This window comes from Lygodium microphyllum, chromosome 27, assembly GCF_053477565.2.
Source record: "Lygodium microphyllum isolate KBCC chromosome 27, Lygodium_microphyllum_v1.1.10, whole genome shotgun sequence".
In the NCBI taxonomy this organism is placed as follows: Eukaryota; Viridiplantae; Streptophyta; class Polypodiopsida; order Schizaeales; family Lygodiaceae; genus Lygodium; species Lygodium microphyllum.
In genome coordinates, this window is record NC_141161.1 from 1289892 (window position 1) to 1434070 (window position 144179).

Below are 144179 nucleotides of genomic sequence, written 5' to 3' on the forward strand. Positions count from 1 at the left end.
AAAGACACGCAACAGTAAAAAGAGGAGGGCTCGCTCACGCCAACACATTGAGCCAGATGATTTTCCCTTGGGTAAAGGTACTAGAGCTTATGATTTACTTGCTGATGTGAAGAATCAAGGGCCAAAAATTTCATCGCCACAATTACTACATCTATCTCCAACAGTGCGACGACAATGGTCCAAGATGGTAAGCATTAGATCCATGAAGAATAGACATGTGAATGCAATCCAGGCTAGAAAGATGAAAGATATTGTACCTCTAGTGGAAGCCGAAATCAATGGGCAGAGAATGTCAAAGACATATGTGGATGGAGGTGCAGAGATTTGTGTCATGACGGAAAAGTTGATGCATCGTTTGGGATTAGAGGTAAATGAAACTACTAAATTTGGGGCCAAAATGGCTAACAATGTAGTAGTAAATTGTTTGGGAGTTATAAAGAAAGTCAAGGTAAAGGTGTGTGGAGTGCAATTGGAGCTTGACATGTATGTGATGCCAGTGAAGGGGGACAGCTATCCGCTCATTCTTGGGCGACCATGGCTAATGGGAATGAAAGCCAGACAAGATTGGGAGACAGGGGCTTTAGAGCTAAGGCCACAAAAGGGGCTGCATAAAAAATGGAAGAGCACTATCTACAACATGAAGGAGGGCCGGCAAGAGGATCTTGTGTTAGAGACCACTGCTGATCAATGGAGTTCCAGCGAGGGTTGGTCATCTATGACAGAGGGAGAGTCTTCTAATGAGGAGGAAGAAAGCTCTTTAGAAGTGATGGGGATTACATTAAAAGGGCCTTCTAGTAGTGTAGTTCCAGAGCAGCTTCCAAAGGTCGAGAAGGAGGGGTTAGAAAAAATGTTGGCTAAGGATCTATCAGTTGAGGAGAAGGCAGCCTACATGGAAGTGCTGATAAAACACTCTGCACTTTTTATTTCTAATTATGAACACATCACAGGTGTGACAGCAGTACAACATCACATTAATCTAAAAGAGGGAGCACGGCCAGTGGTGCAGCGACTACGAGGATTGGGAGTAGTTCAACAAAACGCTCTACTCACTGAGGTGCAACGACTTTTAAAGGCAGGCTTCATCTATCCAATAGGGGACTCAGAGTGGGTTTCACCTATGGTGGTGATACCCAAGAAGAATGGAAAATGGAGGATTTGTGTGGACTACAAGCCGCTAAATGCTGCAACAAAGAGAGATCACTTTTCTCTTCCCTTTCAGGATGAAATACTTAACGAGGTGGCCGGGCATGAGAGATACACTGTTTGTGATGGGTATTCAGGTTATTTCCAGATCCGGATAGCTGAGGAGGATCAACAGAAGACCACCTTCATTACACCTTGGGGTTGTTTTGCTTACAAAGTAATGCCATTTGGATTAACAAATGCCCCAGCTACCTTCCAGCGATTCATGAATTATGTCTTCCAGCCATATTTTGGGAAATCCATCAGGGTCTTTATTGATGATTTTTGTATTTATAGTTCTAAGGCTTTACATCTAGGGAAGGTGTATGAAGCTTTCAATCGCCTTGCACAAATGGGGAGGCAATTAAACCATGAGAAGTGTCGCATTGGCGAAAACAGTGTAACTTTGTTAGGGCATGTCGTAAGTGAGAGGAGCATTGAAGCAAATCCAAACAAAGTTAAGGCCCTATTGGCGGTGCCATCACCATCTTCTGTGAAGCAACTAACCTCTTTCATTCAGAAGTTGCGATATATGGGGCGGTTCATTCATCTCCTCTCCCAATTAATATTTCCACTGCAACAGTTAACCCACTCTGAGGAGCTCCTGTGGAGTGACGAAAGCGAAAGGTGCTTTCACGAGGTGAAAAAGGCTCTTAGCACCCTTCCTATAATTTTACAACCTTGTTGGGATCAAGAGTTTTTTGTCAACCCGAGTTTTGGGGAAGATGCTCTAGGGGCAGCATTAATACAAAAGGATGCTAAAACTGGCCTAATGAGACCGGTTTACTTTTCTAGCAGAGTAATGACAGCATCAGCACGAGGGTACAAGATGGTCGAGGTGATGGTTTTGTCTCTAATGTTTGTTGTAAGGAAGTTTCGTCCTTATCTTCTCCCTAGGCCGTTCACAGTGATCACGACAGAAGAGCATTTTCCCTATGCCTTACAGCACATGGATGTTTCAGCTAGAATTGCTAAGTGGGTGATACAACTCCAAGAGTTTGACTACACCTTCAAGGTGGAGGATTCTACTCGAGCTTGCCTAGCTGATTTGTTGACCCATAGATGCCATCAAAAGAAGGAAAAGGAGAAGGGAAAGGTAAAAGAGGAGACACCTCCTCTTGAGGAGCCGCCGCGGGTGGAGAATGCATATGCCCTCTACTTTGATGGGGCCTACAAGCGTATTAAAGACAGAGCGGCAGCAGGAATAGTGGTGTTCAGTCCTGAAGGTGACAAACTTTATGGAGAAGGTATCAGCTTGGAGGATGTCCATTCTAACAATGAGGCAGAATATGAAGTCTTGCTTTTAGGTTTGAGGTGGTGTCTCTCACATGGTGTCACTCGATTTAATGTTTTTGGGGATTCTATGCTAATTGTTAAGCAAATGAAAGGAATCTGGGCTTGTAAAAATGATAACTTAGCAGTGAAAATGAGAGAAGCTAAAAATCTCATGAGAAAGCTACAGAAAGCCCAAATCTATTTTGTGCCAAGGCGCACAAATGGCGACGTAGATGGTCTAGCAACTGAAAAATTGAAAGAGGTAATGGTGGGAATCATTACAGTAAAGCTTCCCTTGTTTCAGGGTAAGTTTCAACTACAAGATGTGCTTTATTTTCTCGAGCAAGGTGAGGTACCTACACATATGAGTAAAAGTGAGAAAAGGTGGCTAGCTACTAAGGCCACTAAATACCGCTTGATAAATGATGTGTTGTATTGCAAAGGAAAGGATGCAGTGCTTAGAAGGGTGCCAACAGCAAAGGAGATTATAGATGTGATTAAGAGCTGCCATGAAGGGGTTTGTGGCAGACATTTTGCTCAAGAAATAACCAGTAGGAATATTCTCCAAGCCGGTTTTGTGTGGCCTAGTCTACATCGAGATGTGCAACATTGGTGCCGCATTTGTGACGATTGCCAAAAGGCCGGACCAAGGAAGCTAGTGCATGAGGAAAAAAATCCCATAACTACATATGGTCCATTTGAGAAATGGGGGATTGATGCAATAGGGCCACTCCCACGAACTCAATCTGGCAAGGAATACATCATAATGGGTGTGGACTACATGACGAGGTGGGCAGAGGCTTCAGCAACTAGTAGGATCACAGCCCAAGAAGTGGGAAAATTTGTGTTTGAAAATATTTGTTGCAGGTTTGGCACACCTTTGGAAATTATCTCTGATCGGGGTCCTGGTTTTAGGGCAAACCTAGTAGGGGAGCTAATGGAAAGGCTAAAAATCAAGCACAGGCATTCTACTCCCTACTATCCACAGTGTAATGGTTTGGTCGAAAAAGTGAATGGGTTGATTTGTAAGATAATTACCAAGCAGGTACACATGCACCCCAAGCACTGGGATAAAAAATTGAATGCAGCTCTTTGGGCCTACAGGACTTCATTTAGAACCTCGCTTGGCTATACTCCATTTCACCTCATCTATGGCCAAGAAGCTTTGCTTCCTATAGAGGTGGAACTGGCCAGTTTGCGTGTTTTAGTAGCGAGTCAAGAGAAGAATCAAGATAAGAAGTTAGAGGAAAGGATCTTGGATCTAGAGAGGCTGGAGTTAGATAGAGAAGCAGCAGTCCAACACTATTCCATGCATATGCTAAAGAGAGAAGGAAGACCTTTAATAAGAAGTTGGCTAGCAAACACATAAGGGAAGGATCACTTGTGCTACGTTATGATAATCGCTTTGATAACAGAAAGGATGCTAAACTTTTGTTCAAGTGGGAAGGGCCATTCATGGTCATAAGGAGATATTCAAATGGCAGCTATAAGCTAGGTGACATGGATGGGAAGGTTCACAAGACAAGGGTAAATGGATGGCGATTGAAGCCTTATTTTCAAAGAAATATGAACACTTTGGAGCAGTCATTCAATGAAGAGCCACCAATGAGGGGGTGCAGTCCTCCTTGCTCTATTGGACCATCATTATCAAGCTAGAGGCATGAATACCTCTAGCCTAAGCGGAGGGCTAATGATCAGGGTTTTTTACAACCCGGACTATTACCACAAAATTTGGCCAAAGCCCCTATCAAGAGCTTACCATATCACTTTGGGTCTACTCTTCAAGCACTAGGTATGCTACATTGCTTCTCGATTATGATAACTCTAGCAAATGGGGGAAACAAGTTCTTAGAAGGCATGTCAATGTAAAGGGTAAAAGGGATGGTTATCTTAGTGAAGATGAAAATGGATTACACCTAGGAGTTGAGTGAATGCATAGATTTTTCAAAGGACTAGCCTCCAACTACACATGGGCTACGTCTGCATCACTAAGATTTGGAATCTATCACCATCATTAGAGGACACCTCACCATAGTACACAAGTCAATATCCACATCATGGTGTCATTTGGATCTTGCACAAAAGCTTACAAGCATGGACCCCTTTTTGTCACATGCTTATATGTATTTATATACATATGGGGGACTAAAGTCAAAGCAACTTTTAGAAGCCGTTTTTTATAATCTCAATAACTCCCAAGAAAAAGTGAATTTCAAGAAAATTCTCGCGAAACCCGATCGGTTTCGACCTGGTCTACAAAGTTGCAGAAGAAACTTTTTTCAAAATCCTCACGGATTTGAAGTTACGAAGGCGCAGACTGCTGGCTACATGCAATTTTCTTCTCTCTTTCACCACACCAACTTTCCACTCTATCCTTCTTGTAAATATATTATAATAATGTGCTTTGGGTACCCACCTCTTGTAATCTAGCTCCATTTCTCTATGTTGTCTACCACCACCCTTGGCTTCTTGCATGATGACCAAGGTGGGGACTTGTCACATTCACTATGCTCCATATTTTCAAAGATGCCATACATCATCTAAGATTATGTTAATCAAGAAGATTAGCTTAATCTAATCCCTCATGGAGGCTATATAAAGAGCCCATGGAGAATGAAGAGGGGAGAGGAGGAGGACAATGACAAGTCCATGAGAGCACTCTAGAATATCCTCATCTCTTTGAGGTAAGCTATGAGTAAGTTCTTTTATTATGTAGTATAATGGCAAGCTTCCTCTACCTCTTCTCCTATTATCTCCCTCTCGTCTCATCTTCTCATTCCATGTAGTATAATGGCAAGCTTCTTCTACCTCTTCTCCACTTGTCTCCCTCTCCTCTCATCTCTCTCTCTTATATTCCAATATGGTGTCTAGTACATATATATTCTCTCTTGTAAATTTGTGTCTTGGTTCTCTTGATTCTCTTTGAGAAAAGGGATGTCCTAGCCCATCCTCCCTTTGGCTAGGTGGTGCCCCTCTTTAGTTCTCTTAGTGAGGATTGGAGGTTGGATGGGTAAGAGGCAATCCGTTCATCATTTCAGCCCTCACAAGGCACTAGGCATCATTGCTTGGAGACTAAGTGATGATGTACTACATCATATATCTTGCATTAGAAATGCTAGAACTGCTTGGGAGAAACTTGACAGAATGTTTGGCACCCAAGCAAAGAACTCAAAGGTAAAACTCCTCATGCAGTTTTATAAACTAGATATCAAAGACAGTACTTCTATGACCACACACATTAACAAGTTCAAGAGCCTAAAAACCCAGCTTGCAACTCTTAAGAAGAATATTGATGAAGATGAAGCAATAGTCGTATTGCTTGCAAGTGTAAACAAGGATCCATATAAGAACCTTGTGTCCACTCTAAGTAATGTTCCAAGTCTCTCACTCAAAGATATTGAGCACTCATTGCTTGATGGAGAAAGAAAATTTAAAAGCAAAGATGTAAAAGAGGCCAGCTCAAGGGAAAACCTCTTATACATTAGAGGAGCTACTGGACCCAAAGGAAGAGGTTGAGGATTCAACACCGACAACAGGAGTCGGATGACATGTCAGTATTGTGGTAAAACTGGCCATATTGTTAGTGAATGCTTCCACAAGAAAAGAGCACATCAAATGCAGAATGACCATCACCAAAGTCAATTTATGAATGAAGAAGAAGAAAAAGATACTTCCGCTACCATCAACAAATCTGACAGGTTGTTCTAAGGAATTTGTTCCCATAGTGGATCTCTATGTTTCCCTTACTGGATTTGATTGTAAAACCCTTGCCAAAGCTGTAAAGTCTCAAGCTTTAACTTGACTAGACTGCCTATGAGCTAGTCTTCCAGGCCATGTTATCATGTAGGGGGGGAAAAAGCCAGCAAGTGTAGGGACTCATCATTTGAGGGGGGGGTGTTGAGAAATAGAAAAATGATGTATGCTCCAAGAAGACCTGTCCTGAATCCCATATACACAGTGAGGAGAGTGGAACAACTCAAAGTCTATAAAGCATTGTACTTGACTATGAAATGAATACAATGTCATGATGCTTTGTACTTTCAGTTAAGTGTCTTGTCATTGTCAATTCTACACAAGATTGTGTTTATGAGTCCAAGCTAATCTATCTTGGAACCTACTTCACTTGTGTAACAGTGTTTCTCTACTTGTCCATGTCATTATGAGTTTGGTCTTCATCTTTCATCTGCCATAGCTTATGTCATACTCTAGATCCGCATCTTCTAACATGTGCTAGCCCTAGTGAATAAAAACTGAACAAGACCGAACATAGAGAGAGAAGGAGCACTAGAGGTAGACTTAACACTGAGCAAGCTTCTCACAAAGTGACTAATAGACAACATGTCGGCAAAGCAAAGCACGGTAGCACTAACAATATCATTGCTTGCAGGATTAGGAGTTACCTAGGGCTCCAAGAGCCAATCAAGGATCCCCATAGTTGTGAAATAACTAGAGAAGTGCCAGCTGATACAGTTCTGTAGAGAAATTTGAGCAGGTCTGCGAGGCTAATAGCCTTACGGATCTTGCCTAGCGCTCACAAGCTTTTGGCCTATGCTTAGGCACCTAGATGCTGTAGAGCGCAAAAATTTCAATGACCTCAAGAGTCTCTTCATTAAGAGATTCTCAAAGGCCGGGTACTTGGATAATCTTATCGTGCGGCTAATGAATGTCAAGCAGGGGGACAAAGAGGACATCAAAGACTATGTTACTCACGTATGGAGTCTCTACAAGAGAATCCCTACTAACGAGAAACCTACCGAGAGAACAGTGTCGGCAATGTTCATCAACGGAACACGTAGTGGGGAACTCTACAAGGCCTTGGCAGGCAACTCAGGCTTGCAGGGAGACACACTAGCTAGGGTCTTTGAAGGGGCCATACAAGTGGACGAATAGCTAGGGTCTTTGAAGAGGCCATACAAGTGGATGAATAGCTTAAGGAGAGAAGCTCCAAGACCTCGAATTAAGAGGATGTTGACTCTAGAATCCCAAAAAGGGCAACACCCTCCAGCAAATGGTCATGCCTAAGCAACCAAGGTAAAGAGAAGGGTGTTGACCCAAACATGGAGCTAGGAGAGATGAACATGGAGCTAACCAAGCTGTTGTAGGAGATGATGAGAAGACCTACATGTTCACACGTCCAGTGCATGTATTGTGGTAGAAACCACCTTCCAACTGTTGAGTGTTAGGATCCTAGGTCCTGACCTTGTGCCAATTGCGGAATGTTGGGGCCACAATGTGTACTGCAAACTGCCACGAAGACTCCCATACTCACAACCTTACAACTAGCCTTACCTAGGGAATAGGCCTTCAAATTTTTTTGGGAGATGAGCCCCATTGGCCCTCCTGAAAGGTGAGAAGGATCGAAGCTGCATGCGAGCTATGGCGGGAGAGCAAGAGCAAGAGAGAGAGAGACAAGAAATGGGAACTCCAACAGTCACAATGTGTGACCGGGCCTTCCTTTATTCAAACTGTCACTAAAAGAATAAAGAATAAAGTGACGTGACGGGCGCCCGCCACCTGTAGTGTGCAGTGGCGGGTACTGTCAGTGTAGTAATACACGGGGCGGCATGGCGGAGGCGCCTTTACCCCCAACAACCTCCCACTTAAAGGCGAATCTGCCCTAGTGAGAGAGAAAAGAAAAAAGAAAAGACAGTACAAATGTACATAGGTACAAGGGATGAGGAAAGGTGACATCTCATCCAACGCCCATCAACCTCCTGAGAAAGGCAAAGCGCTCAGTAGTGAGGCTCTTCGTGAGTAGATCTACAGGATTCTCATCAGTGGAGATCTTGACAAGGTCAACAGACTTGTCCTCCATGTTGAGATGGCAAGCTCAACACATGTGGACATGGATGATGGACCGCCTGGTTAGATGGGTCCACATGTCTACACTTAGCACGTCGGTGGTCATTATGATTCTCACATGGCCACTGACTCATTACTTATTATATTCAGGTTGTTACACCTATTTACAGCTGGCATAGTTATAGCGCCATTCGACTAGTGTAGTCGGTTATGCATTGTTTGACTTAGTAGGCCACTTTCCTTTTATGTTGTATCTTATCTATACTTTGTGTACATTGTAAAAAAGTGTGGAAGAAGAAGAAGAAATCAGCAAGAAAACGTTTTGGCCTCCATCTCTCTTCTTGTCTCTTGAGTGAGCTTCTCCTTGTGCATTCTGTGTGTGTTCGGCGCAGCATCTTGAGCAATCCCCTCCACCACGCGATTCTTGACATGGTATCAGAGCCGCGCCATTAAGAGAGGCTGATTTCGAAGGTTGAAGCAAAGGAGAAGAAGCAAGGTTCGAGCAAGCAAGCTACGGGTAAGAATCTCTCCCATTCTTCCACTCCTTCTCTTGGATAGTGCCTGTGGAGGCACCGGAAGCAGGGCAGAGCAAAAATCTCAGATTGCAGTGAGATTTGGTGTGCGCGAAGAGCGCTGTATATTCTGCAGATAAGCCCTTTAGGGCTTGCCCGCAGTGATTTTGGCCATTTGAGGCCGTTTCAGGGCCCGTTTTAGAGCCGCAAGGTTGCGGACAGCAGTTTCAGGGTACACTGTGACTTCAGCTGTATCGACCGACAGTGAGTGCGCAGGTTACAGATTTCAGATCTGTAAGATTAAAGGTGTTTACCAGTGAGTAAACACGAGGTTTATCTGCAAACAGGTTGCAGATTGCATGTATTGTTGAGCAGACAGTGAAAAAGGCTGTCTAGTGTATTGCTGTGCACTACAGGTCGAGGATTGCAGAAGATTTGCTTGCTGTTTGGTATTATTCTTGTGATAATGGCAGAGAACAGTGGAAGCCCCATCATTGAGAAGCTTGACAAGAACAACTACCCTTCATGGAAGTTCCGTGTCACGAACTTTCTTATTGGAAAAGGCCTCTACGAGTTCGTTTCAGGTGAAGAAAAGGAGCCGGAGGTGAGTGATCCTCCAACTGCAGAAGAGATAAAGGCACGAAAGGAATGGAATGCAAAAGACAAGAAGGTCATGTATTGGTTGTCTGCAGTAATTGACAATAATATGTTGGGACACATTAGAAATGCAGAGAATGCATATGCAGCTTGGACCATACTTGAAAGTATGTTTTCTGTAAATACAAAGGCACGAAAGATTCAACTCAAGCAAGAGTTGAATACATTGAAGAAAGGGAAGATGTCTATAAATGAGTATGCACTGAAGGTAAGAAGCATTGCAGATGCATTGGCAGCGATTGATGCAATGCCTGATGATGATGATTTGGTGTCGTCTACCTTGGGTGGACTTAACAATGAAAAGGCTTGGAAGTCTTTTGTAACTTCCGTATATGTCAGAAAGCCATTTCCAGATTTCGATGAGTTGGTCTCCCTTATGATCACTGAAGAGATCAACATGCAGAGTGAGACACCTGAAAGAAGTGGTGAACAGGTCCAAGCTTTCTACTCCAGTTCAGGAAGGGGACGTGGCAGGTTCTCTTCAAGAGGCCGTGGTACAGGACGTGGTAGTGACAACCAGCAAAACAGATTGAATCAGCAATTTGGCGATATGCAGGTTTCAGGAGGTCGTGGTAACTTTAGAGGCAGGGGGAGCTTTAGAGGAAGAGGTGGATGGCAGAACAGAGGTTCTAACAACTCTGGTATTGTGTGCCACTACTGTGGCAAAACAGGTCATATTGCAGCCCAATGTTATGCTAAGAGAGATGATATCCGCAGTGGTAAGTTGCAGCAAGGAAACTATGCATCGTCTTCACGACAGAATGAAGACAAAAATGAACGATTGTTCGTTATGCAGCATATGCTGAATGCTGTTACAGGAAAGGGAACGCATGAAGATGTTTGGTATGTTGATTCAGGTGCATCCAATCATATGACCAGCCATGCAGAATGGTTTGGAGAGATGCAGGATTTGCAGAATGCAGGTTATGTGCAGACGGGTGATGACTCATGCCACCCAATTTCACACATTGGAAAAGTTCCCTTGTCCTTGCATGATGGTAAGACAAAGAGTCTTTCAGATGTATTACATGTGCCATCTATTACAAAGAATTTGGTGTCAGTCGGTCAAATGGTAGAGCAAGGGCTGCAAGTCAGATTTAATGCAAAGGGCTGCTTTGTAGAAGACTTCAATGACAAGTGCAGGTTGGTAGCAAAGGGAAGTAGAGTTGGACGTATGTTCACTCTAGATGCTGGAATTCCTACTATGAATGCTGCTATGTATGCCAAAGGAAAAGGTGTTGTTGCAGACATTGAAATTTGGCACAAACGCATTGGACATGCAAATGTACAAAGGCTGAAATTAATGCAGTCCAAAGGGTTGGTTACAGGTTTGCCTACATTTAAAGTTGCAGAATTTCAGAAGGTATGTGAAGCATGTCAGTTTGGTAAGCAGGCAAGACAACCCTTTTCACATGACAGAGATGTAAGCAGAAATATCCTTGATGTTGTGCATACAGACATTTGGGGACCTACACAAAATGTATCTCTTGGAGGTAGTTCATACTTCGTCACATTCATTGATGATTGTTCTAGAAAGCTGTGGGTATATTTTATGAAGGAAAAGAGTGAAGCTTTTGAGCACTTTAGAACTTTCAAGGCTGCAGTTGAAAGAGAAACAGGCTTGAAAGTAAAGTGCCTGAGGTCAGATGGAGGGGGAGAGTACCTCTCAAATGAGTTCAGTGATTTTCTGAGGTCTCATGGGATAAAGAGACAGTTCACATGCAGGTATACCCCACAGCAAAATGGGGTTGCAGAAAGGAAAAACAGGCATATTGCAGAAGTTGCACGCGCCTTGATGGCTGAAAAGAATATGCCTAAGCATTTTTGGTCTGAGGCTGTTCATACTGCTGTTTATATTATGAACAGAACTCCCACAGCTGCAATTCATGGTATGACCCCCGAAGAATGTTTTACAGGTAAGAAGCCTGATGTTTCACACTTGAAAGTATTTGGCTGCATTGCGTATGTTCATGTGCCAGATGAGTTGCGGAAGAAACTGGATCCAAAGGCTGAAAAGTGTATCTTTATTGGATACTCTTTAGAGCAAAAAGGGTATCGCTGTTACAACCCTGTCACATGTAAGTTCAGAGTGAGCAGGGATGTCATCTTTGATGAAATGAGCAGTTGGTATGCATCTAGTGGTGATGCATTGGATGTTGATGATGATCATGACACTCATGTGCAGGCTGAAAGGCAAGAATCACGGACTCTTAGTGGACCAGAGACATCATCTGGTAGTCCTTGGTCTGGGAGACTAAGGAGTACCTCTACATCTTCGAGTGCATCTAGTAGCACTACAGGTAAAGACAAAGGAAAGAATAAAGTGTCAGAAGGCATTGATGCAGTTCTTGATGGAGACTCCAGTGGCTCAGAGAGCTTGGATGATGAGCTTGGCATTCCTTCAGTGAGGACTCCAGGTGTGCAGAGAGCACGTGTTAATGCAAAGACTCCATTGAGTGATCCAGTGGTACGCAGGTCTAGCAGGGTGAGATACCCTGTTAAAAGATTTGGTTTTGAGGGTTATGCAGCTCACCATTATGCTTATATGGTGAAACTAGTTGAGGATGTTGAGCCCACATGTTTTGAGGAGGCTGTTGGTCATGCTCATTGGGATGCAGCAATGGATGAGGAGATGGCTGCATTAGAGGCCAATAAGACTTGGGATCTAGTATCATTGCCAAAGGGAAAGAAAGCTATTGGATGTAAGTGGGTTTATAAGATTAAGCACAATGCAGATGGTTCTATTAGCAGGTACAAAGCTAGGCTGGTTGCAAAAGGCTATGCCCAAACATATGGCATAGATTATGATGAAACCTTCAGTCCAGTTGCTAGGATGGCAACTGTCAGATGTGTGATTGCTTTGGCAGCAGCCAAAGGTTGGAGGTTGCAGCAAATGGATGTAAAGAATGCCTTCTTGCATGGTGATTTGCAGGAAGAAGTGTATATGGATCAGCCAGCAGGTTATGAAGATTTAGAGCATCCCACGTATGTGTGCAGGTTGAAGAAGGCACTCTATGGGCTCAAGCAAGCACCTAGAGCATGGTCTGATAAGATTAGAGAGTATCTTATCAATATTGGCTTTTATGTTTCTGATGCTGATCACTCACTTTATGTGAGAAAGGGAGATGCAGGTTTGGTCATCATAGTCATCTATGTGGATGACTTGATTATTACAGGTGATAGTGATAGTGGGATTGCTGAAGTCAAGGGCTATTTGAAAATGAAGTTTGAGATGAAGGATTTAGGTGAGCTAAGGTACTTCCTTGGCATTGAGGTGATCAGATGTGATGATGGTATATGGCTGTCCCAAAGACAGTATGGCTTGGATATGTTGTCCAAGTATGGTATGACTGCATGCAAACCACTTTCAGTCCCGTTGGAGCAGAATGTAAAGCTGAGTGCTGATGTTGGGGATGAGATAGAAGACCCTACTATGTTCAGGAGGATAGTGGGGAGTTTGATCTACATGACCATTACAAGGCCAGACTTGAGCTATGCTGTTGGTCTTGTGAGTCAGTTTATGCAAGTACCTAGAAAGCCACATTTGGATGCAGTGAGACGCATATTGAGATATGTGAAGTCCACATTACATTATGGGCTTTTCTATGAGGCAGGTACAGACGTACAGGTGTTTGGATACACAGACGCAGATTGGGCTGGTAGTATGTCTGATAGACGATCTACCAGCGGATACATGTTCTCTCTTGGTAGTGCAGCAGTTGCTTGGAGCAGCAAAAAGCAATCTACAGTTGCTTTGTCGAGTACAGAGGCTGAGTATAGAGGTGCTGCTGTTGCAGCATGTGAGGTAGTATGGCTGCAAAAGTTACTGGCTGATTTGGATGTGCAGGTGGAAGGTCCAGTTGTCATTTATTGTGACAACATGAGCAGTATACAGCTGGCTAGGAACCCTGTGTTCCATGCCAGGACAAAACATATTGAGGTACACTACCACTTTGTGAGAGAGAAGGTACTAGCAGGTGAGATTGACTTGGTGTATGTCAACACACAGGATCAGATAGCTGATATCTTCACGAAGGCATTGGGTACAGAGAAGCTTCAAAAGTTTCGAAGCTTACTTGGAGTTGCAGAGATGCAGTTGAGCTTGAGGGGGAGTGTTGAGATGGCAAGCTCAACACATGTGGACATGGATGATGGACCGCCTGGTTAGATGGGTCCACATGTCTACACTTAGCACGTCGGTGGTCATTATGATTCTCACATGGCCACTGACTCATTACTTATTATATTCAGGTTGTTACACCTATTTACAGCTGGCATAGTTATAGCGCCATTCGACTAGTGTAGTCGGTTATGCATTGTTTGACTTAGTAGGCCACTTTCCTTTTATGTTGTATCTTATCTATACTTTGTGTACATTGTAAAAAAGTGTGGAAGAAGAAGAAGAAATCAGCAAGAAAACGTTTTGGCCTCCATCTCTCTTCTTGTCTCTTGAGTGAGCTTCTCCTTGTGCATTCTGTGTGTGTTCGGCGCAGCATCTTGAGCAATCCCCTCCACCACGCGATTCTTGACACTCCACGACACCACGTATGAAGTGATACCTCACCTCAATGTGTTTCGTCTTCGCATGGAAGATCGGATTCTTAGCCAACTGAATGGCACTCATAGAATCTGAATGCAGTGTAGGTGTAGCATCAATCCCAAGGTCAGCAACTAGACGGCCTAACCATATGGCCTCCTTGCAAGCCTCAGTGGCTGCAACATACTCGGCCTCAGTGGTAGACAAAGCAGTACACTTCTGAACCCTGGACATCCAAGAGACAGCCCCTCCAGCATAGGTGAATACATAGCCAGAAGTGGACTTCCTACTATCTGCATGTCCTGCATAATCGAAGTCAGTGTACCCCACGACCCCTGTATCCTGGCTGCCATAGCAAATACACATATCTGTTGTGCCCTTCAGGTACCTCATGATACCCTTCACGGCATCCCAATGTCTGCTGCCAGGTGTAGCCATATAGCGTGCCACAACACCAACTGCATGCGCAATATCTGGACGAGTGGCTATCATGGCATACATCAAACTGCCCACGGCTGAAGCATAAGGGATCTTGGCCATCTCGGCCCTCTGCTCATCTGTCTGCGGACAATCGGCCTGTGATAGCTTCACATAAGAAGGTAATGGACAGCCAATAGGCTTTACGTCCTGCATGCGGAAGCGCTCAAGGACTTTATGAAGGTACTCCCGCTGTGAGAGATACAAAAGCCCCTGATGCCTATCGCGCTTAATGCGCATCCCAAGTATATGTGAGGCCTGTCCCAAATCCTTCATCTCAAAGCTCTTCTTCAGCTGAGATTTAAGAGCATCTAGCTCATCATGAGCTTTCCTTGCTATCAGCATATCATCAACATAGAGTACCAAGATAAGCAAACTGCCATCACGGGCTTTCTTCGTGTAAAGACACGGATCCATAGCACTCCTGCTATAGCCCTGTGAGACTGCATAAAGGCATCAAACTTATGATACCATTCCCTAGGTGCCTGCTTCAAGCCATACAAGCTCTTCTTCAACTTGCACACTAGGTGCTCCCTGCCAGGTTCTGCAAAGCCCTTAGGCTGATCCATATAGATCTCATCATGCAAGTCCCCATGTAGAAAAGCCATCTTGACATCCATCTGATATAGATCTAAGTCAAGCTATGCAACCAAAGCCAAGACTAAGCGCAGGGTGGTCATCTTAACCACAGGAGAGAAGACCTCATCAAAGTCCACACCATATTCCTGCTTAAAACCCTTTGCTACCAATCTAGCCTTGTATGCCGGCTTGGGGTGTCCAGGGGTACTTTTCAGCTTGTACACCCACTTGCATGGCAAAGCCTTCTTGCCCTTAGGCAAGGCAACCAAATCCCAAGTCTCATTCTTATGTAGGGAGTCTATCTCAGACTGCATAGCCCTCTCCCAAGAGTGACTGTCACCCCTGCGCATAGCCTCATCATAAGTGAAAGGCTCTCCTGCATCTGTAACCAAAACATAATGCATAGAGGGCTGAAATCTGTCAGGTGGACGTCTATCTCTAGCAGACCGTCTCACCGCAGGCTCTGCTGCCTGTCTAACTGTCTGTCCAATACCCTGGCCCTGTGGAGGAACTGCTGCAGGCTGTAGTACTGGCTGTGCTGGAGCTCTAGGCTCCTCCTGAAAGATCACTCTGCGGATCTCAACCACCTTCTCAGGCTGCCTGTGCATCTTGTCTTCATGGAAGACGACATCATGGCTGCATACTATTTTCCGCGCCTGCGGATCCCATAGGCGATAGCCCATCTCTCCTGACTCACCATAGCCAAGGAATATGCATTTAATGCTCTTTGGATCCAATTTACTCCTCTTGTCCTTGGGCACATGGCAGAATGCCTCACATCCAAAGACACGGAGATGCGCATAAGAGGGTGGCTTACCAGCCCAAACTTCCTCTGCAACCTGGAAATCCAATCCACTGGAAGGCGATCGGTTTATGACATGCACTGCCGTACTAACTGCCTCAGCCCAAAAACTCTGGGGTAGGCCTGCATGGCTAAGCATAGAGCGCACACGTTCCTGAATAGTCCTGTTCATGCGCTCAGCCAAACCATTCTGGGGTGGGGTGTAAGGGGCGGTCAACTGACACTTAATACCCCTGTCATCACAAAACTGCTCAAAAGCATGCGAGACATATTCTCCCCCATTGTCAGTCCTAAGGCATTTCAGCCTATACCCAGTCTGGTTCTCAACAAGAGCAAGCCAACACTGAAAGACTGCCAAGACATCGGACTTTTGCTTTATGGGATAAGCCCACACTTTCCTAGAAAAATCATCAATGAAGGTAACAAAGTACTTCGCGCCACCCATAGACATGCAAGGCATAGGCCCACAAACATCGGAATGCACCAATGCCAAGGGCTCACTCATGCGTGGCCTACCCAATTTCTTATGCGTAGACCTATTCTGCTTACCATAAAGACAATGATCACATGAGTCAAAACGTGCATAGTCCAAAGGCGGAAGATATTGCAAACCAGATAACATTTTCATTCCTTTCAAAGACATATGCCCCAAACGGGCATGCCAAAGTGATACATGTGGGATAGAGCCCACTACCAAAACATGGTCTACAGAAGACCCAAACATAAGACTACGCGTAAGCGCAGGTACATGACGTACATCCCTAAGCAAAAATGAACTGCCAGTGGAAAACTGCAACTGAATATCACCCATGCCCACAATGTCAAGAGACCTGTCGTCTCCAAGTCTGACTAAACCAGATATAGTGTGGTAAGAGTGGAACCACTCACGGTAAGGCGTCACATGGAAGGACGCACCTGAATCCAATAACCAGCACTGTGCATACATACTAGATGTCTCAGTCAAGTGTGAAGCATCAGAAGAACTAGCTGCAAGTATAAACTCGTCACCACCATCGGACTCCTCAGTCTGCGTGGCATTAATTTCCTCAATCTTGACGCTAGACTTCGCAGGTACTATGCTGCGATCAGAGGACTTCTCCTGCACTTTATCTTTCCCCTTATCCTTGCGCTTCTCATTGCGCAACTCATGACACTGTGGTCTAATATGGCCCTTTTTCCCACAATGATGACAAGTGACATTTGCATTGCGCCCACGCGACTTACTACGCGACTTGCCACCACGAGATTTAGACCGACCCTTCTGCGAGTCACGGCCTCGGCCATTGCCACGGTCATACCTGTCATTCCTGCCTCTAACTGTCAAAGCATGCTACCACGAGAGGCATCCAAGTTTTTGCGATTCACCTCTTCCTGAAGAAGAGCACTCTCAACATCTGTCAATTTTAGAGTAGCACTAGAGGCACATAGGGCAGTGCGGAATGCATCCCATGACTCATTCAGAGTCCCAAGCAAGAAAAGAGGAGTTACTTCCTCTCCAAAGGTGATATCCTGCGAAGTCAGGTTCTTCAATATAGCATGAAACTGGCTCAAGTGAGCAGACATAGTCGCATTATCCTTCATGCGCAGATCCATAAGCTGCTTCAACCAGTACATCTGACTCGCCGAACTTTTCTTATCATAAAGATTCTTGATCTTATTCCATAGATCCCATGCACTCTGTGCTTCCTCAAATACATTATAATGTACCTATTCAGTGAGAGACAATACAATCGTGGACTTGCATAGCTCATCAAGTTCAAGCCAGTCGTCATTGTCCATAGTTTCAGGTTGCTCCCCACTCAACCGAAGTGGCTTAATCTGAGATTTCTGCACCAAGACCTGCCAAATTTGACTCTTCCAGTAAGAGTAGTTGGTACCATCCAGCTTTGTAATGTTAAAAATGGCACTATCATGCGAAGATGACGCCATTATGCAGGCTAGAAATGCCCAAACAGTCCAAAACTGCTTGCTGTTTTACTGCAGAAACTGCCCAAAAATGACCAAAACGGGGTCCAAAGGGCGAGCAAAGTGTGCCAAAAGTCACTGCCCACTTAGTACTAGGTGTGGTACACCAAATCAGGATATTTCAGCATGAAAAGTACACCTCAGTCCACCAATAACTGCTTGCTGTAATAAATTGCATGTATGCAGTCTAGAGAGCAAACTGTCCCAAAATAGGATCCAATGTCAAGCAAACAATGCTAGGTCCAAAGCCGGCATGAAACAGACATAAGCAAGGCCAATGACAGTGAAAAGAACATGAGCTCAACACCGAAGCATGTCAAAATAACATCTGCCAGTGAAAGGCACACCCCCAGACACTCTAGACAAAGTGTTCCTGTAACTGCCAAAACCTGACACAAATAGGTGTCTGCTCAAAGAGAAAGATCCAAATATGAGACTCAGCTCATAAGCATCCTGTGAACCAAGAGTACATCAATGCATATCCATAAAGATCGGAGTATGATCCCAAAGTCTCAATGCGTATGTAGCTGCTCAAGACATAAACTGCTCCAAATACATGTAAGTGCTCCAATAGCATGCAACTGTCAAAGGTCAAGCAAGCATGTAAAATGCTCCCACTGGCACAAAAGGCGTACAAAGCGAGCTCAGAAGCTCAAACAACCCAAGAGAAAGCACCAGTGTGATAAGTGGCCCTGCCAATGCATCAAGCGCATCCAAGAGAGCATGACATACATGAAGCACTGGTCGTATTAACCATGAAGCAATACATAAGCCCAAATAAGCTCTCGGTCAACTCAATGACATCCAAATAGCAACCAAGATCAGTGATCAAGTAAGCCGGGAATGCTCAAATACATCCAAATCCAAGCTCCAAATGTCGGTATGGCATACACGAACCAAATAGCATATGTCACGAACCAAAGCATGTAATGCAAAAGCCTAACTGTCAAGCAGAGACATGAGGCATAGGCGGTCCACGAGCATGCCAAGTCGGTCCAAATGCCAGTGAAGACGGAGCTAATGCGAAGCTCAAAAGCATCCCATAATCTCATACATATGCTCCAAGTCGTCCCCAAATGTCAGAGACATCATGCCAAAGCTCAAAGCATACATCCGGTATCGGTAGGTAAGTGCCAAAGCATGTAAAGTACCTTCAGCCCACTGTTATTCCAGCATGTATTTACTGTTCTAAACAGAAGATTTCAGCCCCGAATTCAAGCCAAAATCATGGTCAAACCAAATGCATACATCCCCAATACATCCGGGTAGGAAGTAGACCGCATACGGGCATCAAATAAGGTAACCGGAGTAGAGTATAAGCATCAAATGCCAATGCCAAGTGTGGCTGCCCTGTTTCCAGCACTGTATAACAGTAAATAATAGTCCCAAATCAGCCAATATTTCAGGCCAAAATCATGGCATAATCATGTGCATACATTCCCAAGGCACTAGGCATCATGTAGACCGCATACGGGCATCAAATAGCACAACCGGAATGGAGTATAAGCAACAAATGCTAATGCCAATGGTGCTGCCCTGTTTTCAGCCTGTTATGACAGTTTATAACAGTCCCAAATCTGAAGAAATCAGCCCCGAATGATCAAGACCAATGCCCAAAGCTTGAATGACATCAAACATGAAGTCTATAGCCCTCTTGATCAAGGTAGAGAGCAAGAAGCAATGGCCAAGTGTGGAGCTGAAGTAGATGAGTGCTCACAGCCTGGAAAAAAATGATGCAGTCTGCCCTGTTGGTGCTGAACTTGCTGCTGCTCCACGTGGGCTGAAAAAGGGGTAATGGGGGGCTCAAGAAGGGCCTATCAAAGGTCTATGACAAGCCTCTTTGAGCCTTGATAGGTGTAAGGCACAATATGAGGGGAATAAGCTTCAAGGGTTTGAAGCCATGGCTGCCCTTGCTGTTTGCAACCTGTAGACTAAAATAAAACCCTGAAAGAATGATCAAATACCTCAATATCAATGCCTTGAAGGTGCCTCAATAGGCTGGGAAGGTGCTCGGGAAGCCGAGGAGTGACAGGAGATCGGATATGGCTGCCGGGATGGAGATCCAATGCGTGAAGGGAGTTGATGCGAAGGTAGAGAAGCACCGAGTCGAGCTCGAGCAAGAGAATGCCAAGCTCTGATACCAGTTGAAAGGTGAGAAGGATCGAAGCTTGCACGCGAGCTATGGCGGGAGAGCAAGAGCAAGAGAGAGAGAGAGACAAGAAATGGGAACTCCAACAGTCACAATGTGTGACTGGGCCTTCCTTTATTCAAACTGTCACTAAAAGAATAAAGAATAAAGTGACGTGACGGGCGCCCGCCACCTGCAGTGTGCAGTGGCAGGTACTGTCAGTGTAGTAATACACGGGGTGGCACGGCGGAGGCGCCTTTACCCCCAACACCTCCCAGCACGTAAAAATGCAAAGCTAGCCTTCCCTAGGATAGAGATTAATCCCACAAGCATACCTAGGCTGCTTGGAACCCATCCACCGAGTAATGCTCCAATCCACTAGGTGGAGGAACCAAACAATGAGGAGCCTTATGTGAACCCCTAGGTCTTGTACAATGAAGAGGGAAATCCAGTTCTCATGACTATTGACCAGTGCCAGTGATGGCGTTAGGAAGAGGGTGAGGCAGAGGCTTAGGAGGGCAAACCCAAAAGCTGAATTTCTTGTTGGACTTGTGGTCACCCAGGATACATCTCATCTCAATGTCCTGAAAGGGAGCAAGGTAATCGAGACAAGGCTGACTTGAGATGCCTTGAGTGTGGAATCACACACTTGTATGCCAAGTTCCCTAGGCAAAAACCATCCAGTGGTTCAATTATCATGCTATCTGTACCATTCAAACTGTTTGGAGTTGAAACACTTGACGGCAAAGCCACACCAATTCCACTGAGTGTCATGACCCGAGCACAAGCAAAGCATGCCAGTATTTCATTACCAAGAGACCTAGCAACGTTGATGTAGCTTCAATAGGGAAGAGAAGCTATAGAAGAAGGAAAAAGTGGGATGAGCCAAGGATTACTGTTAAGACGAATAGTGCCACCACGTTACCAAAGGGGAAGCAAGTCATGGACACATAAGCAGATACATCTGCTCCTAAGACAATAGAAAAGGGAAGTGCCAAGGTTGGAGAATAACCCAATCTAAGACACCAATTAGAATTTTTTGATAAGGTCAAGGAGTGGGTGAGAGAATCCCAAGTGCACCTAAAAGATGCGAGACCCATCATGGAAGATGAGATCGATGAGCTCTTAATAAGTGTGAGCACACCTATCTCACCTACTCTATTCAAATCAAGAGACGCATTTGCATCCCACATAACACCACATAGACATAAGCCTAGACACCACTGGTGGATAGACTGCCCAAGATCATTGGCAAAAGAGTGTAGAGCCTAACAAAAAGCAAGTAGTTGACAACTTTCTCATGACATTGATATCAACCCCTGTGACCCTACCTCTAGGAGATCTGCTCAAGCAAAACTCGATGTTATGGCAAGGGTTGATGAAGTAGTGGGTAGAATGACATGACAAGCTTGGCATAACTAACTTGCCTGAGCATGATGCAGTAACATACATAGCAAGCTTAACCTTGAACTCAATGCCTAGCTCTTTGCATGTGAATGATTTTTGGGAAGGCACGAAGATGAACGCAGTCTTGCCTATCAATGCATTAGGAGATGCTACAAGAAAGGGAATTGTAGACACATGAGTAGGAGTCAGTCTACTCAGCCATGCGACCTTGGGTGTCAAATGTACGGATGATAGAAGGTTGGGGCAATGGTCTCATATTCTTAGGCAATAGATCAAAAGCTATAAGAGTCGTGATGGACACTTGGAAGACCACTCCGATCAACCTAGATGCCACCTTTGCTATGTTGAAAGGAGACTCAAAAGTCAGCAAATCCTATGGGCCACCAACAAAGTATATCCCTTTCCCCAAGGATGAGCGGGATTGGATGCATATGCTAGCCACCATTGATCTACCATCCTCAGATAAAGAGGAGGATTATAAATAGACTACCAGGACAGTTGGTGAGTCCCAAAAAGTCACATCATCTCAGCTACCACCAAAGAATAGGGTCCCACCATCAATACCACTCTATATAATGGCTAGGAACTCTAATAATCGACCAATACCAACACATCTACTTGATGAGCCTCCCATGCTAGAGCCCCTTGTGAAAGTCTGAGTCACCACAATAATGGAAATTGATGAGGAAGATGAGGAGCCAGTGGCACCCACTTACCTACACATAATGGTCACTGCCCAACAGACACATACCCTCGACATATTGATCGATGAGGGAGCTGATTTCAGTATCTTAACTCACGATCATTGGACTCAAATTGGTTGCCCACAACTACAACCTACCAATGCCAAACTCAGCCCATTTGGGGGTCAATCATATGCCCTTCTAGGAAGGTGCAAAGTAGCAGCCTCTATCGATTTTGAAAGCATACCCATAATCTTTTACATATTGCCAAACACAAAAAATATTGGTTAGGAATCGTTGTTAGGATGCTCATTTAAAAAGCAAGTACATTGTAATGTCGACTACGAGTCACAACATATTCAACTTGCTATTGGCCACACAACAGATCAGGTACTAAGGCCACAAAAAGCTCAAGTTGCGAAGCCCATAGAGCCCAACACAGTTGACCCAAAACCTCAGCGTGTCTATTAACCAAAACCGCAGCTTGATGAATCCAAACCAACTCAACCCATCACTTTTAGTGCTACTCAAGCCTCACATGCATCTGGCAGCACAAAGTTAGAATCCCAAACTAAGCCTAGTACATGAGAGGCCAAACCACACACTCTAGAGTAGTTGCAAACCACAAATGTCAACTCACTCTGAGCTGTTGAGTCCTGTCAAACCCAGCCCCCAACAGGCCTTAAACTTTCTTACGAACGACTTCGATTCTTACCTTGGCTGCAGATTTAACTGATAAAAGCTATGACCGATTAGACCTAGGTCTCTTAGATGAGCCTTCAGCAATGGAGGTATGCATGCTACCTTGCTCATGGGAAGAATCAGATTTTGTGTTCATCAAGGCTTCCTAGGTAGCTGATAAAATCATAGAAACTGAGATTTCCCATGAACAAGCACACAATCAACGCCTCATTACATCTTATGCCAAGGGCACGGTCCCTACCACTGACCAAGAAATTATTGCGAAGCTGAAATAGCTAGCTACCTAGCGACTCCTCTTTCTTGTGCCAATGGTATACTCTCAAACTCCAATGGGAGCAAGAAGGCTACCAAATCATGACCAACATTGAGCAAATATGCATAATCAAGACCTCAGAATAGAGTGTTGACCACCATCTGCAACCGGACCCTATCACCCCTACTTAGATTGCATGTTGATCGGGAGGAGCTACACACTGCCAACAACCAAATGGACTCCAGTGATTTCCTCACACTTACCTCACCCACGTAAGCATCCAACCTATCGACATGGACCATTATTCTCAAATGGAGTACAAGCCAAAATTCTATGCTTAGCTCATGTGAAGGTGAAATACAGTGAGCATGCATTGAATGGTCTCCACCCTTCAACCTCTAATCCTAGGAAGAATTCTTCCCATCTCCAAGGGGGGAGGGTGTGAATGATAAAAGGTGTGGAACATAAAAACAAACCCTAAAACCTCAACCAACGTTTAAAAACAGAAAAGAATGCATAAAAATCAACTCATGATTGAGTAAAAGGGTTAGAAATTTGGGCGAAATGCATGGACTATTTAAAGAAAAATTATCTTTCTATATTTAAGCATTTCAATTTTCATAAGCATTTCTTCCATCTCTTAGTGTCTTTCCGCAAAAATTTTCTGAAGAATACTTATGGTGAGCTATGGGTTCATGACAGGCATGTACAATGGCAGGACATGAGAAAACTAGCGAATTGCCATTTTCAAAGGAATAGCAAGTAAAGTACGGCCTCTCAATGGAGACAAGGGCCTATAGCCAATTCAAATTGAGGCGCATCCTGAATTTGGAAGACATAGTCATGGAGGAGCCAACCATCAAGCAAATCATGAAACTGTGTAAGCTAAAAAAGTATGTGGAGAAGGTGGACCAAGTCATGGACTACGAGAAGTGCATGGAATTCCTCTGAACTTTCAACAAGAACCATGGCACCATCATGGTGCATCAAGAGAATGAAGCCCACCAGGTGGAAATCAAGCTGAGTCTTGAGTTTGTGTAGAGAGCACTGGGCCTCTACCCAACAAAGTTGAAAGATGGCTAAAAAGGGACGTGTACAGCATGTTGGGAATGGACAAAGTGATGGTCCACACCAACAATGGCATCATCCTGGCTGAGATCCCGACTCCAAAGTCCAACTACATGTAAAAATGGTGCACGACTTGTTCTTCAACCAAAGGCACAATTCATTGATGAGCGCAATCAATGTGCCAATGCTGGAAAGCATTGTTGCCTGCCTTTGTGTGGAAGGCGATAAAAACATTGGCAAAAGCATTGGCCATAGGTGGAAGACTCACGGAGGGAGAATCCTGGGCCTCCAAGGCTAGGAAGTCGTCATCATCAAAGGCCTCTACCATTGGCTTAAGAGGGTCTTGACGACCATCATCAGAGAGGCTTGGGGAAAACACAAGAAGATGAGGAAGTCGTGAGACACCAGATAGGTCCCCTCTAAACCAAGAACAGGAGCAATCCAATAAGAGGACGGTGAGTGATGAAGAAGGAGAGCTGTAAGCACAATCTAGCTAAGGAGAAGCCAGGAAGTTCAAGAAAAAGACTCCACAGAAGAAGATCGAAGAAGAGGGCAAGAAGAAAGAAAAAGAAGATCTACTAAGAGCCCAAAGTGAGTCCAAAAGTGCCAAAAGAAAGAAGAAAGAGAAGAGAGAAGGAGGAGGCAAAAAGAATAAAAGAGGAACCTAGGAAATTTGAAGAGGAGAGGAGGAGGAAAGCAAAGCAAAACAAGGAAGAAGAAGACATAGCCCTGGCCATCTGCCTCTTAGTGGAGAAACCTTCAAGGGAAGAGGAGCTGGCAAGCATGAGCTCTCATGAAGAAGAACACCCAAGCACCCAAAAACATGCCACCCCCAATAGCCGAGGGCAAGGGCAAGGGTCTAATTAACCCCATCTCACATGTCCTGACTTGTATATTGGATGAGGTCAATGTGACCGGATGGCAAAAAGGTGACCGTTGTGGGTCTAATCTTTGGGTTAGACGGAGTGGTTAAGCTGGTAGCAACTCGAGGCGCATTGCATCGATCCCCCCGGCCTGATGATAAAGGGAATATTCCCTGGCCGACTAGTGGAGGCTTATATGGTAGGTCGGTCAGGCCAACCTCACGGCCTTCGCAGGCTATAAAAGCTAAACCCCTTCACAACCATCGATCACTCATCTTCCACACAGTCAGAGTTGTTGTTCCCGCTAGCCTTAAGCTCTTCACCTATCTTTTTTCTAGATCGCCATCTAAGCTTCACACAGTAGAAGCGCACGGGTGGACAGAGCCATCTTTGTATTAGTTGTTTGGAGTTAAAGAAATTACTGATTCTCCTCTTATCTGTTGTGTACTCTCTATCTCTTTCTCAGATTCGGTTCGCTGCGCCGTGTAATTTTTACATCCAGTCTCTGCACCCACCCAAGGCTCTTCTACCACAATGGGGATGCCAACAACCTTGTGGCCTGGTCAATAAAGAGACAACTCAAGGTGCAAGTGGAGGGACCCTAGTGAGAAGAGCAAAAATACTGGCAGCTCTGCAAATGTGGAGTCTAGATAGGACCCCAAAAGGAACAAGATAGAAGTATCTACAACCACTACCCCCACCACACTGCTATTGTCTACAAACTACGATGACTATGTTCAAGAACTCTTGTCATAGCTGGAAAGAGCAAAAGAGGAAAAGAAGGTGGCAGTGGCGAAGCTAGAAGCAAAGAAAGATGCATTAGCGGCTTCCAGCTTGAGAAACCTGCCAAGTACTTGGGTATCAACGCAAAATAAGTGAGCTAAAGGCAGTGCTCAGAGCCAAGGAGGAGTAGGAGGACACTTGGCAAAGAAAGCTTGAAGATGAAAATCAAGAACTAGAGAGGCTCTAAAGGGAATACAAGCTACTGATCCTACAACAAGAAGAGTTGCAAGGATAGATGAAGAGGGTCCAAGACACCATGGAGGAGCTTGCAGCCCAGAAAAGAAGAGAGACCCCAAATGTACTAGGAAAACATGGACAAGTTGGAGAAGACAATGGATGTGGATCTAGAAGAGCAGAAAACGTTAGAAAGAGAAATCGAAGAGAAAGAGTGGAGAATAAGGGCCTTAGCCCAAAGACATAATGAAAGCTTAGAAGAGATGAAAAGAAGAGCAAATAAATGGGTAAGTAGGAGTGAAGGACAGATAAGAGCCTTAATGAGCCTACTAGCCCTTGCAGAAGGTGACAAGGTGTTAGCAAAAAGCAGGACAAAGACCATGCAAATAAGCTTGGAAGCCCAACAATGCTCCTTCCTCAATACTCTCTTAGATGCCACAGAAGCAGAAGAGGAGGACGCCGTTGAATCATTAAGAATAAAGCTGGAGATTGCATGCAAGGGGCTACATGTCCAACTACCAGTAGCTTCAAGCCCCAAGAAAGCAGAGCCACAAAAGCCCAAGAGTGAAGTTGAAAGGCAAGGGACACTCCTGGAGGCCAAGCCGATGGGACAGCCAGAAGAGGAACTAGTACCACACACTCCCTCTCCATAACCAAAAATGCAACAAGAAGTGGACATCATAGCCTAGAGAAAAGAAAAACTCAAGAAGAAAAGGGTGAGGATGTTGGAGCAGGCAAAGAGAAGATCAAGCGTATTGCTTCCCAATGGATTGGAATGCAAATCTCATAGTATGGGAGAAAAAAGAAAATGGTCGCCAGCCATTCGACTTCACCTTCAAATTCCCTTCTACCTTATGCAAAGTGCTATCGACCAAAGTGGTGGAGGAGGTAATAAGCATGGGAGGAAGGCTGGGTAGTATGTGGAACCAGGCAAGGGAGAAGAACCCGACACAATGGGGAATGGAAGCACCCGAATACTAGGAAGACAAAGTCATGGAGGTGCTTCAGATAGTTCACGGCTATGAGTCCCAACCAAAGTGATGAAGGAGAATTTGGGATGGCACATGGACGCCTAGATGTCAATTTGTAATACACTACCCTTCAAGAGAAATGACCCCACACATTTGCCATATCCAAGAAGGGTAGGGGTGGATTTCAACCCTCACATCCATGGCAAATATGATTTTCCAAAGATATATAGCATACACGCCACCAAGTGGGAGGATGTCCTGACCTTCTCTAAAATCGATCTATGGGACTCAATTGTCCATTTTCTCAATGAGTTCATTTTTTTCCCAAATCCTGCCTTTATTACTACTTGTAATTATCTGAGATTACTTTGGGTACTACATAGACACAGGAGCCTATGCCGCAGGAGCACCACCTCCCACCACTCTTTTTTTTATCTCAATGCCGGCATAGATAGCTCTGCAATGGCTAGGATAATGATGCACATTGCCCTCTTGCCATCTTTTTGCATAGTCCTCTTAGAGGATATGAGTGATGCCTTCAACCTCCCCCTCTCATAACTCTGATGATGAGGACTAGATCTTTGTCTACTTACGTATTTACTTATAAATAAAAGAAACAAGGAAGAAAAAAAAAAGAAACAAGAAAAGAAAAAAAAAGCAGAGAAAGACAAAGAAAAGAAAAAAGGAAAGTGAGATCACCAGAAGGATATCACAGGGAAAGCAATCAAATGATCTCGTTACATGTAGGCCATAGTCACTGCACCGAGGGGTCCTCAACTTAGGAACGTCTAGTGGCTTTGGTCAACTGGCTCCATCCCTAATCCCTAGTCTATTTTGATTCCCCACATCACGCTTAGGGCACATCAAGGGTAGGACATACCTAGGGAGGTCACCCTTTCCTATGGTTAGACTTGTCTCCCTTAAGCCACACTCACTGCACCCCCTTAGGTAAGAACTGGGTCCTCAAGTGTGGGACAACACCTAGGCCTTTGACCCAACTCCCAATCCCACTAGCATGAGCATAATGCACACACGGTAAGGTAGACACACCCCCGGGCAATGCACCTTCTTTTCTTTATAGGTAAGTCCAAACAATGCAAGGCAACAACCTCGGAGGCCCCATCATCATCGACTCACATGATCGCATGTCAAATCACCAAATCTTCATCAGCTCAAACCCACAAGTGCCATGGGACTAACACTCATCTAGGAGGGGGGTAATGTTACAAGACATGTCACGGACACAGACCCAATGTTACAAGACATGTCACAGACACGGACCATGTAGCTAAAAAGAAGCAAAGGAAGACCAAGAAAGCCCAAGTCAAAAAGTAAATAAAGAATCTCATTTTTCCCAAGCAAGAAAAGTGGAGGAGAAAGCAAGCTCAAAAAAACATGGGAGAGCATCGAATATTCTAGCAAGGCTTTCTCAAAGATGAAGGAGGTCCTCTCAAGGATCAAGGAGGCTCTCTCAAGGATCAAGGGAGAACCTCCAAGGGCTCTCGTAAGGAAAGTGTGGGGCACAATGTAATTCATTTTATAAGAGCTCCAGGCTCCCTCCTGTGCAAGTTGTAAAGTCTGAACGGACATAGGTGAAGGGATAAGGGAACTAGAAGGGAATAGGGAAAGAGGACCTTGGCATAATGCCCAGTCATGTAAAAAAGGGGATGGGTACCCAAGGGATTTAGGGATTGTATATAAACCTGAAAAGTGAATGAGGAGCTTATTCTTTGGTATGTGGCAAAAGTAGTCTCTTCTTCTTCTCTTCTTCTCTCCTTCTTTCTTGCATGTGTGTGCTTGAAAGAGGGAATGTGAGGGAGTGAGGGAGCGAGTGTGTGAGGGTGAGGGATCTTAGAGAAGAAGCTCTCCATCATCTCCTCTCTTCTTCTTCTTCTTCTCTTCTCTTCTCTTGTCTCGCAAGCGACTTCACATTATGTGTGTAGTGAAGATTCATAGGATAAGGCCTCTACTTCACTAGTTTGGCATTGGATTTGAGTGGAATGGTATGAGTAAGGACTTTGGTGGAACTCCTTTTAGGTCAACATAGTTCCATGCAAATACATCCCAATATTCTTTAAGTAGCTCTATAAGTTGTGTCTCATCCTCCCTTTCACTAAGGTCTTCATCAGCAATATACACAAGCTTAGGTGTTTTGCATGCCTCTACAATATTTACCTATTTTACTCTTGTAGGTCCCTTAATAGGCTCATCGAATGCACCCTTGCACTTGGCTCCAAGCAAGAACACTACTCTATCCCTTCTCTTAAACTTAGTGAAGCGAGGTGGAAGATCCTATGGTTTCTTTTGACTTCATGTGTCTAATGTATCCTTCTATGTATCTATCTTCAAGTGTCTCCTTCGTAGATAGATTGGAAGTTTAGTTTTGGCACTTTTGGATTGGGCTGGTGGAGCTATTTCAGGGTCAAGATCCTAATCATGTTCAGCTAGCAAGATCTCTAAGTCAAGATTTCCATCAAGGGATCGAGGCTTGGTTTGGTCATAGTCAAGAACTTTGAGGTAGTTCAGTCATTCCAATTTAGTTGCAACCCTTACAATATGTGCATCAATGAGTAGTGTCTTAGGTTGTGATGGCTTAGAGTCTAAGCAAATTTTCTCCATGATGGTACACCCATTAGTGTCATAATCAACTAAATCAAAGTTTTAATCTTTCTTGTATGCATCTTCCAAGTCACTAATCTCTTCAATGTCTATGCCTTGCTTGTGCATGAGCATGACAAAGAGTTTCTTGTAGAAATCAAACAAGACTTGGTGCAATTTATTTCTCTTCCAATTAGTGCTATCCAAAAGCTCCTCAAAGATCGTAAGATTTTTGTATGGGCATCCACGGAAACAAGGTCTCTAACTCAAGATCTTCCTCAACTCAAGCCTAACTTTTGGAATTGGGTAACCCAGGAAGGTGTTAGGCATAGAGTCAAGGGTCATCACATAGATGGGAACTAAGAGGGAATTCTTATGAAGATTCGAGTGTAAGGATGGTGGCCTCAAGTGCATCTTTCTGGCTTAGACATTCATATGTAGATCAATATTCCAATTCCTTTGAGAATGGTAGCTCTAAGGTGGCAAGAATGTGCATCTAGTCCTGCTCATCCTCAGGGGAAGGAATATATCTAGTCAAGGATTGTGTGGTGGAAGGACTTATGGAGTCTCTTGTCAACAGTCCTAAAATGGCATCGAGGTCAATCGGGGTCATTTCATAGGATTCCATTTCAATGCGGACTGCTTCCTTGTGATTTCCTAGGAAGACTAGACCGTTGCCCCAATCTTTGATTAGACGTGCATTGTGCATCCATGGTCAGCTAAGCAACATGTCATAATCCATGCCTTTCATGATAACAAAGTTAACCTTGAGCAAGAATCCAGCATTTTTGATTGGCCAGTGTCACATAGAACGCCTAGGGGGAGTGGACTTTAATTCCATTTGCAAGCATTAGATTAAAGTGTGCTGGCTCTATGGGTGGATTGCCCCAATCTTGAAGTACACTATGGTTAAGGATGCTCACACCAGCGCACCTATATCCACAATTCCATGACATGTGGCATCTGTGAGGGTCTCCAGGGGAGGACGGCATGCCTCTGCACACCTTCCCAGGGCACTAAAGGTCGGGTGTATATCCTTGGCAAAGTTCAAAGCACAGGTCTTCTACCCAAGCTTTCAATGCTTGCCAAATTGTTGGGCTAGCTTTGAGTAAAGTCCCAAGCTAGATTTTAACTTGGATTGATGCTATTGAGTTAGGGGGAAGAGATACTACTTGTTCCCTTGGTTGATCGTTGATGGGTTTTGTGGTAAACTCATTAGGTTGTTGTGTCGGTGACAACCATGAAAAACTAGGTAAGCTCATGATTTCATCATTGGGTACATCCTTTAGTTCATTTTGAGTGGTTTGGACCCACTCTTTTATCTTGTCTATTGTGGCGACTTGTTGGACAAGGTCTAGATAAGTGCGGTCTTTTGCAAGTGTCTCTTTTTCTGTAGATGGTGTAGTGGTGGTGCTTTTAGCACTTGAGACAGGAACTACTGATTGTGTTGAGGAGAGGTCTTCACTATTCAACTTAAGCTCAACCCTTTTTTGTCATTTCTTAGCACTTTTTTTGCCAACAAATGAACCATTCGAGGTTGTGGATCCTTTGTGATAGATTCCTTTGGACTTTCTTTGGGTGTGAGTTTTATGGCATGCACAGGAATGGGAATTACTTCTTCATCCTTGATTATTTCCACAATCAATAGTCTCTAGGGAACCGATGACACAATTGTCTTGCCACTATTTGCCTTATGTTGTGGGCAATCAGAATACATATGTGTGATTCCACATTCCGAACAGCGTTGGTCGAGCTTTGTTGGGACTTGCCTTTGTGGGCACCTAGATGAGATGTGCCCAGGCTACTGGCATGCTATTGGATCTCTAGTAGGGGGTGTCCCCCTTCTGCGGCCTCATCCTAACATCATGATTGGAACTGGCCTATAGTCCATGAGGATTTTTTAACCCTCTTTATCATAGTAAATGAAGGGATTAGTCTATTCTTCTTCCTCAGTGATGAAGGTTGAGATAACTTGATTTTTTGGTTGATTTTTGTTGTTTTTGTGGACCGAATGGTTGATTTTTTATGGATTTTGAATGATGTTTAGTTTTTTTGGAAGTGTTTAAGGAGTTTTTTGGATGAGGTTGATTATTTTTTGGAATCTCATGATGTTTTATAGTGGAGATATGATGTTTTGACATGTTCTGTTGATATCCTGTTAGAGTCTAATTGGTTCTGTTTGAGTCTATTGAGCTTCTGTTTTGTTTTTTTTCCTTCTGTATGAGAGGCTGGAATAATGATTGATGAAGTTTGAGAGTTTTTGGAAGCTTATTAATTGATTCTTGATGAATGATTGAAGTTGAGTTAAAGGCTTTCTACTAATGCCTTCTATAAACCCTTTGTTGAGCGTCTGTAGAACTTTTGTTTCTGTTATGTTCTATTTTGTATGCCTCTATAAGTGTGATGATGGATGAATGTGTAGCTTGGAAAATTTTTTCAATATTGGGAAGATATGAATATAAGTTCAAAATAGCTTAAATAAGTGGAAGAAGTAGCCGTTGAAGACTTGAAGTAAAGAGTGAAGTGACTGTGATAGTAGTGAGCTATGAAGGGACACTGTAGTGGTTTTGGTGACCTTTCATATCATACATACCTCTTGGGAGGGGTATTCACGAACAAAGAGGGGTTATGAATGATTATTCTTGATTATCTCATGGTACTATTGAGAGAAAGCATGTATGAGAGTGAGTAAGTGAGTGAGTGAGAGATAGCCAATTCTATGCAAAATAATATATCTATGAGTGAGAGATTATGAGAGGCAGCTATGGAACTTTGAAGAAGAATACTATGTGATGATTTCCATTCGCTCTTGTGTCTTTTTGGTATCTTGATGAATTCTATGAAGAATATGAAGAGCATAATCAATTTTGTTCAAGATAAAACTATGGGAGAATTGTTTCTATGAAGTTGCATGAAGATTTCTTGTTCATGGTGTTCTTTTCCTGATTGTGGTCACACCAAGTATGAAAAAGATGTTTGTTTATGATACAAGATGGATTTTCTTGCAGTAGATTCTTCTTTTTCTTGGTTTTCCTCTTGGGGTTCCATGTTTTTGGTGCGAAGCCGAGGAAGACTGCCATCAACAAGTATCAAAAGAGACTGAAAATGAAGGAAATGGCACTAATAAGAGGAGAAGAATTCAATGGATGCTTGAAATTTTTCTTCTACCATTGAAGAATTGTAGATTCTCATTGCCAAATCCGCTTTGTATAAGAAGTTCATCCCACAATGGCGGAAACATATTACCATCATGATGTAGGCTCTATGTGGTGGACTATTTTTTCTTCTTGTTGAAGCAACAAAGATGTGTATCTTGGTGGTAAATTATTTGGGAGCAAACTAAAATGCAGAAACATAGAGAATGAGCATCCATGGAAGATTTATCATTCATTGAGAAGTTTCCAGACATCATCAAGTGGGAGATCATGATGAAGAAGCTTTAGAAGTCGTGGTCAATGGAAGTTCATCAGAACAAGAAGAAAAAGAGTTGGAATCTATTCATGGATGCTCAATAGCAAGATACGTGGGATGCATGGTGCAGTAACAACCTATTATTTGTCCAATTAGCAACCCAATGGAAGCTAGTACACACAGACCAAAAAACCAGGCTGCTACAGAAACCCTAATCCAAGAAGCCATATCCAGAAAGTTGGAAGCTTGGAAACCTTATTCCTCTTTCTCATTACTATCATCAACAGTGACTTTGATCACTGAGGAATACTCTCTGAAGCTCATTACTAGTCTGGAAGTGTCCAAGGAAGCTCAGAAGCCACCCACGAAGTTCCTAAGAGGAAGCAGATCAAGTACCGACTAGTATCCATTAACACTCAACTAGTGTCAATTTGACACTGATTCTCTTGTGTCTCTTGACACATTAAAATACATTTTTTTGCTGGTTAACTGAAGATTAGCAACATGGCAGAGCTTGAGCAAATAGCAAAGTTCAATGGAGAAGGCTTCCATGCCTGGAAGGAAAAGACCATGTATCACCTAATGTGGAAAGACTTGTGGGACCTGTTTGAAGATGATGCAGATAACAAGAAGGAAGATGATGAAGACGGGTTCGTTGAAGAAGAACAGTTCAAATCCAAAGAATGGAAGAAGATAAATAATAAGGCACTAGGCATCATTGCCTGGGGACTAAGTGATGACGTGTTACATCATATATCTGGCATTAGAAATGCTAGAACCGCCTGGGAGGAACTTGATAAAATGTTTGGTACTCAAGCAAAAAATTCAAAGGTAAAACTTCTCATGCAGTTTTATAAACTGGATATCAAAGACAGTGCTTCTATGACCATACACATTAATAAGTTTAAGAGTTTAAAAACTCAACTTTCATCTCTTAAAAAGAATATTGAGGAAGACGAAGCAATAGCCGTACTGCTTGCAAGTGTAAACAAGGATCCATATGAAAATCTTGTGTCCACTTTGAGTAATGTTCCAAGCCTCACACTTAAAGATATTGAGCACTCACTACTCGATGAAGAAGGCAAAGTAAAAACCAAGAATGCAAAAGACAATGTCTCATCATCTAGGGACAATCTTTTGTACACCAAAGGAGTTGCTGGACCTAAAGGAAGAGGTCGAGGATTCATCAACAACAACAACAAGGATCGGCTTACATGTCACTATTGTGGTAAGACTGGCCATGTAGCCAGTGAATGTTTCCACAAGAAAAGAGCCCAACAATTGCAAAGTGATCATCACCAGAACCAATTCATGGAAGAAGAAGAAAAAGAAGAAGAATATGCTTCCGCTACCATCAACAACTCTGACAGATTGTTTTGAAGAACTTTCATTGTATCTTTCATATGTTTTTCCTTAGTGGATTTGATTTGTAAAACCCTTTCCAAGATGTAAAGTCTCAAGCTTTAACTTGACTAGGCTGCCTATGAGCTAGTCTTCCGGGCCATGTTATCATGTAGGGGGGCAAAAGCCAGCAAGTGTAGGGACTCATCATTTGAGGGGGGATGTTGAGAAATAGACAAATGATGTATGCTCCAAGAGGAGCTATCCTGAATCCCATATGCACAGTGAGGAGAGTGGAACAACTCAAAGCCTATAAAGCATTGTACTTGACTATGAAGGGAATACAATATCATGATGCTTTGTAGTTTCAGTTAAGTGTCTGTCATTGTCAATTCTACACAAGATTGTGTTTATGAGTCCAAGCTAATCTATCTTGGAACCTAATTCGCTTGTGTAATAGTTTATCTCTACTTGTCCATGTCATTATGAACTTGGTCTTCATCTTTGATCCACCATAGCTTGTGTCATGTCCTAGATCCGCATCATTTAACAATATTGACTGATGCCTCAAGTCAGGACAGTTGTCTTCTAAGGTGCATACCTACAAGAGGATTTGACACATTGACCAATGCCTCTAAAATTCGGGCAGCTATCTCTTGAGGTGCATACGTGCTTTTCAGAGTGACTCGCTATTGAGATTGATTATTTGAACAAATGCTATGCCATTTGGATTTGTTGATTCTCAAAAGTGCAAGGTCACAAGTCATAATCAATGCAAAGGCAAGAAGATGAGATTATGCAAATCTTCCAAATATAATAAGCTCACCATTCAAATTCAAACATAGGATGACAAAAAAATAGATGTATACCATCATGTGGCATCCACAGTGACAACACAATAGGACAATCCTTAAACACTTTCATGTTTCATAGTAGATTCTTCCATCTTCCGATTCAACAAGAAGCAGATTGCAAGGCAAATGAGGGTGCTACTCAAAGGCTTGATGTTATTATCCATACGATCAAGGCCATCTTCGTTTTCATCAATTTCTTTGATTATGTCTTCAATCTAAGCATAAAATTTTTTATGCTCAAGGTAGTCTTGCTACAATTCATCATAAGTTATTTATTTACCCACTATTATCCTTGTCAAGTATGAGAAAGTAGAAAACAAGTTTTCCTCTTGTTCAATTTTGTTAAGGTTCAAGGTGGCTGTGATAAATTCTTCATAATCTATGCTACCACTCTTGTCAATTTTTGCGGCTTCCATTATAATTTGAACCTCAATATCCTTTAGATTAGATCCAAATCTCTACAACCCCATGTTAAGCTTGTCAAAACTCATGGCACCATTATGATCAGTGTCCATCATCCAACTCCGCCTTTCAGTAGTAATGCTGAACTAACTACAATTACCACACTCAAAATCATCAAGGAAATCCCTTGTAGGATCTTCTAATGAATGAGGGTCTTCCAAACACCTATAGCCAATCTCAATAAAACAAATTATAAACAATATAGCTTCAAGAAGAAGGGATTGGATAAGGATGAAAAAAGAGGCTAAAATGCAATCACAGCATCTTCATGAGGTGAAACAATAGCTTTTAGCTCAATGATACACCACCTTATTAGTTTGAACCAACAAGGAAGATAGCAAATGGATTGTCAATCTCTAAGGTAGTTGAAAGGAAGCGACGGTGTCGTAGAGTTCATGCAAAGGCTGCAGAACACGGGGTTCAAGATACAGCAAGGTAAGAGGCTAACAAGAAGATCTCAATAACTCAATTTTTGATGCCAAGATCATTATATTGCTTGTCAAGTACATATGAACTTGGTTTTCAGGTAAACTCTCGAAGTGGGATCTTCTTCAGAATAGGCATAGCAGCAATGCATGCAACCAGTAATTTATGGGATCTCAAAGCAGTTTCTTAGCAGTAGAAAGAAAAATGTTCTTCACATCAGCATGTACATTCTGTAACTTGGTAGTTGCCTGATCAGCAAAAGATTTCAGAAGATCCAGAGAGCTGAAAGGATCTATGTGCTGGAACCTGCAATCCAACTCCCGTTCTAGAGTATCAAGTGTCCACAACTGGAATTGTGTATGCATAAGAATAGCTGTTCTCTATTTGCCAGCACGACCTGTTCTTCCTAAACGATGCACGAATGTCTCATAGCATGTATATGTGGAGGATTCAAACACTCCAGATCAGCCACGCACCCTTAGTCACCATCTTTGCTTCTGCTGATGTTTCATGGTGCACATGTTCAGATACTTCATGATCATCAAACAACCCAATAATTTGTTCAAGATTATTGAAATTTTGTACTCTTGTCTCTGATGAGGCCTTTGCTGTAGAACAGAAGCTGTTAACAGACTATAAAATGCCCACAGAACAGGAGCTATTCATGGAGTTATTAAACCAGGCCATCAAAATATCTATCAACAGAAGATTGTACTACCGCTAAGTTGCTATTGCTCTGCTCCTTCAAGAGGCCTATCTGTTTGAGCCTAGCCCACTCACAACTCAGAATCGCTAACAGAATATAATACTGTCTCTAACTTGATATTGCCCCATCAAGTGGCACATCTATCAAATATCCATCACACGTTATCCATCTCACAGCACATTCGGCCGCCATGGCAGCTAGAAACCTAGTCTGGCAGATCCCCTTCCTTCCTCTGATTGCTTCTTTGATTTCCCTTATTCACTTGTCTCTCAAATTGCACTGCCCTTCTCTTGACTCACCTATTCCTCCATATGATTTCCTCCCTCTTCCTTCTAGTTTGACTCCCTCTCTTTTGCTTCTCTCGGCCTGTGCACCTGGTTCCTACTTACATGCCCATGTCATTGCAGAGCCTCTCTCTAAGAGACAGACGGCTGCAATGATGTTTGAAGAGCATGAAGGGGTAAAGAGATACGTAATGCCTTAAGAGCATCTTCTCTAGTTTTGTCTGGATCAGAACACTGACAAACTCTGCATACCTCAGCAGGCTCCTGCCTATCCGTCTCTGTACAAGCACTACCTTGGCTGGTGGATACACCTAGATCCAAAGCGTTCTGTTCCCTTCCGGTCAATTCATTTTTTTCCTTACTGATTTTAGATTCTACATCATCCTTTACAGAGCTAGAACATTCTACCTCGCTGGCTCCTGAGGGATCACCAATCTTTTTCACTAAACAGACACTGCATAATACATGTACCAATACTGGATGGTTTGATGAGCACTAGGGTATATATTTTGAGAAACCAATGTTCATAGATAAAAATCATTCCTCCCCTGGCCAAAGATTCTTTCCAGACTGAAAATCTTATTAACCCGAGGAGCAATAAGCCAAGTTATTGTCACAATCAGCAAACCAGTTGCTATTAAGATTCCTGTCCCTTCTACTACTGACAGAATTGAGTATGCCCTCATCAGGAACATTGATTGCTTGCTCTGCATCAATCCTTTGCAAACTAGATGATATGTTGCCATGCAAATCAAACCAAGCCAATACCTCTGACGACTCCCCACTGCTAGTTGATTTGACATGTGTAGCACTCTGTTCTACGATCCAAAAAAACTAGGTACCATATGTCCCGTACTTCTTATTCTTTGTTGTCCTTGCAATCATCTTCCACAGTTACCAGCTTGTTTCCCATCCATCTGAGGAACAGCTAATCCTTTTGAACTGGCCGCGTAAGGCATCGGTTCATCTGCACTTCTTCTTCGCTCAACAGGTGCTTCCCCAAAATAAAATCAAAGCTCTTCTCTTTTAACACTCGTGTCCATCTTTTCTCCAAAATCCTTGTTGTCCCTCCTTCTTCCACGACTTCCCCTCCTTTTCCAGCAGCCTTTCCCCCAAAAACAGTTCAGACCCCCAAAATTAGTATCTCCTTCTCCTCTTTTAGCTGAGCTCAAAAAACACTCCTCTTTGACAAGAGTAACTCTCATTTCTTTACACCCATAGGAGATCTATGCACCAACTTTGATTTTAACCTTGAAGACTAACGTAGGGTATCTTTGGAGTCATGAATTACCCCATTGACAGTCAGCTTTACGATGAGTGATCTGCGCATAAACTTCGACTTCGGCCTTGAGAATTGGGTGGCAAAATGCTCCCTCGGTGCTTCACTAGTGCTTTACTCGCTTAAGCAACTTTTGAGAGACTTCCTTCAACTCTATGTCATGGGAACTTTTGAACTTAGATGATCGCTTCCACAAAGCTTCCTTTGATTCCACAATTCCCTGCACTTTTCTTAGAGATCATCATTGAAATTATCAACTTGATAATGTCCTTTGGCATTAGTTTTTCATATTTTTCTAACACACACACATCATGCATCCAAACAGAATCACACACACACACTTACGGAATATATACATTGGATACGGGTTATCGTAATGCATCTCACACACAATGAATCACACGCGGAAAAATAACACAAATGTACAACAAAAGAAATGGAGGTGTATACGGCTCGGATGCGCAGCAGCACGACATCCACCCCCTCTAAACCTGCGCATCCTCCGGATGAGCCAACTATCCAGGATCATTCAAGTCCACAAACAGGTCGAGTCCTTCTTCAGTTTCTAGTAGACATGTTTCTCCATCAGCTTCATCATCCATATTCTCTGCTTCTTCTACTTTACTTTCTTCTACCTGCTCTTCTTCTGCCAATGCTTCAAGTGAATATTCTTCATCTTCTCTTCTCTTGAAAATCTTGACCTGTTTTCCAGCAATGGGCACCCTCAATACTGTTCCATCTAATTCAGCCAACTCATAGGTACCATTGTCAAAAACCTGTTTCACCTCATACGGTCCAAACCATCTTTGAACCATTTTTCTCATGCTACTATGCTGATTCTCTAGACTACTGTCGTAGACTAGAACCCAATCTCCTTCTTTTATGGCTCTAGGCCTCAAGCGATGCCTCAAATCAAACCTGTCCTTATTTCTGAGTCGGGCTGCCTTCAAACGATCAACTGCTAGCTGCACATCTTCTGACCTTCTCTCTAGTTGACGAATCCGAAGAGCTAGAAACTCCTCCCTTGATAAATTCTCATGCCACAGAAGAACACTCCAAGTGAGAGCACAAATTTCTGTAGGCATGACAGGTTTTTGCCCATACATCAACTCTGCAGGCATGTATCCAGTAGTCACACTATGTGTAGAGCGATCAGCCCACAATGCAAAAGGTAGTAATCTCGGTCAATCCCCAATCTGACCTCTACAAGATTTTGCCAATGCTTTAACTATCGACGGATGTCCTCTTTCGCTCTTGCCATTTCCCTCTAGATTATAGGCAGTAGTAAGAGCCAATTTAATCCCAAGCCGTGAGAAAAATTCTCTAGCTTCGTCTGCATCTAGCTCTCCACGATCAGCTGTAATCTTGCCTATACATCCATACCTGCAAAATATTTCTTCCAACAAGAATTTACATACTGTAGTGGTGGTCTTCGTCCACAAAGATCTGCCTTCAACATAGTTTGTAAGATCCTCCCTAGCCAAGACAAGATATCTCATTTGCCAAAGTCCCACTGGCAAAGTAACCAAGTCTACCACCCACTTATAATGCATACATAGTGGATAAGTCGGATGCAACTCATCACGATGTCGCACTAAAGAGTAAAGCTGGCAGTCCCTGCAAGTCTCCACAAAGTGGGAAACATATTTATACATCCCTTTCCACCATTATCTTTCTTTGATTTTCTCATAGGTAGCCCACACACCTCTATGACCAGCCCATGAGCTCTCATGAAACTCTCGCATAATCTGTATCTGCATCACTACATCACAAACTACTCTCAAGGGCAAGCCGCCTCTCTTCTTTGGATGCTTCCAAAGAAAACCATCTTTCAAGAAATACCCATAAGCCTTTCTTCTGATTTTCTTGAATTCATCATCTGTCCAATCAGCTCTTCAAGTCAATGAACTTAGATACTGTCCAATTTGCAGCCACTCATCAACATAAAGTTCTTCAATAAAGGCTTTAACAGTAGATACATGACAATCATGAACAAGAACAGAAGCTGCAAACTCTGTCTCATCATCTTCTGCAAGCATTGACTCCTCATCCTCATATCTCGCTCTAGATAGCATATCAGCAACTAGATTATCTTTCCCTGCTATGTGTCAAAATTCTGGATTCAATGATTTGATATAGGCAATCCACCGAAGCATCGCTATATCTGGAGTTGAGCAACTAGTAATCATGCCAAGCAAAGGCAAACAATCTATTTCCACAACAACTGAAGCTCCAATAAAATACCCTTTATCACACTTCAGTGCAGTGACTACTCCCCACAACTCTCTTTTGATCTGCGGATAGCTCCTCTGTCGCTCATTAAGAACTTTAGCTCCAAAGCGGATTGCATATCTATTTCCATCAGCATCATCCTGTCCCACTGCCCAACCTATGCCAATAGGGCTAGTATCAACTGTCAACATGATTGGCCGTCCACACTGATAATCCGCCTTGCGAAGAGTAGGAGCTGACTGCAACAGCTTCTTGAGTTTACGCATGGCTTTCGAATGCTTCTCATCCCAATGAAATTTCTGTCCCTTTCGAAGCAGCAGATAGAGAACATCTGCAATGTGAGCAAAATGAGGAATCCAAATCATATAAAATACACAAACTCCCACAAATCTCCGCACCTCTAAAGTAGTCGAGCAATACTCTGCAATCCTGCTTATGGCATCCACCTTTGCAGGTGAAGGCTTCCTGCCATAATATCCAACCATATGCCCAACTATGATGACTTCATTAACACCAAAGACAGATTTCAGCCCTGAAAGAGTCAAATTTACCTCCTCTAATCGTGTCAATATTTGCTCACAAGCAACCAAGTGTTCAGCCACAAACTGTCTACATCCTCGCAAATCAAGACTTTCATTCTTTTCTTCTTCTGCACAACCCTTAATAGGCACATCATCTAGGAAAGGCATGGTATACTGCGGAATATAGTCTCGTAGAACTCTATGCATAGCATTCATCATATGAGCAACTGAGTTGGTGGCACCTTGAGGCAAGGTACACATCCTCACAAGACCAATAGGTGTCCGCATAGTAGTAATATCCCTGCTTTCCAAGGCAAGCTGAAACTGATCATAACCTGAATACAAGTCACCTAGAGAATAGATGGCTCTTCCTGCAAAAGCCTCAGCAAATTCATCCACAACTGGACCTGTTCCCACGTTCCTGATTGTCACTTTGTTCACGGGCTGCATATCCTGAATAAATCTCAAAGTACCATTCTTCTTTGGTACAGTAAACCACCTGTTAGAATAGGGCGCATAAGAGGGTTCCAAAATCCCCATCTTAATCTTCTCATTCAGCAACTCTATCAGCTTTGGCAAGTGTGCTTTAGGCACAGGTATAGGACGTATATTCCATGGTACATGAGGGACAATGAAGATGACCATAGGTGCAACCAATTCGGGACTAATGCAGCCAATTTCATGTGGGAAGAAAGCAAATGCCTTACCATGACGTCCAAGCATCTCTCTAAAACATTCTTTTTCCTGGAAGCAAGAAATCATCATTTCCAATCTTCAATTCTGCAAGAGTTTCAGCTGTAAATGTATGTCCAATATTTGTAGGATCTCTCAACATAGGCTGCTTCATAGCTTTTTCTATCTGCTCATCACTATCAGGAGGAAGCGGCCCTGCAACCGGCTTAACCTTCTTATCAACTGTTTTATACTTCGTGTCAACCTTGGCATCAGTCAGGCACTCTTTTCTTTGTTGCAATTTCTGCAAATTTTCAGCAACTCTCAACTCTGTTGGCTGAAAGATTTCAGCCCTTTGCTCTATGGACTGCATGGGTGCAGTCTGAAACTCTGTATGCTGAAATTTTTCAGCATTCAACTCTGTTGGCTGAATGGATTCAGCCCTCGGCTCTATGGACTGCATGGGTGCAGCCTCATACTCCATATGCTGAATTTTTCCAGCATTTAACTCTGTTGGGTGAAAGGTTTCAGCCCTCTGCAACTCTGTAAGCTGATCAAGATCAACCATAAATTCAGTTTGTTGAGTTTTCTCAGCCTCTAACGCTGTTTTCAGCATAAAATCAAAAATTTCCTGAAACATATCCAAGGTTTGCACAGGTATGATCTTTGAACCCTTACATACATTAGTTTTCAGCATTATTTCCATCTCAAACAATGTATCCGCATAAGACATCCCTTCATACAATCCATCTACATGCTCTTCTGCTTGCAAAATACCCGCAATCTTCAACTCTTTCTCCTTACAACCAATGTACTGCCTGGCAGCTCTAGGCAAATCTGAAATTTTATGATAACTCACTGAACTATCTGAAGAAAAACCAACAAAATTAGTGGAGAAAGACTGGCTGCTAGGAGACGAGATCTCCTCTTTTCTTTGCTCCGTACCACTGGCGTCTCGCAAGACAGCGGTACCTAATGAAAATCCAACTCCTTCGCATGTAGTGGTGCCTCAAGCAAGGAGTCCTTGTTTCTCGGATGATTTATCCCAATAGTCATAAACTGAACAGCTCGCATACCATCCTTACTACGTATCCGTGCATAGGCTGAGCCGTCATCCATCACTTTCGTCTCCATTCTTGCTTCTATAATGAAAGGCTGTCCAAGAATAATCGGATAAGAGCAAGAATCCTGAACAAAGAAATGATAATCCTCTTCAACATTACCAATAGAAATTCTGATTCTCGGACAAGCAGCATACATATCACTAGAAGTATTATTGGCGGCTCTCATGCGCCAGCCATGCTCTGCATCCATAGGCCACTTGCCACTCTCATAAACACCTCGAGCAATAAGATTAATCTCGAAACCATGATCGACTAAAGCGACCAAAGGAATCTGTTTCTCTCCAATCCTTACCACCGTCTCAGTGGTTGCTCTAGCCCAATGACTACGTGAAAAATGGCTGCGAGGAATGAGAATAGGGGTATCATCATCTTCATACTGCATAGGCTGAACTATTTTCTCCAATTGCGGATTGACAGAAGTATTCTCAACCATCACTGCATCATCATGCTCTTCCCCAAGAGCTCCATGCCATAATCCCTGTAAAGCAGGTCCTTCCATCGCATGTCGTTTCCTCCGCAAAAGATCCTGCATCTGATCCTGTATTTCTCTTCTAGCAATCCCAAGAGCTTCTCCAACAGTAAAAGTGACTTCACTATTCAAATTTCTTTCATGAGAAATCTTACTCATATCCGTCTGCATATCAAGGTCTGACAAGAGCTTGAATCCTGGCTCCTTTCTTGGTTGCCTCTTCTCTTTCATTTGCTTGTCTCCCATAGGTTGTTCAAGACCTGATTGAGCTGGAGAACTCGTCATAGGTGGAGCTGTATCAGGTGGTGAAACAAAGTCACCCCCTCTAGTCTTTTTGGAGGTGCTGAGACCCTCCTCCTCTCTTCTTCTCTTCTCCTCAACCATAGCATCTAAACCCTGTGTTTTCGCCATATAAGCAAAAATAGAATACCTGTCAACAGGAGAATCCCATCCCGTTTCTCCTCGAATGTTGAAGCCCACACAAGTCATAGTAGATGCCTGAACTTTCCCTCTTCTCGCTATCTCCAAGGCAAAGGACCATAAAGCAGAGTCTCCATCTAATTTCTGCTCAAGCTAGACTCCATAAGCTGAAGCATCTCCTCTAACACTCACATAAGCTGATCGCGCAGCCATATCATCAACGAGCTTCTTCATGCCTCCCTTACCAAAGTTCGTGTCAAGAGGAGCACCAGTCTCTGTCAGCCATATCTTCCCATCTTGTCCCTAGAACACTACATTCTTCTTACGCACTTCCTGAAAAGCATCACAATCTCTGCAGTGTTGGTGCTCTGTACTATCCCACCAAATACATCGTCTCCCTTTTCTTTGACCAGCTGGAAAAGCAGTCGTCACTGGAGCAGGTGCTACAGCAGGTACTGACATAAGTTGCTCTTTTAACTTACCAACTTCAGCTTTGACTGCTTCAATCGTCAAATCTGCCAAGCCTTTAATAACATCATATACAGATAAGGGCACTGGAGCAGCAGGAACTGGTGGATTTACAACAAGAGGAGTAGGCTTAGGCATAGAACTTACAGCAGGGGTAGCAGAAGAGGTCTCCAAGGATTTTTCAGAAGCAGATCCTGTATTACGATGCAATCGTACTCTCCTGCGTTGCTTCTTAACAAGAGCATTCACAGCATCAATGACATGTCTCCACTTGGTCTTTAAACCTGAATCAGTAGCTTGATCTTCCAAAAGATTATCCAAATTTTCCTGTAAATTAGCATCAGCGGCCTGTAAAAATAATTCCACTTTCTGCATCTCCAAAGATTGCTACTGAGTTCCATCCAACTGATCATAGCAGCTCTCAAACTCTTGCAGAAGGGCGGTAACTAAAAGTCCCTTATTAGGCATAGAAATCCATGCTAAGAAATTCCTGCGGTTCATAAGACCTGTATCCTCCAGGAAATATTCATCTTTTAATGCCTTCTTAAACTCTGCCCAACCTACATGTGTTTCTTGAATTTCTGAAATTCGGACTTCAAGAGCGCGCACCACGATCCGCAAGAAGTAGCGGCTCCAAACATCTTGAGAAACCCCAAAAAACTTCATCTTTTCTTCATACAAATACAAGTAAGTTGACACTTGTTGGCCGTTGAACTGCTTCATCTCCTGTTGGACAGCTTTCAAGGCATCCATGGCATCACTATCACGTTTTGCGTGAGCTTGCTGCTGCATATAAGTGGTAAATGACTGAAACAGGTTCTTCATGACATTGTCATCAGTCATCTCTTCTTGTGAGTCTCCCATCTTGCTGAAAAGTGACGCAGCACTTTCACGTCGGATTCACCAAAATGTCATAGAGTTCATGCAAAGGCTGCAGAACACGGGGTTCAAGATACAGCAAGGTAAGAGGCTAACAAGAAGATCTCAATAACTCAATTTTTGATGCCAAGATCATTATATTGCTTGTCAAGTACATTACAAAAGGGGAGTCAAAATAAATAACGAAGCATGACAATCTTTCCACTACTTTACAATAAGTGTATGAACTTGGTTTTCAGGTAAACTCTCAATGGCTATGAAAACAAAATAGCCCCACAGTACAGAAGTGGGATCTTCTTCAGAATAGGCATAGCAGCAATGCATGCAACCAGTAATTTATGGGATATCAAAGCAGTTTCTTAGCAGTAGAAAGAAAAATGTTCTTCACATCAGCATGTACATTCTGTAACTTGGCAGTTGCCTGATCAGCAAAAGATTTCAAAAGATCCAGAGAGCTGAAAGGATCTATGTGCTGGAACCTACAATCCAACTCCCGTTCTAGAGTATCGTGTCCACAACTAGAATTGTGTATGCATAAGAATAGATGTTCTCTGTTTGCCAGCATGACCTGTTCTTCCTGAACGATGCACGAATGTCTCATAGCATGTATATGTGGAGGATTCAGACACTCCAGATCAACCACGCACCCTCAGTCACCATCTTTGCTTCTGCTGTGCTGTTTCATGGTGCACATGTTCAGATACTTCATGATCATCAAATAACCCAATAATTTGTTCAAGATGATTGAAATTTTGTACTCTTGTCTCTGATGAGGCCTTTGCTGTAGAACAGAAGCTATTAACAGACTATAAAATGCCCGCAGAACAGGAGTTGTTCATGGAGTTATTAGACCAGGCCATCAAAATATCTGTCAACAGAAGATTGTACTACCGCTAAGTTGCTATTGCTCTGCTCCTTCAAGAGGCCTATCTGTTTGAGCCTAGCCCACTCACAACTCAGAATCGCTAACAGAATATAATACTGTCTCTAACTTGATATTGCCCCATCAAGTGGCACATCTATCAAATATCCATCACACGTTATCCATCTCACAGCACATTTGGCCGCCATGGCAGCTAGAAACCTAGTCTGGCAGATCTCCTTCCTTCCTCTGATTGCTTCTTTAATTGCCCTTATTCACTTGTCTCTCAAATTGCACTGCCCTTCTCTTGACTCACCTATTCCTCCATATGATTTCCTCCCTCTTCCTTCTAGTTTGACTCCCTCTCTTTTGCTTCTGCCGGCCTGTGCACCTGGCTCCTGCTTACATGCCCATGTCATTGCAGAGCCTCTCTCTAAGAGACAGACGGCTGCAATGATGTTTGAAGAGCATGAAGGGGTAAAGAGATACGTAATGCCTTAAGAGCAGCTTCTCCAGTTTTGTCTGGATCAGCACACTGACAAACTCTGAATACCTCAGTAGGCTCCTGCCTATTCGTCTCTGTACAGGCAGTACCTTGGCTGGTGGATACACCTAGATCCAGAGCGTTCTGTTCCCTTCCGGTCAATTCATTTGTTTCCTTACTGATTTTAGATTCTACATCATCCTTTACAGAGCTAGAACATTCTACCTCGTTGGCTCCTGAGGGATCACCAATCTTTTTCACTAAACAGACACTGCATAATACATGTACCAATACTGGATGGTTTGATGAGCACTAGGGTATATATTTTGAGAAACCAATGTTCATAGATAAAAATCATTCCTCCCCTGGCCAAAGATTCTTTCCAGACTGAAAATCTTATTAATCCGAGGAGCAATAAGCCAAGTTATTGCCACAGTCAGCAAACCAGTTGCTATTAAGATTCCTGTCCCTTCTACTACTGACAGAATTGAGTATGCCCTCATCAGGAACATTGATTGCTTGCTCTGCATCAATCCTTTGCAAACTAGATGATGTGTTGCCACGCAAATCAAACCAAGCCAATACCTCTGACAACTCCCCACTGCTAGTTGATGTGACATGTGTAGCACTCTGTTCTACGATCCAAAAAAACTAGGTACCATCTGTCCCGTACTTCTTATTCTTTGTTGTCCTTGCAATCATCTTCCATAGTTACAAGCTTGTTTCCCATCCATCTGAGGAACAGCTAATCCTTTTGAACTGGCTGCGTAAGGCATCGGTTCATCTCCACTTCTTCTTCGCTCAACAGGTGCTTCCCCAAAATAAAATCAAAGCTCTCCTCTTTTAACACTCGTGTCCATCTTTTCTCCAAAATCCTTGTTGTCCCTCCTTCTTCCACGACTTCCCCTCCTTTTCCTGCAGCCTTTCCCCCAAAAACAGTTCAGACCCCCAAAATTAGTCTCTCCTTCTCCTCTTTTAGCTGAGCTCAAAAAAACACTCCTCTTTGACAAGAGTAACTCTCATTTCTTTGCACCCATAGGAGATCTATGCACCAACTTTGATTTTAACCTTGAAGACTAACGTAGGGTATCTTTGGAGTCATGAATTACCCCATTGACAGTCAGCTTTACGATGAGTGATCTGCGCATAAACTTCGACTTCGGCCTTGAGAATTGGGTGGCAAAATGCTCCCTCGGTGCTTCACTAGTGCTTTACTCGCTTAAGCAGCTTTTGAGAGACTTCCTTCAACTCTATGTCATGGGAACTTTTGAACTTAGATGATCGCTTCCACAAAGCTTCCTTTGATTCCACAATTCCCTGCACTTTTCTTAGAGATCATCATTGAAATTATCAACTTGATAATGTCCTTTGGCATTAGTTTTTCATATTTTTCTAACACACACACATCATGCATCCAAACAGAATCACACACACACACTAACGGAATATATACATTGGATACGGGTTATCGTAATGCATCTCACACACAATGAATCACACGCAGAAAAATAACACAAATGCACAACAAAAGAAATGGAGGTGTATACGGCTCGGATGCGCAGCAGCACGACAACGGATCGAAGGTTGGACTCGAGAGCTATGGCTGGGAGAGCAAGAGCAAGAAAGGGAGAGACTAGAAATGGGAACTCCAACAGTCACAATGTGTGACGAGGCCTTCCTTTATTCAAACTATCACTAAAAGAATAAAGAATAAAGTGACGGTGGCGGGCGCCCACCACCAGAAAGCAAAGCTCTGATACCAATTGAAAGGGAGCGACGGATCGAAGGTTGGACTCGAGAGCTATGACAGGAGAGCAAGAGCAAGAAAGGGAGAGACTAGAAATGGGAACTCCAACAGTCACAATGTGTGACCGGGCCTTCCTTTATTCAAATTGTCACTAAAAGAATAAAGAATAAAGTGACGGTGACGGGCGCCCGCCACCTGCAATGTGTAGTGGCGGTGACTGTCAATGTAGTAAGACACGGGCGGCTAGGCAGAGGCGGCTTTACCCCCAACAGTAGTTGCAAATGCTATGTAGATGTGCCATTTGTGCACCTTAGTGTAGTCATCTGGAACATACACCTTGCTGCCTAAATGCCCCACATGTCTACTTATAGTTGTACACCTTCAATAACGACAATTTGAACATATACTCTAGAAGAATGGAAATACATCTCAATAGCTTAATAGTACCACATGTCTTCAATATAATTTTGTAGGGGTACACAAAGAGGCTAGACTCAAAGGGTACATAGGAATCAAAGATTCCCTTTGTTGTGATACTTATGTTACAAACTTAGTAGCAAGTGACACAAAGAAGAAAAATAATGTAGAAAATGTATGTCATGTGAGGAATGTATGACTAATGGTGCATTCAAGAAAGAGAAAGCAAACAATGTTGAACCTTGTCATGTGAGGAAGTAGTATTCAAGGAACAAAATGCATAAAATGTTGAACCTTGTTATGCAAGGAAGCACTAGTAGTGTTATGAGCACGGAAGTGTTCATCAAGTGCTAGGATATTGCTCTCATAACTTACTAGAGAAGAGCTTGAAAGAGAAATTTAACTAGAACTTGATTGCAAGATAAGTCAATTATAAGAGAATGCTCACAAGAGCATGGCTTGATGACAAGACAAGACTAGAACATGATAAGAATTAGAAGAGGACTTACCTCACAAGAGCCTCACAATTGGTGTTGGCAAGACTAAAGGGCTTGTAGCCCATGAACCCTATTTATATTATAGCCTAGGGAGGTTAAGGGAGCTGCATGTCATCACAAGAGGATGCCACATGGCATGACATACACATTGATACATGGCATGACATGCATAATGACACATGGTACACTAACATCAGCAATGACATAAGAGATCATGTAGTTATCTTCTAGAAACGTCATGGAACCGAAGGCTATCCTAGCTTGCATTCAAACCAAGGGTTGTCCTTGATTGAGCATATATTACATTATTCCCCTTTTAGCATCAAATTCCATTAGGGTCGGTGATGTGCTTTTGAATGGGCCTTGGCTTGGTTGGCCATTGAAGATGAAATTTTTGAACCTTAATATGAGCTATTCAAATATGTGAAGCTAGTTCCCATGTTCATTCACCTGCATCATAACCCTTCCAATGGACGAGATTCTATCACCTACCTCTTGAAATTCTTAAATCTATGATTTTTTCTACATCATATTCTTGGTGATCTTCAATTATGATGGGAGGTGATGGCTTTGGTATTCTTCCAATGGCCTCAAAATTAGGAAAACTATATCTATTCATTGAGGTTCATCATATTCCTATGTAAAAACTCCCTAAAAAATCCATGCTGATTTTAGAAATTAATGATACACTTCTATGAAAAATCTATGTATAAAATATAAAAACCCCTTCTATGAATAGATTTACACTTTTTAAAATACTTTGTTTCATGAATGTATATATGTAAGATATCTTTTTTTATATTCCATTTTCTTGAACTCATGCGATGTACATTTTTATGCATAGTGACCCCCACCTCAAGTCAACCATATGAGGGGATCTAAGAGGGACAAACACTCACCACTAACTCACACAATCCTTGTGATGATCCTTACTACTCGCGATGGTGTCCATTGTCTACTACAAAGAGAGAGAGAGAGAGAGAGAGAGAGAGAGAGAGAGAGAGAGAGAGAGAGAGAGAGAGAGAGAGAGAGAGAGAGAGAGAGAGAGAGAGAGAGAGAGAGAGAGAGAGAGAGGATAATGCACCAAAAGGAGATGAAAAATGAAATTAGGAGAAGCATTTATGGGAAATTCTAATTAGAGGTGTCGCTTACATGACACGACTTCATGGACATCATTTATGCCTCGAGATTTAGTTTGCTACATAGTAAAACTTGTTGCATAAGCAATGCTTCAAATTTATCATTTGCATTATTTTCCTATAGTGAAGGAGAAATCCTTTCAATGTATAAAGCCAAGACAGTATCCTTGCCAAAAGGCCCTCAACCCCCTTGCCTGCTAGCAAACTCATCAATATCTAAGAGGGCTTGCAGAAAAAGAGTCAAGTAATTTAAAGCTTAAAGGATCTTCCAAAGAAACATAAATTAAAAAATGTAATTACCTCTTCAATCTCATGAATTTCACTCTCCACATGCTTTTTCAAGTCAACTAGACATGGCCTTCCTACATATGCTAGGGGAGGAGGAAGGGATACCTCACATGACATGGCCGATTCCCTCATGGCATCCACCATAGCATGGGTGGCCTCAAACTCATTAATGTCCAATACAACATTCTCTATTCCATCAAGTGCCTATCTTATGACACCAATAGCATGCTCTAGCTCCTCAAACATGGGAGAAGTAGTGTGACAAACTACAAGGTGGAGATTATATAAAAATAGAAAGTTATAGGATGGGGAAAGCATCAAAAGTATTATATCATCCTCTTGAAACCCGAATATTTCCTCCACAAGGTGAAGAAATAAGAATTTTCCCAAGTGCAAAAAAAAAGGATGGAGACTTGGAAGCTTGCATCATGCTTTCATCAAGGGTATCCTTCTCACTAGTAGGCTCAACCACTAACACAATCTCTATTATCCAAAGAGAAGTCCCCCTACAAGGTAAGGACCAAAATAAACTAGCATACAACTACACATGATCCCTCTCTATCTCCTTCTGTTTGAGTGCCTCATGCACTTTTTACATTTGGATTATGCACATCCCTCAAGAAGCAACCAACTAGTCCTTCACTTTTGGTGTTGAGACTTTTTGGTTTGGTTGGGGGTGGGGGGATGTGGTCTAGTCATCAATGTTGTTAAGTAGAAGATTAAATGTAGCCTATCATAACACCTTGATTATCACTAGTTGCATCAACATTGGTGAAGAATGGGACATTTAAGAAAGTCTGATGAGAGGAAAGGAAAGAAGTATTTGTAGGCATCTATACTTACAAAATAAAAAAGTTAGAGTTAAGAAAGCTTTGTAAAGGCTTCTTGGCCATCATGATCTCATCAACAATAGTAACATGTAAAGCTTTATATCTCTAACAGACTTTTGAAGCAAAGATCCAATTTTAATAGAAAAACATCTACTAGAAAAAAAGAACAATAAGTGGTTGAATCCATGAACATAAGGGAACATGCGCAAGAAGAGGGAACGTTGTAAGAGTGGCTTACAATTTTAAGGTCACAAATGTAAAGGAATATGTTAACTACAAAAAAACTTATAAGTATGTCTAAACTCGTACTTAAGACCCTGTGTTGAAAAGCGCATTTATTTTGCACAAAATAAACATGATTTCTTAGGCCTTTGTTGACGCGCTTACCTGTAATTTTCAAGATACAATATTCATGCGATAATAAACACACAATCAAGGGGGAGGGGGGGGACAAGGAGATGCTAGTTATAGGACTATAGTTGAAACTGAAATTCTACAGCTAGCAACTCCTTGGTTTTCCTTTGCCCTCCCTTGCATGCACATTACACATTGTTTATATGAACTTAACCCACATTGTATTAAAATATACACACGGTATTATTTCTTGACATAACAACATGTTGAAGGACAAAAAAGAGATTGACAAAATTGTACTCTTGTTTCCATTGTAACTAAAATATGAGTTTACATAAAGCCCAAGTCTGGCTTGTGTATCATACAATGAAAATCGAAAGCCATTCAAGCTTATCTTTGATTTTTTAAGTACAAATTCTAGAAAATGTTAATGAGCATGTCTATTGGTGCATGTGGGGCTCACTCCTCAAGAAGTACTTTGTGTGGATGAGGATTTGGATCCCCTCATGTGACAATGTATGCATTGTGCATGGAGTAAGCGTAATGTTTTGCTCACTGTCATACACCTCCACCTTCCCTTGCAATGTTTTGCCAAATAAGCAAGCCATTGCACCACAAATTAAGATTATGGTGCCTACAACCACATAGACAAGGATATGTGCCTCCATCTATAAAATAAAAACAAAGGAAATGAAATTAAGCATATTACTATTAAAATTAAGAGGTATATATCAAAACCATAATCTGAGATCAAAACTATAGATTCTTCTATATTTAAGAAAGTGAAAACAAATACCAAATTGTGAAAAGTCTTGTTCGTCATCATTCTCTTTTTTTTCTTCTCTCATTGTTGCCCTTTGTGTGCCTATATACACAAATAAAGTGACATAATTAAATGTTTGAAAAATAAAAATCAGAGCTCAAAACTTCCTACAAACTCTTTCATAATGTATATAGTTATATTTGAAGTTAACTAAACTTTCTTCCTTCTACATGCAACTCTTATTGTCACCTGTAATAAAGTATTATTGTAGTAACTCTTAGTTAATCCCTAGGAGCCCACCCCACATGCTTAATAATGTTGATTTTTTGGCTTGCTACCCTCCTAAGCGTTTGATTATTTTGGGGTTGAAGTATTTTACCTAATGAAATCATTTACTAAATTGTAGAATTTCACAAGTTGAGATAGAACGACTTGCTTGTCTTTTAGGAAAATGCATTATTGTAACAATTAGGCCATATTTCTTTTTAAGTGGGAGCAACTACTATATTTAGTGGTACATGTTGGCTACTGTATATGAAGTTTGAACATTTCTAACTTTGTCACATTGAAAAATTAAAACAGTAATAATCTCTAGTATGTTGATAATTTAAAATTTCCTATATTGTTAACAATTTTCTATTTATATTTTGATTATGTTATTTTTCTTTAATTTGAATGTTTTAGAGGACATGTAGGTCTTCTTGTAAGCTTTTGCTTCACTTGTTTTCTTAGGTATTTTAGGTGAATGCATCACGAAATTCATTACTATATCGTCCCATGGTTGTTTAGTTGTTTAGGATCTGGCAAAGCAATATAAACCAGCTTTATTGAGAATGGCCTATGTGCGACCATTTTGGAGGATCACAACTTGTAATTATGTGATCGAACTACAAAAATGACTAGTTATATGGGTTAGTGCCACTCTATAGATATTTCTCGAACTTCACTAATATAAACTTCAATGTATCCTCAAATAAATATACAAAACCATGATATCGCATTGGGAAAATTTTGCTTCGTAGGCACATTTTCCATGCAAGCTAGGGTATGTATGCCAAAAGATTGAATCAGCAATAGTAAATGTTGATTCACGTACTCGAGAGGAAATCCTAGTGGGTTCCTCCTCTAAGTAACCAATAAGACAGAAGAATACAAGAGCACCACACCTTAGAAGCCACTTTGGTCCATGAAACCTCCTTTCTCGTGGCCTCAAATAGCATATGGAGGTTGCTAGACTCGAAGCAAGGGCATGTTATAGACGATAGGAATGAGGGAAGATGTCGAAGAGTTAAGAGATGCGTTGAGAAGATTCGCGCATGCACGCTGAGCGTTGAGAGAGAGAGTGTGTGTTGAACGAGAAGAGAATATTGCTTCAGAATAAAATAGGAAGAGATGGGTGGTCATGCATGATGACGGGGGCGAGGGGCAACACGTGTAGAGAGGGCATGTGGTCGTGTCGCGCAAGCCCGCCGACAACCCAGCAATAGAAAGGCGTCTGCGTCCATCGCGACTATTGCTCTCTCCATCAGCACCATCACCATCTCTCTATCACTCCTAGATCGCAGAGAGAGAGAGACAGATCAGCTGCCGCCGCCTCAAGCGCTACTCATCTGTCTTCGTTAATCTGCGCACGAGAGAGCGAGAGAGAGCTGCCGCCGCTTCAAAGCTCTAGTCATGATCTCTCCCTTCCATCCTCCGCCCCTTTTTCCCGATGAAAACACCCTCTGTTTCATATAATAATACTATACCTGTCTTAGGTTTTTATTGCTAAGCCTGCAGCAACCCTAACTCATCCGTCCTGCAATATACCATATCCGCCTCTCATCCTTGTTAATCTCCAGCCTTGCCCTAATTTGACCTAATTCTATCCTTGCAAGCCGCGTATCTTGATGTAGTCGATCCTTAATTCCTTACTTAACCCTTGATGCAAAACTTTATCAGGTCATCTACCCTCGGCTCCAGTCCTGTAATGATTCATTACTCCCAGCCCTACATGCAATATTATGAGGTCATCCCTCTGCTTAGTAGTCTCAGTATGAGAGCATGATCACCCCTGCCCTTCTTCTACTGATCAGACCAGGCCCTACAATACGTAGCCATGTTTTCTGCAACTACTTTCCCTCATCTGAACAACTGTCTGCAATATTCCTCCCCTTATGGTGCCAGAGCTTATTGTCATTTGAGGTGCACTGATCTGCTTTAAACTTGCAGTTATCGAGGTCCGCTAATCTGGTTTCAACCTCACTGTTATCGCGCATCGGCCTGCACTGCAGCCACTTGGATTGCTTCCCTCTGCTCCTTTATATTGCTCTTAATTTAACCATTGCCTGAAGTTGGAATTATCGCCTGCACCCAGCACATAGCCTATTAAAAATCCTACACAGAATGAGTACAAATCATGTAGACACTCCTCAGCTCTTCCCAGCTCGCGAAGGCCCTGCTTGGCTCGAGAACTTCTTGATGGCTACTTACTTTAACCCTTGTCAAGAGCATAAATTCAATAAGAACGAGAGGAATCATTTCTGCATTGATTGCATTGAGGGTCCACTGTGCTCACGCGGTCTGCTGTCACATTCGAACCATCGGACCCTGCAAGTGCGTAAAGCATCCCATGCTGATGGAGTGCGCGTGGAGAATGTGTGCAAGCTTCTTGATATATCTGGGATACAGACTTACATCATCAACAATCACAGGATTGTGTTCCTTCTGAGGCTGGCAAAAGGAAAGCTGGTGGGCAAAGGGGGCACCTCACGGAGCTGTCAAACATGCGGGAGGGTTTTGAATGACCACCCTATGAGGTTTTGCTCCATCAAATGCAAGCTTCAGGCTGTACGGGATGGTATTGGGGGTGGTTCACTTACTCTCTCGCCAGAGATGAAGACAAACCTTCTTGCAGGTAGGGGCCTGAACTTTGTCCTCAACGGACAGACACATGCACAAGCTGGTAGTCGATTCGACAGCATACCATCTGCAAGAGTGCAGACAAATGGAGGAAATGGGAGCTTTACCTGCGACCCCCATTCCAGAGATAAAATGAGTCATGCGGGCATGCAGAAACGTAAATTGGAGCAGGTGGCATTGGAGGATGCACGGCTGGACTCCCTGGATCATCCCCTCTTGTCTCCTGTTTCTGTTCTTCAGGCACTTAGACCATCAATGGGTTTTGCATTGGACCATCTAGGTCAAAATAAAACCCTAGCAACTATGGCTAGTAGAAAAGACTTGGCTAAAGCCCTGAAATCCCAATCAGAACATCTCCAGGGATTTCGCTTGGACAGTACTTCTAGCAATGCACGGGCTTCGCCAACAATCCATGATTACAGGGATGAGCTAGAGGACCAAGAAGATATGAGACTGGAGGTGGAATTGATCCGAAGAATGCTGCTTTCGGGCCACAGGCGAAAGAGCAGAAAGGGCTTGCCTCATAGAGCCCCACTTTGCTAGATGTATTGGTGATGAGAGCAATGCATGCGGGTGATGATGGAAATGCATGATGCCAGGTGAAGGGCTGCATTTCCTATCATTGATCATACACTTCTGTTGGATATGGTTTGAAGGATTGTACAAGGCATTGATGGATTTATGAAGTGTCCTGCTCCTGCATGTAATAGTACTAGGTTACTGTGTCACTAGAAATTGACAGTGGGGCTGACATTATCTGTTTCTTCCTGGAAGACAGTTCAGGAGAATGTAGTGAATGTTGTCATAACAGATTGGTGTCAAGTATCATCCTTAAATCTCAGGGTTATAACATAATCGCTGTTTAAGCGCCCTCCGACACTGGACAGTGATAATAGTTTGTCCATGTATAGATATATAAGGTATAGTGCAGACAAGATTTCTTTGTTGAGATTGTATGCGAATGCTGAAAACTTCAACTAGTTATATGTCTGTATACAATCAGAACATTCTCTGGCTGTGGAAAGTGGTTATGTTAATTAAACGTGGGTATGCTTTTGATATGCCAGTGAACAATATTTATAATTATATGTGGATGGCTCATGTGGATGTAGATTCATAGATTCAAGGTTACCAATGTTAAAAAAAGCGAGCTGCACATATGCGAGCCTAACCCACTAAGATTATCATGCTGATTATATATTGTGATAGTAATTATGGATGTTTGTTTGAGCTGTGTGATCGCCGACATGCCTCAGGGTTATAACAGATATCACACTGGACAGGGAGAGACTTACGTTGCAGTACATGTACAAAATGCAAAGGTATAATTTACAGAAGATCCCTTCTGAAATGTATGGTGACAAATTTTTTAATAGTCTCGTGGTGAATCAGAACATCTAAATAATAATGTTAGATGTTAGATTGGCGGTGGCTATTACATCTGTATTGAGTTGAAGTAGTTATTTAGAGCAATTACATTTAGATTATACGTGGAGTACATGCAATATATATTGTATAGTCGATCCTCCAAAGTTATGTTAGAATAATGTTTTGCACTGTTGATAGACTAATATGCATATATAAGGTTTGAAGTTGTATTCAAATGAATGTACGTAGCCCAACAAATCAAAAATATCATTCCCTTTTTCTTTGTGAGAATTGGGATGGCTATATATACAGAATCCTGTATTTGTTTGATGTTATAATTGAATGTCTTTCAAGGATGTTTTGAGACTAATCCTATATGGCATTCTTAGTGTTCATGAAACATGTCATCCTCCTTTGCTAAAATTGAGATGGCTACATATACAATCTATATTTGTACTATATTACGATCAAAAGGCATCTGTGCGCACATGCACGCACCATCATTAGTTGGAATTATTCTAACCTTTGTATTAATTTCGGGATTTACATGCCATTCACCTATAATTGTTAATCCCTAGTATATCATTCGGGATGCACATGCCACTTAAGTTTTGTTTGCATGTGGGAGTGGTAAACAAATATATTGAGAGGGTTAAAGGCTATTTTTGAGGTTCATTGACTAATACTTAGTGGCATAGATATCCCTCTTAACAAAACTAATTTCCCCTCGCCCTTGCCACAATTGTTAAAAGGATCAGAGCTTTTGTGCTCTCCCTCCCATTGAGCTTCATCTACAACTCACCTCCATGAAATTGCCGTCATTGGGAGTTGTATACAATGAGTTGATTGGATCATGATACACAAGCACTAGCGCACTGATTTAGAATGAACCATTCATCGGAATTGGGATTGTCCTTAACCATTCATCGGAATTGGGATTGTCCTCAAGAGTTGAAATATCATCAAGAGGATGTAGGGACATGGTAAAGATTGTGAGATAATATGGCATACCTTTGATCAAGGTGTTATGCCCTAGTCAACTAGCAACATACAACTCCTACTAAGTGAAGAGTTATCAATGAGACAAGAGGCATTGGAACTCTTTAGATAGCTTGATGCCTTGAATGGTTTGAGGTGGGTAATTGTAAAGATTAGCTTTATTATCCTCTTATTATCCTACCTTTTCCCTTGCCATTTTTGCATAGGATTCCCTTCGTTACTAGTGTGAATTGCCCCTCTATAATAAAGTGGGGTTAACTGCTGCAAGTGCAAAAGGTCTCCATATTCCTTTGAAAAGTTGGTGTTGTATTTATTAATTGGATATTTTATTGAGAGCTATCAAAATTTGTATACAAATTGAGTGCCACCATAAGACTAGGATGTGCACAATCTAATTTCTATATTTAAAGCAAGGTCTAGGTGCATACAAAAGTAGGGAAGTGCGGTCATATGGCCACAAAGAGGGTTGGATGCCCAAGGAGAATGGGAAAACCCTAACCCTCAAAATCATGTATTTCAAGGATGGAAAAAAATAGAAAAAGATGTTCATGTGTGCCCTCTGTTCGAGTAAAAGCCAAATGGTAATACAATTGAGCAGGCACCCCTTCTATAAGTATACATCGTATAATCATATTTGAGTGAAGATAATAAAGAATAACGTTACCATTCATTTTATATCACACAACTCTCTTATGTTCTCTCTCTCTCAACCCTCTTATTGCACTCCACAGCTTCTACCTCATATCCCACCATTGTTTCCCTCTCAATAACTGATATTAGAGGTGTTTGGTGTTCGTAGTAGAAGCTTGTTCTTGGAGCAAGGAGTGTGAGAGGGGTGGCTTTCTTATGAAGGTTGAGGATTTAACCTCTTCTTCAACATTGACACTTGCTACCTACACATTGATAGAAGTAGTATTCTCATCACTAGGATCTCAATCTAGGTGAAATAGGTGCGTAAGCCATTGAGACTTGATTTGGGGCAGCAACCCATTTTTGGCATTGATTTGGGTAGCCATTAATGGTTGGGATTGAAGCAAACAACTTGGCTTTGAATACTCAAGAAGAGATCTCAGTACATGGTTTTGATGTATGCAAGCATGAGGCCTACCTAAACAAGGGGTAGCTCATCTCTTGGAAGTAGGGGAGCTTCTTGTTGTTGCAAGCAAAGGGTTTAAGTAAAGGGGCGCTCAAGATGGGGCCTTAAGTAAAGATTCTACTTGTGTATGTAACAAAGAAAAGAAAAGAGAGAGAGACTTGATTATTTACTCAAATCACACTGTCTATGGATTATATCGTTGATCCAAATACACGAGGAGATAGTTTTATGCTTAAAATGACGTGTCGATGTGTTTTTTTCAATTGGCCCACTCGTGCCATTTTTTCATATACTTTTTTTATATCATACAGACCTTTTTGTAAGATTCCAATATTAGTAACCCTTGGCTTCAAATTGCACATAGATTTTGATGGATTTGTCATCTTGAAGGATTTTCCATGCTAGTTTATGCTCACTTTGCATCAATTGTGTGGGCTAATATTGATTTATGAAGGTAGTTTGCATGTACTTGGTCTCCCATAGTTGTTTTATGCTTGGAAGATAGCCAAAATAGTTGAAAAAGATTGCAAATTTTTCATATCCTTGAATTTAATGCTATAAGTATCATTTTTTTCATCAGCTTTTTGTTGGTTTGATATTTGGATAACCATTACTTGGCTTTTAGGGCACCCCATTTACAATCCATTGGTCTATTTTGAGCTTGCAATTGGGTATATATTGTTTTTTATGTACAAACATACTTTTGTCATTATGGCTTCTACATTGAGTTCAAAGAATACATTATCTAATATTAACACTACAACATATACATGCTATAACGACGTTTTCTTTATATATGAAAAATATCCCCGTCGTCGCTATTAGCGTCGCTACAAAACCGTCGCTATTTGCCTCGCTATTTTCGTCGGTATTAGCGATGCTAATACCGACGAAATTAGCGATGAAAATAGCGACGGTTACAGAGGAATTTCCGACGCTAATACCGACGATTGTAGAATTATTTTGCGACGCTAATACCGATGGTTACAGAAAAAAAATTTTGTTAAGAGCCACACAGGGCTAAGAGACAATTTCTGCTGTTAAAGAAGTTAGACAATCGATCCCAAATAATGACAAGACTTTGCAAACAAGTACTTTCATGACATTAATTAACACAAATGTGCACTGCATTGATAAAGAAAATAATAGAACTTAAATTGAGAAGTGCTACTGCGACAAAGCAAATATGTATACACCTGTACATCAATATGTGGTGAATAACATGGAGATGTGTATATGGAATCATGCTACAACATAGAAGTCTGAATCATATACACTTAGCTATTACATATGGAGAATAGAGGCCATAAGGCCTTACATAATACAAGATGGGGAGTAATCCTATGTAGCCTAATCTGCTCTCCATGACTCATCCGCATCAGACAACTCCTCTCGTTGTAGTGGCATATTGAAGGGAGCCTGCAACAGCAAATACATATATAATTGTGAGTACCAAATACAAACTGACATATAATGACAGATTTCTCAAATTAGGAATGATATTTATTACTACTTATCGGTCCTCCGCGAGCATAGAGCTTCTCGATTAGGGCACTCAAGCCATGCTTCTCCCCGTATGTCACCTCTAGTGCAATCGGGTCACGATTCGTAAAACCTTTCTGTGGCACACAAACATTGAAAAACAACGTACTTGAGATTCATGTTCGAAATACATACATCAACATGGATGAATTGATAAGTGCTACTGCAAAAAAGGATGTGAAAATACATACGTGGAGGAGTGGATTTCGTGTACTTCTTGTCGGCCCTAGGAGTGATCGGTGGGGTGCGTGAAGGAGTGGGAGCAGTAGACGTCTGCCCGCCACCGCCAGTGAAAGACGGTGTCGACTCCCTGGTGGCAGTGCGAGTGGGAGAGACTGCATCTGTATCCCCACAACAGGAGCTGCCTCCTCCTCGACTACGTGAGATCAAATACCTCTTCAAACTCCCTCGCTTCCTACTTATCTACCTCAAGCACCGGTTCGGAGGGAAAACCCTTACTTCGATGCTCGATTCGAAGCGCGCAAGCGCTCAAGGCTTGAATCTGTTGGTCCTGGCAAACAGAACCAAAATGTGGGAGCTTTCACTCAACCGCCAAGACCCACGGACCTCTTGTTGTTTCAAGCGTTCCAAGCCAAGCACTAATGGCTATCTCTTACATAGCCGACGTGCCATCCATATCTACGGGTGTAGTGAGCTTACCTCTATGCTGATCGAGTTACCTCCTCTCCCGCGCACTCGGGTAGCTCCACGATCCAAGTGCAAGCCTCAAGCAAGCTCCATCCTCAAGCTCCACGCTCCAAGCTCCATCACCGTGAGCAAGAGAAGAGAAGAGAAGAGAAGAGAAGAAGAGAGGAGAAGATGAAGAGCTTCTCCTCCCCGGTCCCTCACCCTCTAAAGCAAAGCGAGACCTACGACTGCGTCTACTGGAGACCGAAGCATCGGACCGTCTAGAGCCTGCCGATTGTGCTGAGGTAGAACGGGAAAGCTGTGCATCAGCTCTATCTCTGACCCGTGCTAGCTGCTCCGGTGAGAAAGCTAGCATCGCGTCAATGTCGTCATCTGTAAAATCGCGACTCATCCTACCGTCCGTGCCCAAATCCTAAACCTGCACATACAAGGAAAAATAATAATATTAGATAATGAATTGCAATACATCATAAAACTAAGACTTAATTTGCAAGACTTCATTTTAAAATAATAATAATAATTAGATAATACAAAACACCATACTCCAAAAATATGCAAACTGTCCTAACCGATTTGCAAAAAGTGGCATTGCTGTAGTGGGAGGAACATTTTGATCGAGTCACTTTTGTTTAGGGTTCCACAATCTCATCTTGACATAGCTCAGTATACACCGAGAGATCTATACAAAATTCTCCACAAAATGAGGACTCTGCTTCATTTTCAAAAAACCCATCCTCTATCTCCTCTATATCCATAGGTGAGATGTCTTGGTCCTCCAAGCGGTTCATCCTAGTTTCTTATATGCCTTCTATCATTGCCGCTATTAAATGTGTCTCTTCTACGATCGGTACGGGGGTTCTGGCAAATACGAGGATACTCCTAGATGTCATGGGAATGACATACCACCATTGAGGTTGTTGCGGATTAGGGAAAAAGACGACCTGATCCATATTACGATTAGTATAAAAGTCCATTTGAGATTGCTAAAGCGCGTCAAGTATTAGGGACTCTTACCTGCTCACAATGATTTGGCAAAACAAATGTATCACTCAAATCGGTCCACTTCTTCGTTGAGTCAATCTCAACAAAGCCACTTGGCCCTCGCCGAACAGTTGCACCTGCTCCTTCGAGAGTAACCTTGAACCATTGCACATCAAATATGGTCACGGAGAAACTTCAATAGTCCACTGCAAGGATACTCTGTAAACATCTGAAATACTCCATCTCTGCAACTACACGGTTTGGATCTGTGGCACGTTGTTGGCTTTCCTGCTCAAACATTGCCATCACTCCACAGTCCATTGTCGAGTGTAACTTGTCGATGTGCTCTACTCTGAAATGTCATCCACGTGACCATGCTGCACTATGGACCTTATACTGGGAGAAGAACAAGTATATTAGTTGCGATTTGCAGTATAGATTGTAATTTCTTGGGATTGCATCCATGTGAGATGTCCCACTCTTCTTCAGTAACTGTTTCTCCATCTTGAGATGCTTTGGTTAGGGCCTCATATAGCCATCTAGTGGACATGAGTAGAGGCATCTCCTCTAAGCCCTTCGGATATCGAATGGGCCATTGCCGCGTACTCCGTCGAAAGTCAGATCTTGCAGACTCTCGCTCAGCTCGAGCATCCTCATACCATTGCAACCACTTCTCCATTGTAGCGCTATGCAGCATATGAAATCGGTTCACCTTGGACTCCATGGATGCGTCCATCTTCTTCTCTATTCCATTTCCCACTAGGACATCTCCATTCAGACGATCATCCTCCTTAAGTGACCATATCAAGCCTTTGTAAAGGCTGTAAAGGATGTTAAGGAGCTAACTTCTAAGATAACCCCAAACTGTTATACTTAAATCAATTACATGTCATATAGTAATGAGAGAGAACTTACCGCAATCTCATAATTCAAGACTGCTTGGTCGATTATCTCAACTCAAAACTCTCCATACCGTTGCACATGCTCTATGGACAAACGACGTTTCCGACGAATGGCCAATTTGCATTGCGTGCATGGATAGGGGACACATTGATTGAGCCAAGCCTCACGATCCCCACCATGTTAGTTGTGAGTGCTAGACATCTTGACTGCGATGTAATGGAATGATAATTTAATAACGATTCTATATTGTATATTGGGACCACTTCACTATATATATTTCAGGTCCTTTTTTTTTCGTACCTATCTCTTTGAGTTCGGCTCTAAACTTATCTATCTTTGAGGTCGGCTCTAAACTATGCTCACACACATACATTTTTATAACAGTTAATAGATCTTCCACTATGCCTTGAAAGGCACAACTCCTTTTGAAGCCTTTATTGGTCAAACACTAGTAGTGAGTTGTTTGAAAGTTTTTGGAAGCATTACTTATGCTCATAGAAAGAAATTAGACTCTAAATCTCTCAAACGTATTCTCATGAGTAATAGTAACATCACCAAAGCATTTTACTTTTATGATCCTAGAAAGAGGTATTTCTACATCTAGAAATATCATTGTGGATGAATATGTAGTTTAGAAAGATCTTGCAAAAGATACAATCCAAACAAAACAAGCATCTCATTTCTCTTTCTCTACATATCTATCTCTCTCACTCTCTCTCTAAAATTATAATCAAGCAAAACAAGCATCCCCCCACTACAAGATATAGACCTTATACCGACGTTTAAAGCGACAAAAATACAAACAACAAAATTTACCCCCGTTGTCACAAAAAGCGTCGTTATTGACGACGCCATAGAAACGTCGCTATTGGCATCGCTATTTGCGTCGCTATTGGCGTCGCTATTGGGTCGCAAATGCGACGCATATAGCGACGCACCCAGTAAATTTGCGATGCACATAGAGACGCCAATAGTGACGCGAGCAGTAAATTTGCGACGCAAATAGCGACGGTAACAGGGAAAAAAAAATTGTAGCACTGTGTGCTGTATGAGAGCCATACAAAATAGTTTATGCACTACTGTATACAAAGCGCTTGCAAACAAAAAGAATGTATACTGAAATCATAAAACTGATACATGAAATAAATACATGATCGCATAAAAAGTGATTGGTACAATCATGACAGGATATCACTAATACATAGAAAATGTCTACATAGATCAGGTGACTAAAAAATAAAGGTGTGTGAGCTCCAAGGATCCAAGGGCGAGCTAGAAATCCTCGTCCCCCGAAAGCTCGTCCCGCTACAAAGGAGCATCGAACGGATTCTGCAGAAAAAGAAACAACACATCAATCCACCATTCAATAATGCATTCAAATATCTCATGGTAACTACGGACAAGAAAGATGAGTGACTTACAGGGCCGCCGCGTCTATACAATCAGTCGATCAATGCATTGAGACCGTGCCTCTCTGCATATCGAGTCAAGGCCTTGCGGATCGCGATTTGTAATGGAGTGCTGCAAAGAAAACAAAATGCTAACTGTTAGAAACATGATTGTCAATACAAAGAATATTTCAAAAAAATAAACAAGCAAAACAAAAGAGAAACTTACAAAGTTCTCCAAATATGTCCTGTGGCCGCCACTCCCAAGATGATGGACCACTCTGGCCTCGAGTCGTGCCCCCGCCGCCTCGTGCTGCTGACTCCAACGTCCTGGAAAATCTGTAGAATCCTCCCTTAGTCGGCGCCAGTCGTCTGCATCTAACCACTTGGGCTTTGCAGCCCCACTCTTGATTGCCTTGCGTGCGTCAAATCGTCTATGTGACATGTATGCACGCATGCAATCCATCATCCAGCCGGAGAGAATCTATCTACTGCGGCTGGCACCGGAAACTCCTCGTGCAAGGATGCTACTATGTAGTCCTTGGTCCCCTCCGGTATGTTCTTCCAATGATCCAGGACGTTGTGCCGAAAAACTTGTTGGCACAACTCTCTCATGCAAGCCATCACCCTCCTCCCCTCATCATTCATGATGATGGCTCCTGACCTACTATCAACCAGATATCCATAACCACTAGGAGTCTGCCTAAGATGGGTCCTCTCCCATCTTCGTCCACGCTCCTGGGCATATCCAGGAGACCCCTCTACATCCGGTGTACCGACGGGGGTAACCTCTCTTGGAGTGGCACCCAAAGGGGTGCCACCAAAAGGGGTGCCACCTACTAACGACTGCGCAAAAGCCGGAGTAACTGGAGTAGACATCCCCACAGGTGTGACAAATCCTGGAGGTGACGCAGCTCCAGCTGAATGACGAGACGGAGACACCACATCCGTGTCTCCACAGCAGCATCCCCCTGATCCCGATGCAGTCCCTCCCTCTGCCCAAGTCATGAGCATCGAGATCGTCTGCTCGAAGCTGAAGCATCTGATCGCGCTAAAGCAGATCTAGTAGAGCGCTCTGACGAAGAACGAGACAGCTCCTGGTCTGCCATCTCTCTGAATCGCGTGAGCTGGTCTGGAGACATGCGCGCAAAGATGTCCTGCAACTCCTCATCGCTCATCCCTCGACTCATCCTGAAAATGTCACCTGCACAGATAAAAAATGGTGTTAGAATAATCAATTTAAATTATACAAAGCACAGTAATATAAATCATTTTTAAAAAATCCCTCTTAAAATGCATATCTTATGTACCTTTATAAGATATCTAAACAACGAATTGAGTAAGTGGATGCTCCAAGAATGAAGTATCATATGGTCCCATGTTAATCTCCTGACACAACTCCGCATACACTGGAAGGTCGATAGACATGTCAGCACAAAAGAATGAGTATGCCTCATTCTCAAAAAATTCTTCGACTCCTGTATTTCCATCATTGTTAGCCGATGCGGGCTCCAAGCTTGCGGCGGCCTCCACCCCTTGTAATATCGACCCCTCTATTTGCATATTATCTTCATCTATGCTCTGAACATCGCTTTGATCATATACTCTTGCACTTCGGGGAGTTGAAGATATAACATACCACCATCGAGGTTGTCAGGGGTTTGGATAGAAGATTACCTGTTCACAAACACGTACAAAGCAAGTTCAAACCATTATGACATAAACCATGTCGTATTACAATTAGCAAGCAAATGACTCTATGCACCTGTTCACAATGGGCCGGCAACACAAAGATGTGGCGCAAATTCGTCCATTTTTTTTCGGAATCTATTTCAAGAAATCTAGATGGACCTCGTCGAACTGTTGCTCCAGCTCCTTCAAGTACCACTTTGAACCACTACACATCGAATAGTATCATGGAGAAGCTACGGTAATCCACCGTAATAATACTTTACAAGTTCCCAAAATACTCCATCTCATCCACAACCGTGTTCGGATCCGTTGCTCGTCGCCGGCTCTCTTGCTGCCATGACACCACAGTCCATTGTGGAGCGCATTTTGTCAATACGCTCCACGCGAAAATGCCGTCCGCGCAATTTCAAAGCCACCTCAAATCATTGGCATATGATATACCAATGTAGTAGCATCAATAGTATACATTAGGAGTGCATATAGAACACCCGAATCATAGCTAGAAGCAATAGGCACATAAAATCCCTATTAAAAGAGGTTCAGCCCTACTGTATACAACAATGAATACACTGTCAAACCAAGCTATTTCAATACCAAAATCAGCTCCAAATCCAACGCATAACATGGGCATAACATTCCTATACATGTAGACATCACTTTAGCATAATCGAGCATCATAAGACCCTTAAAGCTGACCACCATAGAAGCATCAAATAGAGTGCTGCCCTATATTTCCAGCCAGCAACCCTCAGCCAAAATAGAGTAAATGAAGTGGTTAAATCAGTCCAAAATCAACTCCAAGCAATGACATAGCATCCTCGAATATATAAGCATCAACCAAGCATAATCGGGTATCATCCAACCAATGGCAATGAGTGTAGACATCAAAGATAAGTGCTACCCTATTTTATGACAGTTTGTGGACTATTATTAACAACCCAAAACTGAAGCTTAGTGCTCAAATAGAATGCCAAGAGTGGAAGGATCAATGCCAAGTATCAAAACCAAGTGTATAAGTGCTCGTATCGTTGTGCCCAATGAATAATATATGCTATAGGAGATAAAAAACTTGAGTTGTTGCTAAAAAAGGGCCTATTCCACACAACATGATCCTGCACCACCAAGGTGAGGGCTATGGGGGACTGCTCCAACTTACTCGAGAAGGCTCAAAGAGTGCCCAAGAAGAATGCAACTGATAGGAAGCTCGAACGGAGTGGCTGTGGCTGCCAACAAAGAGATGATTGAAGTAGGTATTTGGATGAAAGTTGAGAGTGTGCTAGACCAAGCTCAAGCTCGTGAAGAAGAAGGCTCTGATACCAGCTGAAAGGAGGTGAGTGTTGAAGTGGAAGCAAGAGCGGGAGCAAGAGCTATGGTGGAAGGAGCAAAAGCAAGAGAGAGACACACACATAATGTGGGAACTCCAACAGTCACAATGTGTGATCAGCCTTCCCTTTATTCAAATGTCATTGAAAGAATAAAGAATGAAGTGACAGTGATAGGTGCCCGCTGCCTGCAGTATGCACGCGCAAGTACTGTCAGTGTAGTAATACACGGGCGACTAGGCAGAGGTGCCTTTACCCCCCAACATCCTTCACTTATACATAGACTACACAAGCATGAAAGAATAGTACAGTCAAGGCGGTCATGTGTCGATTTTCCTTACAAGAGTGCTTGTCGAATCTTTGACCAATTTGGATTACATATAAAAGTTGAAAATAGATCGAGTCTCCCTTTTGTGCAAATAATTCCCATTGCATCCTAATACAATTAATGCATAAACCTTGGACCACTAATAAAAGAGGAAGGTAGAACAATTCTCTTTCCATCATTTGCACCCAGAACACAAATATTTGCATTGTTTGCACCACAAACCATATCTACTAAGCCCTGATAAAGCTCTACATGCAATATTCACTGATTTTGACAACACTAGGCAAGCTTGCACTCCTCAATACTATAGTATGCTTTGACCATGAATTGTTGCAATAGCCTTCCTCCTCTCAAAATACATGCATTCGAGTCATCACATACTTGAATATGGTATGCATAGAATTGCATTTGCATGTCACAAACCTTCCTTGTTAAGCTTTCTAAAGGCACATCGTCTAGCACATCACTATATGGAATCCTTTTATGCCATCCATCCTCTCCAGTTGGGAATAATAAAACATATAGCATTGGCATGTACACCCAATAGCTCATCCTCATTACCAATCCCAAGCATAATTGTAGCAGTTTCATTTCTAATTGGCACTTCATGCTACCTTGATGTTGAATAAATTTGATGAAATGAGTAGTTGGTATAGCAATGTGTAGGGTGTAATTGGGCCTAATGTACATGAGAGTGTGGCTATGTAGAAGATAGGTCAACAAGCATAGACATTGAGAGTTCTCTTAGTCATGGGTCTATTGATAAACCTTGGAGTGATAGATTACAATCACAGGTCACTCCAGTAAGCACATCGCAAGTATTAAGAAAAGGTAAGGACAAGATGAAAAACTCACTTGTTATGACTAATGTATCATTAAGTTTCTCTCATGTTGATATGGCTTTAGATGATTTTGAGCTCGGGTAAGTTACTCATGAATATGTGTGTGCATCACGTGGGTTCAAAACTCATTCAAAATAAGGTATTTTTAAAATACCATTTTTATACATTTTTTACATATAGAAGGGTATAATATAAAGGAGTTATTTACAGATTGAATAGAAAAGGGTTATGTTTTATTCATGAAAAATTCACAAGTAAGGATATTAATAAATTGGCCTTGAATGCACGTGATGTAGAGGATATACATATAGTAGCTTCCCCGAGATTTTGAGCAAATCTTGGATGTGGAGTTTGGGATTCCTTCTATCAAGACACCTAGTGCAAGAAAGGAATAAGAGGATATTTAGGCCCCTATCAATGATCAAGGTTCATAGTGGTCAAGGGGAGTAAGAAAGACCATGCACTGAGACTAACATATGATAGCTATATAGCTCATCATTAGCATACATGGCTAAGGTTATGTATGATATAGAGTTCAGTATTTTTGAGGATACATTGTGTAAGTGAGCATTGGGATAATGTTATAGATGAAGAAATGGCTATTCTTAAGGAAAATGACACATGGGATTTGGTGCCTTTACAAGAAAGCAAGAAAACCATTGGTTGTACATGGGTTCACAAGGTGAAGCATAAGTTTGATGGATTAGTTAAGCACTATAAGGCAAGGTGGTTGCCAAAGGTATGCGTAGATTCATGGTATTGATTATGAGGAGACTTTTGCTCAAGTGGCTAAAAAGGCTATTGCAAGGGGCTGTCATAGTAGTGGCTTCCACATCCTTTTTCATGATAAGAAGAAAAACAACTAGTAATGTCACAGCTATCCAATACTCTTCTCAATACATTATTAGCACCTCTCATATACAATTGGTTGTTTATAGGTACGTATGACTTGTCCTTTCTAACAATTGCATGCTCTTTACCCTTATGTAGAGGCATCAACTGGCAAGACCCACGGACTGCTTATTGTTCAAGTGTTTCAAGCGAGCACTAATGGCTACCTCTCACATAGCCGATGCGCTATCCCTCTCTACGAATGTAGTGAGCTTACCTTTATTCCCGATTGAGTTGCTTTCCCTCTCAAGCACTCCAATAGCTCCATGATTCGTGATGCATGCTCAAGCATCCTCAAGCCTCTTCCTCCAAGCTCCATCCTCCATAGCCACGTGTGAGATGAGAGAAGAGAAGAGAAGAAGAAAAAGAAGAGAGGAGATGGTGGAGGGCTTTACCTCCAAGATCCCTCACCCTCACACACTCACTCCCTCACACTCTCACACTCTCACACTCCCTCTCTCAAGCACTTACAAGCAACTAAGAGAAGAAGAAGAAGAAGAATCCACTTTGCTACACAGCAAAGAATGAGCTCTCATTCCCTTTTTGAAGTTTATATACAAAACCCTAAATCCCTTTTGGACGGTCATCCACTTATTCCCTTTTTCTACATGGCCGACTGTGGCCTAGGCCCTTTTTCCCATTGTCCTCCTGTCTTCCTAGCTTCTTGCCTACCGCCCATCTACCTTTACAATTTGCAATGGGTGAAAGTCCGGTGCACTTTTACAAAAGTCTTGACTTGTGCTTTTTCTTGTGTGTCTCTCTCTTGGATTTAGGACTTTTTTACATTTGTTGTGTTTCCCAAATTTTCTTGGCATGCCTTTGTCTTTCGTTCCACTTTTGCCCTGGGTTTCTGTTCCTAAATGGTGGTCCTTGTTGCTTAGCTACCCATTTGAACTAGGGTTCATGGGCTTCAGCGTTGGGTTCAGTGGGTTGCTGGAATTGAGGTTTGGCATGTTTTGACGAGTCACGACCCCCTTCCTTAGTCTTGATGGTGGGTTTCGCTATCGGTGGCTTTGCAGACTTGGAAGGAGTCACACCACCTTTGTTGAAAGCTATAACTATGCGGATGTTACCCATGGCTAGTTGGATGCACTGCGACTCATAGTTGACATTGCAACAAGCTTGCTTCTTAATGGTTTGTCCTAACAACGACTTTATGCCTGCATCTTTAGTGTTGGGAAATACATAGAAGATGATTGCTTTTAGTCTCGATAGAAACTGCAACCTTGCTCTTTTTCAAAAGTGCATAGGGTTGGCCTCCATAAGAGCTGAGCTTAGCATTAGTGGGCTACAGTTGCGGTTTGCCCATTTGGGTCCAATGGTCATGGGTCAAGACATTAAAATTAGCTCCCTCATCGATCAATGCGTTGATGGTGCATGTGTACTTAACAGTAACCGTCATGCTTAGGTAAGCTGGTTCTACTACTTCCTCATCCTCACTATCCATCTTAGTGATAGTGGCTACTCGTACGTGGACAGGGGGTGCTGCCATTGGGGGCTCATGCAATGGGTGCGTGGGAGGGAAGTACTTCTTTATGGTTCGAGCTCGGTTAAGCATTTCATCCATGCTTCCTTCCCGTCCCATCTTTCTTGCTGGGCTATCTTGAGGCTAGGTACAAAAAATTCCAAGGGTAGGATTGCCTCCGTACCATAAGTCAACCTAAAGGGGGTCTATCCTATAGTCATCTTGTAAGCCGTGCAATAGGCTCATAAGACCACCATCAACTTGTTATCCCAATCACTGCATGAGGCAAAGATGACGTCGGTCAAGACATTTTACTAAGATTTTATTCGTGGACTCAGCTTGATCGTTTGCCTGAGGGTAATAAGGAAAAGATTTCAGATGGATGATTAGGAAGGAGAACAGGAGGTGAGCTATTACTTTGTTGATGAAGTGTGTACCCTGGTCGTTGATTGGTTTGATGGGGCAGCCAAATCGTGAGATCGCCTACTCCTATAGGAACTTAGTAGTGGTCCTAGAGTCATTCTTTCTCGTAGCTCGTGCTTTTGCCCATTTTGGTAGATAGTCGATGGCCACAATGATGTATTTGGCTTGTGAATACTATGCCACAAGGCTAATGGGTCCGATGAAGTCAATCCTCCATTTCTCGAAGGGTTGTCGTGCGATAATTGGGGTTAGCTCCATGCGATCCTTACGAATCGGAACTTTAGTCCGTTGGCACTTATCATAATGCTTCACGAATTGTGTTGCATCTTGGAAGAGGGTAGGCGGGGTACGAGACAGATGGTCAGCCATGTAATGCTCCTTTCCTTTATGTACCACCATGGAGAAGTCAAAATCCAAAAGCAGAAGAAGCCATCTAGCGATGCATCCTGTAGCGCACGGTTTGTTAACAAGATACAACAAGGCTTGATAGTCAACAAAGAAATGAAAAGGCGTAGCCAAAAGATAATGTCGAAATTTCTCTACATCAAACGCCATGGCCAAACCCTCTCTCTTCGTTGTCGAGTAATTTATTTCGGTCTCAGTGAGTTGTCTGCCAGCAAAGCTCACTGGGTAATCTAGGTTATGTTCACCAAGTTGGCACAACATAGCTCCCACGGTGAATTTTGAAGCGTCGATGTGCACACGAAATGTGAGTGTCCAATCTAGGGCTCATAGAATTGGTGCTGTGGTGTCTTTCAGTTCCTCATATGCATGTTAGCATTCCTCGGTCCATTTGAATATGATCAATAGCTTGTATAGAGGTTTAGCAATCAATGCATAGTTCAACACAAACCGTTGATAATATCCTGTATGTCCTAAGAAGTAATGAACACCCTTGAAATCAGTTGGGGATGGAAGATCGACAATGACCTTGATATTTGAGAAATTTGTGGCAATGCCATTCTTTGACACCATGTGTCACCATGTGTCCTAGGATATATCCATGTTTCACCCAAAACTGGCACTTCAAGGGGTTCAAGGAGAGATGGTATAATCGACATCGTTGAGTTAACACACAAGTCGTCTATGAAGACCTCTAAATCCTTCCTCAGCATGTCTTTGAATATTGTATACATCAGTCGTTGGAAGGTGGTTGGTGCGTTAGTCAACCCAAAAGGCATGACTATGTAGGCAAAGATGGCCCATTGCGTGGCGAATGCAGTTTTATGCCTATCGTTAGGATGTACTTGCACATGATTGTATCTAAAGAAGCCGTCTAGGAAACTGTAGGCCTCTTTGCCAGTCACTCTCTCGAGCATATGCTCAGTGTACGGTAGTGGGTAATTATCTCTTTTTGTAGCTACGTTTACCTTCTTGTAATTGGCACACACTCTAATCTTTCCATTCTTCTTTAATACAATGACTATGGGGGAAACCCAGTCCGTGTGTTCAATTTCATAGATGAATCTTGCTCTCATTCGCTTGTCAATTTCTTCCTTGATAGCATGGGCATACTTCAGATTCATGGGATATGGTCGCTGCTTGATCGGTGTTACATTAGGTGTCATGGGTATATTGTGGGTCACGACACTAGGGTCTACCCCTTTGAGCTCTTCTAGGGACCAAGTAAAGATGCCTATATACTCCCGCAAGAGAGTAACGAGACTTGCTTCATCTTGCTTTGCCAAGTCATCGGCTATGAAGACAGGTCACGGGGACTCCCCTTCCCTGGCTAAATTGTCCTCTTTGACCTTGGTGGGTCCCTCGATTGGTTCTCTTGCTTGCCCCTATCATTTGGCTCCTAGCAAGATCACCACCCTATCTTCCTTTTTGAACTTCGTGAATCATTTCAGAAGGTCTTGCGGTTTTTGTTGTTCTTCTGTCTGTGTTGCTTTAGGTAGCTTCCACCATTCCTCCCTTAACCATCAGTGCCTTAGGTGGATGGGTAGGTCCCTCATGGTGCGTCTAGTCTTGGGGAGTCAAGGTATTTCAGGATCACTATCTAAGTTGACTTCCGATTTAGAATCAAACTCTCCATCTTTGCTAGAAAAAGGGCTCTCTTTGGGTAGTCGTAGCTCAGAGGGTGAGTCCGTTCATAGTAGTGGCGTGTCACTTGGTTGGGCTAGGCCTACTTGCTCGTAGTCAATTGCTCGTGTATGCTCCAACCAAGTTCGATCGCGCAGACCTTGTATTTGACTCCTTTTTCTACTCTAAGGGCACTCTGCTTGCGTGGTCTAGGGTCTGCTCATATTTGTTCAATTAGACGTCTCCCAGTGTCGTATTCTAAGGTATTGATTTCCATTTCGCTCTCATCACTGAAGGAATAGCAGTCCTCATATTCGTCGTCAGAGCTGGCTGTCTTTGTCCGGTCGCTCATCATTCTCCAGGTTTTGACACATCTCTTCTTGCTAGTCAAGGATTAAGGCCCACTTGTACCTCAAGTTTAAATCGTGTACCCATTGCCATTCGGGCTCGTCCAAGAGGTTTTGGAGTGGCTTAAGATTCGTTGTTGGATTGCCAGCCAACTTGTTGGTCAAGTACCCTAGGATCTCTAGGAGCTCTCGTCTATTGTTCGGGACTTGGAATGCAACAGGGTTGGGTCTTCCATGTAGGCTTCTAGTCATCATGCAGACTAGCATTGAAGGTGTATCCTTGAGCTTGCCAGCTGCCTTGATGGCTTGTTTGTACTCCTCAGTGTTTGAGAACGGTAGGTTGATGGTAGCAAGAACATGCATCCAATCTCGCTCATCCTCAGGGCATGAGATATACTTGGTAAGGGCCCCATAGGATCCCCTAGTTTGTTGTCCATCACCCTTCACATGGTGGAGATGGTATCCAAGTCAACAAGGGTCGTCTTCCATGTGTCCATCTCCACTCTTATGGCCTCCACTCGATTTCCCAAGAAGATAAGACCATTGCCCCAATCCTCTACGACCCTTGTGTTATGCATCCAAGGTCAGCCTAGCAGGATGTCGTAGTCCACTCCCTTCATGACTATGAAGTCAATAGAGAATTGGATTCCCGCGATCTTCACTGGCCAATTTTTCAATACTTTGAACAGTCTCACCTTCATTCAGTTAGCTAATGTGGCGTTGAACCTAGTGGTCTCGACTAGTGGGTTACCCTAGGTTTGGAGCACTATATGGCTTAGCACACTCACTCTTGCCCCCGTGTCCATGATCCCCTTTCTGGTGACATCCCCCAGTGCTAAGACTAGTAGGATTGCATGCATCTCCGTGCCTTCCCAAAAGGCATTGACGTGCAGGGATTTAGGCATGGAGTGCAGCGTTAGACTCAGTATTTGAGTATCTACATCGTGCTCAACTAAGTTCGTGGTAATTGGCCCATTTGGTTCTTTAACCCATTGTTTCAGCTCTAGCCATAGCATTGGATGCTGCCTAAGCAGGTCACCTAAGCCTAGAGTTACAGGGATCGTCACCAATGTATTGAGGAGGTTGTTAGTCACTTGGCTCTCTCCTAAGTCTGCAGTTCTTGGCCAATGGCCTTGACTGGTTTGCTGGCCCGGAGCATTTAGACTTTGTTCAAGCGGCCCAACTTGGGGTGCCATCAGCTCCCTTAATCTTGGTCGTGGGAGAGAGATTGGCGTGCTCATGCTTGAGAGATCATTGATCTGGTATTCTAGTATGGATTCAACGTCCTTTAGGTGCTCATGGGTCTCCTTCATCCACTCTTTCACCTTCTTGATGGCTTCAAGTTGGCACTTTGGGTTGGGGTACTCCTCGACCTTAGCACTTCCCTTTTGAGCCGTCTCCGTGGGGCCGATGTTTCTTCCTTTTTGTCAATGACTTTCCTTCCAATCGGCAGTATTGTGGCACTTTCAATTTTGAGGGTGACCTTAGCGTCTGGTCTTTTCTTTCTTCGTCTTTGTCTCTTCTTTCCAACTGAGGCTACATCAAGGTTGCTAGGCCATGGCAATGATATGCCGGCATGCTTCGTCTATGTGAGAGTCATGACATGCAATGGGATAGACATGGCCTCTCCATCAAGTGTCTCGATGTTGAACAACCCCAATGGAATTGATGGCTCGTTTCCTGAACTAGAGGATGGTCTCCACCTGAGGTAATCGACAAAGAGATGAGTGATTCCACACTGAACGTATCTCAGGTCAGCCTTATCTCTATTTTCTTGCTCCCTCTCAGGGAAGCGCGAAGAAATGTGTCCTATGTGACCGCAAGTTCTACACACGAGGGTCTTGGGTTTGTGTTCCTAGGCCTCTGCCTCTCCCCCTACCTAATGCCATCACATGCACTAGTTAATAGTCCATAAGGATTACGTTGCCTTCCTCATCGTACGACATGTATGGGTTTACATAAGGCTCGTCCGCCGTAGGCTCGTTGCCGCTAGGCTCGTCCACATAGTGGCTGGAGTATCACTCAGTGGGTGGGTCACATAGGGTCCAGGTGGTCTAGGGATACCTATAGGATTTATTTCCATCCTAGGGATGGGAGGCTTAGCATCATTAGGTGTCAAGAGAACCAATGGGGCTCCCCTTCCAAAGAAATTCAGTGGCCTATTCGCAAGGTAGGGTTGATTGTAAGGTTGTGGGTATGTACCACTCTTTTGGTTGGTCTCTCGCCACCATTGGGATTCTCTTGAAGAGGCTCCTCACCTAGGTCATGTAATCTTGAATATCCTCTTTCTCTCTCTGCTTGACATTCATGAGTCACACTAGCAGGTTGTCGGAGTACCCAGGTCTGGAAAATCTTTTGATGAAGAGATTTTTCAAGCCATTGAAATTGGCACGCTCTGCAGCATCCAAAATCATGTACAAGTCTGGCCCTTGTCACATTGAAGCACAGTTCGAAAGCTTGGGAGTGTTGAGCAGGATCGGTTAGGCCGTTGGCCTCGTAGACCTGCTGAACTATTCCACAAAGTTGTAAGGATCGTCATTTGCTTGGTATTTGTCCAACTGCTTCGTCACCACATGGATTTTCGATTGGCTCTTAGAGCCTTGGTTAACCCCTAACCTTGCTAATAGTGATGTTGCTAATGCTGTAGCGGTTTGCTCTGCTGCCATGTTATCTGGCAATTGCTTCGTCAGAAGCTTGCTCAGTGTGAGGTCTCCCTCTAGCACTCTCTTGCTATCCGATTGATTTCTACCTACTAGGGCTAGCACTCTCTAGATTTCTCGCATTTCCAAACTTTGGCACAAGCTCCTAGTTTGTTGGTCCTAGTTGTATGCAGCTAGGCCTTGCAGGGCCCTATGAGCTAGCTTCCTCTCTTTCTTCACGTCTGCTATGACATCCTCTATAGGTCTACCATGGTGTTCTAGTTGGGTTTGAACATCGTACTTGTGCACTAACTGTTGGACGGCCTCCGAAAAATTGCCTAGGTCCAGCTCTTTGTTGCTTCTATGGCTTGAATTGCCCTCTTCCATGTCCAAAGCTTCTTTCTCTTCCAAGTTGTCGATCAAGTTGATAAGGCCGGGTAGATCCACTTCCACGATAGTGCATGTCCTTGCTATGTCCGGCTTTTTGGCTGTGGTCTTCGCTTTGGGGATTCGATCACCCTTCTATGTCTTTGGGTCTTCTGTTATTGGTGGGTTCCTTTAAGTTCTTAAGTTAGAGTGAGTTCTTTGTTAATTACAACCAGTCCTCAACTTACCCTCACTCCATATGTGTGCGTGCGGGTGTATTCTTTTCAGTGCACTGTGCGTAGCCAGGCTCTTTGCTCTTCTTAAGTGTGTTTCAAGTGCTGGAAGTCAGTGTGTGTGTAGCTTTGGTGCTCTTGTTTATGGGTTGGCTTGATAGGGTCATGTGTTCGGTTTCTAGTTGTCCTCGCCAGCTTCTAGGTTTTTTAGCTACGCTATTCTATTCAGCTCGTTCAGGGTTCTTATAATCAACCCATAGCACTAGACACGATTCTAGACTGTCGGCCACGATTTCTAGGTTTGTAACTACTTGTGAGACGTTTGGTGGGTTCTTCTCGAGTGGGTCACACTTCTTGTTAGTCAGGGTTTGTCAAGTTTCCGATTTTTTTTTCCTTCCTCATGTTTTGTCTGATTTACCATTGTTTGATTCTAAGAATCGGATAGGGTCGGGTCCGATTGTCACAATCGGACAAGGTGTGTCTAATTGAACGGCCTGAGTTAGGGTCCGATTGGGATATGTCCAATTCTCGATATCGGATAGGGGTGTTCGGTCCGATTCAAAGGTATGTCCGATCAGATAGGTCGCTTGGTCCAATTCTGTGGTCCAATTGTCACGATTGGACCTGTCGAGTGTTCAATCGGATGAAGTGGTGTCTGATTTCTTATCGTTTGATTCTCAAAATCGGACGAAAGTAGTGCGTCTGATTGTCACGATTGGACAAGTCGAGCATCCGATCGGACGGGGTTGTGTGTCTGATTTAGAGTTGGCCCGATTTTCAAAATCGGACGGTATGTCTGATTGGACTGGATGGGTTTGTCCGAGTCCCTGATTTGGGGAATCGGACGCTGTGGGAAACATTCCATTTTGCCGGTCAAAAACACACTGATCATGTTTTGCCCAAAAATGCTCACTTAGATGTTGCTAGCACCTACAAGGACTTCCAGGAATCAAGGAGGGGTGTAGGCCAAGGGTATTCTATACCTAAATCTCATTGAAAGCTTTGACACGCTCTGATTGATTCAACGTAGTCTTATGACCTGCAAGCTCTCTCTCTCTCTCTCATACACACACACACACACACACACACACACACAAAGCCAGAACTACAAATGAGGTCTTCCCTAGTCACTCAGAACCTTAAACCCTTGCTGGCCAGCACCTTAGCCTTCCCAATATGCGACTCCAAGACATCTGAGCCATTTTTTTTCTCATTTTTCCATATTATTTCCCTGTTCAAGACTGTTTTAAAGTAGTGAACTTTATCAAAAGCAAAGAACTGAATTGATTTCTTCTACTCAACTAATCATCAAAAACCAAAAATACTTACTTGTAGCACATATTAAAAACCCAAAACCTCCTATCTATCTCAAGCTCCGGTTTGGCGATGAAACCCTTACTTTGATGCTGGATTTGAAGCGTGCAAGTGCTCAAGCTTGAATCCGTTCATCCCCAGCAACAACAGAACCAAAATGTAGAGGCAAGCTCAACCGCCAAGATCCATGGACTACTTATTGTTCAAGCATTTCAAGCGAGCACTAAGGGCTACCTCTCACATAGCCGACGTGCTATCCCTCTCTGCGACGAGTGTAGTGAGCTTACCTTTATGCCCTATTGAGTTGCTTCCCCTCTCAAGCGCTCCAATAGCTCCATGATTCGTGATGCATGCTCAAGCATTCTCAAGCCCTTACTCCAAGCTCCATCCTCCATAGCCACGCGCGCGAGATGAGAGAAGAGAAGAGAAGAAGAAGAAGAGAGGAGATGGTGGAGGGCTTCACCTCCAAGATCCCTCACCCTCACACACTCACACTCCCTCTCTCAAGCACTCATAAGAAAGTAAGAGAAGAGAAGAAGAAGAAGAAGAAGAAGAAGAAGAAGAAGAATCCACTTTTGCCACACACCAAAGAATGAGCTCTCATTTCTTTTTTGAACTTTATATACAAAACCCTGAATCCCTTTTGGATGGTCATCCCCTTATCCCCTTTTTTTACATGGCCGGCCGTGGCCTAGACTTAGACGCTTTTTCCCATTGTCCTCCTATCTTCCTAGCTTCCTTCCTACCGCCCATCTACCTTTACAATTTGCACGGGTGAGAGACCGGTTTTAGGACTTTTTTACACTTCTTATGTTTCCCAATTCTTCTTGGCGTGCCTTTGTCTTTCCTTCCACTTTTGCCTTAGCCTTGTCTTCTACTTTAGATTGTCTGGATTTTCCACCTTGTTCATCTGAAGGTTAACACCTTATTAGCCAAATATATTAGCTTGTATCAAAAGGTTGGATCATGCATCATATGGATGTTAAAAATGCCTTCTTGCATAGGGAGTTGCAAGAATAAGTTTATGTATCAGCCACATGCTTATATCGATGACAATTATCTTGATTTTGTATATAAGCTTTGTAAGGACTTATATGGGCTGAAAGCAAGCCCCAAGGGCATAGCATGATAGGATTGTAGAATATCTTGTTAACATTGGATTCCATAGAGTATATGGTGATCACTCAATTTATGTATATAAGAGTGATGTGGGTATTGTCATCATCACTATACAAGTCGATTACTTGGTTATCATAGGTGACAATGAGAGAGAGATTAACCATGTGAAAAGTCTTCTCAAGGATGAGTTTGAAATGAAGAATTTGGGAGAGTTGCATTATTTTCTTGGTATAAAGATAATCAATACTCTAGAGGGTGTATGGTTGCCACATAGACAATATACCTTGGATATGCTTTAAAAATATGGGATGGGCAATTATAAGCTAATATGGATACCTCTAGATATCAATGCTAAGATTAATAAACATGATAGTGATGTGATTGAGAATGCCATTATGTATAGAAAGATTGTGGGCAGCCTTATTTGATAATATCTAGGCCAAATATAAACTACACAATTGTTTTGGAGAGTCACTTTATGGAGCTTCCACAAAAGCCACATTTGGGTGCAATGCTACACACATTATGCTATGTGAGCTCTACACTTAATTATGCCTTGCTATATGCTACAAATGTACCATTGGGCTTGCATGGTTATAAGGATGCATATTGGGGACAAGAGCTCTATTAGTGGATTCATGTTTTCTTTTGGGAGTGGTGATGTTACTTGGAATAGAAAGAAGCAACCTACAATCTCAATATCTATTACTAAACAGAGTAAAGTCATGTTGTAGTTATAGCATGTGAGGTACCTTGATTACATAAGCTACTTGGTGATTTGGGGCTGTAGGTGGACAAGAAAGTTACTATCTACTATGATAACCTTAGTAGCATTTAGCTGGCCAAGAACTCAATGTATCATATGTGAACCAAACACATAGAGATGCATTACAATTTCATTCGAGAGTGGGTTCTAGTAGGTGATATTGACTTGATTTATTTTAGTACTACAGAGGATGAGGCTACATATAATTTTACCAAGGCCTTGGGAGATGAGAAGTTTTGCCACTTCAAGACTATGCTTGGAGTACATGAGCTCATGTTGAGCTTGAGAGGAAGTGTTGAGATGTTAAGCTCCATATGAGCTAGCATCCACTACATGCCTTGGTGATGTGGTAGGACTTTACTCACTAGTGTGTTGGGTAACTAACATGGATGGTATGCTAGTGATTCTATAGCTGCAATACACCCACATAGTCTACTCTTGGTCATGGTAGATTCATTGTGCCACCTCATCTATCCTTGGCCGGTTCATACTTAGTGGCCACAAGTACATATGTTCTGATACTTTGATATTAGTCTTTCATCATGTTGTAGACCAAGTTCTTTTGCGTGGAAGAAGAAGAAAGAATAAAAAGAACATTTTAATTATACTTGTGTGTGTGCTTAAGTCTCCATTGTGTGTGCGCACTCTTGGTTGCTTTCTCTCTCTCTCCTCTTGTTTGTTTACAATATCCAAGTCTCCTACTAGACAAGTAAACAATAAAGCTTTGTTATAGACCTCAGTGCCTACAATTGAGAGATCCAAGAGACTACACTACTACATGTGAAAGTGAAGATAAAACCTATAGGAGACCTTCTAGAGTCTACACTCCTTGCAAAATTAGCATCTACATATCCAATGATAGATGCATCTTTCCTTCTAAATCATATGCACATAGATTTACTACCATTAAGGTATGTCATGATACTCTTTACAGTTTCCCAATGCTTCTTGCTAGGGTTTTCCATATACATGCTAACTCCTCCCAAAGCATAAGTAATCTCTAGAAGTATAGAAACCATGGCATACATTAAGCTACCAATTGCATATGCATGCAAAACCTTGGTCATTTCATCATTCTCCTCCTAAGTTTCAAGTATAGAGGCAATGGAACACTGATAGCCTTTCCCCTCTCCATATTGAAATGCAAAACCTTCCCAATGTATTCCTTGTAAGACTAATAGAGGTTGACAAATTATCTAATATTATTTCACTCAATTCCTTGTAAGACTAATAGAGTGTCTTTTTGTCTCAATCTCACATAATGTGCATTGAAATAATTTGATAGCATTCTCAAAGTCCTTCATGTTAAAGGTTTCATATAAGCTTTTATTTGAAGCATCCATATTCATTGCTGAATTCCTAGCAATTAGCATTCCATCCACATAAGAATCAAGATAATAAGACTACCATCCCTAGCCTTCCTAGAATATAGCGAGTAATTCCTCTCACTTCTAGTATACACGTAAGACTGCATAACGGTATCAAACTTATGCTACCATTCCTTGGGAGCATGTTTCAAACCATATAAACTCTTATATATCTTAGACACCAACTACTCTTTGCCTTTCACAACAAATCCCTCAGATTGCTATATATAAATATCCTTATGCAAATCCCCATGCAAGAAAGTGATCTTTATATCTATCTATGTACCAACCCCACATCCTCTCTAGCAACCAAAGTAAGAACTATACAAAGGGTAGTCATCTTGACTATTAGTGAGAAGATCTCATCAAAGTCAATCCCCTTCTCTTGCTTAAATCCTTTGGCTACCAAACTTGCCTTGTAGTTAATGCATCAGATGGAGATACCTTTAGCTTGTAGAACCACTTAGATGGCCCCTTAAGCAAAGGAACTAACTCCTAGGTGGCATTCTTTTTCAAAGAATCCATATTTGGTTACATACTTCTCTTCCACTTATGATTGTCATCCCTAGTCATATTATCAGTATAACAAAAAGGCTCTTACATCTTATCCTCATTAAAGATGACATCATGGCTACGCACTGCCCTTCCAGATTCAGAATTCCACAAGCAACAACCCATTTCACTTGAATCTCCATAGCTAAGAAAAGGAAAACACATTTCTTGGATGATAAAGCTACCGTGCTTGTCCCTAGATACATGTTATATAAATGCCTCATCACCAAAACATGTAAGTGATCATAAGGAGATCATAACTAGGTCTCTTATTAGACCATAACTCCTTTGGTATCTTTTCATTGAATGGCTTGCTAGGAGACTTGTTGATGAAATGCACTGATGTCCTTATAGCTTCAATCCAAAATCCATTAGTGAGGCCAACATTAGAGAGCATATTATGGGTCCTTTCTTGAATGGTCATGTTTATCTTCTCAATCATACCATTTTGAGTAAGATTCTCGGGAGTTGTCAACTCTCTCTTAATACCATAACTTGTGCAAATGTTCATAAAAGCATGTGAGGTGTATTCTCCACCATTATCAGTTCTTTTTAGCCCTTTGATTGCCATAATAGGAGACCCCTTGCAAAAATTCCATACATGATCACCAAAGATCCCTTTATAACCACAATAATCAAGATATCTTGTATTTATCAAACTTTTTTTAAAGTCTAGAACATGCCATGCATTTTGCAAGATAAAAGAAAAACCATTTAGCATTGAAAAGTGTATATCCACAATGTCAACAATACTATGTGTATAGTTCTTTCCAAGATGAGTGTGCCCTCTCTTTCCAACATTGTAAGTGGAGAACACTCCCTATATGAAGTAACATGAAATGATGCTCCAAAATCCATAAGATAAATTTGAGATATGCAATTATGCATGGCAACCCTGCATTTGTAAAAGATAATATAAATAAAGCATCACCATCATCATTGCCACAAGCATTAATCTCCTCAATCTTTGCCTTGCTTTTCTCTTTGCCATCACCCTCATTTGCCTTCTTTCCTTTTTTGCTTGTTCTTCCATTTGAATTAGTTCTTTTTTATGTGTCCTTTCTTGTTATAGAAGTAGCATTCTATATTCTTTGTGCTATGTAATTTGCTTCTTGACTTGTCTCTCTTAAGAGAGTTTCCCTTGGCATTTGACCTTCCTCTCTCATCATAAGTCCATTGGAGCTCTTTGACCTTGCATTGTTCTTTTTATTCACCTTCTTAGTAAAAAATTGCTCTTAATATTAGCACTCGTAAGACCACCTATAGGGTGTGGAGTTAATAAGGGAAATCTTGAAAGTATCCCAACTCTCAAGTAAGATGACTAACAAGGACAATATTGCCTTCATTGAATTATGAAAGAAAATCTTTTGCTATGTCAATTGATTGAAAATTGTGTTAAACTCTTTGAGGTGGCTAGACATTAGAGCCCCCTCCTCTATGTGGAAATCAATGAGTTTTTTTAGCTATAATAAACTTGTAAAGCTGCACTTTTTCATACAAGTCACCAAGCTCTTTTCGTAGCCCATATGTACTTGCCATATCTTTCACATTAAAATACACAAACTTTGAAAGTGTCAATATAACAGTGGAGCATGGCATCTTATCCAATTCCTTCCATACATCTGCATCCATGTCCTCAAACTTAATCCCACTACATTTGATGGACTGCACTTACTTTGTCTAGACTAATGAATTGTACATTTTCTTGTTTCAATATGAAATTTTGGTTCCATCAACCTTTTTACACTACAAGGTTACACACATATAGTGACGCTAAGTAGCGATGTTTTTTTTTTCTGCGTCACTATTTACATCGCTAATCCTCGAAATATTTTAAGTAAAAAAATGTGTCGGTATTAGCGTCGCTTTAGTGTCACTATCTGCGTCGCTAAAAACGTCGCTATTTAGCGACGCAAATAGCGACGTAAATAGCGATGCTAATAGCGACGCTAATAGCGACAACTTACTCTGGTAACATTTCGCGGAAACTCGAATGTTTCTTTCAAACGCGCGTGCGAACTGTTGAAGCAAGGCGAAGGCAGAGAGAAAGAGAAAGGGAGGTGAGCAAGAGAGGGAGGTGAGCAAGGAAGCAAGCCGCAAGCCACACGTGAGGAGAGGAGCGTCGCCCGCACGAAGAGGTCGTGGAAGAAGAAGAGAGCATGACGGTATGCCCTGTTTTGGTTTCTTTACAATCTTTGTTTTACTTTGCAATGTAGGTTAGAAAGTGTTGGTTTCTCTTCGATCTTTGTGTTGCTTTGTGTTGCTTTGCAATGTAGGTTGAGAAGTGTTGAAAGAGAGAGAAATGGAAGTGAGTGTTTTCAAATTTTTTCTTGTGTTGGTTTTTATTCTTTGCAATGTAGGTTAGAAAGTGTTGGTTTTTCTTCAATCTTTGTGTTGCTTTAATATTTTGCAATGTAGGTTAGGAAGTGTTGACGACTTACTCTGGTAACATTTCACGGAAACCCGAATGTTTCTTTCAAATGCGTGCGCGAATTGCACAAGCAAAGCGAAGGCGGAGAGAAAGAGAAAGGGAGGTGAGCAAGAGAGGGAGGTGAGCAAGGAAGCAAGCCGCGAGCCGCACGTGAGGAGAGGAGCGTCGCCCGCACAAAGAGGTCATGGAAGAAGAAGAGAGCACGACGGTATGGCCTGTTTTAGTTTCTTTACAATCTTTGTTTTGCTTTGCAATGTAGGTTAGAAAGTGTTGGTTTCTCTTCGATCTTTGTATTGCTTTGTGTTGCTTTGCAATGTAGGTTAGGAAGTGTTGAAAGAGAGAGAAATGGAAGCGAGTGTTTCCAAAAATTTTCTTGTGTTGGTTTTTATTCTTTGCAATGTAGGTTAGAAAGTGTTGGTTTTTCTTCAATCTTTGTGTTGCTTTAATTTGCAATGTAGGTTAGGAAGTGTTGAAAGAGAGAAATGGAAGAGGGTGTTTTTATATTTTTTTCTTGTGTTGGTTCTCTTCAATCTTTGCAATGTATATAGGGTAGGAAGTGTTGAAAGAAAGAGAAATGGAAAGGAGTGTGAAGGGCACTACAAGGATTTGAGCTAGTAGCGACGGCGGGTAGCGGCGTCGCTATTTGCGTCGCTTTTGCCGCCGCCGCTGCCGCCGTTTTTCGCGAAGGAGAGGAGGAGCCTTCATCGCAAATAGGAGCTGCCCCACACTCACCATATCTCATCAATGAGTCTCCCTCTCTCTTTCTTTTGCTTGTTTAAGGTTTAAATCACTTTCTCTTTTGCTTGTTTAGGAGAGGAAATGAGAGAGAAAGAGAGGGAGAGGGAGGGAGAGTGCATTCTCTCTCTCCCTCTCCCTTTTGCTTGTTTAAGGTTTAAATCACTTTCTTTTTTGCTTGTTTAGAAGAGGAAATGTGAGAGAAAGAGAGAAAGAGAGGGAGAGGGAGAGGGAGAGGGAGGGAGAGTGCATTCTCTCTCTCCCTCTCCCTTTTGCTTGTTTAATGTTTAAATCACTTTCTTTTTTGCTTGTTTAGGAGAGGAAATGAGAGAGAAAGAGAGGGAGAGGGAGAGGGAGAGAGAGGGAGAGAAAGAGAAAGAGAGGGAGAGGAAGAGGGAGGGGGAGGAAATGAGAGAGGGAGAGAAAGAGAAAGAGAGGGAGAGGGAGAGGGAGAGGGAGGGAGAGTGCATTCTCTCTCTCCCTCTCCCTTTTGCTTATTAAAGGTTTAAATCACTTTCTTTTTTGCTTGTTTAGGAGAGGAAATGAGAGAGAAGGAGAGAAAGAGAGGGAGAGGGAGAAGGAGAGAGAGAGAAAGAGAGGGAGAGGGAGAGGGAGGAAATGAGAGAGGGAGAGAAAGAGAAAGAGAGGGAGAGGGAGGGAGAGTGCATTCTCTCTCTCCCTCTCCCTTTTGCTTTTGGAGAGTGTTAAGATATATTGCGAGAGGGAGAGGAAATGCGAGAGAAAGAGAGGGAGAGGGAGGGAGAGGGAGAGAGAGGGAGAGAAAGAGAAAGATAACTTATATTGGAACGATAGCATATCCATGATTATGGTAATGGTATCCACTTTGCTTTTTTTATGAGTACCATTACATTGACTCCTTAAGAGGGCTAAAAATTAGTCATACAATTTATAAAGTCTAATTAGGAGATTTAAGAAGTATTGTTATAGAAGAAGAATCCCTTAAATTGAGCATAGGATATTTTCTCTCAGGTCTTATGACTATGAGTAGAATTGATTGAAACAAATTTTATTACTATAGTTGATAAATTTCATAGGTGGCATTAATTTTAATACGCGATCCTAGGACAAAAAAACCACATTTCTAAGATGCTTTTTGTTGAGACTGATTTATTATTAGACTAAGAGATCCTCAATGATGCTCATAAATGGATTACTTATACTCAAAGCCCTCTAGTGCAGTTATATAAGTAATCCTAGTAGAGCCCCTCTAAGATACTCAAAGTACATAACCTAGAGATCGTAGCTAGGTATATAAGGTATAATGGTTGTACAAGAAGACACCTCAATAATTGACTTATCACCATTAAATCCCAAAGAAGAATCGTGTTCCATCCCCTTCAACTCTATATTCACCTCGTGAAGAACTTCATTAATCATAGCATCCTTGTCACCAATCTTTTTGTTGCAATGATGAAGTAACATATTCATCACTTTTCCTTTTAACATCTAAGCCATTATCCAATCTTTTAGTCAAGTCCAAACATTTAGTCTTCGACTCATGAACCTTATGAACCAATGCTTTTTTTTAAAAACAATAACGAATAATTATCTACCGAGACAAACAAATCCTTGAGCATGGTATAGGGCCGAGATATAACATCAATAAATCTCTCAACTACTATGTACAATGCAAGAGCTTATGGTCAACTTGCAACTTGACATACATCTCCATAAAGCTATCCATTTGAGCCTCGTTTGCTGTAATGTAGATAAGATGGAAAACGAAGAAGGTCTTATTGTTCAAGATCGCGAGCGTATCTTAATCAGCGTGTCCCATGTCCTTGCTCTCAATGCAAGTTGGCAATTAGACGAAAACACCGATTGTCTATAGAACACATACGACGATTTGGCGAGTTTCAATCTGAGATCATTGATCAGGCAATTGCGGATTTTCAGCAAACGGTAATTTGAAGTTAATATTAATCATGCATTGTACTCGCAAGCTAATTGAAAACCATACACAATAAGATTGGGTCTTGTTGGCAAATTTTCTATCCAGGGGGGTGATGTCTCGTCCCAAGGGGGAGTGCACCCTTTGCGGCTAATTAGAAGAGTTCGTAGACGTGCGATGGATGGATTGCAGGAGCCAATCCACCACTCGCAAGGCCAATCTATACCGTCAATGCCAGAGGAGATAGACAACCTTCCCGACCTACCTACAATCTTGGAGCCTAAGATGGATGCAATGATCGATGCATTGATTCCCATGGATGTCGAGACATTTGATCCGCTTAGAGAGGAAGCATCCATACCATTATATGATGGGTGCCGAGTATCTTGGTTGAAGACATTGCTTGCACTCTTAAGTGTGCAAGCAAAATACAGGTGGAGCGATACTAGTGTGACCGAGTTATTCAGGTACCTTGCACATAGGCTTCATTGATTTTTTTTTTTGACACTATTATTACAAACATTTGTGCTTTTTCAAGGTGTTTTATGATTTTTTCAGGTTATTGAAATATCATATATTACCACCTGCAAATACCATGCCTGAGTCTCGTGATGATGCACGACATGTTTTACGAAAGCTTGGCATGAACTACAATAACATCCATGCATGTATCAACGATTGCATACTGTTTCGAGATGAATACGAGACTATGGAGACATGTCCAAAGTGTGGTGCTCACAGGTATCAACAGGACTTGCAAGGGCAAACCATCCCTCAAAAAGTTCTCAGACACTTTCCGCTCATCCCCCACATAAACCACATGTTTTGCACGTCCGGCATGGCAAGCTTGACAACGTGGCATGTGTAGAATAGGTCCACGGATGGAGTTCAACGAATATCAGCGGATTCGCGCGCATGGAGCCACATTGACTCTACCTTCCCAGGCTTTGCGCGAGAGCCAAGAAATCTTCGGCTCGGTCTCGCAATGGATGGTGTAAACCCATTCGGTCTGCGCTCAACTTCTTACAGTGTGTGGCCTATAGTGCTTGTCAACTACAACATCCCTCCATGGCTTTCTACGAAGAAAGGACATCTCATCCTTAGCTTGCTCGTCCCAGGCCGCTACAAAGTAAAAAATATGGATGTGTATCTTCGTCCATTAGTCAATGAGCTTAAGATTTTGTGGGAGGAGGCGGTCATTGTGCAAGATATGAGCAGGCGTGATGGTCGGCGGTCAGCCAACATTCGAGCCATTCTCATGTGGACGATGCATGGCTTTCTGGGATTGGGAGAGTGCTCAGGTGAGAAGACCTCCGTTCTCGCTGGTAATATCTATATTTTATCTCATTCAATTAAGTATTCACTAGGTCGTGGCTCGCCTTACAGGTCTGGTTACCTCAGGTTATCATGCATGTCCATTGTGTGGGCCACAGTTAGACTCCCGAAGGTCACGAACCATGAAGAAGATGGTATATCAAGGACATGCTGCTTTCTTGCCGGAGGATCATGAACTCAGGGAAGGTTTCCTTGGATGACCTCCAACACGTATGAACGCCGCAAGCTGGTACGAGCTGAAAATGTAAACTCGGAATCACATCCAAATTCATAATGCTTTCTCATTTGTGGCAGTTTGTCCTACCGATCGCGATCGCAGGATGCCTTACTCCAGAAATTCGCGGGGCCATTTACAAGTTGTCGACTTTGGTGCAATGGATCTCACAGAAAGAGATTAAGACGTCCTCTATTGAATTCGCGAGGCGGGGAGCAGTGGAGACGGTCTGTCTCTTTGAGAAATACCTGCCCACTAGCATGCTCACGATACAAGTCCACCTTCTTGTGCATCTTGTGGACGAAGTGGAGATTGCTTGACCTGTCCATATGCGATGGATGTTCTTCCTGGAGCGCTTCATGAAAACCCTGAAAGGCTTTGTGCGACAACGAGCTCGGCCAGAAGGTAGCATGGCCGAAGGTTGGTTGGTGTCAGTGGCGTTAGTGCATATCTCACAATGGCTACCAACGGTGGAACTAGACAATGAAATGCTATGGACGCTGAAGGACGATGATAGATTGACTGGAGATGTGGTGGTTGAAAATGGGGTAGAAAAAAGAATGGATGCCTCAATGGAAGAGAAGGTAAATCGCTTTTGTATGTTGCACCATGCCTCCATGGAGACGTGGCTCACCAAGTACCAGATTGCAAGGCAAGATCGAGAGGAAGCGCGAGCTGAATTCCGACGTAGTACGCGTCATCGACCGATTCGATATCCCGAAGGCATGGAGGAGATGCCGTGGTTTATGTCAATACGATGGTTGCATGGAGCCTTGACCGCAGCATCCAACGAAGGGACAGAGGTCTCAATGGAGGAGTGGGAATTCTCGAGGGGATGTGGTCCAAAGGTGATGAGGGGTTTAGAATATGTCATATCTAAATTTTATATGCGACATCTAATTTGAGTGTTTCAATGTACAGTACAAAATATATAGTGCAGCGTGGTACAATGCATCATCTTCTTAAGCTCTTGCAACAATTCAAAAATCAAGGCATCACATGCAAATGAGTTGCTAGTTCATGCTCTGTATCATACACATACATTTGTGTGAACCAAGTCTAATACTTAGCATTAGGCATCATTGGAATAATGTGATAGTATATTGAACCATGTTTAAAAAATATACCCATTTTCAGTTGTACCTAAAAGCTCGTCCACACGTGCACCCATTGAAACAAACAAAAGATCACGATTATACCCTTGAGTGTTATTTTAAAACACTCGACTATGGTATGGTGACCTCCCAACAAATTACACAAAAGCAGGTGTGGTTCTTGCAAAAATGCAAGTCTAACCTTACCATTCTTGCAACAATGTTTGCCAATATATCTGCGAGCATGCATTCCTTGTCTCCACAACCCAAAGCATTATAGAGCAATGTATGCCTTTTTTGTCAAGGGCCCCAATGAAAAGTGCTTTTGAATCTCTAAACGCTGTTAAGCATTGTTTTGTAAACTAAAAACCCCCTAGAAAAACTTTAGATAGGTAGGTTTTTTTTGTGGCTTAATTACTTGTGTAGTTGTTTGATTTATTGTTTTGTAGTCAGATTTTTTGTGTTTTGTTTAGTTCTAGAATTGTTTTTGTCATTTTGATTGGATTTTTTAGTGTGGAAGTTTAACAACCTTGGTCGAGATTGGAGTTCTCTAAACAAGTTGAAGCTTGGAGTTTGTTGATAATCATTGAACATCATGAAACATGTATATTTTCTTGACGATACTTTTGCACATCACAAGGATTATGGGTTCACGAGCACTTCACATTGCACTTGTTCAATGCACTGCACTTGGGGGTTGTCTCCCAATTTTATCAATTACTTCCATGCCAAGGGTTGGGTTGATGCACATTTTGCACCGTCATTGAGCACTAGCACAGCATGATGCCTGCTGTCTGCAGCTATATGGAGTAAATCTTAGATGCATGCACACTTGAGAGAGAACCTTTCATTGTGCACACACAATTTCTTTGCACACATGAGAGTTGGGATTTTCATCACCAAGTTAGGAATTTTGGGTTGAGTGGGAAAGATGATTGGGTGAGTTTGAGGGTCGTGAAGGACTCCTTGTTTTTGTGGTCAACATCATGAGGACCATATTTTTATTAAGTGAGATTGTGAGATTCTGGGAGGGTGGAGCAAAGTACAATATTTGTCTTGTTGAGTGATGAGAGATGAGGTTAAGGATCTAAAGTAATCAAGTGTTTGCATTTTGCAAGACACATAGGCACATGTAGATAGGCTTAGCATCCATTTTTTTCATACAATACATGGATTGCATGACTACATATAGCATGGATCCGATGTGTCTCTTCTCAAATCAAGAGTGATTGAGCATGGAGTTCATCTTCCAAAACATATTTTTTGATAGGGCATTTTGCATTGAAATAAAGACAAGTACACAAGAAAAAACCATTTTCTTTTAAAAAACATAAGGGAAGCTTGATCTTATCTTAAAGAAAGGAGATCTTGTTTGGAGTCTCAAGCTGGAGATATGGATATCCCTTATTTTTATGGCTTCGTCAAACATCACCAAATATTTCACTTTCATGGGCTTTTGAAATGAGTTGGACATTACATGTTTTATTGGCATTTAATGTCTCCATTTGGTGATATAATTGGGCATGGATTTATGAAATAGATAAGGGACCAAAGACAAAGAAAATGTTTCTTGGAGGTCTTACGATTTCTACTATGAAAGAGAAGTTCAAAAATTATTTTTTAATATTAAAAATGGTTTTTGGGCTCCAAATCATGTAGGATTACGATAGTGGAAGTCTCTTGGAATTGGATTTGTGACCTCTGAAATACTGGTTCAAGGCATGATGAATGAAGTGGATGGGAAGCAATGGTAAAAGTTTCATCGATGATTTGATGTGGATAGTCTTTTCCTTAGTTCCTAGAGAGGTGGGTGTGCAAAAGGTGTTTGAAGCCCATCACCATTCCAAGGGATTTCATCCATTTATTGTCATTATGTTTCATAAGTGGGCTACAAGAAGTAACCTCTTGGCAAAGAGTATTGTGGAAGCTATCATTGAGGGAGATTGACACTAAACTTGAGGTGAATGGTGGTAGAATCTCTCCTTTTCAAAGAGCTTGTTTTGCCCTTCGCAAGGATAGAGTCGATTCTAATTCAGCAGAAGTGACATATGTGAATACTAACAATCCAAGGACAGTGGGAGATATTGCATTTGAAGTGTATGATAGAGATGAGCTTATACTTTCTGGTATGCTCTCTTGTATAGATTGTGGGAAGGCTGGTCGAAGCGCACAACTCAATGGGGATGCCGCCCTTGAGCAATGAAGCAAGGTGGAATATGGATTGCACTTGTGCCATAAGATCACAAGAAAGGCAGGATAGACTTTTCTGTGGTGAGCCTTTCCATGGAAGAATATGTGGCTAGAAAGAGCTCTGGTCTTCCAATAGTTTTAGCCCAAACAATACATTTGATAGTGCAGAGGAAGAATACAAGGTGCTCTATATTGGACGCTATTCCAGAAGAGGAAGCTATTGATCCTAACAAAGTTGTGGCTGATCAAGCTACTAAAGATGAATCCTATGCTAAAATTGCAACACACTCATTGATGGGTGGCATGCCACTTCCCTGCCACATAACATCTACTTCTCAGATGTGAGATTGGGTGGAGAGAAGGCAAAGTTGTCTTCTTTCAATGCAGGGGTGAGAGTAGGTGCTAGCCCATGCAACTACCTTTTTTTGCTTTTCAAACAACGCTTATGTTTTTGAAAAAATGAACGAAAAGAAGTAAAATTTTAAAAGCTTTATTGAAAGCTTAAAATGTTAGAAAAGCTTTAGGCTTCTCAAAAAGCACACTCACAACGTGTAGAAGAATAACAAAACCTATTTAAAGGGGGGAGAGTGAGGTATTAGGGGCCCTTCCCTTGATTGTCAAAATTGTATATTATGTGAGGAGAGTGGAGGGTCACACACAAGTGTGTGGGGATTTGTTGTGTTGGTTAAAGTTTTTGAAAACTCAGATGATGTTGAAGGTTCAAAGTGTTGTAACAATTCCAAAGAGGTATGAGGACTTTATGCAATTGTTTTTTTTTTTCAAAGTTCGCATTTTGAACATTGGTGTTAGATGCTCTACCTGGTACGTGCTTTTTTCAATGTCTTTAAAGTTACAAGAGGCATAATTGGTTGTTTGTGCTGGTGTGATGGTTGTGTTAAGCTTGTCAAAAATTGATTTTTTTTTTTGTGTTGTACTTCGACAATGTCAATTCCCTAATCGGCACACCTTGACGTCTTGTTTTCGGGTTGTGTAAGAGGCTTATCTTTGCACACAACATTGAACAATGCTAATATGTTCATTGATGGATGGTTTTCCAATGTAGGCAAAAGTCATGCAAAATGGAACAAAACCCATTATTTTGTGGAAAGAAGGAAGGCTGATAATGCATAATCTCTACTGGTGCATCCATATGCTCTTCTCCAACCACTTGGTCTTCTTGAATAGCATTTATGTCGGGGTCCAATCAATCATTGTGTACAAAAATGCACTCCATAAAAATAATTAAACTGCATAGCTCCATCTAATAATTTGCTCATTACAACACAAAACATGTTAGTTCCCTACCATCTATCTACCAAGGCTATGCGTGGAGCCATGCATAACAAGTCACTATTGTGTGACAAATGGACAATGAAAAGCTGCAAAAATAAATAAAAATAAAATCATATTATTTTCATAGCATCATAACAACGACAACCATACCATATATCGCAAACAAAATTGTCCCATTCCTAGCCTTCATTTGTTATTGGTGAATTCATAGTGGTGGAAGAATTCCTCAACCTTGTAATGGTAAAGTCGATGATGGTACTAAGTTGAGATTGAGCATGGTAGGGATGGAAGCATTGTTTTTTTTTTTGCTTAGCAATGCTCCATTAGGGTTCATTAGGTGAGCCTACACATTACCCAATGCCATTGGGCCACTTGATCTTCCTTCTTCTAAATGCAAGTTGCCATTTTAAAGCATATAATCCCTCGTGTAATCATGCCATTAATGATTTTGTAGCACCACATTCAATGAGCACACCACATGCTCAATTTACCACCTTTTGAAGGGTTAGCAAACTTGCATGGGCTACTAATTTGCCATGTGGATGGGGTAGACCTCCCCCCAACAAAACCCAAAAAGAAAAAGTATATCCCGTCCGCCCCTGAAAACACACGGCTGATCTCGAATGCCCTATCACTAATGGTGCGTGACATATAGTGTAGAGTCGACGATAATAGTGTAAGGTCATGTGGGAACACTAGGGTTGTTCATACAAATTAATAATAAAATCTATGACCAAGACCTGCTTACTCAAGTGTTATTAAGATGGCGTGTTAAACCAAAGGTCAAGGGTTCTATTGTCATGGGCAGGACTAATGGTGCCGTTTAATCATAAGAAGTGATTTATGATGCTGCTTGGGTGGTCACCAAGATGGACATATAATGGGACTGATCACACGATGCATTGGTGGTGGAGGATTTTGGATGCCCTTCATTACAAGCACCGGTGTGTAAGCCCTGCTATTCCAAAAACCTTTCTCGTTTAATAATAAGACGACTAGGCGCTTCGCGTCTAGACTCGCCCCAGTGCTTCGTGCCGGGGCGGGTGCAATTTTTGCGGCGAGGGTGGGTGCTAGATGCGTGGCACCCGCCCCCGCGTTTCTTTGTGGGGAGGTTGGGATTGCCACGTGACACCTGCCCCCAACCTCCCCTTAACTAATAGTAAAGATAATAATAAGATGACTAGGCGCTCTACGCCTAGACTCGCCCCGGTGCTTCGTGCCGGGGTGGGTGCGATTTTCGCGGTGAGGATGGCACCCGCCCCCGCATTTCTTTGGGGCTGCCACGTGGCACTTGCCCCCAACCTCCCCTTAACTAATAGTAAAGATGATGATGATGATGATGATGAGGTATCGATGTGTAAGCCCTGATATTGAATTGATACAAAATCCGTTCTCGTTTAATAATAGAATTCACGTTCCATCGCCATTTTTTGCAGGTGCCCCCTCGCGATCTCTCTTTTCTCTTGTGTGCCGATATGTCTTCTCTTGCTTATGTCAGCTTTGCCTTCCTGGTTGTAGCTGAAGCGCCTGTGGTTCTTCTTCAGGTTTAACTGTCAGGATCGATCCGATCGTTAATCCGAAGACGACACCATACCGCAGATCGGATCTCTCACGCCAGTAAGGATCCTGGTCTCTTGCCCTGTTTCGATCATTACTCTTCTTTCCTTCGCATTTTTTTGGGTATTGCTGGGGGACATTCTGTGTCCGTGGTTGCCTGAGCTCTCTGAAGATGCCGATGTGCAGTCAAAATATGCGCTTATTCCATCTTGCCTCAGAACATGCGCGTATTCCATCTTGCCAGGCGTGTGCAAAATGCGCATGACTCTCGGCATCTGTCAGAAGGAATGGGCTTGCCATCATTTCATACCACATTGCGCATGAGTTGAAGGGCGCCCGTAGGTATTAATGGCGTACATGATTCCTGAGTCACGTATGACACAGAAGCTAGCAGCCCGATTACATGGTGCCTCAGATGCAGTAAATTCAGCGAAGTTGAGGGGCTCTTTGATTTTCCCAACAGATGGATTCTATGACCTTGCGATCTACAATCTATTTAGCTCAATCATGCTGCAGCGCTTAGTTTGGGCGAGTTGAGGGGCTCTTTGATTTGCCGAACATCTGGATTTAATGACCTGAGATGTTTTGAAACTTCAACAGTGATGTGCATCCCTTATTTAACAACCATTATGCCATCTCAGGCTTTAATTGGATGTTATAAGACTTACAGGGCTTTCTGCATGGCATTTGAACAATCTTCTCTATGCTTTTCAGGCTTGAACTCTCATGGAAACACTTGGAGTAAAGTGAACTAACGACAATGGCTGGAGCAGCATCAGCATTGTTTCTCCTTGACATGAAAGGGCGTGTTTTAGTATGGCGAGACTATAGAGGCGATGTTTCTGCTGCTCAGGCAGAACACTTTTTTGCAAAACTTATTGAAAAAGAGGTACTTAAGTTTGTGCCAATTTGAAAAGGCTGCTGTCAGGACCTTTTTCTCTGTTGCTACATCGGAATTTTATTTATCAGCACTTGGTTGTTAATTTGCTACTGTCCTTGTTGTCTCTGGGCTTTGATACTTTTATAAACAAATCCTGATATATACGGAAAATACAAAAAATAAGTTGTCTAGAATTTGCTTTTTCTTTCTCTACTTGTGACATTTAGAGTCAATGCTTAAGCAAAGAAAACTTTGGGTTTGCTCTAATCATCCTTAGGTTTCTGACAGAAAGAGGTTTATCATGGCTGGGAGACTATTTTGACATAGTAAATGCTTGAAGAGAAAGGAGTGACAGCATTACTCATGCTTAGCTTTGTTAGAGAATGAAGAGGATATATCAAGTCTTGGATGCTATGTTTTTTACTATACATTGTGTCCAAGGTTCTTTGAGAGCGCCAGTGGGGATGTTGAGGATTGCCATTGGTTAGATCAGAGTATTATCATGCATCCTTGAGATTGAGGTAGGTAGAGCAACATGAGTCACTATGGAGGATAGGGTGTATAAGCTTTTCCAGGGAGAGGTAGACTCAAGAGGATTATCACATTTGTAGATATGTATATTGTAAGATCAAGGGGAGATACTATTGCTTATCAGAGAGGGTGCCTCAATCTTGTCCTTTTGGAGCTACAAGGGTATTGAGAGGCTCCTACACATTTAGAGCTAAAGTTCTTGGGCTTCTTCACTAAAGAGACATAAACCCTCACCTCCCTCCCTCCCCCTTCCCTCTTCACAATTACTGATATGCTCTCTTTTGGATCAGGTGCAGTTTGTTGGAGCCATAAGAAGTTGCCTATTGTTTCTCTTTCATTGATGAATGCACTGTATTGAGCATTATGTTTTACTGTTTAGGAGTTGGTATGGCTTTGCCACATGCTTGTGGAGATCGGATTCCCTTAGGTAGGATCTACTTTACTTTGGATTGATAGTTGGAATGCCACTGTCATCGCAAAGAACCTTGCATTTTGTGCTTGCGCAAAGCACATTGAGGTTCAAGAGCAGATCTTGAATTTTGAGCTATAGGTGGTCCATTGTCCTATGCTGAACAATGCAACAAATATCTTCATAAAGCCTCTCCCAGTCTCATATGCTTCATCTCATGCATCTTGTTGACCTTTAGTCACTCCCAAGATCTAAAAGGGGATGTTCTCCTGTATTCATGCATGTTATCTCTGGGTTACGAGTTTGATGGAGATTGAGAAGCTTTGACAATTTCGTATTGCATTTATGAGTAAATGGGTCTGATCACATCTATGGAAGCCTTGTGCACACTATGTTTGACAAGTTGTGTTGAGTTTTTGCACATGTGGCAAGTTGACAGCAACATTGCATTATATCCTTGGATATTTGGGTGGGCGCTAGTAGCATTGTTCACAGTGGTCATAAAGTGACTGAATGCATTTGTGCTAGAGGCCCTTTTGGGTTAGGGCAGCCCAGGCCTATTCAAGGATTGAAGGTCCTTTTGTGTACATCATCATGTGATCATGGCTCGTAGGCGATGTGTCTATGCATTGGGATAGTGTAGGTTGGTGGTATGGGATGGCAACTCTTGGGACATAGTTGTGACCCAATTTGTTGCTAGCCCCCAGGCCGCTCGGGGGTGAGCTCATTTGGTTCTATGGTTGGGAGGTGAGTCTTGTGTTGATTTCGCTTATGTTCTTTGCCATGGGTATGGCTTGTGTCATGTGTCGCGTGTAGGTTGGATTCTTACTATTGCATTGATGTTGTAGATTATTGATTTGAATAGACTTTATGAGGTTTGTATGGATGCAAGTGATTATGCCATAGGTGCAGTTCTTTACGAGGACAGTTGACCTATGGCATTTAAGAGTTGTAAGCTCATGGATGTTGAGACACGTTGCACCACTAGAGAGAAGGAATTATTGGTGGCAATTCATGCGCTTAAAATTTGGTGTCATTATTTATACAGTTCTTGGTTTATTATTTGGATTGACCACCATTCGTTTTAGTATCTTTGTGTTTAGACTGATTTGCATGGTTGTAAGGTGAGAAGGGTGGAGCTTATGCAAGAGTTTGACTTTGAGATCTGCGATCGAAAGGATGCAACTAATGTAGTTGTTGATGCCTTTAGTCAGGTCCTTGAAGTCAATGCCTTGTCTTTCTTTGAAATCTTGACCAATTTCTCTCTCTCTCTCAAAGGGCATTGAAACTGGCCAATCCTTCTTGGATGGGGTGGTAATGACCTGATTAAGCACAAATTACAACAAGCATAAAATTTACGTAAACTGAAATACAAATGTTACCAATTAATCTTGGACAATGGATACCTTGTTGGTCCTAAAAATTGGCTCCCCTTGTGGTATTTCTTTGGCTTCTATTTAGAATCGGATGAAGTACATTGAGATCTAACTCTAATCTCCTTCACTATTATCCAATGCCTCTCATTACCAAAAGTGAACAATGAGCCTTCAAATCAATTACCCCTTAGTTAGTCTTTCAATTTGCTCCTTGCATGACAAAATTTGCTCTAAATCCATTGTTGATTAGCTGGCCTCTTGACATTCACTTAAATGCCTAAATTTTAGCAATTGAATTTCAAGTACTAGGCTCTGATTTCTGAGCACTCTTCCCGGGGTGTTTGATTTAGTGGCAGAAATTCTTCAATTGTCCCTTTGTGGGACTGAATTTGGCTGAGATCTCTTCATAGTTTCTAGAAACGGCGTTTTGGACTTGCCGAAATAGGATGGCTGTTTTTGTTTCTTTGAAACAACGTTTCGGGCAGGTTTGATGACAGGCAGGGTAAAACCCCCTTTGTGATTGTGTTTTTTTGTTTCTTGCTCAATTCACCTGTTCCCTACATGTTTTCGACTATTGCACCTCTTCAGACTGCTGCAAACCTGCCCCAACTGTTGCACACCAGCCTGTGGTCACCTTAGCAGTGCTCAAAGCTCTCTTCTCAAAAGGTAAGCTTCAGCTGTGAACATTTAGCTTGTCTTCCTGCAATTTTCAAACCTGAATTTCTCCAATTTTCAGCCAAGATATGTGATTTTTTTGTCTTGCCAGCCATGTATGTAGTATTTCAGTCTATGTTTCATTTGTTTGTGAACATTCCGCCTGTTTTCTTGCAGATTTCAGACCTCAAATTCTGCAATTTTCAACCAAAAGATAAGTGATTGAAAATTACTTAATACTAAAGAATCTTGCAAGTTGTAGCTTGGAAAATTGATAACTATGTGAAATTGCGCAATGCAAAACATGGATCTTGGATTCTTGTGTTGAAAGGTAAGTTTGTTTAGTGACACTAGTCTCTACTATGCTTAGTATGTATATGTTTATTTATTTATTTATATGCATAAACATATATATTATTATTTATCTTATAATTTATTGGTGTATTCCGAAACTTTGTTTCCATAAAAATTTCAAATGGCTGAAACTTCGAAACTCCGTTTCCATTTCCAAAATGCATGGAAACTATGGATCTCGAGGGAAGTTGGGAATTGGCTGAGAGAAGAGAGAGGAAGTTGGAGAGAGAACTTTCAGAGTTGTTGGGTTTTACTTATGCCTACGCTCATGCAAGAGTGTTAGTGATTCGCACATAGGACAATGGGGCACTTTTTACTCTCCGTAAGAGAGGTTTTTTCCCCTAGTTGCTGCTCTGGCCTATGGCAACCAATGTTTCTGATGCGCCTTCCTTGTTCTCCTCGACCTCTGCAGCCTGTCATGGCTAATCAAACCCTAATTCACAGGCGCAGTCCAAAAAACCCTAATTTTGCAGGTGTAGTCCAGAACTGCCATGTCAGCACTTGCGCAGTCCAAAATTGCTCCAGATCTGTTCCATCCTGCCATGTCAGCAGCCACGCAGCTCAAAACCGGTTTTGCATGCTCTCTAGTTGCTACATCAGCATATTTTCAGATGTGTGCAGCTGCTATAGGTATATTTTATTATTTAAATCGGAATTTCAAAGCGAAAGCAAAGGGCTTTTGCAGGAACATGCCAATTTTTGCTTTAGCAAGTGCTTCAGTGCATGGATTGAAGAAATTTGCAGATATTTGGGTCAAAAAATTTGAGGTTTTGTATTTTTGGCAAACGTTGGCACATGTAATGTACTTTCAGTATGAAATTGACTAAAACTTTGCACATTGGACAATCAAATTTTTGGGGCTTTTGTGTTTTTAGTGCTGCTGAGCACTGTTATTGTCTTGGACTGTGTGTCGTTTGCTGAAATCTGGAAAATTTCAGCACATTGAGGCACTATTGCTTAAGTGTGACATGATTTGGTGGTTCTTTTGACTAAATTTGGTCAATTACAGCTTGGCATGTGCTGTAATTTCTGGGAATTTAAAGATTTCCTAGTCAGCCAGCTTTTGTAATTTCCCTTTTGCAATTGATTAAGTGACATTTATCATGGCAGCTCATGGATAGAATGATGTCTTCACTTATGTTTTGAAAAGAGGATTGATTGGATGGAAACAACTATTTTCTGTGGTCCTTTATGATGAAAAATGTGCTTGTTGCAAAAGGTCTTTGCGATTATGTCAGTGGGAAAGAAGTATGTCTTGGTGATTTGGCTTTTGCAATCCCTCCACAAGCAGGAGGTCGTGGACAAAGACAAGGTGTAGCAGCAATGAAATGAGCCTTTCTTCCGTGGATGGGTGGTCTCATGGTTCCATTGTCATCTAATCCGGTTAGGATACTTGGCCTTCACCCAAGCGATCTGAGTTTAAATCTTGGCAATGGAACTGTGAAACTAGCCTTCCTTCTAGTAGGGAGAGGGTTCCCAACAGTAGGTGATAGCATCTATAGGCTATTCAGATAGGGCAACAATAGTAAATGATTGATTTTCTTCAGTTTTGTGTGAAGAAAGTTTGAATTTTCTCTCTTTGCAGCATTCTCTCTCATCTACCAGTCTTTCTACAGCCTGCTCCGAAGGTTACAGCATTGAGATCACCAGAGACTAAGAAATTTTAGATTTCTCTATTGTAAACCCTAACTTATAGCGGAATGGTCATATTTTTTCTCTTTTTCAGCCTCCCACCAGCCTTCATGGGCGAGTTTGCCAAATGGCAGGCTTTCCAAATTGGGATTTCAGCATTTGCGTAATTAAATATTACTTTTCAGTCTTTAAATATTGAAAATTAATCTAATAATTATTTCGGTGCCCAAAAAAATAATTAGATTGACCAATAATTAAATTGGCTAGGCAACTTCCATTCTCGAGTGTCTCTGCGTCATCTTGACCATCTGATTGTCATTAAGTACCGTTAAATGCCACTTCTCTAGTGTCACCAACTAACATTTATGGCCAAATGAATGACCTAGGCCAACAATTAGCACTAGATACTACCAAGTACCTGTGCAGCATAACTTATAGCAACTTTTGCCTTTGACATCCCGTGATTTCCTCAGGTCCCGGGCTCGTAAATTTACTCTAATCCCAGTTACACCTCACATGTGCAACATTTATTTAACCATGTGATTAAAAATTAATCCACATGTTAAGTAAGGTTTTAAAAGTGTGTTTACACCCGTGCACATATAAAAGGCACGATGGCCCTTTATTCCCAATAACCTCCCACCTAAAGACAATGTGCCTTAAGAGGAGAAAAGAATCAGCTAAGTTTAGGTATATACAAAGTTGAAATAAATATATCTATCCAACTTCCATTATTTGTCGGCAATGAGCAAACCGCTCTGTTGGAAGATCCTTTGTGAGAAGGTCTGTAGGATTATCATCTGTATGCACTTTGACAAGCTGAATGCTCTTGCTGTCAAGTACATCTCTAATGAAGTGGTACTTCACCTGTATGTGCTTTGTCTTTGCATAAAAGACAGGATTCCGTGCTAGCATGATAGCACTCTGACTATCACAACGGAGAACATGTAACTTTGTGATGCCAAGCTCTCCCACTAGACGTGAAAGCCATAAAGCCTCCTTGCATGCCTCAGTGGCAGCCACATACTCTGCCTCTGTAGTAGACAATGCAACTCACTTTTGTAGCCTGGAGATCCAAGAGACTGCTCCTCCTATGAAAGTAAACACATATCCAGAAGTGGACTTCCTACAGTCCGCATGACCAACATAGTCTGCATTTGTAAAGCCAACAACAGATGCCTTCTGCTTTCCAAAGCAGATGCACAACTCCTTTGTGCCTTTGAGGTATCTCATAATACCTTTCACTGCATCCCAATGCTTCTTGCGAGGGGTTGCCATGTATCTACTAACCACTTCCATTGCAAAGGCAATGTCAGGACGTGTAGCAACCATAGCATACATCAAACTGCCAATAACTGAAGCATATGGTATCTTGGCCATTTCAACCTTCTCATCATCAGATGTAGGGCTGTCCTTTGCACTAAGTTTCACATATGGAGGCAATGGAACCCCAATGGTTTTCCTCCCCTCCATTTTGAAACGCTGCAAAACTTTGGAGATATACTCCTGCTGAGATAGATAGAGTAAGCCTTTCGATCTTTCTCTGAGTATTCGCATGCCAAGAATGTGATTTGCATCACCAAGATCCTTCATGTCAAAGCTGCCATGAAGACTTTGCTTCAGTGAGTCCAAGGCATGAGTATCCTTACCAGCAATCAGCATGCCATCAACATACAAAACCAAGATAATTAAACTGTCATCTGCTGCCTTGGTGTACAAGCAGTGATCCACTTGACTTCTATGAAAGCCTTGGGACTGCATGAATGTATCAAACTTATGATACCATTCTCTTGGTGCTTGTTTTAGCCCATACAAACTCCTTTTGAGTTTACATATATTTTTTTCTTTCCCTTGTTCAACAAACCCTTCAGGTTGCTATATATATATGTCTTCATGCAGATCACCATGTAAAAACGCAGTCTTTACATCCATCTATATGAGCTCCATATCCTCAACTGTTACCAAGCCCAAAATGGTTCTCAATGTAGTCATCTTGACTACAGGAGAGAAAATCTCATCAAAGTCAATTCCATGCTCCTGCTTGTATCCTTTTGCAACCAATCTTGCTTTGTACTTTGGTGAGGAACCAGAAGTGACCTTCATCTTGTAAACCCATTTGCATGGAAGGATTTTCTGCTCTTTAGGCAACTGCACCAAGTCCCAAGTGTCATTTTTTTCAAGAGATTCCATCTCTGACAGCATGGCTTTATACCATTCTTGTTGTCCTGTTTGTCCATTGCTTCCTTGAAGCAAGATGGTTTACCACAGTCTGTCAACATGACATAATCAGCCACATTAATTGCACCAGGAATAAATCTGTCAGGTTGTCTAGTAGCCCTAGACGATCTCCTAACCCAATGGTCATTGTTTGCTGGCTGTTCCTGCAAATTTCCATTTTCAGCATGCTTTTCAGCCTGTAAACTAGCATTAACAGCTTGCTGTCCTGGCTGTTCCTGCACATGTAATGACTCATTTTCATGGGCAATAGCTGGCTGATCATTTCCAGCATCATTTCCTGCAATTACAGGTTCATTTACAGCAGGTATTTGTTGCTGTACAGCGGGCACATTTTGCTGTCCAAAAGGTATTTCTTTTCGGAATACAACCCTACGGACCTCCTCAGTCTTTTCGGGCTGTTTGTGCATGCGATCTTCCCGGAAGATAATGTCATTGCTGCGTACTACTTTGCTTTTCTCGGGATCCCACAATTTATATCCCATTTCACCCTCGTCACCATATCCTAGAAAAATGCATTTTTAGGACTTTGGCTCAAGTTTGCTGCGTTGGTTGGTACTTCTAGTGTACTGTGGTCACTTATGTGACATTTGGGCTTACATTTGGTGACTTTTGAGTCAATTTAGTGCTGCAAATTATGGTTGGAAACAATGACAATAGCAATCTTTTGCACATCAAGAAGCTTGAGGGTGCACATAATTTTGCAATATGGCAAAAACATTGCTACAATGTCTTGGTGCAGAAGAAACAGGTGAAACCCATCAAAGCGAAGGGAATAAAACCAGTAGGTATGGAACAAGAAGAGTGGGATGATTTGGATGAGCTTGCACGCTCTACCATTGAGCTCTCGGTGTCAAACAACTTGCTCTTAACATTGAGAAGCTGAATTCAGCATATGCAATGTGGCAAAGACTTGAAGAATTGTATGCTAAAAAAAGTGCATACGGCAAGGTTTACTGGCTGAAAAAGTTAATGGAATTTTGCATGAAGAAAGGTATAGCCATGTCTGTACATTTAAATGAGTTCAATTTCATTTTCAGTCAATTGATTGCTTTGGATTCCATATCGATGATGAGTTCAAAGCTACTTTCTTGCTATGCACTTTGTCTGAAAGTTGGGATACTTTTAGGACAACATTGAGTAACTCAAATGCTCAGTTGTTATATTCTGATGTGGAGAGTTCTTTGTTGATGGAAGAACTCAACATGCAAAAATAGCAAACAAGTCTTCTAGTGCATTGCACACTAGGGGCAGATTTCAGCAAAAGGGCTGTTCTAAAAATAGAGCGCGTAGCAAGTCTTATGGCAAAAATGTGGAGTGTCATCATTGTGGCTAGAAAGGGCACTACAAATGTGACCGTTTTCAATTGAAGAAAGAGAAAGGCAAAAACAAAAACAATGAAGACAACAAGGTTGAGAAAAATGACAACTAGCCTACAAAGAAGAGAAGTGTGAAGATCGAGAGGTAAATGTAATCACTCGTCAGAATGATAGTGACGGTGATGTACTTCTTGTTTTTTCTTTGAGTGCACATGCATTGATTGCAGATTCTAAGGATGATATGCACACTTGGATACTTGATTTAGGTGCATCTTTTCACACCGCATTATGAGTGGTTTTCTGACTACAATGGTGGTGCATGTGGTATTGTCCACTTGGGGGATAACTATGCATGTAAAATTGCAAGCATTAGCAGTGTGAAATTGGAATTTTAGCATGGCACCGTGTTTGTTTTGCATAATGTGAGGCATGCACCTTAGCTCAAGAAGAGCTTGATAAGCACATGGCAGCTGTATGATGAATGCTATCACACCATCTTTGGGGATAGCAAATGGAAAATTTGTAAGGGCTCTCGTATTGTTGCCAAGGGCTCCAAAAGTGATACTTTGTATCCTTTGCATATATCTAGCATGCGTAATCATGTAGTCGCCATAATCGAGCAGCCAAGTGTTTCTTTGTGGCATAGTCGGTTGGGACACATAAGTCAAATTGGAATGAAAGTGCTTTCTCGCTTGGGTTATTGGCTGTCTTTTGTGATCATTGTATTTATGGTAAGTATGCTCAAATGTCACATAAGAAATCTCTTTCTTTAAAGTCTTCACCCTTAGAGTTGGTACATTCAAATGTATGTAAAATGCCAGAGTTATCTTTAGGGGAAAAAAAGTATTTCATTACTTTTGTTGATGATGCCACACGCAAAGTATGGGTTTATCCAATCCGTCATAAAGACAAGGCCTTGGATAAATTTAAAAAATTCTTGACACTTGCTAAAAATCAAACTAGCAATAGATTAAAGTGTCTTTGTTCTGACAATGGTGGGGAATATGTGTTCAAAGCATGGTTGGGCAAGCCACCTTCGTATGCTCACTTGAGAGTGTTTGGCTGAGAGGCATTTGTGCACATTCGCAAGGAAGAATGCAACAAACTTGAGCCAAAGTTCAGTGATGTCATCTTTTGGGAAGATTGCATGCACAAACAACCTGAAAAGACAGAGGAGGTGAAAAGAGTTGTATTTCGGGAGGATGTACCAATTGGATAGCAAAGGATGCCCGTTAGACAGCAACAAATGTTGATCTAAAAATGCATTAGCTTTACTTAAACAGCCCCAAAACATGCTTAATTAATGAAGAAACCTTGTTTATTTAAAAGAAACGCTATCCTAGAGAGTTTCTGTGTCCCATAAGCACAAAGCCACTTGGGTGGGCCCAAACTTTCTATAAATACGTATGCTGCTTTCCATTCAGCCCTCAATCTCGTTTTTGCAGATTTCAAGTGTTTCAGCTTGCTGCCCACACCCCGTTTGTAGAGGACATTTCAGCCGAAGCTGTCCATTGCTGTCTCCATCAGTTGGTGCTTGATTTCCAGTCCTCTTCACACTGTTTGGAGTTGATTCCAGCCAGGCGACTGCTGTTCCTGTGCAGACCTGTTGCCGTACAGCTTGCCACGCCATCACAGTCCTGCAGTCTGCGTTTTTAGTCTCAAAGCCAGGCTTGTGGCAAAAGGCTATGCACAAAAGAAAGGCATTGATTATGAAGGGACATTTGCTCCTACATCCCGTATGGCCACTATCATGTGTATGGTTGCATTGGCTGCCCATTATGGTTGGATTGTGCACTAGTTGGACATTAAAACTGCATTTTTACATGGGGAACTTTAGGAAGAAGTGCATGTACAACAACCCATTGGTTTTGCAATTAAAGGATGCAAATAGTTGGTATGCAAGCCGAAGAAGGCCTTGTATGGCTTGAAGCAAGCTCCGCGAGCATGGTACGCAAAAATTGATGCCTTCTTACTCAGCGGAGGGTTCATAAACAGCCCATTAGAGTCTATTGTTTACGTGTGCAAATAGGGGGGATTCTTGCTGGTTATCTATCTTTATGTGGATGATCTTCTACTCATAGGGACACATGCTGATCAAATTTCAGCATTTAAGATAAATTTGCAGCAAACTTTTGATATGTCAGATTTGAAGCCTTCGCATTGCTATTTGGGCATTCAGCTTATTCATGATGCCAGAGGCATTGATATATTTGTAAACTCCTTAAGAGATTTGGTTTCCAAGATTGCAAGCCAGTAAGCACACCAATGGAGATCGGACGTAAGCTGTCTTTGCATGATGACAATGATATGTTTGACATCCATACATATGCTCCAATAGTTGGCTGCCTCATTTATTTATGCAACACAAGGCCAGATATTCAGTGTAGTTTTAGCCTTGAGTAGATGTATGCATAGCCCACGTATGTCACATTGGCAAGTTCTGAAGCGTGTTTTCCGTTTTTTGCAAGGCACTAGGACTCTTGGATTGCTTTATGCCAAGGGGGGTTGCTACAATTACATGCTTAGAGTGATTTAGATTGGGCTGGTGATTTTGATTCTTGTCACTCTACTAGTGGCAATTATTTCTTTCTTGGCTCTTGTTGCATTTCTTGGCTTAGCAAGAAACAATCTACTGTTGCCACATTATCTTGTGTAGCTTTCACTACTATAGTTGAATGTGTATGGCTAAGATGTTTATTGGGGCTGATCTTGATGTATCTGTCATGGAGCCTACTTCTTTGTTTATTGATAGTTAGAGTGCCATTGCAGTGGCACGGGTGACGGAACCTAGTGTTTCATGCACGCATTAAACACATTGAGATACAATATCACTTTGTCAGAGAGAGGCTACATGTAGGGGATATCAGCCTTGTCTATTGTCCTATCAACAATAATGTGGCAGATATCTTTACCAAAGCTTTTCCTTGCAACAAATTTGAAGCATTCCACAATGCTTTAAATTTGATCTCCTTTGGTAGATGGCTCTTGTCTGCTGATCACCTATCACTCGAAGGGGGATTTGTTGGGTTTTACTCACGCCTACGCTTACACAGGAGTGTTAGTGATAGGGCATTGGGGCACTTTTTACTCTCCGCAAGAGAGGTTTTTTCCCCCGAGTCACTTTTATTTTCATTTGTGTATTTATGCTACACATTTTGGTCACTTACCGCACAATACACACATCTGTGTGTGGACGCACTTTAAGTCACTTTCACAACCCTAAAGTCTTAAGGGTTGTACTTTGCACTTCACGTTTCTATTATGCAAATTGTTGTGCTGTGACCACTCCCTTTATCTATTAGTTGTGTTTACTTCTTTTTGCTCCATTGCTTTACTTCGATCTTACAGGAGTTGCGTAGCCAAAATTGGCTAAAATTTAATGCTGCCTTGTTGTGAATGATTGATTGATTGTAGCCAAACCCACATTGGAGCCCAAAATGTGGTTGCTAATCTCTAGAATAATCAATCATGTTATCACGAGCCTATAGGATTGTGCATTCTCCAATGGCTGAAACAACCTCCACAAGGGGTGCCTATAGTAGTAACTTCGTCTCTCTCCTCCTTTAGCTTCCAAAATGTTGGAATGAGGTTTCATTAGTCTCCAATAGCCCTTTCTCCTCTTGGGAGGGCTTTGCCAAGTGGTAACCTCCTAATTGTAATTTTCAGCAAATATCAGCTCAATTAAATTACTTTTTAGAATATTAATTATGAGAATTAATTCAATTATTAATCACTTCTCCAAAAAAAAAAGTGACAGGCATTGCTAAAAAAATAACAATGCTAGCGAATAATTAATTCAGATAGGCTAATTTGTCATCCAAGCAATCTCGAGCATTTGCTAAGCCCTTGAACTAGCATCAAGACATTAATGGCAAATAAAATGTTCTAGGCCAGAATTTGTCACCAGGCACCACCTAGTACGTGCCTAATATAACTTATTACAACTTTTGTCTTTGACATCCATTGACATGTCAGAGCTGATCATTGTGACTTAAGTGAGTTGCACAATACATGTGCACCTCATATTTGCACATTTGATTAACAACTAAATCAAATGGTAAGCGAAGCATAAAAAATTCACGTTCTCATGATATGGGTTGCAAAGACGATCATCACTTTGGTAGGATATTCCAAGATAGACCTAGTCGCCCAAGAAGTTTTGGTAGTCCAGACACTCAAAAGATGACTATTGAGAGAAAGATGGTGGAAAAGTATTCCATTTAAACATCAATAATTACAATTTATGCAAGCTCCATGTGTTAGTTTGCATGCTGTTTTCTTGCTTATCTCAAGTTTGCTCTTTTGATTGTGAACAAGGTTATAACTGAAACTCAAATCTTGCAATTATGTAACTTATGTAGGTGAGAATTTCTATGTGGTATTGGTCCCTTACAATGTTGTTAGAGATTAAGATTTATCATTTTCTTCAGGGTGACCCTGCATCCCATGATCCTGTTGTTTATGACGATGGTGTCACCTACATGTTTATACAGTACAACAATGTCTATGTTATGACTGCAGCTAGACAGAATTGCAATGCAGCAAGCTTGCTGCTCTTCCTGCATAGGGTCGTTGATGTAAGTGATCTTTTGTCTAGGGCTTGCTCATTGATCCGTGATTTTTTATTTCTGTTTAAGGCAGCTGCAAAATCATAATTTTCATGTTATCCGGGTTTCAGGTTTTCAAACATTATTTTGAAGAACTTGAAGAAGAATCTCTACGGGACAACTTTGTGGTTGTGGTAAGATTACACTTGCAGCTGGTTTGCTGAAGAAACCTTTCTGTCCGTTGTCCCTTTTCACTTTCTTGAATCATTTTGTGTGTGGCTTTTTACTTTCCAGAGAAAGACTGTATCTTAAGAAATGGACTTTGAATAAGTTTTTATGTGGCAAAAGAGGGTGCTCACCTTGTCCAGTGTTCTGCAGTATGAACTGCTCGATGAAATAATGGACTTTGGTTATCCCCAGTATACTGAAGCAAAGATTCTGAGTGAATTTATAAAGACTGATGCTTATAAGATGGAGGTAACACAGCGTCCACCGATGGCTGTCACAAATGCTGTTTCTTGGAGAAGTGAAGGCATTCGATATAAGAAGAATGAGGTATAACTTAAGGTTTTTCTAAGATAAAATTCTTATGGTTGCTTGTAGGATGTACAGATATAAGCTCTGGAATGTGCTTTACTTGCATGAGGGTGTTCTATCTTTCTTTAATGCAAAAATGACTGTGGAAATATACACAAGCAGAACCTTGGTTGAAAGATCTTATGAAGTAGCTAAGGGCATAGTTGGACCCAAAGTTTTTTGTAGGATGTGTGCCCTATCAACAAATTCCTGTGTTGAAGGACTAATTCTTACTGTAATGAATCTATTTGTCTTTATGTAGCAAAATCACGGTGGTTGGTGCTTTGATTAAGGGTTTTTTCTTTTTCATATGCTTTTAGAAATCTTTTCAAATTAAGAGGGGGACCCAGTTCTTCTAATGAATACTGGATGATGAACAAGTTGTACTTTTGGGCTTTGTTACATCAGATGGCACCTTTCTTATGTCTACTATGCCGTTCATATTCTATATAAACAAAGGAGGATTCCTGAAAACAGCATCATTTGTATTTGTCAGTTGTTTCTTCTGTGTTCGACATGAACAGCAGACGTGACTCATGCTTGCTCAATTGTGCTTATTGCTCTATATACATGTTTCATGACAGTCAATGTATATTCATTGTGCAGGTCTTTTTGGATGTTGTAGAGAGTGTAAATATATTGGTCAACAGCAATGGCCAGGTGGTTCGGTCAGATGTAGTTGGTGCATTGAAGATGCGGACATACTTGAGGTAATTTTAGCTTTTGGAATATTTATGCTGTTGAGTCAAATTTTATGTCAGTGGCTGTAGCAAATAACTTGTTTGAAGTTTGACACATTGGGGGAAGATACATTCCTAGCAGTTTTAGATGGGTAAGTTGGAACTTTGTTGGAAGGAGGGTATTGGATTCCTTTTTTCCTGTTGCTACTGAACTCTTCCTCCCTGCTGCTCTTTGGGGAAAAAGTGGAAATGGATATCTGCATTAGTTTACTCTTTATTCCTCTGATGTGCATTTGATTCATCTGTAAACTAACTGAAATATAAAAACAGAATTTGGAAACTTTTTTGAGAAAGGTGGCCTTTTCTATTAGTTTGGTGAAAACGTTTGTCTTGTGTATGGCTACAAATCAGCCCCATGACATGACTGTCTTTTTCAAAAAATTACCAAAAGTAAAACTACAACACCCTGCAGCACTTTTATTGCATCAAAAACTATACAAAAAATCTACTTCTCATTCTGTTGTGTCTTAATACAGAAAAATCGGGTGTTCATCCTTTATCATTCTTGTTTGTATGCTTTTATGAAAAAATGCAATTAGTGACTATGTTTGTGGCTTCTAGACATTTACAAATCCCAACATTCTCACATTGGACATCTTTAAAAATGAATGTTGTACTTTTCCCATGTTTGAAGGTATTGTGTCCTTGGTCACATTGTGCCACTAAAAAATAGGAAAAGGGAAAATTCCACAGCAAATGTCACCATCATGACCTAGCGGACAGGTCAGTAAGCAGGTTTAAGTGATAACCTGCCACTTTGTAAGTTGGATGTGGGTGTGGCAAAGGTGATTCACCTATTTGTTAATGACATTTTCCAGTTTTATGAACTGGAAAATGAAATATTGCCTGATAGTGTCTTCAAGTCAACCAGTCCTTTGATTCTCTTACACTTCTGGTTCAACGTTGTCGATTTTTCATCCTCAGATTGATTGTTGGATTGAAGCGCAGGAGGGCTCCCTTGCTGTTGTGGAGCATTCCACCTGTGTCCTGCCCACACTTCCATCATCCATTTGAGGTGGTTTGCGTGTGCTAGTTAGTAATGCCGTAATTGAGAACTCTCTCCTAGAGCATTTGCCAACTGGTCACTTACATGATTCAGTTAGTGAAGCAAGTTACTTAGGACATCTGAAACACTTAGTAGAAGCAAATGTAGTTTAGGTGATCTTTTGCTAAGATTAAGACCACATTGAAATTTTCTTAGTGATAGTGACCGTTGAGAAACCATCCATGATTCAGATTCTGACAAGGGTAGGGAGATATTATTGTATTGTAGAGGACAACGATTTTCTTTAGATGGTTAGCCATGTATGCATGCAAAAATCAATAATGTAGTGCTTTGGTTTCTCAGAAAAAAGGTACAAGACATGTTTTTCATAAGAAGAAGAGAAATAAGAGGCGATAAATTTTAAAAATCTTTCATGCTTGCCTCACTTTCTTCTGAAAGTTGAGAATCACATGGGAGATCTTATTCTAGGGAGTTTCCCAAGAAACAAAGTAGGCCAAAATAATAGTGTGGAGGAGGTGACTATATTGCCTATTAATTAGGGCCATAAACTGGTGGTGAAAGATACTCCAACCAAAAAGATATCACAAAGGAAGATACTTGAGAGGAACATAGATTATTCACCTACCTGGTACAGCTGTGGACAGATGCAAGATCATCCTTTGAGCTTATGGAATGTTGGGGCTGGCAAGAACGATGAGTCATGAGCCTCCCCACCAGCTTAATGCCCCCCTGAGCTAGAAACTCCAAGTTTGCAACTATATTTGAAAGCTTAAGCATTCTTTTTTTCGTGAATAAGTTTGCAACCATACTAGAAAGCTTAAGCATTCTCTACTGCCAGTTTTCAATGGCTCATAGCATGTTTGCTGTGAGGATTTGCCAGGACTGCACAACACCACACATGACTATGGCTTGCAACAAAGTATGCTTATACTGAACCAGAGTTGTTTTGCATATCAATATATGACCAACCAATAAAAGTGACTTATAGCTTTTTTGTCCAACTACATGTGTATGATTCACGAGCTTACATCGCATTGATCGGAGTGTGCCAGATTTTTCTGCGAGATTCAAGTATATGAGACCCTTGGCCTACACCCTTGATTGAACTGTAGAAGGTCTTGTAGGTGATTGTAGCTTGAGTATGGAGATTTTTGTCAAAATTGTAGTTGATGCGTGTTTCGGCTGACGAAATCGGACAAGATTTCCAGTGTTTGATTCCCAGAATCGGACATCCGATTCCATGGAATCGGAAGCTCTGACCAAAGACCTTGTCAGATTCAGAAAATCAAACACTTAGGATTGGACCTGCCACATCACCGCTCGGACAACCCATCCCTAACCAACTCTGAGAATCGGACAATAGGAAATCGGACACACCACCTCGTCCATCGATGCTAGACCCGTCTGATCGCAACAATCGGACCATAGAATCGGACACAATGACTTGTCCGATAATCCCCAGCAAAGTCCTACCTACACTACCTGAGTCAATAATTTCTTAATACCTATATATTATTTGTTGAACCAATGATTAGCATGGGGTGCACATAAGCACTTGGTAACCAAGCACACTCCTTGAATTTGCGTAAAATGATTTTTCAGCCACCTCTGTATGACGTCCATATTCAGCTGAATGATGGTGCCATCCCGGCCACATGACACACTTACTCTTTCTAAGTCTCTATTCATTGGAAGTCAGAAAATGGCTTCTTCAGATTAGCCACTGATTCTCTGCATTGTCCTACTCAGTCTTACTGTTTATATATTGGGGATAAGCTCAATTCCTAACCTCCAATAATTAGTTGTTCAGGTTTTTAAGTAAATTAAGCTAAAGCATTGTGTGTTGTGTTACAGCACTGTATTTAATATTTAGTACCTCATTCAATCTGCACCATGAAAGGTTGGGAGCACTAAGATATTATGGTTACTAGAATTAGTAAACTCGTTTTTTAATGCTTGTATGCATGATTGGGATGGTTAATTAGCTTTAGATAGATGATAATTTCATTGTGTGGTGAGAGGAGGAATCAAGAGGTTGCATGCTATGCAAGGTGTTGGGTTACAATGTGGTCTTTAATTCTCAATACATCTTTCTGGACGCTAACAAGGAAGAGTGAGCAAATTCTAATGTTGTGTGGAACCTTAATACGATAAGTAAATGTTGTGATAGTATGTGGTGAAAGAGAAGTGAAAGTATATACACTCTTAGATTCACTCAATGATAAAGGCAAAGAATTCACGATTCAATTTAAGGGAAGACATGTTTGTATAGTATTGATATATTAGAGATAATAACCAAGAGTACAGTAAGGACATATAGACATGCACATGGGCATGTGCGCAAAAACCTAAACTAATCGCTAAACATGTCACATTGGCGCTGATAAAAATTGCTGGACACCTCCATAAAATCAGAGGCAAGTGGTACCTAAACTGACTGCTAAAAATGCCACACTAGCAGCTGATCAGAATATCTGGATGGGCAAACACAATTGGAAGCGCTAGAGCTCCAAATGTCCCTGTCTGACTTAGCCTGAGGGGCACAACTAGGAGATGACACAGAAAAGACATGAATAAACATGGTCTCTAACCTGTTGTTTGCATGTTTTTGATCCAAACATTATGTGGTTGGTGACATTTGACAGCATTGTATGTTGCAGTTCTTTTTTTCCAAACACCAACAGATACAAGTAGAAATTCATGCATCTGTGTCTCCTGATAAGGCCGTGTTACTTTGATAATGGGGTTTACTTGTGTTGTAGCTTTTGGCTGCTTAATGTTTGCTAGGTTGTTTGACTCTACTGATCGACTCATTTGACCTGGTGATGATTAGCTGAAGTAGTAGCACCTTAATTGCCTTAAATGTTAAGGCATTGTTTCTGACCATGCTAGAAATCAGGGTGTCTGCTATAAGATTAAAGACAGATTTGAAGAAAATCTTCAGCTTGAGGTTGACCTGCCTTTTCCTGTGGCCCACCAACCAAGGAAAGGGAAAAAAAAATAAAAACTAGTAGCAAAACACCTGGGCAGGTTATTCAAACTGACACATTTGAGAAATCTTTTAAAACCAGGCAGGTTATTCAAACTGACACATTTGAGAAATCTGTCTTAAAAAACCCAGAAAAAACATCCCATGTAAGCAGATTTTTGAAGTTCTTGTATCAGACACATATACACACGTGGTTCTAAATCAAAATTCATGACTTATGCAGTGGGATGCCAGAATGCAAACTAGGTCTTAATGATAGGGTGCTGTTGGAGGCACAAGGTCGTGCCACCAAAGGAAAGGCCATTGACCTGGACGATATCAAATTTCATCAGTATGTGACTTTCTTTCTCATTGGATTTATTTGTTTTTCAATCTGAATACAGGTAACATTCCTTTGATAAATATGCAGGTGTGTCCGACTTGCCCGTTTTGAGAATGATCGAACAATTTCATTTATTCCTCCAGATGGTGCTTTTGATCTTATGACTTACCGTTTGAGCACCCAGGTAAACTTTATGGGGAGATCAGCTTGGTTTGTCTTTTGTGAAGAATATTGTGAGGTTGGGCCTCTTGCATTGATGTTTTAAATCCATTATCCTGTACAAAGCTTGGTTTGCCTTTTGCGAAGAATATTGTGAGGTTAGGCCTCTTGCATTGATATTTTAAATCCATTATCCTGTACAAAGCTTGTGAATTGAGTAGTGTGAAGTATTTGTAAAGGAAGTTAGGTTGCTGCATGTGATGTATTCATTTGCCACAGGTAAGGCCGCTTATTTGGGTTGAGGCCCAAGTTGAAAAGCACTCCAGAAGTCGTGTAGAATATACTGTGAAGGCTCGTAGCCAGTTCAAAGAACGCAGGTGGGCTTTTGTTGCTATCTTTTATTCTGTTCCAAAGCAAGTATTCCATGTGATTTTGTTGCTAAGTACACATGCAAAACACTGGTTACCTTCTGATGGGTGTCTCTTTCAACTTCCAGCACAGCTACTAATGTAGAGATAGAGATTCCAGTCTCTTCAGATGCTACAACCCCAACTGTCCGAACTTCAATGGGGTCTGCTGTGTATGCACCAGAAAGAGAGGCACTACTTTGGAGGATAAAATCTTTTCCAGGAGGAAAGGTAAAGTTTGAGTTTAAGTATCAAACTAAAATGTATGAAATTGTTAGAAATTTATCTGTGCGCTCATGCCATGTATATGCAGGACTACATGCTAAGAGCCCAATTTGGCCTTCCCAGCATTACTGCTGAAGAGTCTACACCAGAGAAGCATCCACCCATAAGAGTGAAATTTGAAATTCCTTATTTTACTGTATCAGGCATTCAGGCAAGTTCCAGGTCTTCTTTCATGCTTTCATGCTGCTGCCAAGTCTATCTCCAGCATCTTACTGGATTCATCCTTTTCATACATTTTCCATTCAAAGAATGCCTTTTTCAAAGGCAGCAAATGTTTCTATAAGGGGTCTCTCTTTGTCTTTTCGGGAAATGTTCTCCATGTTTCTGTTTTGTTAGGGTAGTCTTTCTTTCTATCCGTGGATGACAGTGGTTGAGACTGCAAAACATTCTTGAAAGATGAATACTCCCCATTGTTGAAACATTCTGAATGGAACTTGCATATTTTCACTCCCCATTGTTTTGTTAGAACTCATACCATAGAGAAAGGTCTGATGCATGTGGGTGAGAATGTAAATGGGGGGTGTGTGTGTGTGTGTGTGTGTGGGGCTTTTTGAGTGCATGGTTTCACTGTCTTTATGTCATTCAATTCAGAGCCGATTGTTAGGTGTAAGGATACTGGGGGTAAACTGCACAAAGATGCTGGGCAGTAACAAGGCTGTTTTCAAAATGCCGTTTTGTCTAATTTCATTTCCTTGTAACCCTAGATCTCATACGTCTGTTTGACTCTCTTAGGAAAAGGCATCTTGCTCCTACTGCTAAGTTCTCTTTCTTTACATGGCAAACTATCAGCACATGCACCACTTAATGTACCTTGCATACAGATCAATAGCAATTTTAAGTGGCGTGATCAACGTGCTTTGAGGTTTTTTAAATCACTGATGATAAGTTGTTTGCTACAGGTTCGTTACTTGAAAATCATTGAAAAAAGTGGGTATCAGGCACTACCATGGGTTCGATATATCACTACAGCTGGTGAATATGAGTTGCGGATGATTTGATGTCATATATTTTGGAACAGTTCCTCCTAGTTGGCGAGGGGAGTTTTTCAGCAAGACCCACTCTTTATGTTAAGCTGCTTCAGCAATGTGCTTGGTTTGCACAGTTGTTTGCCAGAAGGTAGAGCAGGTTGCAGAGTCTGTTTCTTTTTCAGGGTCTTGTTGCTGGTACTACCACATGCAAATCAAATGTATTGTTGCTTAGTTCACAGGTTTTGGAGATGCGATGAGGTAGATCAGTGGATATTCTGAATGCATATTGGAAGCCTTATGCAGTACTCAAAAGTAATGATAAATCGCGTATGACAGGAGGATAACCTGAGTTACCTACATTTGGTTTTTGTAAAACTCAAAGGTTACCTTGAGCAATCCTTGTAATTTGTTTTATTCAGTCAAAATAATTCAGATACCACATGGTTGAGTGTTAAAGCGTAGCCTTGCTTCAACATTTGAAGTATATTGCGGCCCCTTCTGGAGTTTTTTGACTTAAATGCTGCTTTTAAGTTTCTGATATAGGTTATCCCCCATGCTTCAGGAACTTGCATTAACTCTAGTTGGTTATTTAACAAGATATAAAGAGGCTCTCTTGCAAGTTGGTCATTTTTATAGATTAATGCTACTGTGAGACATACTTACACATGGGTGCATTAATAAATACACTTTATGCAGGGGGTGGTTAAATACTAGTGAAAAAGCATACATGAGGGGGTCTTTAAATTACTCTGAAGTTGTTAGGGGTTTATGTTGATATTGCATGATCGAGGTTGAAAACATAATGATTGGGAAGAAAATTTCTTTTTGGATTGATGATGTGGTTAACCACCAAATGGTCTTGAATGAGAAACCACATGTAGCATATTAAGCCATCTTGAGATGCAGGTTAATCCTAAGGCCTAGTTGATGTACTTGACTTGGTTGCGTGATCTCTATCTATCCATAAGGTTTAGTGTCGGGTTGACACCTTTACATGGTGAACACCATATCATTACTCATAATAATGTACTTGAGATGCAGGTTAATCCTAAGGCTAGTTGATGTACTTGACTTGGTTGTGTGATCTCTATCCATCCATAAGGTTTAGTGTTAGGTTGACACCTTTACATGGTGAACACCATATCATTACGCATAATAATGTTCATTATGTAGTCTTGAGTTGTGTTTGTGTTGAATGCATGTAAGAGCCTTATATTGTGGATTAATGCTACATATGGACTCCTCCGGAGGCAAATGTACACTTGCATGAAGAGTGAAAGCTAAAACAATTAAAGCATCCATTATAGTTATCGTGTACTCCTCTAAAACTGCTTCATGTTTTGTTTTGGAATTGAGCTTGTGAGTTGAACATTCAATCTCGAAACCGTGAATCGAATGATGTTTGTATGTGTTCAAAGAGTGTTATGGGTTTTTTACATTCATGAAGCATATAATTGAATTTTTAGGAGCTTGAAATTAGATATTCAAAAAGCCAAAGAAATAAAAATGCAAGGTAACACATTGAATTTTGTGACTCAACACTATCTTGATAGGCTATTGAGTTATAAAAGTGTCATTTCTAAGGTCATGAAAGAGTGGTTTGTGGCACACATTGTGGGTCTTATTTGTGTTATAGACTAGCAATAAAGTATATGAAATCCTTGTTTTGAAAAGGCACAAGCATTGTGTCTATCTACTAAAAGTATATAAACATTCACTTTTGAACCAACACAAGCCAGCCTAGTCTCACTTTACTCCTCGACATAGGAAACAACACATTGTAAGCCTTACTAGAAAAAAAATCCACTTCATTGGTAACGTTTTACCTACACATAAATGAATGTTAGGAATCTTGAATGTTGAACAATCTGGAATATAAAAGCTACATCTGACTACTAAAATCAAGTAGACCTATGTGCACGATAGCTCATGTATGGATCTTTTGTTAGGTAAGCAATTGCACATCACATGCATTAACTAGAACTTCATGTATTTATAGTCTTTAGTATTGAAGAAAATGTTTTCACAATTGAATTGTGTTATGTATGTAGTCTTGGACTTGAATCAATGTGACACTATTAGCACATGAACTCCCTTACATGTGTAGGTAAACAAGCTATCTAATTGTACAATAAGCCCTTTAGGGTGCATTACCCACCACCATAGCCACTCATATTGAGATGTAAGAGAGATGGCTAAACTACTTTAGTAGAGGCTTATATAACTAAGTTGCAATCCACTAGCCTAAGGGTCTTTTGGAGTCCACTAGGATCACAAGGTACCAATTCCTTCTTAGATATCGTGGTTATTACCAGAGCCCCGCTTGTCACCATGATTCTTTGAAATAAAGCTATGACTATAGAGAGATCTTGTTGTAGGGTCGGTCCCAGTCCATGTGATGGTAATCAGTTCCTGGTGGGGGAACTTGGTGAGGGACTTGGGATAACCATTAGGGGAAATTTGGACTCACTATTGGGCCTTGTAAGAATTGCCATGTCATTGCCCTTTTAAAAAAAGGGGCCCATGGATGACTATATTCATTGGACCTCAAAACTATATCATATAACACATCCTTGGAAAGGTCTTGATGAGAGGATTCTAACACACTACCCTCCCTCTGACAAATTTGGAGTTTATATTCTCAAGTTATGGCCTCTTGACCAAAAAGTATCCTCACAAGTTCCGTAATAGTAGTCTCACCCTCATTTGTCCTCATGGAATATTCCTTAGAATCCCAAAGAGCTTCAAAGGCCCAAAAGTGAGTCCAGATTTCCCCTAATGCATTTCCACCCTCAATATAATAATACGACTTGACTTAGATATCTTTTGTCTAATGGAAACAATCCCTTTTAGTAAAAACAAACCTTTTGCAATTAAGTCTTTTCCTTAAGCTACTTTAACTACAATGAGAAACTAGTCAACAATTAAGGTATTCCATGCTCATAATTATGTGAATTAGGCTAGTTAATGTTTGATTTCAATCAAAAGGGGTTAGTACATCTCTTTTGTTGGCCCTTAGTATCCATTGGGTTGTATGTAGGTTATGATTTGAAGGTGTGAATTTTCTTAGAGTTTATTTAAAGTCCTTTCTTTGGTATGGTTTCACAACCCAAGTAGCCTTAAACACTTAACCATCTTATTTCAACTAGGTAAGTTGTTTAGGAGATTACTCATAATATTTTTTTCTAAGAATCAACTAAGACAATTAAATCTTCGTGCTTCCATTTCTCAATTATGTAGTTGGAATTTGCTATCCCTTTTTGATGTGTAAATTAAAATGTATAATTAATTGGCACAATCTTCCAATTGTTTAAGATCTCAATTCTCGATGTACCAAGTTGTGATGGATCTTACAAGTCAAATTCTTAGCAATAGATTAAATTAAGAATCAGGGCCTATAAATTTCTCGTTTGCTTATGCTCATGGAATTGAGCTGTTTCTTTTAGGAGTCATAGTTGGCAAAGTCTTGTAGCCTAAGGGAGAGAATTCATAACTAGAAATTTCACATGTAAGCGTATGGTAGTGTTAGGGGCTCAAATTATTTGAGTAGGAAAGGTCCATAGATACAAAATCTTCTATGATTGACCTATCCTTTGTATTTAATGTTATTCAAATTACACTTGACAAAAAACTCAAGAGGGACACCTAGAAATCTTGAGGAGGAAGTGCCGCGCTCGTGGTAACCATAGCTTGCCTTGCTCTAGTCGCACGTCTCTTGGGTGCCATCTCAACTTAATGATCACATTTTCTTTGCTCTCTATTGGGTTAGGACTTGAGAGTAGCTAATTTTGTAATGGGTAGGCACAATGAGATGTCCTACACTCCTTGCAAAGATGAAGTAACTACAACGGCCTTTGGACTATACAATACTCAAGGACTTTCAATAGAGTCTTTACTCACCTCTCAAATTGGCTATTGATGGTGAGTACCAAATGAGATCATGAGTAGGATAGAGAGGATTAGAGTTGGCTATAAGTAATGATGGATTAGATGATGAGTAGGATGGAGAGGATTATGTAGCAATAGGTGTTGTTGAGTTGGGTTGTAAGAAGGCAAAGGGTTGGAAATTAGAGATAGTTATCAACTGAGAATAAGGGTGTAAACTGAAGGGAAAGGGAGGTTTCCTTTTTAAAATTTTTCTTTTTCTCTCATTATCATGCGTTTTTAATTATCCCACCTTTTTTCCTAAGACTATAATGCTTTTGCATTATTTCATGAATTTTTTTTCTACCTTTGTGGCTTAAGATGGCCATAATTCTATTTAGAAAAAGTTTAATGATGATTTTTCATGAAGAATTTGGGTATATTATTATGCACTTGACAATCTTGTAGGAATAACTTTATCTTGGACTAATCTCTTTGAATTTTCATGATAAAAAAACTCTTTTTAGTCTTAAATTACATGAAGACCATGTCTCCTTTGATCCCTTGGTTTGGTCTTTTAGTGTGACCATCAATTTGAGGGTGGTATGTTGTATTAAAACATAGTTAAGTTCTAGTGGCTTGAAAGAGATTAGTCCAAAACCTTGAGGTGAATAGAGTGTCCTTGCCACTCACTATCCTCTTGGATAGGCCATGAAGTTGAAAAATTTCCTTCACAAAGAACTTGGAAATATCTGAGGCTTTGAAAGTTATTTTTACAAGGAAAATATAGTAACTTTTGTGAGCATATCTACAACGACCAAGATAGAGTCGTAGTACCCTTGAATAGTGGAAAATCCTAGTACAAAATCCGTGTTGATAAGTTTCTATTTCATTTGAGGCATATCAAGGGGTTATAATTTGCCTAATAATTTAAACCCTTTTGCTCTAACCCCTTGGCAATTGAGGCATTGAGTGACATATCCAAGTTACCTCCCTTCATACAAAGCCAAAAATAGTTTCTTCTTAATGTCTTTAGAGTCTTCACGTAGTCTAGGTGTCCAACTATGGAGATGCCATATAAGCTTCCCAAATGATTTCTTTTCTTGAATTTCTAGTCCTTTGGAATACAAAGCCTATTATGAAAGTATAATCACTCACCTTCTATATGGTAATCGTTGTTGTACTTAAGCTACATGTTAGGATGCACATATTCTAGATCCTTAGTGAATGCTTCAAAAACTGCTTCAAGGATAGGGTTCTAGGCATAGATATCAATCACTCACCTTCTATATGGTAATTGTTGTTGTACTTAAGCTACATGTTAGGATGCACATATTCTAGATCCTTAGTGAATGCTTCAAAAACTACTTCAAGGTTAGGGTTATGGCATTTGAAAATACCTTATGACTTAGAGCATTTTCCACCACATTATCCTTCCCTGGGTGATATGTTATTTCAAGAGCAAACTCTTGAAGCACTTCTATCCACTTTTGTTGCCTTATGTTAAGGTTAGGTGGGAAAATATCCACATCAAGCTCTTATGGTATGTAAAACCAGGGTTTTGTAAATGAGGTAGAATTTCTACATAGTAGGTAGTGATGCCATTGTTTCAAGGCATGTATACATTAGGGGGAGATTTGGACTCAAGTTTGGGCCTTTTAGTTTTAGAGGGAGAAAGCCTCTCAACCAATAAGGCGAGAGTTGACATTATAGTAAAATGGGGTTTTTCAATTTTGAAGTTTGCTATCTCATATTTAAAGATTTTTGAAATAAAGCATTTGGAGGTATTTGGAGCAAAAATTTATGGAGAAACAAACTACAAGAGGTATTGGTACAATTAAAGACGTTAGATAGAGACATATCTTGTCAGTGCCATGTAACCTTGCAATCACCTAGTTGTTTTCTTGAAATTCTTGAATAATACACCCAAATGTATTCCCTCCATTATAATGTTTCTCTCTTTTTCTTGAAAATATCAAATAGTTCAAGAAAGTGCATGCCCTACCTTCATTTTTGCATAGGATTTGCTATTCTCTCTTTTCACACGATGTTCTCTTCTACTTCATCTTCTGTTTCAATGGAAACTTCATGTCCTTGGTGTTCTTTGTCTTCTATTAGAAAAATCACAATATATAACAATTTTGACCTTGACAACAATAGGTAGATTCCTACTACCATCTCTGTTAGGTTATGTTATAGACAAAGAAGAGGTGAAAATGCGGAGATAAATTCATTGACACTCACAAGGCGTGAGTTAAGGATTTCAAGCTCGAAGGACTCGAAAACAAAATCAAGGTGATGCTTATAAAACATGCGTGTATGCACTCAAAACTACGCTTATGGAACTGGTCCATTGACATGCCACACCATAGACCAAACTATAAGTTTATTGGAATATTTCAATAGGATTCAAACTTGGCTTTATATTTTAGAGAATTTGTTAAAGTTTTTCTATGCTTGCATATACATATCCATCAAACCTTAAAGATTGGCAACCTATTGAAAGCATTATTAGAATCTTTGATGCACTTCATGGCTCTATTATCAACCATTTGTACAAAGTGACCTCAAAATAGGTCATTGATTGAGGAAAGTATTTTCTTTTATGATAAATTTTACAATGCCCCATCAAGCATGATAGGATATGGATCTCCTAGACCTCTTCCACTCCCAGCATATAGAGTGGGCAATTTTAGACCCAGGATCATGTGAATCTTTTAGGTTGAAGATTTATGAATGTAGTGATTCGATAGGCGAAGATCATAGTCTTCATACCATTACATGTTTTTGTGGACTTTCTTTATGATGAGGATGTTTAAAAAACATAATTAATATCCATATGCAAATAAGAGAAATGCATGGAATTCTTAGGTCAAAATTGGGATACAAAAGAAGTGTGTGGGATTATGTCTAAAATCAAATGGATATTGATTATTTGTAAATATATGATTGCATCACAAAATTATATTTTAACTTTCTATTACATGAGAAGGCATTGTGTGGATGGAAAGATTGTAGCAATTGATCAAGACTTATAGAATGACATTGATAATCCTATGCTGATGTTAAAGGTTTGGTTAGAGGATGAGCTCTTAGCGATGATCAATGTAAGGGTAGATGTCTCTTTATGTCAACTGCAAATAGACCTAGCGAATGAGGACACAAGTATCACTACTGTTTATTTGTTCAAGTGCAATGGTTATATGGTAAATGTAATATATAATACAAATTTGTGTGGCATTGTCTATGATGTGGATCCCCCTCCCTTCATGTTGTGCAGGTTACCCCCAAGGGGGGGCATTGAGCAACATGACCCGGGGGAGAGGGGGCGATCATTGAGAAATTTTTACCTCCCCTCCCCTTTGCATTGTGCCGGTCCCAAGGGGTGACCCACAGGGGCAAGCCTCGAGATTTTTGCACACCCTCCTCCGCCCTTGTATTGTGTAGGTCCTAGGGATGGCCCACACAATGCGAGGGGGGGATCAAGATTTTTGTAAATGCATCCCCGTACCCCCCCCCACACACACACACACACACACACACATCCTAGGATCATCGAGATTTTTGCACCACTTCCCCTTGTATTCTGTGAGCCTCTCTCCACATTCTATGAGTTTACGTTTGTATCTAATGCCATTGGAGTTGCAGTTATGTGTTTGTAGATGGATCCTACAAAGTTGCATTATGTGGAGGAGGCTTAAGAACATGCGAGGATTGAAGATACTCCTAATGCTCCTCATACGAGCCTAGGAGGAGTGAAGGCACCCCTAGTGACATGCTTTTAGATTTTCTTTCTCAACTGGGACAATAACATCTGCTACCATAGGTGTCCCATGTGTTTCCATTACTGTCTGTATGAAGGAATGTATTAGGGCCTCATGAGTATACCTGGAAGAGCAAGAGGCCAGTTTTGTGGAGTAGATATTTGCTAGGGAGGTACATATTGAGGGTGTTTGGTATGTCCATACAAATGATGTCTTTCTCGAAAAGCCCTTGAGGAGAAGGTTCCAATAGGGCTGTTTTGAGGGTCTGTGAGGGCATGAAGAAGACATATTTACAATGCCCTACATACAAGCAGAAGTGATGTGTCATGGAATACTTTCATAGGTTGGTTTACTTTTTGCATGTATTGTGGGGGATAAATAAAAAGAGCCTATCCAAGACCTAGAAGATACACCACAACTTGTTGAAGTAGAGATAGGTGTAGAAAATGAGAGGGAGTAAAGCAATCAAAACAATGCAGAAAGGCTGGTGGCAACAACTCGTCCATCATTATATCCATAATACATCACCAAATGGCTCCCATATCCTATGTGAGGAATGTATGACTGATGGCAGCTTTACATATAACAAGTCCAACAAACCCTCTACCTCCAAGTACAACTAGCTGCATTGCTTGCAGCATTGATTACCAACACATTTGCTTCACCATTAAGATTTTGTCCATGCCAAATCCACCTAGTGTGGAAACAACAACAGTTGCACTATTAAGAAGCCTATCCTAGTCCGCACAGAACACATCACTTGCAATCCAAGTCACTTGATCCACCCATGTATTACCATAAAAAGGCCACCCTGTCTTGCTAAGAAAGACAAAGTCTTCAATCCCTTGACTAATGGTGCATTCAAGGAAGAGAATGTGGTCAATGTTGAAAAAAACTTCTTGAATAGGCTTAACAAACCCTAGTTGCTAACTTTTGATTAGCCTCATCAAGAACCACATACTTTATAACATTGAGATTTAGAGAAGCTCTTAAGTTAATCAATAATTTTGCCAGGTGTACCCACTATAACATGTACTCCCTTTTAAAATTGCCTGATTTGACCACCAATGAATACATCTCCATAGAACACCCATAGTTGGGCCTGATGCTTTAACGACCAAAAGAGCTTTTCCATAACCCCTTAAACTATTCTCCTTTATGATTCTATAAAAATTTGGGATAGCAAAAGCCTGAGTCTTCCCAATTTGTCTTCAAACCCCCCAACTCAAGTCTTCAAATGATGTTGCTTTCCACTGTTAGCTTATTTTGATTCAAACCAATTGTGTCCTATTTGCAAAACATGCTTTGAGAATGTACACAAATGCTGAGTCACATATGTGTTTGAGAAAAAATGCAAGTCGAATCCATGCTATGCAATCAAACAAACAATGCTCCACACAAAAAGATGGATACATTTAAAAAATAGTGCCTAGCCTATCTACATGTGCCTATGCATTATGCAAAATTCAAACACAATTTCTTGATTTTAATTACGATCCTTATTAACCTCACCTCTCATCACTCAACAAAACAAATATTATGCTTTACTCCACCCTCCCAAATGGAGGCATCCTTCATGACCCTTAATCTCACCTAACCACCTTACCCACTCATCCAGCAGTTCCTATTGAAGTGATGAATATCCCAACTTTCGTGTGTGCAAAAACCTGTGTGTGCACAATGAAGGGTGCTCTCTCAAGTGTGCATGGATCTAACATTTACTACATATAGTTGCAGTGGGCATCATGGCATGCTAGTGCTCAACGATGGTGCAAATTGTGTATCAATCCAACTCTTGGCATGGAAATATTTGATAAATTCATGAGACAACCCTCGAATGCAATGCACTAGACAAGTGCAACATGAGGTGCTCGTGAATCCAAAATCCCCGTGATATGCAAGAGTATCACCAATAAACTATACACATTTCAAGATGTTCGGTGACTTTCAACAAACTCTAGCTCCAACATGTCTAGAAAACTTCAATCTCGACCAAGGCTATCAAATTTTCACATAAAAAAAACCAAAATAATGACAAATAATTCGTAAACTAGACAAACACAAAAAATTCAACTACAAAATGACAAAAAAACAGTCACACAACAAGTAAGCTAACAAAAATCCTACCAAACTAATACTTTTCTAGGGGTTTTCAGTTTACACAAAAATACTTGATAATGCCTACTTAGAAGTAGATGAGTTCCAAAAATTAATGAGCAAGATTTAAAAGAATTATAACAACAATCGCATGATGAAGCTAGGCCATCTTCAAAGAGGCCACAAGTAGAGGAGTTAAATTGAGCATTGTACTGTCACTTTACCAAGAAGCAATGTTTTTTTCAAAAAAATGAGATGTATTCTATTATATAAATGATCATTACAAAGGTTGATAAGTGTTTCTTTGTGTTAATATTTTTCCACAATGTCTCAAATATTTATTCAATTGTGTATGGGCTTATGAGGAATTGTTGTTTATGGGTATCCAAGCCTTTTCTTGTCTTTGTCTAGTTTGTTGCCACATAGTATGTTCTAGTTTGTCGCCACATAGTATGTTTCATTGCTACATTAGAATTTTCCCATGATTCATTTCTTATTTGTCTCTCCAAATGTTGCATTGCTTTGTTGATTTTAGATTTTCTTAGTACTTTTTTTCTGTTTTCTTGGATAAGCTTTCTATAGGTCCATTGGTATAATTCTTCCAAATTGTTGGCTTATTCTACTCCTCCACCATGTCTTGTATGGTTGAAATAGCAGGTACGAGCTTGATAATAAGTTTTCTCCATACCTTGAGTTGATCACACTGATAGACTACCATATTCCTTGGCAAAACAAGGGAGGTGAGTATATATATTGTGCTGTCAAAGTAAAAAAGGATGCCAGATTAGTGCTACACTCTCAATGAAGTGATTATACTTTATCAAACATTATGAATGCAACATACCATGTAGTGGATACACGTCCATGCACCAACCATTAAACTTTTAAACTCCTCCAATGCTATTTCAAAGGTTTGATAGTCATGTGAGTTTATAAGAAGCTGGAAAAAATAGTGGTTTAGTGTGAAAATAATAGTAATACCATGTCACACTAGCATAGGTATAAAAGGAGGGGACATGTAATCATCTTTTGACATATTAATACATAACTATCATTCTCCTTATTACCTTGCTCTCAACTTCAATGTTGTCTTACTTCTTTTTGTCTTTCTCTCTCCTATTCTAGTCTTTTTCTCTCCTTGTCACTCTCTTTCTCTCACTTTTGCACTTTATCTCTCTCCTTTGCATTCTTCTCTCTTCTCTTTCTCTCTCTCCAGTTCACTTCTTGACAAGTGGTATCAGAGCATTGGTCTTTGATCCATTTTTCTCTATTTCAGTTCAAAATTTCACCATAAAAACCAAATTCAGACAAGAACTATAGGTACTAGACATAGATAATGACTAGCAATGGCTTGCACAACATCTATAGTTAGATGAAGACTATATCTGGAGATCTTTAAGGACACATATGGTGGTGGATGTTGAGATATCGAGCTCCACTCGTGATACGCCAGGGTGACCGTTGTGTATTTATGTCATCGACGTGTCAGTTGCAGATGCGGTTGGTACACCGCCCATGAATAATAGCTACATGATAGCTATCCTTATCTATTCTAGTTCGTGGCTCAGTTAGTATGCCACCTTAGTTAGTTGAGTTTAGTTTGAGACCCATATAGAGGGTTCTTCTATTTCTTTGTACTTGAGTTCTTTTGGCTTACACAACTAAGAAGAGAAAAACTGTTTTCAGCCTCCACCCTTGTGTGTCTTCCCCCATTGTGCAAGCAAGAAAGCTTCAAGCGAGACTCCTTCCTTCTCTCCCACAATCTTGACATGGTATCAGAGCCTTGTTCGTGGTAAGGAGCTCAAGAAAGCAAGCCAAGCTCGCGGTGTTCTGGTAAGAGGAGCAGTGTTGCTTTCATTTTCTGTTTTGGGAGCAGATCTCTGCAGGTAGCACAGCCGGAAATTGCAAGAGTGCATTGTCTCAGGTTGAGATGCCCTTCGCGGTGAAGCAAGAGGGCAGTATATGCTACGGGAGAGAGTTTTGGCTCTTGGCGTCCTTGTTTTTTTGATTTGAGGCCATTTCGGGGCCTGTTTTGGAGGCGGAAGTTCTCTGCACGCACTCAGAAAAAGGCCCAGTTTTATGCTGTGCAACCACTGTTCTACAGGTCAGTGAAAAGTTACTGTAGAAATCGCATCGTATGCTTGTGCGCAGAGACATTGGGAGTTACAGAATCATCCCTGTTGCCTGTTGATGCAAAATCGTCACTAGGAAGTGACTGTGTGGTCAAATACCACTTTCGCCAGTTTTGCAGATTTGCCCTTGTGAGGGTGAAGCTGAGTTTTTGTAGTGACAGAATTTTTTGCAGTGTTCTGTAATGGCGTCTGATTCTCTCTCACAGATTGTCACTGAAAAGCTTGACAAGAACAACTTCCAGGCATGGAAGTTTAGAATGACGAATTTCCTTATGGGAAAAGGATATTGGGAATTTGTTGCAGGAAATGAAGAAGAACCAGTTCTTCCTGATGTTCCCAATCAACAGCAAATGCAGGCATTCAAAGCATGGCATGAGAGAGCCAGGAAAGTTATGTATTGGCTGTCTATCAGCATTTCAGACTCTATGATTGTGCATATTCAGGATGCAAGTACGCCAAAGGAGGCATGGGATACTTTGTCAAAAATGTACAGCACAAATACTCAAGCCAGGAAAATGCAGCTCAAGCAAGAGTTGCATAATGTGCAAAGAGAAAATATGAGCATCAACGACTACCACATGAAGGTGAAGAAGATTGCAGATGCACTTGCTTCCATTGGGTCGCCAGTGGAAGATGATGATTTAGTTTCTGTGACCTTGAATGGTTTAGGAAAGGATTATGCACAGTTTCGGACATCCATTTCAGTTCGTGAAAGATTTCCTGATTTTGAGGAGTTGATTGCTCTTCTAATTTCTGAGGAGCAAAGAAATGGTGGTGCATCTTCTTCAGGAGGAACTTCAAAAGAAGCTGTCTTCTACTCAAATGCTGGAAGAGGTAGAGGCAGAGGTAGAGGAGGCCGATTTGGAGGCCGTGGCAGAAATCAGAATATGCAGCAAACTCAAGAAAACCAGTCCTATGGAGGAGGACGTGGTAACTCTAGAGGCAGGGGGAGCCAAAGAGGTCGTGGTGGATGGCAAAGAGGTCAAAATGGAAACAGTAATGTTGAATGCTACTACTGTGGCAAAATGGGTCATATGGCTAAAGATTGCTATAAAAAGCAGAATGACATCATGAATGGAAAACTGCAACAAGGGAATTATGCATCTTCTAGTAGACAGGGTGATGACAGAAATGAGCATTTGTTCATGGTGCAGCACATGAACAATTCTGTGACAAGTGCAGAAGAAAGCAATGATGTATGGTATGTTGACTCAGGTGCATCAAACCACATGACAGGTCATGCAGAATGGATGGAGGATGCAAGGAAAATGGAAAAACCAGGATTTGTGGAGACTGGTGATGATACTGCACATCCTATTGTGCAGATTGGAAAAATTTCCTTGTCTATGCAGGATGGGAGAAAGAAATACCTGTCCGATGTATTTCATGTCCCGAATATCACCAAGAATCTGGTTTCTGTCGGTCAAATGGTTGAACAGGGCTTGCAGGTCAGATTTAATCCTCATGGATGCTTTGTTGAGGATATGAAAAATAAAGGTCGCTTGATAGCAAAAGGAAAGAAGAAGGGCAGAATGTTTACGTTGGATGCAGACATGTCTGAATTGAGTGCAGCAATGTTTGCACATGGGACCGGTGTAGTTGCAGATATTGATATCTGGCATAAACGCATTGGTCATGTTAATGTACAGCGACTTAAATCAATGCAGGCCCAAAACATTGTTGCAGGATTGCCTAAATTCAAGGTTGCAGAAATGCATAAGGTATGTGAAGCCTGTCAGTTTGGAAAACAGGCAAGGAAACCATTTCCTAGACATGTTCAAGAGAGTAAGAAGCCATTGGAATTAATCCACTCTGATGTGTGGACAACTAAAGCTGCATCTCTTGGAGGCTGTCATTATTTTGTCAGTTTTATTGATGACTATAGCAGAAAAGTTTGGGTGTATTTTATGAAAAAGAAAAGTGAAGTTTTTGGGCATTTCAAAACTCTTAAAGCGATGGTTGAAAAAGAAACAGGCCTGCAGATAAAATGCCTAAGGTCAGATGGAGGGGGAGAGTACCTCTCAAATGAGTTTGCAAGGTTCCTGCAGGAGCATGGCATAAAGCAGCAATATTCATGCAGTCATACCCCACAACAAAATGGAATTGCAGAAAGGAAAAACAGGCATATTGGAGAGGTATCTCGTGCCATGCTCAATGAAAAAGACTTGCCAGATTTTTATTGGGCTGAAGCAGTTGCTACAGCAGTCTACATAATGAACAGGACTCCCACTGCAGCAATACATGGAATGACTCCAGAGGAGAGGTATACTGGTAGGAAACCAGATATTTCTCATTTGAAAATTTTTGGTTGCATTGCCTATGTACATGTGCCAGATGAGTTGAGATCCAAGTTGGATCCAAAAGCTGAGAAGTGCATCTTTATTGGTTACTCTCTGCAGCAAAAAGGGTATAGATGCTATAACCCTTCTACTCGTAAGTTTACAGTGAGCAGAGATGTTGTTTTTGATGAGATGAGTAGCTGGTATAAACCAGTAAATGTGATTGATGATGTAGATGCACAAAATGGTAATGCTGCACAGAATTCACAGCAGCAGTCACAAAATATTAGTGGACCTGGAGCGTCCCCTAGTAGTGGTTCACATTCTTCGCCATGGACAGGCAGATTGAGATCAGGAGAATCTTCTGAAGGCAGCGCAAATAGTGGTATGCAGGTATCACGAAAAGGAAAAGAGAAGGTAGATCAGCCCATGTTTGATGTGAATGCAGGTCACTCTTATGTGGATGGTGAATCCAGTGGCTCAGAACAGAGCATTGATGATGAGTTGGGTATTCCTTCTATTGTTACACCTGGAGTGAGGAAGACCAGGGATGTTTTGAGAGCACCTGGGAGTGAACCCACTTTGCGCAGGTCTACCAGAGTTAGGTATCCTGTGGATAGGCTGAAATATGATGGATTTACAGCCATTCACTATGCATATATGGTCAAGGTGATACAGGAACCAGAACCCACTTCTTTTGAGCAAGCCATGGGAAAAGAAAAATGGAAGAAAGCCATGGATGAAGAAATGGATGCCTTGGAAGCAAATGCTACATGGGAGTTAGTACGTTTGCCTAAAGGTAAGAATGCAATTGGCTGTAAGTGGGTTTATAAGGTGAAGCACAATGCAGATGGTTCTGTGAACAGATACAAGGCAAGATTAGTAGTCAAGGGGTATGCACAAACATATGGCATTGACTATGAAGAAACATTCAGTCCAGTTGCAAGGATGGCAACTGTAAGAGCAGTCATTGCTATGGCTGCATCAAAGGGATGGTCTTTACATCAGATGGATGTAAAGAATGCCTTCTTGCATGGTGATTTGCAAGAAGAGGTCTATATGGAGCAGCCACCAGGTTATGTGCATGCTGTTCATCCTGAGTTTGTTTGCAGGTTGAAGAAAGCCTTGTATGGCTTGAAGCAAGCACCTAGAGCATGGTCTGACAAGATAGGACAGTATCTTGTCACTATTGGCTTTCAGATTTCCAAGGCAGATTTCTCACTTTATGTGAGAAAAACAGAGAAAGGTATTATGCTGCTTGTCATTTATGTTGATGATTTGATTATGACAGGTGACAGTGATGAAGATATCCTTCATGTGAAAATGCTATTGAAGCAGAAGTTTGAGATGAAGGATTTGGGAGAGCTGCGTTATTTCTTGGGCATTGAGGTGATTAGATCACCAAGTGGGATACAGCTCTTGCAGAGGCAGTATGGATTGGACATGCTGTCCAAATATGGGATGACAGGCTGTAAGCCTATTTCAGTTCCTTTGGAGCAGAATGTGAAGCTGAGCACAATTGCAGGTGAGCTTCTTGAAGACCCTACTATGTACAGACGCATAGTAGGAAGTTTGATTTATATGACTATTACCAGGCCAGATTTGAGTTATGCTGTTGGATTGGTAAGTCAGTTTATGCAGGCTCCAAGGAAACCACATTTGGATGCGGCTAGACGCATACTCAGGTATGTGAAGTCCACATTGCAGTATGGACTATTTTATGAGACTGGGGTTCAGATACAGTTGCATGGATACACTGATGCTGATTGGGCTGGTAGCATTTCTGATAGACGATCTACCAGTGGATATGTGTTCTCTTTTGGGAGTGCTGCAGTCACTTGGAGCAGCAAGAAACAGCCTACAGTTGCCTTGTCGAGCACAGAGGCTGAGTACAGGGGTGCAGCAATGGCTGCATGCGAGGTAGCTTGGTTGCATAAGCTACTTTATGATATGCATCAGTCTACAGATGGACCAGTTGTCATTTATTGTGACAACATGAGTAGTATACACTTGTCAAATAACCCAGTCTATCATGCTAGAACAAAGCACATTGAGGTGCATTATCACTATGTGCGAGAGAGGGTTTTACTAGGTCTTATTGATCTAGTTTATGTCAGCACAGAGGATCAGGTAGCTGACATATTTACGAAGGCATTGGGCGCAGAGAAGCTGCGCAAGTTCAGAGACCTGCTTGGTGTGCAGGAATTGGGATTGAGCTCGAGGGGGAGTGTTGAGATATCGAGCTCCACTCGTGATACGCCAGGGTGACCGTTGTGTATTTATGTCATCGACGTGTCAGTTGCAGATGCGGTTGGTACACCGCCCATGAATAATAGCTACATGATAGCTATCCTTATCTATTCTAGTTCGTGGCTCAGTTAGTATGCCACCTTAGTTAGTTGAGTTTAGTTTGAGACCCATATAGAGGGTTCTTCTATTTCTTTGTACTTGAGTTCTTTTGGCTTACACAACTAAGAAGAGAAAAACTGTTTTCAGCCTCCACCCTTGTGTGTCTTCCCCCATTGTGCAAGCAAGAAAGCTTCAAGCGAGACTCCTTCCTTCTCTCCCACAATCTTGACAGTGGAAGGCTAAAATAGCAGATCATCATCAAAATTTCATGCAATTTTGAGGTAACTAGGTCAAATGGGAGTTAACCGGGTTTAGAAGGGAAACAAACTATGGTTACTTTTTGTAAAGAGAGGGTTCTCTTTCCCTTTTCTTGGAGCTTCCTATAGGTTTCATGGAGTCTTCCATCAAGATCTCCTTCTATCTTTCAAATCTTTGCTCCTCTTGACATAGTAACATCAGACCAAGCTTCCTCCTTTCAAGATCTTCATGTCCATTACATGTCAGCCCCAATTAAGCTCAATAATGGTGTACATGAAAGCCCTGAAAAAATGCGGCACATTTTTCAAGTTGATTCTAGCTTGCTCTTTGCTTCCCTTACCCAATCTTCAGTCCTTGGCACTTCATCTAGTCATTGGCAAGTGAAATCTTTCAGTAATCCTCAAAGATTGCACTCCATTCTACATTCTCAAGCCTTCCTATAAAGCCTAACTGTGCAATCCATGGACGGCCATAAAAGCTTCAGCTCAAGCTCTCATTTCTCTTCAATTTCTTGAATATTCTTTCTTATTTCAACTCGTGGAATCATTTCAGTAAGGATTCTTGAACAAATTGCAAGGATTGAGTACAAATGGCCAAATATCGGAGCTCAAGAGCTTTTATGGAGTCAACATTAGGGGGAAATGGGATTAATGCTTCAATCTTAAGCATCTGAAGCTTTAGGATTTCTTCCAAGCATTAAATACACAAGCCTTGAAGATAATTTTGGCAAGATTGGACCATCAGAGGCTTCATCAAGCATTTGGGGATTAATCTAGTCATCATCAACCATATCAAAGGTACTCTTCTTCAATTCTTAATCTCTCTCATTCATCCATTTGCTGAGCTTTATCCAATTGATTGAGAGATTAAAGAATCGAATAATTTCCATTAAATCTCAACCAATCATTACTTGAATCATTTCATTCATGTAATGCAATGTTTGCTTGATGCATATTGGATCTAATTAGTGAATTAGAAGCTTCAAACTAAAATTTTCAACATTTCATTTAATGCAATTGATTAAGCCTATTTATAGATAAGATTGCTTACTCTAATCCATTGATTGGTTGATTTCCTTTACCCAAGATTGAAACATTGTAAAGGGTAAGTACTAGCAATCAATGAGTCACTGAATTGCATTGTTAAGACCCTCTTTCCATCCATTTTATCAAAATTTCCATCCTATTGCATTTTCATGAAAAGGGTTGAATTGCTATTTTAGTAATGCATCTCATGCAAATTGATTTAGAGTAGTATGCTACTGCCATGTTGATATTTCCACCGAGAAAAAAGGTGGATGCTAGGGGAGATAGTGAGATAAAAGAGAGGTGATGCTCCCTCACTATTAAAGATCCCGAAGGGGTGCAACCAATCGACCCACCGGGAACTTTGCTCACCTCTCAGTGATTCAGAGCTTGTGTAGGGAGCTTGTCCTGCCATTTTATCCCTCACATAGGTACAACAAGTGGAGAATTGAAGATTGAAGTGCTTTCAAAGACTCAAGTACCTTCAAGTACAAAACAGGGTAAAACAGAGACTTTACAAGACACTATAGGGTATATACAGGTCTTTAAAGGTACCAACTTCATTTATTGAAGTACAAGTGCATGTACTACAATGGTGCATACAAGTCTTATTCAGACTTCTACAGGGTTTGATAGCCATTTGGAACCACCATTTTACTCTTATAGGTGGAAACATGGTATTTCTAAGTTGAAACAGGGTGCATGCCTGGACAATTCAGACTCAGAGATTGAATTGCAAAATTATTTACCCTAAACCTGTTATGACATGCTATAGCTTATCTTAAAGAGGGCATCGTTGGCTTTGATTTAATAAAATTTTTTATGAATCCGAGTTTCCTAGCTCAAGTTATAGCCAATTTTTTAACAGGGGGTACTGCAGGACTACATTACTGTGGCAGGGCATAAAGGCAAGAATAAGGCGCAGGATGAGTATGCACAGTAAATCAGAGATTCTATGCTGGATAATACATCTCAAGAGGGCCCTGAAGAGCCTCAAGTGTATGGGAAAATTAGCACACTCAACAATACCATGTGTGAACATGAGAATAGGCATGCCCAACGTCATATAGAACTATTATCAAGAGTGGAGCAGATGGTGTTGTCTACTAGTCAAACAAAGTCTTCCATTGAGAAGTTGTTAGATTTCACTACCCAAACAAAGGCCTCCATTAACAAGTTAGTAGAATCTAATGATCAAATAATGGCTCAATTCTCCCAATGGATGCAAATGCAAATGGAAACCAAAGAAGTTAAGGAGAAAGCTCACTCAAACAATGAACCCTTAGTCCCACTTCAGCCACCTAACCAAAATGGTCAAGATCATGGCATTATTAGACAAAGGGGTATTCCAAATAGCCAATATGAAGTAGGTGAGACTTCAAAAAGGCACGATGACTATTTGGGAAATTTGAATGGTGCTAATTTCCAAGCTTTTGGATTGAATACCCAACTTCTTAGAGGTCCTCGACCAAAACGGAAAGGTTTCATACTAGTTCTCAATCACCTATTGGAAGAGTTCCATCTTATTTTGGGGATTCCATAACTAATACTCATGACAAGTCTATTTTGGGGCAACAACCCTTTCATGAAAGAGAGCCGAAAGTTAAGATCATTTTAGCATAGTACAATGTCAATCATCTTCACCATCCGATCTAGAGGAATGATTTTCAAATTGGAATCTTACTTTGATATATTCCCTAGAATTGATTATATGAAGATTCATTTTGCATCCTTGAGTAGTTGGAGAGATTTGTGCATACTTAATGGAGATACATTAAGAAGGAGAATATACTTGTAGTGAATTGGGATGCATTCAAGACACTTATGGCTGAGATATTTGTCTTGAAAAAGAGAAATTGGCATGGAGATGGTATGGATTGGAGTAAAGAGGCCTAAGTGTAAGAGAGTATACCAACCAATTCCTCAATCTTACCATGTATGTAGAGACATTAGTGAGATGAATCTCAACTCCACAAGTACATGTATGGTTTAGATCCATCCTTATTAGAGCTGATGTTATGGCACAAACCCCTACCACTCTTTTCAAAGCTATTGAGCTTGTAGAGTGCGATGGAAGGAAATATAGAAGGGAGTTCCCATTTCAGCCTAGTTATGGACAACCGAGGATTATTTTAGAACATGGATAAGTTGGCAATGTTTATGGCAACAATCGTGCACCCAAGTGGGAGCTTAAGAGTGGCGACTTATCCATCATTCAATTCTTCAAGTGCTGAAATAAATTTGAGGATAGCAAACAGTCCTAGAGTTGAGTTCAAACAAAGAGACATCAAACCAAAATCAATTTCAATAAATATAAATCCAAAGTCTATTCCTATGGACCTCTACAAAGATAGAAAGGAAAAAGCCAATATGCTTCAAATGTAGACAAAAGTATACAACTGATCATGCCACCAAGTGTGTATTAAAAAATGTGAAAGCCAAGGTTCATAGTATGTTACTCTTTGAGGATTTTGAAGATGATATTGATGAGGCCAATGCAATTGTACCTATTGCTGAAAATGATGATCTTGAGGAAGAAGTCGGGCAAGAATATTTTTATGATCTGGTTGACTCTTTTCCTTTTGATCCAGGTGGGAGTGTTCCTTTCAACCCAAGAGGGATTTATGATGATCAGCCACTTGCTGCTACTAGTTGTTCTATTTCCATGGATGCTTGGACATGTTCTAAGAGCCCTAATACACTTTGTATGAGGGGTAATATTCATGGGAATGACATGTTCATCTTGTTAGATAATGGCAGCATACAAAGTTTTGTAAATAAGTCCATTATCGACAAGTTGAATTGTCTTTCTACTGACTTATAGCAGCCCATAAGAGTTCGGGTGGCCAATGGTGAAGAAGAAAGCAGCACTCAATGCCCACAGGTTCTTTACAGCAGCTGGTTGAAAATTATGAAGCAAAAGTAAGCATGATAACCTTGAAAATGGGGCCCATAGATGTTGTACTTGATTGTGATTAGTAGATGACATTAGGAAAAATCACTATGGATTTCTCATAGTTGTATATGGAGTTTATCTTTAATGGACAACTCATCCATTTACAGGGAATTCCTAGTAAATCAGATTTTTAGCTTATCACCATTCAACAACTCAGAAGGGAGTACAAGATGTGGGAGCTTTCGCTCAACCGCCAAGATCCTCGGACCGCTTATTGTTCAAGCGTTCCAAGACGAGCACTAATGGCTACCTCTCACATAGTCGATGCACCTTCGATCCTACGAGTGTAGTGAGCTTACCTTGATGCTTGATCGAGTACCCTTCTCTCTCTTGCACTCCGGTAGCTCCACGATTCTTGATGCTAGCTCAAGCATCCTCAAGCCTCCTCCATCTCCAAGCTCCATCCTCCATAGCCGTGTGCGCAAGAGAAGATAAGAGGAGAGAAGAGAAGAAGAGAAGAGGAGATGGTGAAGAGCTTCACCCTCTTGATCCCTCACTCCCACACACACTCCCTCCCTCACACTCTCGCACTCCCTCTCTGAAGAGCACACACAAGCAAGAAGGAGAGAAGAAGAAAGGAAGAAGAAGACTCTTTTTGCCACATACCAAAGAATGAGCTTCTCATTCACTTTTCAACTTTATATACAAAGCCCTAAATCCTTTTTGGGCGGTCATCCCCTTTTCCCTCTTTGACATGGCCGGTCGTAGCCTAGGCCCTTTTTTCCATTTCCCACCATTCTAATTTATCCTATTCCCCACTAATGCGTACACTTTGCACAGGAGTGAGCCTGGCCCTCTTTTACAAATATTCGGGGGTGCTTCCGCATTTTAATTCTTTTGTTGCCTCGGGCCGACACCGAAGCTTTTTGAGGGTCGTGCCCGAACATTTGAATTTTTTAGGGACTGGCTCCCGATCAAGGCGCCTTTTTCTACTTTTTTCCTGCGCCTTTTTTGCTATTTCCATTTTTTCCATTTTTCGCTCCTCTGTGCTGCGGGAACACGGTAACATTACCCCCCTCCTAGCCAAGTGCAAGTCCCATGGCATTGCGGTGGGACGTAGTGGCTAGTTAGGTTGGCTGCTAGGTGGAACATATAGGTGGGTGGTTGGGGGAATGACAGGTGATGGAGGTTGGGAACGATGACCAGGAAAGATTCCGGCGTGCTTTAGGCTCCATGAAGATACTCGGCATCTTTCACACTGTTGTGGCGTCCCTTATGTAGTCGGTCATCTTTTGAGTATCAGAAACACTTGAAGCAATAAGCAATCCCTTAGGAGGATGGTATTGGAGGGATTTATTCTGGAGAGACCCTCCGAATACTGTTTGTCTTGAAAACCCGTGGCTTGATTGAAGATCCTTGTCTTTGAGTTGAAGGTCTTCAGGCTTGTGGAATCAATAAGCGATCCGTGGATCTTGAGGCGTTGGGCATGGATCTTTGGACGATGAGGTTCCAAGATCTATGCCAATGGTAGTTCTACCTTGACTTGGCATCAGCAGCAGGCAGATGGCTGGATGCCGGCGCACGAAAAGAAGTTTGGGTCATTAAAGGGTGCCGTGGGTGATCTTCTTCCACGGGTAGCCATTTCTTGAGAGTCGAACATAACCTGCAGGAAAAGTTGTGCACTCCCTAAAGGGTGTGTCTGCTTGCCGTGTAGTGTGTGGTGCTCGTGGCAGTGGAACTGGGAGGTGGGTCTAACCTTGGGTAAGCCCTTGGTAACGTCCCATGTTGAGATATCGAGCTCCACTCATGATATGCCAGGGTGACCGTTCTGCATTTATGTCACCGACTTGTCAGTTGCAGATGCGATTGGTACACCGCCTATGAATAATAGCTAGATGACAGCTATCCTTATCTACTCTAGTTCGTGGCTCAGTTTTAGTATGCCACCTTAGTTAGTTGAGTTTGGTTTGAGACCCATATATAGAGTTCTTCTATTTCTATGTACTTGAGTTCTTTTGGCTTACACAACTAAGAAGAGGAAAACTGTTTTCAGCCTCCACCTTTGTGTGTATTCCCCCATTGTGGAAGCAAGAAAGCTACAAGTGAGACTTCTTCCTTCTCTCCCACAATCTTGACATGGTATCAGAGCCTTGTTCGTGGTAAGGAGCTCAAGAAAGCAAACCAAGTTGGCGGTGTTTTGGTAAGAGGACCAGTGTTGCTTTCATTTTTTTGTTTTGGGAGCAAGTCTCTGTAGGTAGCACAGCCGAAAAGTGCAAGAGTGCATTGTCTCAGATTGAGACGCCCTTTGCGGTGTAGCAAGAGGGCAGTATATGCTGTGGGTAAGGGCTTTAGCCCTTGGTTGCTCTGTTTTTTTGATTTGAGGCCATTTCGGGGCCTGTTTTGGAGGCAGAAGTTTTCTGCACACACTCAGGAAAAGGCCGTGTTTTATGCTATGCGACCACTGTTCTACAGGATGGTGAAAAGTTACCATAGAAATTGCATCGTATGCCTGTGCGCAGAGACATTGGGAGTTACAGAATCATCCTTGTTGCTTGTTGATGCAAAATCGTCACTAGGAAGTGACTGTGTGGTCAAATACCACTTTCGTCAGTTTTGCAGATTTGCCCTTGGGAGGCTAAAGCTGTCAGTGACAAAACTTTTTGCAGTGTTCTGTAATGGCGTCTGATTCTCTTTCACAGATTGTCACTGAAAAGATTGACAAGAACAACTTCCAAGCATGGAAGTTTAGAATGACGAATTTCCTTATGGGAAAAGGATATTGGGAATTTGTTGTAGGAAATGAAGAAGAACCAGTTCTTCCATTGGTTCCCAATCAACAACAAATGCAGACATTTAAAGCATGGCATGAGAGAGCTAGAAAAGTTATGTACTGACTGTCTATCAGTATTTCAAACTCTATGATTGTGTATATTCAGGATGCAAGTACGCCAAAGGAGGCATGGGATACTTTGTCAAAAATATATAGCACAAATACGCAAGCCAGGAAAATGCAGCTCAAGCAAGAGTTGCACAATGTGCAAAGAGAAAGTATGAGCATTTATGACTACCACATGAAGATGAAGAAGATTGCAGATGCACTTGCTTCCATTGGGTCACCAGTGGAAGATGATGATTTAGTTTCTGTGACCTTGAATGGTCTAGGAAAGGATTATGCATAGTTTTGAACATCCATTTCCGTCCGTGAAAGATTTCCTGATTTTGAGGAGTTGATTGCTCTTCTAATTTCTGAGGAGCAGAGAAATAGTGGTGCATCTTCTTCAGGAGGAACTTCAAAAGAAGCTGTCTATTGTGTCCTCACTAAAGTGTCATCCAGCGATTCCGCCATGTGCTTCTTTCAATGCATCATGCATCTCGTGTTCACATACGCATTTGTGCAATAAACCGTCTTGTCCCAACTTGTAAAGTTGGCTGGCTATCAGTTGGTATGGCTGAATTTTCAGGATAAGTCTTCTCAGCCTGGCCTTCTCAATGGGTCGCTCAGGTAGTCTGCTCTCTAGTACTTGCACTATGTCATCGGCCCAATACGGCGTCAGATCAGCTTTGAACAATTCTCTCTCGCTAGACAGGTTAAAGAGATGAGCATCCGGTAAATTGTCAGGTATGCCTTGTCCAGCGGCTTCTCCTGTGGGTATGCGGGACATGTGGTCAGCCATGTAATGCTGCTTTCCTTTGCGTACAACCACAGAGAAGTCAAACTCCAGTAGAAGGAGTAATCATCTAGCTATGCGTCCCGTAGCCCAAGGCTTGTTCACAAGATATAGCAAGGATTGATGGTCAACAAAGAAGACAAAGGAAGTGGCCAACAGGTAATGCCTAAATTTCTTTACCGCAAATACCATGGCCAACCCCTCCCTTTCTGTCATGGAATAGTTCATCTCGGTCTCTGTGAGCTGCCTGCTGGCAAAACTGACCGGGTAATCTAAGTTATGTTCACTAGGCTGGCATAGCACGGCTCCAATAGCAAACTTAGAGGCGTCTATGTGTACATGAAGCGTTATGTTCCAGTCTGGGGCTCGTAAGATTGGTGCAGTCATAAGAGACTTTTTCAACTCCTCATATGCGCGCTGGCATTCCTCAGTCCACTCGAACACTATCAACAACTTCTACAATGGTCTAGCAATTAGTGCCTAATTTAGTACAAAGCGCCGATAATATCCAGTGTGTCCTAAGAAGCATTGAACTCCCTTGTAGTTATCGGGTGGCAGTAAGTCAACAATGACTCTGACTTTAGAAAAGTTAGTGGCAATGCCGTTCCTTGATACTACGTGCCCTAAAATGCATCCGTGTTTCACCCAAAACTGGCACTTTAAGTGGTTCAACGAGAGGTGGTACAACCTACACCTTTCAAAGACAACTCTCAATTTCTCTAAGTGGTCGGCCCAACTAGAGTGTAAGCACAAGTCATCTACGAACACTTCCAGTTCGTGCTTAAGCATGTCCTTAAAGATAGTGCACATTAGGCGTTGAAAAGTCGCAAGTGCATTCATCAGCCCAAAAGGTATGACAATGTAGGCAAATGCACCCCATTCCATGGAAAAGGCAGTCTTGTGCCTGTCGTCGGGGTGCACTTGCACTTGATTATAGCCCGAGAAACCATCCAGAAAACTGTAGGCTTCTTTACGTGCTACCCTCTCAAGCATGTGCTCGGTGTAAGGTAAAGGATAGTTATCCCTCTTTGTAGCGGCATTCACTTTCTTGTAGTTCACACACACTCGGATTTTTCCATTTTTCTTCATGACAATCACGATAGGTGATACCAAGTCCGTGTGCTCGATCTCATATATGAATCCTGCCCTCATGAGTTTATCAATCTCCTCTTTTACTACATGGGCGTGTTTGGGATTCATGGGGTAAGGTCATTGTTTCTTTGGCACTGCATTAGTGACCATTAGGATATTATGAGTCACAACCCTAGGGTCGACTCCCTTAAGTTAGGCAAATACGTCAATGTACTCTTGCAAGAGTGCAACAAGTTGGGTCTCCTCATCCTCCGTCAAGTCATCAGCAATGAATACATGTCTTGGCTTTTCACCTTCCCCAGCCAAGTTAACTTCCTTGACTTTGGTGGGTCCCTCGATGGGTTCACTAGTTGGGCCTTGTCTTTTCACACCTAGCAAAATCACCACTCTGTCACCCTTTTTAAATTTTGTAAACCGTTTGGGTAGATCCTGCGGTTTCTTTTGCCTTTCTGCTTCTGAGTCCTTTGCTTGCTTCCTGGCCTCCTCCTTTAGTCTCCTGCGCCTTGGGTGGATTGGCAAGTCTCCCTTGGTGCATTTGACTTTAGAAGGTTGTGGTATCTCGGGATCACTCTCAGTGCTGACTTCCGACTCTGAGTTAAACTCGCACCCCTCACTTGAGGAAGGTGTTTCCCCAGGGGGTCGTAGTTCGGTAGGTGCATCTGTCTTGAGCATTGGGATTACCCATGGTTGTGCCACTCCGGCTTGCTCGTAATCCATGACTCCTATGAGTTCTAGCCAGGATCTGTCACACTCCATTCGCATGACTCCTTTTTTGTTCTGACTGGTCCTTCCTCTCCTAGGCCTCGAGTCTGCCCTGATTTGTTCTATCGCTTTTCCTTCCGTGTCGTACTCTATTGTATCTATCTCTTCTTCACTCTCCTCTCCCGTAGAGCGACAGTCCTCATACTCCTCATCATCAGAGTCCTTTCCTTCTGACTGCTCATCATCACCTAAGCTTTCCTCTCCAGTCTCCGTGTCATCAGTAACTAAAGCCCAGTTATATAACAAATTCAGGTCGTGGACCTTGGTCCATTTCCATTCTAGCTTAGCTCATAGATCACGTAGAGGTTTTAAGTTAGCAGCCAAGTTGCCTTTTAGTTTATTGGTCAGATACTCTACGATTTCCTGAAGCTCTAGTTTGTTCTTGGGGATATGGAACGAGGCTGCTTTGCCTGGGTTGAGTGAGCTTCCTGCCATCATGCAAAGTGGCACAAGTGGCTCCGCAATTGGCATGGTTGCGGCTTTAGCAGCCTGCCTATATAATTCTTCCTCATCCGAGAATGGTAGGGCAATGGTTGCCAAAACGTGCATCCAATCCCTCTCATCCTCAGGGCAAGGAATATATTTAGTGAGTGATCCATAGGGTTTGGTCATTTGAGTATCGCCTTTCAGCATAGCTGAGATGGCATCCAGGTCAACAGGGGCCGTCTTCCAAGTGTCCATCTCTACCCTCACTCCACTAGTTCTGTTCCCTAGGAAAATCAAACCATCGCCCCAGTCCTCAATGACATGCGCATTCCTCATCCAAGGTTGGCCTAATAGTATGTCGTAATCCACTCCCTTCATGACAATGAAGTTTACGAAAAACTGCACACCGGCAATCTTTACTGGCCAATTCTTTAAGACCCTGAATGGTCTTACCTTCATCCCATTTGCTAACGTGACGTTAAAACTGGCAGTCTCCACAGGAGGGTTTTCCCATGCCTCTAAGATTGCATGGCTTAGTACACTAACACCTACGCCTGTGTCTACAATTCCTTTTCGCGTAATATCGCTAGGACGGGTAAAACTGCATGCATTTCAGTGCCTTCCCAAAAAGCATTGATGTGCAAAGACTTAGGATTTGAGTGTAGAGTTAGACTTGGGATCTGTGTAACTGCATCATGATCTTGCGGATCAGCACCCGCAAGTCCTGTGTGTCCCTCCATCGAGTCTTTTAACTCCTGCCATAAGGAATGATTTTGCCTAAGCAGATCTTCCAAGCTTAGAGTTACTGGAGTAGACAACAAGGTTGTGAGGAGGCTACTAGGCTCTTGTCTTCCCCTGAGGCTAGCATTTCTAGGCCATGCGTTTCATCTGCCCTGGCAAGTTTCCCCCTGGCCTTGCTGAGTTGCCCCTAGTGGTGCAGGTATGCTTGCAGCTTATGGTCTTGAAGGTGAGGCCGGTGTGCTCACGCTAGAGAAATTGTCAATAGGATCTTCTAATATGGGTTCAACATCCTTGAGATGCTTTTGGGCGTCCCTGACCCACTCCTTGACCTTAGCTATAGCCTCGAGCTGCCACTTGGGATGGGGATATTTCCCTACCTTGGCACTCCCTCGCTCAGCTGTCTTAGGAGCTGAGGTCTCCGATTCTACGTCTGTGACCTTCTTTCCCGTTACTAACGTAGTCGCTTCCTCGGTTTTTAGAGTTATCTTTGCATCGGTTCTCTTTTTTCGTCTCCTCCGGCTTTTCTTTCCTATTGAGGTTGCGTCAAGGTTACTTGGCCCTGGCAAGGAGATGCCTGCCTATTTTGTTTGAGCTTGCGTCATAACATGTAGTGGGATGGGCGTATCCTCACTACCAAAGGTTTCCACTCCAAAGAGTCCCAAAGGCACCGATGGCATGTTGGCAAAGCTGGTTGATGGTTTCTGCCTAGGATAGTCAGGAAACAGATATGTGATTCCACACTCCGTGCATCAGAGATCCGCTTTGTCCTTGTTAGCTTGTTCCCATTCTGGGTAGTGTGATGAAATGTGGCC

At 41.6% G+C, this 144179-nt stretch overlaps 2 protein-coding genes and 1 pseudogene across 4 annotated transcripts; all 3 read left to right on the forward strand.

The window, feature by feature from the left end:
* The first annotated feature begins 54627 nt into the window (after positions 1-54627).
* LOC148011998 (uncharacterized) lies at positions 54628-55791 on the forward strand. Its single transcript, XM_087668721.1, has one exon. It carries the CDS (start codon positions 54733-54735, stop codon positions 55789-55791), a length of 1059 nt encoding a protein of 352 aa, XP_087524847.1. The 5' UTR covers positions 54628-54732.
* Positions 55792-56495: 704 nt separating this feature from the next.
* LOC148011999 (uncharacterized protein At1g01500-like) lies at positions 56496-95162 on the forward strand (annotated as a pseudogene).
* LOC148012000 (AP-1 complex subunit mu-2) lies at positions 94443-116470 on the forward strand. 3 transcript variants are annotated; one of them, XM_087669647.1, is made up of 13 exons: positions 94443-94504; positions 94613-94685; positions 95340-95514; positions 108446-108592; positions 108694-108756; positions 108941-109117; positions 109745-109848; positions 114097-114204; positions 114283-114379; positions 114634-114731; positions 114851-114992; positions 115075-115197; positions 115946-116470. In XM_087669647.1, the coding sequence occupies exons 3-13, from the start codon at positions 95386-95388 to the stop codon at positions 116042-116044; spliced, it is 1287 nt and encodes a 428-aa protein (XP_087525773.1). In that variant the 5' UTR covers positions 94443-94504; positions 94613-94685; positions 95340-95385; the 3' UTR covers positions 116045-116470. The 3 variants fall into 3 exon arrangements, 1 of the variants encoding a protein (XP_087525773.1); XR_015689139.1 differs by lacking the exon at positions 94443-94504 and having other exon boundaries at positions 94511-94685; positions 115946-116162; positions 116247-116470; XR_015689140.1 differs by lacking the exon at positions 94443-94504 and having other exon boundaries at positions 94511-94685; positions 115946-116162; positions 116254-116470.
* The last annotated feature ends 27709 nt before the right edge of the window (positions 116471-144179 follow it).

Excerpts from the sequence above, each read along its gene's own strand:
- LOC148011998 (XM_087668721.1), top strand. The coding sequence starts at position 54,733 with ATGAGTACAAATCATGTAGACACTCCTCAGCTCTTCCCAGCTCGCGAA.
- LOC148012000 (XM_087669647.1), top strand. The coding sequence starts at position 95,386 with ATGGCTGGAGCAGCATCAGCATTGTTTCTCCTTGACATGAAAGGGCGT. Across the intron at positions 109,849-114,096 it reads AAGATGCGGACATACTTGAG|TGGGATGCCAGAATGCAAAC; the intron begins GTAATTTTAGCT and ends TGACTTATGCAG. Across the intron at positions 114,205-114,282 it reads GACGATATCAAATTTCATCA|GTGTGTCCGACTTGCCCGTT; the intron begins GTATGTGACTTT and ends ATAAATATGCAG.